At 46.6% G+C, this 116,589-nt stretch overlaps 7 protein-coding genes and 5 long non-coding RNA genes across 31 annotated transcripts; 5 read left to right on the top strand and 7 right to left on the bottom strand.

Moving 5' to 3' along the window:
• The first annotated feature begins 1,076 nt into the window (after positions 1 to 1,076).
• On the top strand, positions 1,077 to 4,246 carry LOC120825356 (uncharacterized). Of its 2 annotated transcripts, none has more exons than XR_013450513.1 (3): positions 1,077 to 1,312; positions 2,437 to 2,584; positions 3,067 to 4,246. It is a non-coding gene; the product is annotated as an uncharacterized LOC120825356 (long non-coding RNA). The 2 variants fall into 2 exon arrangements; XR_013450514.1 differs by having other exon boundaries at positions 1,280 to 1,510.
• A 95-nt stretch (positions 4,247 to 4,341) lies between these two features.
• On the bottom strand, positions 4,342 to 10,239 carry pex6 (peroxisomal biogenesis factor 6). 2 transcript variants are annotated; one of them, XM_078079603.1, is made up of 17 exons: positions 9,618 to 10,239; positions 8,706 to 9,332; positions 8,425 to 8,582; positions 8,248 to 8,331; positions 8,025 to 8,130; positions 7,822 to 7,955; positions 7,417 to 7,722; positions 7,144 to 7,330; positions 6,953 to 7,029; positions 6,647 to 6,764; positions 6,087 to 6,292; positions 5,929 to 5,990; positions 5,728 to 5,836; positions 5,405 to 5,521; positions 5,103 to 5,180; positions 4,747 to 4,886; positions 4,342 to 4,602 (listed from the first exon to the last, which is right to left on the bottom strand). In XM_078079603.1, exons 1-17 carry the CDS (start codon positions 10,134 to 10,136, stop codon positions 4,466 to 4,468), a joined length of 3,165 nt encoding a protein of 1,054 aa, XP_077935729.1. In that variant the 5' UTR covers positions 10,137 to 10,239; the 3' UTR covers positions 4,342 to 4,465. The 2 variants fall into 2 exon arrangements, with proteins under 2 accessions (XP_077935729.1, XP_040042775.2); XM_040186841.2 differs by having other exon boundaries at positions 7,417 to 7,725; positions 9,618 to 10,170.
• A 552-nt stretch (positions 10,240 to 10,791) lies between these two features.
• ttbk1a (tau tubulin kinase 1a) lies at positions 10,792 to 41,024 on the bottom strand. 4 transcript variants are annotated; one of them, XM_078079602.1, is made up of 17 exons: positions 40,916 to 40,996; positions 34,344 to 34,502; positions 33,166 to 33,313; positions 32,430 to 32,503; positions 32,080 to 32,220; positions 30,655 to 30,759; positions 28,779 to 28,848; positions 27,057 to 27,122; positions 26,791 to 26,883; positions 26,382 to 26,507; positions 26,129 to 26,283; positions 25,700 to 25,910; positions 25,427 to 25,599; positions 24,932 to 25,272; positions 24,531 to 24,712; positions 12,330 to 13,774; positions 10,792 to 12,230 (listed from the first exon to the last, which is right to left on the bottom strand). In XM_078079602.1, the coding sequence occupies exons 7-17, from the start codon at positions 28,833 to 28,835 to the stop codon at positions 11,825 to 11,827; spliced, it is 3,255 nt and encodes a 1,084-aa protein (XP_077935728.1). In that variant the 5' UTR covers positions 28,836 to 28,848; positions 30,655 to 30,759; positions 32,080 to 32,220; positions 32,430 to 32,503; positions 33,166 to 33,313; positions 34,344 to 34,502; positions 40,916 to 40,996; the 3' UTR covers positions 10,792 to 11,824. The 4 variants fall into 4 exon arrangements, with proteins under 4 accessions (XP_077935728.1, XP_040042766.2, XP_040042765.2 ...); XM_040186832.2 differs by lacking the exon at positions 28,779 to 28,848 and having other exon boundaries at positions 40,916 to 41,024; XM_040186831.2 differs by lacking the exons at positions 28,779 to 28,848; positions 40,916 to 40,996 and adding an exon at positions 38,857 to 39,398.
• Positions 41,025 to 41,590: 566 nt separating this feature from the next.
• Positions 41,591 to 52,776, bottom strand: tpcn3 (two pore segment channel 3). 4 transcript variants are annotated; one of them, XM_040186850.2, is made up of 20 exons: positions 52,395 to 52,763; positions 51,775 to 51,857; positions 51,134 to 51,248; positions 50,695 to 50,823; positions 49,805 to 49,921; positions 49,227 to 49,345; positions 48,814 to 48,915; positions 48,459 to 48,585; positions 48,059 to 48,266; positions 46,619 to 46,763; positions 46,351 to 46,536; positions 45,713 to 45,742; positions 44,559 to 44,623; positions 44,364 to 44,451; positions 44,182 to 44,251; positions 43,799 to 44,018; positions 43,441 to 43,531; positions 43,197 to 43,310; positions 42,834 to 42,943; positions 41,591 to 42,192 (listed from the first exon to the last, which is right to left on the bottom strand). In XM_040186850.2, exons 1-20 carry the CDS (start codon positions 52,482 to 52,484, stop codon positions 42,065 to 42,067), a joined length of 2,337 nt encoding a protein of 778 aa, XP_040042784.1. In that variant the 5' UTR covers positions 52,485 to 52,763; the 3' UTR covers positions 41,591 to 42,064. The 4 variants fall into 4 exon arrangements, with proteins under 4 accessions (XP_040042784.1, XP_040042785.1, XP_077935730.1 ...); XM_040186851.2 differs by lacking the exon at positions 45,713 to 45,742 and having other exon boundaries at positions 52,395 to 52,776; XM_078079604.1 differs by lacking the exons at positions 51,775 to 51,857; positions 52,395 to 52,763 and having other exon boundaries at positions 51,134 to 51,652.
• A 4,668-nt stretch (positions 52,777 to 57,444) lies between these two features.
• LOC144383063 (uncharacterized) lies at positions 57,445 to 57,912 on the top strand. The gene is made up of 3 exons (XR_013450515.1): positions 57,445 to 57,554; positions 57,645 to 57,696; positions 57,778 to 57,912. It is a non-coding gene; the product is annotated as an uncharacterized LOC144383063 (long non-coding RNA).
• A 10,886-nt stretch (positions 57,913 to 68,798) lies between these two features.
• pgap4 (post-GPI attachment to proteins GalNAc transferase 4) lies at positions 68,799 to 74,153 on the bottom strand. 6 transcript variants are annotated; one of them, XM_078079619.1, is made up of 3 exons: positions 73,973 to 74,153; positions 69,776 to 72,788; positions 68,799 to 69,631 (listed from the first exon to the last, which is right to left on the bottom strand). In XM_078079619.1, the coding sequence occupies exon 2, from the start codon at positions 72,555 to 72,557 to the stop codon at positions 71,358 to 71,360; it is 1,200 nt and encodes a 399-aa protein (XP_077935745.1). In that variant the 5' UTR covers positions 72,558 to 72,788; positions 73,973 to 74,153; the 3' UTR covers positions 68,799 to 69,631; positions 69,776 to 71,357. The 6 variants fall into 6 exon arrangements, with proteins under 6 accessions (XP_077935745.1, XP_077935746.1, XP_077935747.1 ...); XM_078079620.1 differs by having other exon boundaries at positions 70,524 to 72,788; XM_078079621.1 differs by lacking the exon at positions 73,973 to 74,153 and adding an exon at positions 73,573 to 73,678.
• A 423-nt stretch (positions 74,154 to 74,576) lies between these two features.
• LOC144383064 (uncharacterized) lies at positions 74,577 to 76,585 on the top strand. Its single transcript, XR_013450516.1, has 2 exons — positions 74,577 to 74,795; positions 74,869 to 76,585. It is a non-coding gene; the product is annotated as an uncharacterized LOC144383064 (long non-coding RNA).
• Positions 76,586 to 77,161: 576 nt separating this feature from the next.
• On the top strand, positions 77,162 to 80,815 carry LOC120825349 (myelin and lymphocyte protein). The gene is made up of 4 exons (XM_040186939.2): positions 77,162 to 77,344; positions 79,107 to 79,274; positions 79,677 to 79,799; positions 80,169 to 80,815. Exons 1-4 carry the CDS (start codon positions 77,255 to 77,257, stop codon positions 80,241 to 80,243), a joined length of 456 nt encoding a protein of 151 aa, XP_040042873.1. The 5' UTR covers positions 77,162 to 77,254; the 3' UTR covers positions 80,244 to 80,815.
• A 908-nt stretch (positions 80,816 to 81,723) lies between these two features.
• Positions 81,724 to 83,675, bottom strand: LOC120825423 (uncharacterized). Its single transcript, XR_013450510.1, has 3 exons — positions 83,568 to 83,675; positions 82,261 to 82,536; positions 81,724 to 82,159 (listed from the first exon to the last, which is right to left on the bottom strand). It is a non-coding gene; the product is annotated as an uncharacterized LOC120825423 (long non-coding RNA).
• Positions 83,676 to 85,223: 1,548 nt separating this feature from the next.
• LOC120825747 (uncharacterized) lies at positions 85,224 to 89,035 on the bottom strand. Its single transcript, XR_013450512.1, has 3 exons — positions 88,905 to 89,035; positions 85,966 to 86,241; positions 85,224 to 85,873 (listed from the first exon to the last, which is right to left on the bottom strand). It is a non-coding gene; the product is annotated as an uncharacterized LOC120825747 (long non-coding RNA).
• A 3,550-nt stretch (positions 89,036 to 92,585) lies between these two features.
• On the top strand, positions 92,586 to 96,653 carry LOC120825639 (intercellular adhesion molecule 1). Of its 4 annotated transcripts, none has more exons than XR_013450509.1 (7): positions 92,586 to 92,794; positions 93,723 to 93,870; positions 94,125 to 94,200; positions 95,101 to 95,239; positions 95,323 to 95,646; positions 95,970 to 96,072; positions 96,269 to 96,653. XR_013450509.1 is itself a non-coding variant. In XM_078079600.1 (7 exons), exons 1-7 carry the CDS (start codon positions 92,740 to 92,742, stop codon positions 96,314 to 96,316), a joined length of 852 nt encoding a protein of 283 aa, XP_077935726.1. In that variant the 5' UTR covers positions 92,586 to 92,739; the 3' UTR covers positions 96,317 to 96,653. The 4 variants fall into 4 exon arrangements, 3 of the variants coding, with proteins under 3 accessions (XP_077935726.1, XP_077935724.1, XP_077935725.1); XM_078079600.1 differs by having other exon boundaries at positions 95,323 to 95,636; positions 96,001 to 96,072; XM_078079598.1 differs by having other exon boundaries at positions 95,323 to 95,636.
• A 205-nt stretch (positions 96,654 to 96,858) lies between these two features.
• LOC120825422 (ubinuclein-1) lies at positions 96,859 to 102,903 on the bottom strand. Of its 4 annotated transcripts, XM_078079595.1 has the most exons (13): positions 102,200 to 102,903; positions 101,805 to 101,909; positions 101,530 to 101,631; positions 101,194 to 101,328; positions 101,002 to 101,084; positions 100,330 to 100,885; positions 100,172 to 100,242; positions 99,543 to 99,672; positions 99,319 to 99,443; positions 98,868 to 98,972; positions 98,459 to 98,602; positions 98,283 to 98,333; positions 96,859 to 97,951 (listed from the first exon to the last, which is right to left on the bottom strand). In XM_078079595.1, the coding sequence occupies exons 1-13, from the start codon at positions 102,434 to 102,436 to the stop codon at positions 97,402 to 97,404; spliced, it is 2,394 nt and encodes a 797-aa protein (XP_077935721.1). In that variant the 5' UTR covers positions 102,437 to 102,903; the 3' UTR covers positions 96,859 to 97,401. The 4 variants fall into 4 exon arrangements, with proteins under 4 accessions (XP_077935721.1, XP_077935720.1, XP_077935723.1 ...); XM_078079594.1 differs by having other exon boundaries at positions 99,319 to 99,672; XM_078079597.1 differs by lacking the exon at positions 101,805 to 101,909.
• Positions 102,904 to 116,589: the final 13,686 nt, after the last annotated feature.

Below are 116,589 nucleotides of genomic sequence, written 5' to 3'. Positions count from 1 at the left end.
CCCCCAGTAACACAAACAGCCCCCGTTCATCCACTCATCTCAACACGGGGGGGGGGGAGGAGCCATCTGAGGTCAAGGTCGTTGCCATGGCATCCTTCCTCCCTAGTTGGAATCAAAGCGGCCTCCTCCTCGATTCCTCCTCTCCTCCTCCGCTGCATTAATCTGCGTGTTTCTCACCTCATGTGGCAGCTTCTCCTCCGAACAGCAGGGAATCCCCGAGGAAAAAAACGCTCTGCAGAGGTGGCATCTCCCTCCCTCCCTCCCTCTCCTCCTCCTCCTCCTCCTCCTCCTCCTCCTCCTCCTTTAATGTTCTGCATTGCAGTGCCAGCCACCCCTCCCCCCCCTACAGGTTGATCTCTGCAACGGCGAACAGACAGCAAAGCGAACCTCTCAGTCTGGTACTAAACATGCACAGCCTCCTCCTCCTCCTCCTCCTCCTCCATCTCTCCTCGTGGTGCTGAAGCCTCAGAGCCCCCTGCAGAGCGGCCACCGACACCACAGTCAGCTGCAGCGTTTAACTCGTTACACTTGATCAGCGTCAATTTTAATGATGGCGAGAACATTAAATTACCACCGTTTCTACTTTTCCAGGCGAAGTTTCTTATGTGCAAATACAAAACATAATTAACTGGTTTAGTATCAAAAAAACGTGTTTATGATGTCGAGACGTGAAAAATGTCATTTTTAAGTAAAAAAAAAAGAATTTCATGAAATAGTCGTAGTGTCAAATCTCATAAAAAATCATTCAACAGTGTAGAATGTAATGAATAAGTCATATAAAAGTATAATACATATTACAGTATAGTGAAATAGGATCATTGAAAGTGATGAAATGAAAATGAATGAAATGATGAGACGAAAACAGTCAAATAAATCATAGTATACAATATTTAAAAAGGTAAAACCTTGTGGAAGAAGAAGCAGGAAGTTTCAGTACTTGAGTAGATGTACCTCTTACTTCACGTACTGGTGTGTAAACCCCCCCCCCCCCCTCCCCCCTCCTCTATGTACCGGGGGCGTCATGGCAACAGATGCCTTCTGCTCCCTGATTGGCTGCCTGTCCGTGATCACCCGTTGCCCTGTTTTGCAGTGTCAGAAGTGCTGAGTGGACCTCCCCCGTCCCTCCCTCCCTCTCGCCCCCCCCCCCCCCCCCGGGCCGCTTCATGGCCTCCTATTATGGAGCAGATTTGTTTTTTTTTCCGCGTCCCGGCTGAAGCTTCTAGTGCGGCAGGAAAAAAGTGCAGCGGGGATCATATATGTGCCTGTGCAGGGACGCCGGGGGCACAACCTAACAAATGTGTGGGGTCAACTGGTAAGGACCGCTCGCCGCTGTGTTCCTTGTGCGCGGGAGGGGGGGGGCGGTGGGGGAGGGGGGTAGCGAGTGGAGGTAGAGGGGCTGCTAAGTTGTGCGCTGAGGGTGGAGGTGATGGATGTGGACCACATCGACTGGGACCCACTCCATATATTTCACAGCCTCAGAGTGACAACTTTGACTCTTGATGTATTTCAGGCAAGTGCTTCGGTTTCCGCAGCTTAGCAGTACCTCTATTCTCTGCTGTGTGTGTCTGTGCGTGTCTGTGCGTGTGCGTGTGTGTGTGTGTGTGGGAAAATAAACTATTACTACATTTTGGGATGGAAGCTTGTGACGTTTGCTGCTGATGGTCAGCTGGTCTGTTGAGGGAGCTTCTCTCGCCCAACGGACCAGAAGCAAGTTACCTCCTCGGACTGTGGAGACCAAGGAGGAGGAACTTTTATGGGAAGAATCTAAGAGGACAAACGGGGGGGGAAACGGGTTTGAAGCTGCTTCATTCGACCCTTCTATCAGAGAAAAGTAACTGCAGAACAAAAGAAAGTGAAAGCAAACAAGAGGCTGAAAGTGAAGACGGTGAAGGAAAGGGTTTGACCAGAGCCGAATCAGCCTGAAGATGGAGGAGAAGACCTGGAGACGATCACATGACAATAAAGATCAGGAGGAGGGAGCTACACAAACAATGCCCCCCCCCCTCCTCGGCCCTGCAGGCCACAACAATGGCGTCAGCACAGTGGAGCCACATCGGCGCTTTGCTAGATTTCTCTCTGGCTCGTTTCAGCGGCACAAAGGGGGGGGGTTGTTGTTGTTGTTTTCGTGGCGGTCAGCAGGTCGCGACTCGTATCAACACACAAAGGTCGCGCTGCCCTTCGGCGTAAAGAAAACAAATAAAGAGGCCTGGAGCCGCCCTGAGGAGCGTCTCTGGTGCCAGGCTTCGGCCACGTGGTGAAGACGACCTCGGGGGTGTGGGGGGGTCAAAGGTCACAAGGGGTTTCCTGTTGTTGCTCTGGAGGCCCTGAAGATGTTCGGATGAGAGCAAAAGTCCAGAAGGGGACTCTGCTGTAGTTTTATACATATTGAATAGTATTTGCTTAACAGACTGTTGTCCCCCCGTCCCCCCCCCCCAGGTTTCCCAAGGGGACGCTACTGAGAAGCTGGCTCACCAAGTCGCGGCCCCGGTTGCTGCTGCTCATCGCCGGGTTGAAGAGGCCTCAGGTGACCCTCATGAGGAGGAAAAGGATGAAGCGCACAAAAGTAGCAAAGGCCACGTAAGCGGTAAATATGGCTTGTGTTGCATGGAGGAATGCTGACCCCCCCCCCCTCCCCCCCTCCCCCCTTTACCCCCCCCGCCCCCCTTCACCCCCCCAACGCCCTCACTGAACTCTGCTGTGGAGTAAGGCAAGCTAACTAGCTAACACACGCTAGCTTGGCATTACACAAATCAGCCCGTTAGTTCTTCTGGTTTTCTGTTTCTATGTTGTTCCGCAGCAGCAGCGTTGCATTGTGGGTTCCTCTCTAGCAGCTGTGGGCTTTTTTCATCCCCAGCAGTTTTCAGTTGGTTGAATCAAACTTAGAAAGTCAAAATCCCATTTAGATGTTTCACAAATGACGACACACGTTGGATTACAGTTAATCGGCTGTAACGGTTTCGTTTCATCTCTTTGTGTTCGTTTGGTAAAAACCCGCGAGACCTTTTTAAAAGCGACTAACAGCTCCGCCGCGGAGCATCAAAAAGCCGACGTTGCGTCTGTTTCCAGGACCTGCAGCCGGATGCCCCACTTCACCTGAGGCCCCGCCGGGGCGGATCCACGCGGACATGCAGGAGGCCCCGCGGGCCCCGTCGTCGCCCCCCCGGCAACGCGCTCAAACCCAGGAGCCGCAAAGCAGACGGAAGCCGGGGGGCCGACCACAGAGATTGAGACCTCCAGATTAATCCGGATTACGACCCCCCCCCGCCTGCTTCCATCATCCATCGTCGGAACCGCGCAGACTCGTGCGTCGCTCCCAGGCGAAGAGCGACTTTCCCCGCGTGGTCCACGCCGAGACCCCGACAGCTTCGTGTTCACCCAAGAGTCCAAACCAGCCGCTGATTAGACGCCGACTGCGGCTGCGTGTCATCGTTCCACCCGCCGTCAAACAGCTTGACAGGAAGACGCTCGTCACTGTTCAGTAGACGTGAAGGACTTCATTTTATTGCTGTATTTGTCACGAGCGTCGACTCGGCAGCAGAGGCACCGAGCCGAGATCCTCCTTTCGCTGATGTTCCGCTGAGCTTTTTGTGGGCCGAAAGCCCCAAACGCAAATATCATTAGTTAGTTAACTGGGGAGAGATTTGCACTGCAGAACGGCGGCCTAACGTGCGCTTAAAATCTGATTCATCTGAAGTATTTCATGGTTGAAATAAAATGGAAACACGTTATTTTGACCCGGTTGAGCCTCCCGTCTCATTTTGTTGTCGTAGCAACAGCTTGGACTTGAATTACTTTACTTCTTGTTTGTTTAGGACTCAATGTTCTTATTTATTTAAATAATAATGATGTATTTAAATGAGCTTGAATCAGCAGGTCCTGGAATTAGGACACATGATGGATGAATATATGTGAAAGAAGTAGATGGTTGATAACCGTTTGGTTCTGTAACGCTTTGGAGTAAATGACAACTAAACTACCCGTGTGTTGTATAAGTATCTACATCAATTTCACGTTTTTCTAAAACAGATTTGAAAAATCTCAATTTACAGAAAATGAACGGATTTTGTCTTCTGAAGTTTCATCTTATTATATTTCTGTGACCTGCAGTGACACAATCAGCATTTACGGATGTGTTTGATTCGCAGCTTCTTCTTGCTCTGCCCACTTGGATTTAGTGGAACTTTTTGACGTAAAAGAAAATGCTTCTGTTTATGACAAATGATAAAAATCTGCATGCAAATTTTAAGTCTTCAGAGTTTTTCTTTAAATCGTAACATTCCGATGCTTCTTCACACCTGGAAGCTTTCTCTAAATGTCTGTAAGCGGAATTAAAAACATGAGTCAGCATTAACATCTGTATTCATAAATTACATTTCACAAATTAGATAAAATAGCTTCTTGTTTACATCATTTACATACTTTACACTGGTCATTTTCATTAAACCTCCTGCTTCATCATCAGTTTCTACTTGGCGGTGAGTTTGTGTTGAATGTTTTTGTATCTCAGCAGCTCTTTGTGCGAAACGGACGGCTTGAAGTTCTCCAACGCTGAAGAGAAATCCTCCACGGAGACGAGGACGGGAGTGTCCTCCGAGTCCAGACCTGAGAGAGAGACACGCGTCAAGAATTTCCGCCTGATTTGTAACCATTTTAAAGGATTTAGCTCCTCCCCTAAGTGACTTCCTGTACACCCGCCCGCTAAATACTCGAGAACCTCGTCAGCTCTCAGAGGACGCGTCTTCCTACCGTCCTCGATGAGGACGATCTTCCTCTTGATGGCGGCCGTCATGGCGTCTGAACAGAGGGCGTACAGGTCGGCGCCGGTCATGTGGTCGGGGCAGCGATCCACCACCTGCTGCAGGTCCACCGCCGAGTCCACCTGGAACCTGAACACATGGTTTGTTTTGCAGACAAACACTCAAAACGTCCTGAAGTGATGAGCTGCAGGAACACAGAGCGTCTGGTGAGCACGATTACACACTCTGAGCAGCTGCAAAACATCTGGGGAGCAGCTTCCCCATCGTCACTCTGCTGCGGGTCCAGATGTGTAATCGTGACACTTTTTTTTTTGTACTTCATTCCGCCGGGCGGCGTTTTCTCACTTTCTGAGGACGGCCTGGAGAACCTGCAGCTGAGACGCTCGGTCCTCGTTGATTCCGACGTAAACCAGTTTATCGAACCTGAAGACAAACGAGCCGGTTAGACTTTTACTTTGAAACATTATTCTGAGGTTCATGGGAACGTGCATGAAAAGTAAAATCTCATTTTTATTTTACTTCAGGAGAGACTTCCCCCCCCCCCCCCCCCGAGTCATTAAACATGTACATCAACATGACAGCAGTGATACCGTGTGTGTGCGTCCGTGTGCGTCCGTGTGTGTGTCTGTGTGTGTGCGCATGCTGACCTGCCGGGCCTCAGCAGCGATTGGTCGAGCAGGTCCGGCCGGTTCGTGGCTCCGATCACAAAGACGCCGACGGCCGACTGCAAAGCGTCGAGCTCGGCGAGCAGCTGAGACACGACTCTGAGCGGACGGATTCAAATCAAACTTTATTGATCGAGAAATGAAACCAAATCGAATAAGACCGAATTTAAGCGAACGCAAAGCAGCAAAATGAAAGGTCACATGGTTTGTTTCTCGTCATGCTGAAACAAAAGCGTTGGATTCATACAAAAAATAAAAAAACATCTCCATCGATGTAGCGGGGATCCTAAAGCACACACACACACCTGTCCATCACCCCTCCGGAGTCTCCACTGCGCCCCCTGCTGGGAGCCAGAGAGTCCAGCTCATCGAAGAAGACGACGCACGGAGCCGCTGAGCGCGCTCTGCTGAACACTGACCACAACACACACACACACACACACACACATCAACATGATGAGCAGACATTGAAAAACACCAGAATGATTCCCTAGAGGGAGACGGACCTTCTCTGATGTTCTCTTCGCTCTGACCCACGTACATGTTGATGAGCTCGGGACCTTTGACGCTGAAAACACACAAACGGGCAGAAGGTCACGCGGGACGAAACGTGCATCACAGACACCTGCATGCTCCTGCCCGAGGGAGGAGGAGGTGCTCCTACCTGAGGAAGGTCATGGAGCACTCGGTGGCCACGGCTTTGGCCAGCAGAGTCTTCCCGGTCCCCGGCGGCCCGTAGAGCAGCACGCCGGTCCGGCTCAGTCCCAGAGAGAGGAGCTCGGGACGCTGTAGAGGGAGCTGAACTGTGTCCAGGATCTCCTTCTTCACCTGCTGCAGACCGCCGACGTCCTCCCAGCGCACATCAGGGATCTGCACGCACACACACACACACACACACACACACACACACACACACACACACTTAATTAGTTACGTTCATTGCCTTTATTCAAGGGTCGTGAAGAAAGAAGTCAAGTAATAAAAGCACATTTAACACAAAAAAGGTTTAATATATAAAAAAATTTTGCTGCAGATTTTGCTGCAAACCATGAATAGTAATTATACATAAAGAATAATAAAATGTCTAAAAAGTCTTTATAATTGGTCCTTTTATAAGTAAACTAGTTTGAGCGCTTTACTGAAGTATTTCGTTTTTTCAAGATGCAGTGATTCTTTATGGCCACTAGAGGGCAGAACGCCTGTAGGAGGCGGCAGAGTCTTCACCTTGGGGGCTCCGATGGCGGCAGACTGGGCCTCCTGCAGGGTCTTCAGGGCGGAGCGGAGGTCCTGGTTCAGGAGCGTCACCCCGCTGGCGCACAGATCCTCCTCCTGCCGCCCGCCGCTGCACAAAACACACACACACACACACAGCCGGACACTGATACACACTGTAGGACAGTGATACACACTGTGACCGGTCACTCATCTCTCAGTCTGTACACGTGCACAAGATTCCCACCGGCAAAAAGCAGGATAATGCACATTGGAGACTTTTATTCTATTATTATCATTCTCATCCTGTAATCTCACCAAGTGTGAATCAGCCTCCTGCAGGCAGCTCGACCGGCCTCCGCTAGCAGAGCACTCAGGTCCCCCAAAACAAACCCCTGAGGAGGAAGAGATTCATTTTAAAGCACTTCAATTATCCTAAAATGTGTATTAACGTTGTTGTAAATGAGCTGATGGTGATGGAATCAGAACGCGATGTTATCGTGACCAACCGCGGTGAGCTTGGAGAGCCTCTCCAGGTCCACGTCCCTCCCCAGGTGAAGGTCTCGGCTCAGGCTGACCAGCATGGAGCGCCGCTGCTCCTCGGTGGGGCTCTCCAGCGCCACCTGGTGGATAAACGCCGCCACGGCGCCGGCAGACAGCCCCCGGGGTCTGTGGGTCGTCGCCACCACCGCCACACTGAAGGAGAAACGCCGCGTTAGTTGTTCCTCTCTGGCTTTCTCCTCCCTGTAAAGCACGAGGCCGCGAGGCGCGGGGGCGGCGACCTGGCGGGGGCGCCGTGGAGCAGCCGGCAGAGCGCGGCCTGGACCCTGCCGTCCTCCCTGGCGTCGCCTCGAGGCCTGAGGAGGAGCTGCAGGTTGCGGAGCAGCAGGACGCACGGACGCAGCGCCTCGGCCCGCTGGAACGCCGCGCTCAGCCGCGCCTCCGAGGCGGCGTGGGTGTCGGCGCACGCGCTCACGCAGTCCACCTTCAGCAGGTGGAGGTTGAGCCTGCGACTCGCCGCGCTGACCGCCGTCGCTTTGCCGCTTCCTGCCGGGCCGTGCAGGAGGACGGTGCAGCCCGACAAGGAGCTGCTACGAGCACACAGAACACCGGCGTCACGGATCACATGACCACACGCCCCATCCCGCTTGCCCCCCGCCCCCGCCACAGGCACATGGGCGCGTTACCTGTGCTGCAGGTGTGGGAGGATGATGCTGCTGAGGACCTCCACCGTCTTGACGAGGCCCGGCGGAGACAAGCTGCTCCACAGAGACGAACCGTCCACAGAGAGGCAGGGGACGGCGCTGCTGGTCGACGCTTGCTGGACACACACAGGAAGTCAGCTGCCAGGGATACGCACTCTGATGAAGGTCAAGAGGTCAATAGTCACCATGTAGAGTGAAGTGTGCAGTCTGTCAGCCAGGTGAGCTCCTCCTCCTTCTCCTCCGTCCGGCGACGGACAAACCTTCTGCACTCTGAAGAACAGCACTGGACACCTGGCAAAAGGTCAAACATCATTTAGTTTATTTATTACAGGGAAAAGTAAACAGATTAAAAGCGTCCTATGAAATAAGACATTTCCCGTGACGCGTTGGTGGACGGGTGTGACGTACCGGTGTATCCCCTCGCCGTTGTTCTCCAGCAGGTCCGGGTGCTTTTCAGCTGGAACGGCCAGGACGTCTCCCTGTGAAACCAGTCTGCACCGAGAGCAGCATACAGACATTCACATTACCACACGGCGTCAGCGCGGCGTTCTACAGACGTCCTGGTCTGCGACCACGTGAGCCGACCTGGGCGCGCGGAAGTGTTCCGACAGCAGCTCGTCGCAGCAGCCGAGGTGGTTGTACAGCGGAGACGCGAGCGGCTGGATGTGAAGCTCGCTGGCGAAGGCCGGCGAAGGAGAGCGGCTGCAGCTGTCGGAGCGCCGGGGGCCGGGCGGCCTCCACCTCTGAGACAAGGGACGCGACGGGTCACCGGGGGGCGGGGGAAAGACCACGAGGCTATTCGGCACTTTTTCATCCATCAAAGTTTACGGAATCATAATAAAAAGTGTGTGCGCGCGTCGGAGCACCTTCATCCTCAGCGTGCAGCCGCCCACGGGCACCACGTCTCCCTCCGTCATGTTGAACCACAGGGTGGCGGATATGAAGCCGACGTCGCCGTGATGCTGCAGCTCCGGACTCTGCGCCAGATCCACGACCAGCACGGAGACCAGCCGCTGTCCGCCGCCGCCGGTGGGGGCGTCGGCGTGACCCGCGGGGGCTCTGGGGGACCCGCCCGGCCTCGACAGCGTCACCCACTCCTGGTTGAACAGCCCCAGCCGCAGCAGCAGCTGTTTGCTCACAAACACGCAGGAGTCCGGGTCCGCGGGGGCCCCCTGCCGACCTTTGACCCCGAGCCACCGCCGGGCGTCCACCACCCGCACGTCCACCCTGCACTCCAGCGCCTGCAGGAAGCCACAGAAGCCCGAGCCCAGCAGCTTCCTGTTGTCGAGGAGGGAACGGCCGCCGCCGAGACCGTCGGCGTAGTGGGCGAAGTCCGACACGCACAGCGCGAGCGGCCTGCAGGCCGGGGGGGCCGCCGGGGGGTCCGCGGGCTCCAAGCAGTCCGTCAGGACCAGAGCGGTGTCGGGGGTGATCCGTCCCTGAGTTACAGGACTGCACTCCAACACCAGCAGCTCCATCAGCTGCTGCTCCACCTGCACACGGAGGAGGAGGCGTCAAAGCAGCGGATCTCAAGGGGGAACTTCATGCACGACACCAATCATGTACACTTTTAAAGTTACACAACAATGTTTTAGAGCAAACTCCATGTAATAGTGTCTCTAGCGTGTTGATTAAAGTACAGTTTCTACGTTTTAATTCGGATGCCGTGACATCCACTGGTGACGTAATATAACGTAACATTCACCATTCAGAGAACTAATAGGAAACTACTCCAGCGCAGTACGGTTTTAAATTTTGCTTGTGTCCTTTTGTCTCACCTGTCCCGGGTCCTCTCCCAGCAGCGGGTGTCGGGGCAGCAGCAGCGGGTCTCCCTGCCGGGCCAGCAGCCACTGTCCCGGGCGGCAGAGCTCCAGCAGCCCGGCGGTGAAGTGCTCGGCCGCGGCCCAGTGGAGGCTCTGCCTGCTGCGGGCTCCCAGCACCAGTCTCCGCAGGGGGAGCGGCTCCAGAGCCCGGACGGTCCCCGCGCCGCCGCCGGGGAGTCCGTGGTGCCGCAGGAAGAAGCGGCTGGTGAACACCCGGACCCGGCCGGCGGACCCGGTTCCGAGGGAGTCTCCCGCTTCCCGGTCCGCGATCTCCTCCTCGGTGGTCGGGTGGACGCGCAGTAGTATGCCCGGCGTGCCGGAGCCCGGAGGCCCGTGCGGGGTGAAGAGGACGGTCGGGGGGTCGGTGTCATTCCGGAAAACCGAGTCCAGTTGCGTTTGGAGAATCAGAACGTCCAGAGGACTCAGATACGAGGGGAAACTTTCCAAACAACACAAATCCATCTGCGCCGCCATCTTCGATCTGCGTCATTTCCGCTGTGACGTTGTAGTTTCCGGAGTCATCACCGCCACCTGGTGGACGTCCGGAAGAACTACACACAGAACTGCTGCTTCCACTGATGATGATCGTGATAATATGTTATTCTGTTTCGTTAGACTGATGTGTGTTTAGTTTACAGTGACTGTCAGAAATATACAAATGCTGTAATATTATTTCCTACTCCGGAGCCACAATGTGGCGGGCAGACAACTTGACAACACAATGGTGACTTTATATAATACCTGCATGGAGTCAATGTAAAAAAACGGTGTTCTGCGTCTGCATTTAACATTTTAATTAAGTAAAAGATGTATTTGCATCAAAAATACAAGAGCACTAAAAACACATAATGGAAATTTGAAAAAATGATAATTATTGATGGATTACTCTTTGATATTCATATTATTTTTCACCTGGTTGGGGCAAATTTCAGCTACTTTATGTACTGCTGGGTGGATTAGCGTAAAACATTATAACGCAATTTATTAGCTAATTCATATTCTATGTTAATTTGAACCTACTTTGGTTTGGCTACTTTTGTGTTTGCACTCGAGTTGGACCAGATCTGGATTCTGTGGATCCAGATCAGGTCGCTGGTTTTAGTGAGAAAAGAAAGACAAGACGCTCACACACACGACCAAGACTTTACTTCACAGCTCAGTGCCCATCAACCCCCAACAAACACAACACGGGCTCCGACGACCATCACACCTTACGCACCGTCAGCAGAATCCAAGCAGGTACGACTCCCTCTCACGGTTGACCCTGTTTTTCTCATGCGTAGGAAACAGGCAGAGTGCCAACACATCAGAACAGGTTGAAGGTTAAAGACTTTACACTTTGCTTGGCAAGATAAAAAATAAAGATGTCTTTATGGCAAATGATTCTATTATATACAATTCTGAGCATAAGGAAAATAAAAACACCCAGAAAATCGAATGATTGAAGCATGCCCGTTGTCACACCATGAGGAGGAAGAGGAGGAGCAGCAGAGCGATTTATTTTGTGTTCACATCCAACTTTTCTTTCAATTCAAGACTATAGTAAGTACAGGATATAGTTAGGAATCCATTATCATATTAGCATTATTCGGCCATTCAAACCAGCCCAATTTGGTCCTTTTTTCGCCTGTTCACCCCAATAGGAGCAGGAGAACAATATCAAATCATTTAAAGGTACAGATTTATGCAAATCTTTTTTTTTTCCTCTTTAGGGATTCGACGTATATGTGATATACTTCACCATGCAACCAAGCAGGGTACTGTCACTAGAGGAGGAGTATAGATGTGGACGAGCTGGGAGTAATGTGGAAGGTGAGGCGTTCTGAAGCCGGACTTGTTAGAGGCCACGATTTCTCAGCTCCAGAAAGACGTTGAATCGGGGTTCGACGAGGGCGCAGCAGACGATCCGCAGCACCTGGGCAGCGACGCCCTTGTACGACGGTCATTCTAGATTACTGGAAGCCCATGAAGATAGTTCGGCAAGCTGTCCTTGGCACACAAAAGAACAAACGTGGTCCGTGTTGATTAACTTAATGGAAGGAGGCGACTGTCTACAGTCACAGTCTAACGGGGAATCAGGTGAGAACCTTTGAGGCGTAGCGTGTCCGAAGACTGATTACTGATTATACACAAACACGTCTCGGCTCCCGAGTCTCTTTGTATTATCTAGCGGGCGCCACCTTCTCCTTGGCGTGCGGCTTCCCCTTGGCCGCCCCGGGCGCTCTGGGCCTGGTCCTGGCGGGCGGCGTGCCGGAGGAGGTCTGGGCGGTGGCTTCCTGCGAGGCGCTGCGCCGCATGGCGGTCGTAGTCCTGGGCGGTAGCACCGGGACGGTCGGGGTACGCACCGAGAGCGGCTGCCTGGACGGACACGCTCTCTGAGGGGAGGGGCTGTCAGTCCTGCAGTGATTGGAGCTAAGGCTGCGCCGGGTGCCAAACAGGACCCGCAGGGGCATCCGAGGGCTGCCGGACGGGCCGGCGGATGGACGGGCGAACGAGGACGAGGACCTGGGGGCGGCGGGTTTGGATTTCCGTTGAGTGCTGACAGTGTTCTGTCCTATCTTCTGATTCCTGTGGACAAGAGGCACAATCTGAGGTGTTATTTGCTTGAAATTCTGCAGAAACATTGAATCAACTTACGAAAACAAGACAGGAGGAACGCAGTCGTACCCGTTGGCGAAGGAGGACGCTCCTTTGGAAGTGCTGGAGTCCGGCAAGGAGAGCGGGGAAGGAGCCGCGGCGGCGAGCACGGTCGGCGGCCTCTTGATGGGGGTGACGGGCCTGGGGATCCTGCTCCGGCACTCCTTGGAGCCCTGCTCTTCAGTCGGTTTGAGACGGGTGCCCCTGCGGGACTCGTCCAAGGTGTGCGTGTCCTCCTCGGAGCCGGCGGTGGACAGAGTTTCAGAAGCCCTCCGACGCTCGTCGTCCCCGGAGGACATGGACGAGGACGTCCCGGAGAGCATCCTCCTCCTCATCCAGCGGCCCTGCTGCTTCTGGACCAGCACGCGCGCCAAGTCCAGCTGCCTGGCCCGCTGCTGGAGCCGAACCCGGGCCGAGAGGGAGGAGGACCGCTCCGAGCCCGACTCCTCCTCCGAGATCAGCACTGGGATTCGGCTTCGGATCCGGGGTGGTTTCGTGGAGGCCGGTGGTTCCGATCCGGGGAATTGAAGCTGGGCGGCTTCTTCCCCGGGCGATGGCGGTTTCTCGGGCTCCTGCGACGGATCTGTGGGTTCGAGAACCGGCGACGCGGCTGCTGGGACGGGCTCAGACGACCGGACCAGAGCGGGCGACGGGACGTCCTCGGTCTCGAGGCGTTCGCCGACCGGTCTGGTTTGTTCCAGAACGGACTCCTCCGGGGGCTCTCGCGTCTCCGCCACGTGCTCGCGGGCGTCGTCCTCTGCGGCCGACGCCTTCGAGGTGTCGTTCTCCCGGGCAGAGTGACCGTTGGAAGACATGACGTTGAGGTGCGACGTCTCTGCAATGTGGATGAAGGTGCGCTCGACCTTGGTGAAGGGCGGCGACGCGGGGGCGATGGGGGTGGACGGCCTCAGGTCCGACCGGAGAGCCGGGGACGAGCGGCCGGCGTCGGGCGGTTCGGGCGGTGCGGCCTCGCCCACCAGGAGGTGGCGGTCGCCGCGGGAACCCAGAGCGCACGGCGTGGCCAGCTCCGCCTCCAGGGCGTGATCGCAGCCGGAGGGCGACTTCCGAGTGTCTCCCGGCGAGAAGAGGACGAGGGTTTTGGAGGCGTCCTCCAGGTCGGGGTCCGCGTCGGCGGCCGAGGCGTGCTCCCTCTGGCCCCGCTGGTCCTCGGCCATCAGCGTGGAGGGCGCGGCGTCCTGGCTGCGCTCGGTGCTCTTCTGACTGGCCTCGCTGTTGGACTCGCTCTTCGTGACGTCGTCGTCCCGCGGCCCCGGAGCCTCTTGCACCTCCTCGTCGGCCGCGGCGAAGCTCCGGCGCTGAGGAAGGGTACCGGTGAGCATGACGGCGAGGAAGTCGGCCCTCTTGACCTGCAGCTGGGGGAGGATGTGGAAGTGCTCCTTCTCGTCGCTCTGGCCCTTTGTACGGTAGTCCGGCGAAGGCGGCGACAGGTTGGTCTGCTCCGTGGGCGACAACGCCTGAAAAAACCCATAGAAAACAAGCTTTATTATTACAACTGAAACAGATGAAGCTCATGTATCAGATATCACTCACACCGATGAACAAAAGGCCCCAGGCAGCAAAAAATGTAAAGAAAAAATAAGACGGCAAAATGCAGGAATAGTCAAGGTCAAGTTCAAATACAGATTCATTTATATCAATTTAAATGACCTTAAGATCCACCACTAAATATGTGTTGCCTCCAGCCTTTCTTGACCGATCTAGAATGCGTTTGGTTGGTTCTTGACACGCTTCCTGGTTCTGTTGCGGTGGAGTGACGTGTTCATCTAACCGGTAACAAAGACGATCGGGACAAACTGATGTATTTGCCCCCAAAACCATTTTAATGTCATTTTGGTTGTACACAAGCTTTTCAAGATTGTCTAGATTACATACATTGATATAAAAGGCACAAAAAAATGCATTGCAGAGTTTATCCTTAGACAGCACGCAGTCTGATGTCAGGTGATTTTCAAGTGTTTCCCTTCATAAAGATTTAACATACAGCCTGTGCGTACATACTCAACCCCGCTATCTATCATGCTATTAGAGATTAACTGCAAACCTAATTACTTTCTACATTTCTGTATATATGTACATTTATTGTTTGGATTTACAAAAAGTTTAAAATACATGCTTTACCTGTAAATTATACAAGCAGTACTGTACAATCATCAAGTGAAAAAGAAACGCGTACGTGTATTTTACAAGCGAGCGAGACTGACGGACTTTTAAGACCGAACTGAACGTAAACTCGGCCATTATTGCAAAAACTTTTTGAGAAAGCGTTTCGACATTTTACAAGAAGCTGTTTGTTCTCCTCGGGAGTCACGTGACAGCTGTGCTGAACAAGCAGGCTGAGCGGGTGCACCGGTAGGCGCGCGACGTGCTTAGCTTAGCTTAGCCTAGCCTAGCCTAGCTTAGCCAGGAGGTCTGGGCACGCTGTGGCTAGTGGCTGAACACAGCGTTACGTAAGTGCTGAACTCACAGTCCAGACGGCTCCTTGGACTAAAACCTTGGACGCACGTGAATGTGTTAGCTGAGCTAGCTGAGCTTCCTGCCTTTGTGCTAAGCTAAGCTAAGCTAAACACGTCCTGGACCTCCGTGCGGGAAACGCAGACGTCTCCTTCATCTCCTCGGAACGACCAATGTCCGACTGAAAGGGAATTCTTAACAATATGTGGATGTTGCTTTGAGAATAAAGTGTTTCAGGAGGTTCAAACTGACGTGACTGAACGAAACAAACATGGAGACTTAAGTTCCTTTCTGAAGACACAGTGCAGCTTGTTCTCTCTGCAGACATTCATATCCGTACATCTTAACCCTGTTATTCCATCACGATCAGCACTAACATCAAATGTGCAATAGAAAGGTGAAGGAGCGTAATAAAGTTTTTTTTTCCATTTATATTTATTTTATTGTGATTCATGAGGTAAATATTCTTTGTGGCAGACGGTGAAAATGTTTGACTCGAGACTTTTGACAGTTCTAAATACGCACTCATCTAGTTTTGAGGTAAGTTGCTGAAGTGAAGCTTTAAACTCCTTTACAGTTAAATGTTTACTTGCTGAAATCAACTGAAACCAAACGAAAATCTGTGTTTTCAGTTTGATCATCGCGTGGAGAAGCAGTTTGTCCAACAAAACACATCGGACTGCTTTGTTTTGGGAGGCCGGCCATACTTTCATTTGTTCAAACACTGAGCTTCATCGAATGAATAATTGGAGTCATTTTAAAACGTGCACAAACATAATGGTTTGGAGGAGTTTTCAACCCTTTTAGAGCTCATGGGTCTTCATTCCATTGTTTTGACCAGTTAAACATCTGCAAAGGGCCCATTAACCTGACAAACTCTTTTAAGCTCAGAACAAATCAATTTAATAGCTTTGCCGACAGCTAAAGGAAGTCGTTGAATCAAATGCTACAGCAGAAATGAGAAATAAAAAACATCTCATCCACCCAGAACTGTCGACTCATTCAACCAAATGTGAAGAGGTTTTAAAAGCATCATCACCGCCTCAACTGACCCGCAAAACATGACGTGAATGTTAAAGGCTCCATCTGCATCTCGTCCTCCTTTCCGACCCGCGAGCATCCCGCCCACTCGCAGTGGCAGTTATTTACAAAAGAAATCACAGACGGTGTTTTTCAGTCAGAAGTTGTATATTCACTGTGTTTTTGTTGTAAATACAGTACAGTGTTTTACAGTCAGAGGTGCGTGTGGTACAAACAGTAGATGTCATGCAAAGAGGGGCGACAGCCGCTGTCGTCTTTTATTCTCTTCTCCGCTTCGGCGCCGCTCTGCCCCGCCCGGGGGCCTCTGACTCACCGCGGGGGACAGAGCGGCGACATTTTGCCAGTGACAATCCTGTACGGCGGGGCGGATCATTTCGCAGGGCGTGCAAAATAAAGTTAGCAGCTGGTCCACTTCATACATTCTTACAAGTGGTTGTACTTTAACGCTACGCTAAATATAAAGATAAAAAAAACAAAGAGGCGGGACGCCCCCCGAGTCGGCGTTGAAGCAGCATGAAAGCAAAGCGAGGTCGTCTCGGATGAACCTCGGCGCGGACGGACGAGCGAACGGAGACGCCCCCCATCCCCCCCCCCTCCCGAGCTCAACGAAACGGCCGGCGGTGCATATTTACGTAACAATGTAGCCCTTGAACACATCGAGAAAGAAACCGTTTCACTGGACAAAATGGCCGCCCTGGGGCGCGGCGTTAGCGGCGGACGGACGTCAGACGGGGATTCACAGCACTTCACAAATGGTTTTAGATCTTTTAGCGAAAGCCTCGTTCTCTCGGGATGAAACAAGCGCCGACTCAAAGTGTGCGGCTTCGGGGACGTAATGGAGAGTAGAAGAGCACGAAGGTAAAAGTCGTCTCAAGGCCGATGCCCTTCAAAATAAATCACTGTTCTTCGGCGTTTCGTTTTGTTCCACTGTCTTTGTTTAAAAGTGTGCAGACACCATTTAGATGGTGATTAGAGCCAAAGACAGTTAAACCAATGAAATCAAGCCAATGGACGGAGGTTTTTGAAACTAGACTTAAACAAACTGTTCATTTAGTTCTTTCTGGTATTCCACTCCAGTAGATGCAAAACACCCAAAGAGGAGGTCGTTTTTTAGAATATAATTTCAACGTCGTCAACCTTGGTGCTGGTCGCAAAAACACCCAAAACGTCCTTCTAAGACGTTTACGTGGAACAACGGCTTTGAAAACAGAGACGGTTTACAGGTAGCTTGTTTCCTATCGGTCACTGAAATAACGGTTTTCATCTATTTAAAATCTCGTCTTTGTTGTGACCTCTCACATTTAACTTATTGCATCTGTGTTTTGCATCCGTACAAAGACCCCCCCCCCCTCTTCAATCGACTTAAAGTGCAACAGGAGTTCAGCGTTGGGGGAACATGTGAAGGAAGAGGAAGCTCAATGGAGATCAGACGTGATCCAAACACACGGCCACATGCCAGAAAAACCTCAGAGAAACACGCAAAAAACACGAAGAAATGGGCCTCCTTTAAAAACCCCTCAGTCATAACTGTTAACCACCAAACCAACACAACAGCCTAAACATACGATCTGACGTCCTTTGGGTTGTTGTCCTACGTCACCTACGGCTCCTATTGATTGCATTTCCAATTAGTGATCCTCGTGAATGAAACGGGATCGACTTCGTCCTCTGGAAGATCTGGAATTAACTGAAACGCGACAGACGTGGAGCGATGTGAGACGACAAACTCGTGGAGCTTTGAGCAGATGAGTTTTTTTTAGAAAGTGTTTTGTCTTTCTTGAGATTATGAGTTTAATAAAGTGCTTTAATCGGAAGAGGATGTACTGAATCTTTTTATCCAGATAAACACCCCGATCTATACTAAACTCTTCTCTGTAGATGAGCTGCTCATTAAACAGTCGGCAGCTCTCTGCTGAAGGCTTTCTTCAGCGTGCTAACGTGCTAACAATGACAGCGCTATCCTGCAGATGTTGAGCAGGTGGGATGTTCAGCACGCTCAGGTCAGCATGATAACATTTGGCAATTAACACAAAGTTCAGCTGAGTCTGAACGTCATTCCTTCAGCAGCTGTTGTGGTCGTGGTATTTGAATTATTGGACACATCAGAATCCGTCCAATCGGTGTTGAGATATTTCCCTCAAATACACAACCGTCAAATCGCCTAAATCAGAGGGATTCATCCTCTGGGGAACATGAATGTCTGAAAAAATTGTCAATTGAGGTGACGGGATGAGACGTAATGAGCCAATGAGGTCACAATCTGCAGATAAATCACCACGGCTGCAACAAGTGAATCCCCCAAAAAACACCGAAAAAAACAAAGCGTTTGTGTAGCTTCTCTATTGCTGGACGTCACGTTTAAGAGTTTCACCTTGAACAAAGAGACGTCTCTGCTGCATTGGGGGCCACATTGTTACAACATTCAGCAAGAAAACTGTGAGATAAAAAGTCTTTTTTTGTGATTTAGGATTTTTTTTTTTAATTAACGTGTGTCATCTAATGTCAATTTGTTTCGTTTTTTTGTTGTTTTTAGTGTTTTGTGAAACATTTATACAAAACGAGTATTGTGATGACCTTTAATTAATTGTCAGCTATATTGTTGTTGTTTTAGTGAAATGTTTTACGAAATGTCACTCGTATAAAACGTTGCTGCGTTTTATTTTTTCCTTCGAAATATTTGCACTCGCGGGCCACCGTACTTCCGCCCGGCGACCGAGCACGCTAACAGTTTCTGTCTCACGGGCTGAGTTTAGAGTTCAAAGTCATCACACCTTCACCAAACCTCCTTTTTTCACAGAGAAAACTCACACTTCCCTCGTCACACAAAACATTTAATGAATCAGAGCGAGACGTCGGGGTCACTGGTTCGGTGGCGGTGAGGCGGTGTGTTGATCGGTGGACACGGTGACTGGACGCCGGAAACGCAGACTCCACAGTCTCAAAGGTGCAAAGAAAAGAAGAAAAAAAAAAAAAACAAGCTTGATCGCCGGGACGACCTGCATTCCTCGACGATCGCTCCTCCATTCAAGCAGAATAGAATAAGTGTAAAATAAAATGCACAAACACTGTAAAGCTTAACAGTCCGTCAGCGGCCTCACGCCGTTTCCTCTTCACAGACACGAGGAGATGTTTAGTTTCACACCGTTTCCTCCGGGTTGGCGCCGTGTGCAACATCGAGTTTTCAGAGAGGCTTTTCAGAGTTTATTGCATGGAAAATATTTCCCGTTTTCCCCTCGTCTTCTGTTCCTCTGCTCGAAAAAGTAGTCGGTGGAGCTACGTGTGTGTGTGTGTGTGTGTGTGTGCTGCTTCGTGCTTCGTCATATGGCTTGTTGAGTTAGATGACCACGTGCCGTCATCATGGCTCTACATCATGGCGCCTTCACATTGGTGTGTTTGTATATGCAGAGTCACCAGGCGGCGAAAAACCAGCTAAGTTCCTAAATCAGTTTGTCCGCTTGTTCTTTTTGAAAAAGTGGCGCCCCGCGATTTCCACCGCAAATCCAAAATATGCCCTCACAGCTTAGGAGGCCCTAAAGGTCGGCGCCGTGGGATGTGGCGGGCGCTCGGCGCGAGGTCAAAACAGCGACGCAGCCAGAAGCTGCCGCGTTACCATGACGACGCGGTGCCGCAGCTTCACGAGGGCGTCGGAGAACTACCGTGAAGCCAAGTAAAGGCGAAAGGCTCCCCCGCGGAGCCGGTCTGGACCTTCTTGGTTACCGTGGAAACATAAAAGAGGACCTGGTCCCCGTGTGGATGTGAAGGGCACAACTCACAGAAACGCGTGCTACACACTGGCCCTTTAACAAAAGACCAAATCAGGAAGCATCTCTTCATTAAAAAAATGTCTCTTTGGTCACTTCGGACTCTTTGTAAACACTAAACTGAAATGGAATAAATTTTATATCTACGAAATAATCAAAATGTCATAATAATAGCTATTGCTAAATGACAGTTTCTCAGTCAGTCAATGCTTTATGCGGTTTTATAGAGTCTATGTTCTGGTTTGACTGACCCTGCATATACAGTGTGTGTGTGTGTGTGTGTGTGTGTCTGTGTGCGTTTATGTGTTCTGAGTCTGTCTCTCAGTCCTCTCAGCTGTTGTTGTTCTTGTTCATGAGCTTGGCTAACATCTGCTGCAGCTGCGTCCTCGACACGTTGAGGACCGAGTGTCTGCTCCGCGGGCTGCCGGGCGCCGGCAGCGTGCCGGCGTGCCGCCGCCGCACCGAGGCGTTGGCGGCAGTGATGTGGGCGGGGCTGCTCTCGGCCGAGCGGCTCCTCTGGATGAAGCTGCCACCTCCGTGCGGGTACTGCTCCGTCTCCAGGGTGGAGGAGGAGAAGACGTAGGAGGCCAGCCTCCGCAGCTGATTGGGCCGCGGTTGGTGTCGGTCGTCTTCCAACTGCGAAACAGACCAATCAGAGAGAGGGAGGCCGGTCAGCAAGCGAAATGCTCCCATGAAATATAAATGTATTTGAATGTTAAATGTTTGTTTCCTACGGCTACGTCCCAACACTCTGATTTGACTCCCTTCCCTCGTCTCCTCCCCCACCTGACCAGACGTTAGACGGGAGAGAGCTGATTGGTGCTCTCGCGCATCTAAAGCCTTCAGCTGATTGGTCGAAGGCTGCGAGGGGGCGGAGCCTCGGGAGAGAAGCCTCGGGAGCGTTGGTGTGAATCTGTCTACGCTTACAGCTATCAGACACTTGGCACAGGCTACGAAAAGGTTAGCGGGACAGTTGAGCCAATAGACTTTTGGGTTGCCAGATTGGTCAGACTAGCATCCCTCTAGCTGGACAAATGGTGATGAAAATACCCCCCCCCCCCACAACAAAAACAAAAAAGGCAGTTTAAGAAGGACACACCAGCACGAACACTCCACATACTGCGGCTCGCTAGTCTACGACAGTCTGAGCCGGGACAAGTGACACTTTCAGCTTTTTGACTTCTGGAGGAAAAAACAAAATCACCATTGGAGATGCAAAAAAAAACAAAAAAAAACAAATCGGGGAACACAAAAGAGAGATGGAGTCATCAAGCACACAAAACACAGACACACGACGGAGGGGAAAAGAAGGGAGGAAGTATGTCTGAACAGAAGGGGGAGGAAGAGGAGGAACAGAAACTGAGTGAGAGAACAGAGGTAAAGGACTATTCCTAAACTGTGCTTACCCCGAAACATCACTTTATTTCTTCTCCTGTTGTCCCAATGGCACCCTCGCGCTTTTCTCTGTCTCCTCGGGTGAGTCAAACTCGAAATACTGTGTACTTTTAAGGCGATAGGTCGGGTGGGGGGGAGGAGGGGGGGACTGGAGAAGAGTAAAAAAAAAAAAGGAGCGTGGAGTCCTGGATGGCCGGCGGCGGCGAGCTCGCTCTGAGTCTAGCGGCGGAAATAAAGAGAGGCGGCTAAAGGAATGGAGGTGATGTCATAACGTCCAGCCTGTAAACAGCAGCCAGGTACGGAGGACCAGACGGGGCTTATTAGTGAGTAAATGAGTGCGTGAGTAACTCGAACGGTCACACACACACACAGAAATGGGTAAAGAAGTAAAAGGAAAATGTGTTAATTAATTACCCTCAAAAGGAGGAAAAAAAACTCCCCCCTGCAGGAAAATTATAAACAAAAAGTCCTCAAGTGAGATTAAAAATAAATGCAGAATTCAATGATTCCGCAATTATTTTTGATGCAACCAGACGTTCACAAGAAATACACAAACACACACGCACACACAAATAAAATAAAAACACCGTAATGAAATGTTCCTTCTCCTCCTTTACATTTGATTATTCATTTTAAACACTGTTACTTCAAGATGGTTCTGGCAGCACTTTTTTATTGTTAGTGTTGTGATTAAATTATAGCGTCTTAAGATAAAGTTCTCAGTGATGCTGTTTCCTTCATCGTAGAGCTCCCCTTATTTATTATTTAGTCCTCATACATGTTTGAAGATTGTACGTATCGGTTCAATCGTTATTTGGTTCAGAATTCATCCATAAAGATACATTTTGATTTATATCGTACAAGCCTTTTCACAAGTATTTATTACATTTTTCTTTAATTTACAGACACCCTGGAAGATCATTTCTTTTTTATGATGCGCGCAAGGTTTATTAAAAATAAAAATTGTGACATCTGGGCCCACTGTATGAATTATATATATAAATTCTTACATTTTTAATGAAGTATGACGATGTCTTTTTTGTGTTTAGTCTCTCACGACACCAAACATTCACATCATGGGCCACATTCGCCTCTGAGAATCCACACGACACGTTGACCTGTAAACCGGCGCGTGAATCACCAAACACGTGTCTAAATGTTCCCCGATGTCACTGATCTGAATCACAACTCACAACTAATGTTGTGAACATTAACAGAAAGCTACTCATCAATGAACCTGTATTTAATCCTGTGAAAATGAATCACACACTTAACTGTGATTATTCAACACTTCAGCAGTTCATCTCTCCGACTATCACGTAAAAAGTGAGAGAAAATAAGTCTCACGCAAACAATGAGATGTTACACTAGAAACAGTCCCTCCTCCACAAACCTCCTGTTTGTCACGAATCTCGTTCATCACCTGCGATGCGGTTGAAGTTAGAGGAAGATTAGAACTAGAGTTATGATTACTGTCGCGAACAGTAAATGAATGACAAACGAGCTACACTACACGTCATCGCACAACCCTGAACGTCCACCAACCCTGTGTGTGTGTGTGTGTGTGTGTGTGTGTGTGTGTGTGTGTGTGTGTGTGTGTTGGGCTTCCTTCGGGGACACATTTCAGACCAAAGAGTAGTTTCATTGGTGACAACTTGTTCAATTAAGGACAAAAGCTGCGTGTTGCTTGAGGTTACGTCTGGGTGAATGTCCCTGAAGGTGTCCCTGAAGGTGTCCCTGAAGGTGTCCCTGGTGCGTTAACGGTGAATCCAGGTGGTGCATCGCTCCACATCACACAGCATCACAGCAGGAGGCGAGAAAGAGCGTCGACATCGAACACAGGAAGTGCTGCTTCTCATTCACTCCTTCAGAATAAAACAATCACTCCAAAGCAAAAGTCATGAGCGAACGCAAAGAGATGGAAAATATTGAAGCCGCGCGATGACGGGAGGAAAACGCAGCCGGGCGGTGAGAACTGTGTTTGTGTCACAGGCAGTCGAGGAAGAATCAGACCAAGTAACCCCAACGGACCAGAGCCGAGCTCACTAAAGGACAGAAGACGCGACGCACCGTCTCCTCAGTCTGATGAAGACAAAACTAGAAAACGCAGCCGGACTCACAGGAATAACGAGCGACATCTTGGTGAATTCCTCTCCTCCTCCTCCTCCGGGCGTCAGATGATCAGATCAATAGCACTCCCTTGTTTGCACAGTGAATATGAAGCTACAGCCAGCAGCTGGTTAGCTTAGCTTAGCATAAAGACTGGAAACAGCTGGTCTAGCTCCGCCCAATGGTGACATCACCCACGAAGCTCATTGGTTAACATGCTATATATGTTTGTTGTTACACGTAACAAACAGCATGTAATGCACCTTTGAGTAAATAACTGAGCTTAGCATTATGCTAAGCTAATCTATTGGTAGAGAGTGCTGTTGATCTTCTCATTTACCTCCTAGCAGGAAAGTGAATAAATGTTCTCAGCAAGACTCCAGCCAGCATCTTAGACGGTGCCGTTTTCCTCTCTGAAAATAAATGCATTTTCTTTCCAAGCATCTAAAACTGTGTTGCTTTTCTGTCCATACTTTAAGAAAAACAAGCATCTATTACAGCAAAAACGTCAAGACAAGATTCAGCAACCACAGCTCCCACGAGGCTTCGACAGCAGGCCGACAGACTCGTGTTTCTGAATGCAAACACAAACGATGACATCGTCGTGTTCAAACGTGACGCAAACTCTCTTTTCCTTCATGTCAATAGTGGTTTCAGTTTGCATATTCTCGCGTCGACGTATCGCAGAACAACATCTGAGGCTCAGCGATGCCTCATCCCACCGTCATCGAGCGGTCGGCTCAAATGAAGAATAGTGTGGAATAACAAAAGTATGACATCATGGCTGCTGCAGAGAGGCTGTTCTCTCACACGGCGGCTCCGTATCTGAAACACAACGATGTGGGACAAGCGACGGCCTCCACGTCCTCAGTCAACCAACGTGGAGGTTTCCTGCTGTGCAGCGTCACGCACTTTGAGTACCACATGCAGGATGTCATCACCATCTCTCCCTGCTGGAGGTCAGCAAACACTGAGTCTACCAGAGCGCAGGACGACTGCACGTGACAGACGTCATCACTGGGACACCTTTAGAGGACAAATCCAGCATGGGTCCACGGGCTTTTGTGGTCATTAGAAAGAAAGAGCTCATGGGCTTTGACAGATAAACGAAGGGTGGATTCTTGTTTACTTATTCTCTGATCATCATATTTCTTGATGAATTTGTAGGTTTTGTATCATATTTAACTATTTTTGGGGAAAATGAAGCACTGATGTATAAAAAGGGGTTTATTTAAAAACCCAATAGGGGGAAACAGGAAATGAGCCGGACCTCCTTTCACGACGGATTTGTCCTCAAAGCTGCGTGTTGACCGTCAGATGAGCGAGGGCGGAGCGGCGGCTGCGGAGCGCCTCCCCGCGTGACGGCGTCTCCACAGCGGCTCTCCTCGGCTTCATCTGTCCGCCAACACCGGAGAGCTCAGCTCTCCTCTGATTGGCTGGCTGGGTCTCTTACCGGTCTTTGAGGTCCGATGGGCTCCGACTCTCTCCGGCGGGGGCGTCCCGACGGCAGCGAGTGGCAGGGCGACTGGGCGGGGCTCCCGGCGCTCCTCCTCGACGCCTCCTCCTCCGTTAACGTCAGCATCCCCCGGCTGCTGTCCCTGTTGTGGGTCTTCGGACGGACCACCAGCTCCCCTCCTGCAGCCGCGCAAAATATCAACGGGAGTTACAAGAGTCTTGTCCAGGAGGTGTTTAGCCTAGCTTAGCACAAAGACTGGATTCCAAGGGAAACTGTTAGCCTAGCTCGGTCAGTCCAAACTCTATTGTCTAAACTACCGCAGTGCATGAAGGATAAATTAGAAGCCCGTTAAACTAACATGTCGCTAAGGGAGGAGGTGAGATGGCACAAGCTCCTACCTGCTGCCCTGAGCCTCCTCCTCTCCTCCTGCTCCTCCAGGGGGCGGAGCTCCTCGGGCTCCTCGTCAGTGGTTCCCGACGTGGTGGGTTGGAAGTCCCGCAGCTCCGTCTCTTTGTCGATGATCACCCACTCCTTGCTGTCAAAGTCCTCCTCCTCGGCCAGCGGGACGGAGCGGATGAAGGCGTTGCTGTGCGCCTCCTGGTCCACCGACGCCACCGACGCTTCCTGCCGGCCGCTGGCCTGCCGGTCGCCGCGGCAACCGGGGTCGACGGACAGCATCTGAGCCGGCTGAGAGGAGTAGACGTGACGGGAAGGAGAGCCGAGCATGTCCATCCTGGACCTGGAGGAACGTAAAGACAGACACGAAGACACCAGGGAATGAGACGTCGACTCATTTAAGAGTTTTAACTTTGACGTCAAAGTTCATTCAGTCCAGATAAGTCTGAGTCTGACTATGAGTTATCGTCCAAAGTCAGTCACAGGACCAGTTTCACCTCTGTCCGTAGGCGTCGGCCCGGCCCTCAGCAGCGGACAGGCGGTCGGATTCCGGGCTGTTGACCCGGCGGTACCGCAAGGACCGGCCCGGACCCGTCGGTGACTCCGGGACTCCGCCTCGTACCGGCGACACGGGACACGCCCCCCGACTCGCCTCCTCCTCCTGAGCACCCTGCGGAGGGACAAGTGATCACAACACAAGCACTCGAGTAGACATATCTGGTCTACGGCTTTACGGCGATCCGTCCAGATGTTCTCCAGCGGTTTCGCACCTTGTTCAGGCTGATCCTGAGTCTGTTGCGGTTGAAGTCCGTGTCCTCCCAGGCTTCCCCGGGCTCCCCCGCGTTGGAGACGCCCGTCTCCCCGGGGGGGCGGCTGGGCGGGACCGGCGGGGCGTTCTCCTGGTCGCTGAGATGTTCGTCCTGCAGAACGTCGTCGGTGTTCTCTCGCTGGAGATCTCCGGGAACCGGCGTCACGATGGCTCTGAGGAACCGGGAGGAAAAGAGATCGCGTGAGTTAGAAACGCATCGTCCTTCTTCTTGCCCGTTTTTTAGAATCCACAGATTTAGACGCCCCACCACCTACGGGGGCTTTGGCTGCAGTTCACGTTACATTTGTGATTCATGTGTTCCTCGGGTGTTCGACTTGTGACCTTTCCTTCTAAGTGAGGCTATCGTACAAAAAAAGGGCGCGGCGCTTACCCCACCATGGCGGCGGTGGGTCGGGTGTTGTGCTGTGGTTGGGTGGAGGTACTGGTGGACAGCGTGACATCGCCCCCGCCCTTCTCCCAATCGAAAGGCTCGTTCTCGGTGATTATTCGCTCCTTCATGCTGTTCTCAAACACCGACATCAGCAGCTGGAGAAACAACACGATGAATCTGAGGTAATCTGGAGTAATGTGGAGTAATGTGGAGTAATGTGGAGTAATCTGGAGGGAGGATCCTCAGTGTGTACCTGGTAGTCTGGTTTGGTGTAGTAGTCCAGAGCCAGAACGTGGTCCAGGAAGATGTTAAACTCCGAAGGCATGTGTTTCAGCAGCATCCGATGGTCGTATCGCTCTTTAATCTGACCGACTTGTTCCTAAAGGAAAATTACAACAAATAATACTGAATAAGGATTCACATAAAATGTTGTATTTATACATTTAAAATGTAAAAAACTGGTGAAAAAACTGGTGCAACTTTGTTGCAGATTGTTTCCATCTAATAATATGCTACATTGGGTGCAGTGTTTTTCGACAACATGAAGGTTACGGGATAATAACGAGTTATCCAGGTGCTTGTTAGTGAATAATCAAAGTATTTATAGCGGGTAGTTCATGTACACGGAGGTACTTCTGGTAACAGTGTGTTAGTGGTCCGACCTTGTCTTTGATTTTTCGCCACGGCAACTGTCCAACGGCGAACTCCACCAACATGTAAAACAATGACCAGAGGTCGTCATGACGACCCATTTCCTGGAGGAACGCGACAGACACACACTGTTAGGGTGATGTTGTCATATTGTAACATAGTTCTATTTACGACATCGCTGCTGGCGTTACGCGTACATAAACGTTGAAGCGCTTCAGTGGAATATTTATATTATCACCGATGCATTCGCTACTGAAATGAAAGGAGGACCTCTGACCTTGTTTTTGTGAGCGTTGACGGAGGCGTAGCGGACCGTCCCTCTGAAACCCGCCACCGTCCTCGGCTGAACACAAGACACCGAAGATCAGAGCTCAGTACTGAACACTAAATCACACGGTGCTGCTCCAACAAATACAAACATAATAAAAAAGGGAAGTTTCGTCTACTTTACATTTCTAATTTGCGGGCTGTGATCAATGTAACAAATGTTTATATCATTTTATAAATACATTGATAAATACATTTAATTTATAAAAACTAATTAAATGTGTGCTCGGAAATCTGAACTAACAAAAATTAAAGAACACAAACTAATAATAATTCATCTATTGGATTCATTGTTTCAGATGTCGAACAAAATTGAATTAAAACCAAACAAACAAAAAGCAACCCAACAGAAACATAAGCATCGGGTCACACGGCCTCCACGCAGCCTCCGGGGAACAGGTGGGGGCGGTCGGGATGTTGCCATGGTGATGTGTGTCATTTTTGTGTGGTGAGCTGGATGTGATGACATGCTCGGGTTCCCATGACAGCGGGACAGACGTCATGACTTGATGGTGGATGTATGGATTTACTGTGAGGAGAGAGACGGTCCTCAGGCTGCTTTAAGAAATGTCAAGACGAATGATGTCGACGAGTTTTGTTCAGAGGTTTGAATCTAAAAACCTTCCAAGAAAGAAACTGCTCCACAGCTCCAATGTAGGAACAAATAAATTACATAAAGTGAATAGTTTGAAAAAGTTAATTTATAGTAATCGTACATATATGAGTATCAATCATATCTGGAGCCTCGACTGCGTCCACTGCAAAGTGAAATCAGTTCAGCCTGTTGACACAATCACTCTGACCATCAAACACAACATCGGCGCGGTTGAGCAACAGATGTGTTCTTTAGTAGAATTCACAAAAAACAAGATTTATTAGAATTGATTTCACCAATTTTCTCTGAGGTTCAAGCTAACTTTTTTGAGTCATTAACCATCGTACCTTAGTTTAGATATGATGCAACAGTGAACTTAAAATATAAAATAAATAAATAACATAAATATATAACTAATATTCCGTTAATATTGTCGTCATTGTCTAACTTGTCTAACTAATTACACTAGTTGAGAGTTGGAACTGTTGTGTAAATAACTGACAAAGCTTACATCAATGTAACGTTAGCATTCTAACATTAATGTAACGTTAGTCTAACGTTAGCATGCTAACATTAATGTAACGTTAGTCTAACGTTAGCATGCTAACATTAATGTAACGTTAGTCTAACGTTAGCATGCTAACATTAATGTAACGTTAGCCAATTTATCAGAACATCTGACCTGAGTATAAACATATGATCCGATATTTTAAACGTGTCTGAAACACCCACTATACGTTTTAAAGTTATGATAAAGCTCCTGACGCTGCAGTGACACGTTCACATTGAGGATCGCTTTTCATTGGACTACAGGTGTTTCCTACAGCAACGATTCACACATTTACTAAGATCTCTATTAGTGACAGACATTCCTGGTTTGCGTGTTAGTACCACAAACTAAAATGAAGAAGTGACAACGTGTGTGGATAATGTTGTGGGTTTGGATCTATTATTAGCAGCACTTTAGTCTCTGATGGTGACTAACGTGTTTTTTCTCGGTTTTACTTTCTGGTTATACTTCGGCGTTCTGCTGGTGATGTGCCGTGACTCTCCTCTGTTGCTATAGAAACCACTCACATCCCAGGGTAACCATGGAGATGATGGAGAAACGGGAGGCATGCACGTCAAAATCATAAGTCCAAAGGAACTGTAAGAAAAACAAAAACAACACTGAAACGTAATAAAATGGAAATAAAACACAGGACATAAATCATTGATAACAGAAGTGATGATTGGTGATCAATACAGACTGAACATCGCACAACTGATGTCGTAGTAAAAGCTTTTTATGAAAGCACACAATGCAGTCAGAACATTCTAGAAGTCAAAACTCCTCTATGTAAAGTATATCAAATGAAATCAAGACACACGGTTCATCTGAAAGAGGGTTTTGTTTGGAGATTTTAGTTGTAATGTTTTTAAAAGGTAAAAAGATAATTTTCAAAGCGGAGCGATCCATGAAAAAGAGGCAGAGAATTGTATGAAGAAAAGCATGTGGAGAAAACTCAGGAGAAAAACAAACAAAAAGGAAAGACAATAAATAACGGAGATCAACACGCTGAGATCAGAGAGAGAGAGCTGATCCCAGAGCAGCTGGACACACACACACACACACACACACACACACACACACACACACACACACACACCACGCGACAGAAAGCCTGCTCTGTCGTCGATGGAGTCCTGAGCGGCGCAGTGAAGGAGTGACAGTGAGCGTTCAGACTCAAACCAACGCGCTGAGGGAACACAGCTCACTCGATTCATCTAGAGATGCATTCAGCTCTGTCTGAGGTAAACGTCCGTCTGGTCTCACTGCGTTCCTCTGTCGCTCAGCAGGTTCCTGCCGAGAGGCCTTTTACAGACTCTTCCTGTGGAGACGACGCAGCGCTGCGAGCCGCAGACAGGAAGTCAGACAGACGCACCCGCCGCTTGTTTCGGCCTTCAGGTTTGTCGATTGATTAAAAGAAATGATAAATAGCACTGTGCGCCTCAATGAAACAAATTCGACTGCAGCCGCTGCGGCGTCCCTTCCACTGACACGTGACTGCTGGTTATATTACTACGGTCATGTGACGTCAGCAAGAGACAGACAGACAGACAGAGAGAGAGAGAGGTGGTGCTGCCAAAACATGAAGGAGGGATGAAGTAGATGGAGAGGAAGCAGGATGAAGAGCGGGGGGAGGGGTAGAACCAGAGAAAGAGAGGAAGGGGGGGGACGGTCCTCTCAGATCAGTGAACGGAAGCTGACTCAGCTGTAGAGAGACGAGGGGGGAGGGAGGGAGGGAGAGAGAGAGAGAGAGACGCAGGTCACTCGCCCACTGACGCACGCAGGACCATCAAATATTCATCTCACTGCTGCAACACAACGCCGCAGGAAGAGGAGGGGGAGGAAGAGGAGGAAGAGGAGGAGCACAGGAGGGAGAAACCAAGTGAGGAGGAGAGGAGAAGTAACGGGAAGAAGAAGAAGAAACAAGATAGGCGGTGATGAAGAGGAGGAGGGGGAGAGAGGAAAGAGGTAAGATGGAAACAAAAGAGGGGAGAAGGACACGGGAAAAGAAGTGAGGAGGAGGAGGAGGAACGATGAAGAAGCTCAAAGACGTTGTTCTAAGAATATCTCAGACTTCAGAAGTCTGATAGACAGACGTCATGAAGAAAGAAGAGAAGAAGAAGATAAATACAGTAAAACTACAAAAACAACAAGACTGACAACCAATCAAAATCTTGAATTGTATTTTAGAGTTTTCACAATAAAAGCCTTTTCCATTCAAGCCTTCACATGGACAATATTATCTTGATCAATAACGTCTAATAAATAACAGAGAAACTCTCTTCCTCTGCTGAGCTGATGTGCTGCAATGCAGCAAACCCACCATGCTGCTTTTCATAAATCACTTCGCTTCATACAGCGGCTCAGGGGAAAGCGAAGCATAAAACACAAAAGGCCTCTCACCGGTCGGACCTCTCCGGTGGTGTTGGTGTACTGACGCGCCAGACCGAAGTCCAGCATGTAGCACTTCCTGTAGGTGGAGGGAAGCCGGCCCATCGCAAAGTTCGACTGCGGAAACGAGAGCAAAACCAAAATACATCTTCGTGAAGAGAAACTCCACGGCTTGTTTTTGGAGGTCATGTATCATTTTTTATCTTTTCCAGGATCCCCATGCGCTTGTGTGTGTGTGTGTGTGTGTGTGTGTGTGTGTGTGTCTGTGTGTGTGTGCTTCTCTGTGTCTGTCCGGCTCAGCGACAATTCTGCCGCAGCAAACTGGGATAATTTCTTTGGCTTCGGTTTACTCACAGCTTCTCTCAACGCTTCCGAAAGCCGGTTTTATTCTGCCAACTCTCCGCTCGCCACCCTCACACAGCCGAGTGCGAACAGTGTGTTGAAAACTGTCACATTTGTGGGAGGTTTTCTAGCTTCATTTTGTTCCCAATTGGGTTTTGATTAAAGTGTGTTCCGACGCTCAGCGAGGTGAACGTACTGTGACCGGAGTCTTTGAGTCGTTGCGGTGAACGCCGACAGACAGCCAGATGTTGTGATGAGTTATTTGGTTTGTGTTTCGTGGCCAAGGGGCTTTCCTTTCTCCTTTCTCCTTTCCTCCCTTCCTTCCTTTCTCTATTCTCAACAATATTCAATTCATTTACGTTTAATGAAATTAAACACAGGAGTCAAAGTAGAATTCCCGTTAAAAATATACTATAATATAGTATAGCATTATAAGCGCTAGTAAGCGCTAATCAGCATTATAAGCGTTAATAAGCATTACTACGCAGATATATAAAGCCGGCTCTTCTTCCTCACTGTGACCTTCCTCTTCCACCTCCCCATCACGGTTTGTCCTCCAGCTTTTGTTTCCAGCTCTGCTTATTAATATGTAAATGCATTCGGCTTTTTCCGTTCACAACTGAGCTTCTAAACTCTAAAGATTGACATCAAATCAGATGACACATGTTTTAACATATTATATAATATAGAAGTAGTTGCCATTTAAGTGAGAATACTGAACACAAAGTTGGATTGTGAACATTTTCCTTCATATCTGAGGCAAAATGATTCATTTACGACCAATTTCATAAACTTGATTAAATACATTTTCTGCTCTCCTAATTTTTCTGATAAATCACACTGTCTTGATTTTTTAAAATTAAGTTAATAAAGCATTAATCTGAATACAAAAACTGTAACGGTAATATATGTGTTTCAGATCGTCACCCCAACGATGATTTAATCTGTAACAACTCTGCCTCTTATATTGAAATCCCTTCACCTTTATTTCTACACGTGCAGCTCCTGACCTTTTTCATAGTAAATAACACAGTTAAAGCTCATTCAACTCCGTCGCTGACGTGACAGAAGAGAAGCGGGAGGTTTCCGTCGTACCGGTTTGATGTCTCGGTGCAGGAAGCCCACCGAGTGGATGGCTTCGATGGACTCCAGGATCTGCTTCCCGAGGCGCAAAGTCGTGCTCATGGTGAAGGTCCCTCTGGGCTGACTCCTCCTCAGGTCGGCCAGGTTACGCCCCTGCAACGACATGGACGCGGTCGCTTAGCAACAATGCACCTACAGTGCAATCATTTGTTGTCATTTGCAATGCAGGGTTACAACAATACGCCTTTTATTGACACAGATTACACCATTCAAATCTCTTCATAACTGAAGTCTGTATTCATATCCTTCACAATAAAAGCCTAACAGGCCCATGTACCCTTTCGTTGTGTATTCGGACTCACCTGAAGCTGCATGACTACGTAGTTGAATTTGTCGTTTCTTCCGCAGCCAATAAACTTACAGACGTGGTTTTTACCTGCAGGGAAAAAAAACAGAAAGTAAATAAACACAACTGTAAAATATCCTCTATTCTGTCAACTTAACGTTTCAGAATGAACCTCCTACTAAACTGGTTCAATCAAGAAGCTCCATAGCAAACTACCCAGCATGCACTAGGTTTGGATTAAATATCTGTTTCTTGTTACATGAATCATAGAGTCTTGATCTTACTGAATTACTGTCAGTTACAAACGATGAGGTCGTGAATTCAGTGAGATTTAAGTGAGCGACACGTGTGTTCACGTGTGCAGAGCCGGTACAGAGACGAAACACACAAACAATGTGTAAATATACGTCCCTGCAAAGGTTCAGTGTTGGGGAGTAGTAGTGTGCAGTGTTTAAATCAAATTTGAAGGCATTGTACTTTGTCAGGTATACCTTTTACATCTCAAGTAGTACATTACATAACTTACTGTGCAAATTCAGATCAATAACACAAAACATATATATATATATATATGTATGTATATATTATTCTCAACTGGAGCACTCCAACTACTGTTGGTAGTTTCGGTATATTTCGGAGGACTTAAATACACTTTTACTGAAATAAATGAACTTCCTGCACCAGGTGTCAAAGTAAAACTCCCCATCTGCCCTGTGGTCTAAATCCTAAACCGGGTTTAAATGCGCGCTCACCCTGCAGTTTCTTCAGCACCGCCACCTCCATCTTCAGCACCTGTTTGGGCTGCTGGGCCGACTCCACCTTCAGCGCCACGTTTTCCCGCGTCAGCAGGTCCAAGGCCTCGTAGATCTCCCCGAACCCGCCTCCCCCGATCTTCTTCAGCTGCGAGGGACAGACTCTGGGTCAGTTCGGGTCTGATGAGCTCAGCGTGACATCGTTCAAACTGGGATCACGTTTCCTGAATGATTTCCATTTTTGAGCGCCTCTTTAATTCACCGCTCGATGTTTTAACATCCGAAACATTTCTTCTCTGCTTTAATCCTTTAATCTTGCCTCATTTCTTTCTTTTAGCTCTTTTTTTCTCCAGTCTTGTCCCTTGTTCTTATAATTCACCTCTGTCTTTCCTTCCCTTCTTCTCCTATTGTTTCCTCTCTTGTTCCCTTATTTCATCTCGTTCCTTCACTCTGTGTCCTCCTTTCCTTCTTTTACCCCCTTCCTCCTTGATTTTTCACTTCTGTTTGTCCCATATACACGTATATGTGTGTGTGTATATATATATATATATATATATATATATATATATATATTCGGTTCAGTGGCTCCGCTCTAAATGGATCGTTGAAGTGCACATTCCCTGCAGGCTCCGCGCTGCGATCTGATTGGCTGAGACAGGCGCTGCATTATATAACTTCATATTTCAGAGGGATCACGGTGTTTTTCACTGTGAAACGCATGCATGTATGTGGATTAGCTCTTCAGCTAAAGCTCGCGTGACCTTTGCATGACTAGGTTGGTTTTTCCTCGTGGTCCTTCCAGCCAAAGGTACCAAATAATACGCCAGTGTTTCATCACCTGCGTATAAGTCCACGTAAGTCTACAACAAGTGAGATTTGAGAATCAGCTGGTAAACAATTTTACATCGTCTTAGTGCTGGATTTCATTTCCCTTTCAGAACAATAAACAGGATATGAATTATTCTTATTTTTATCAGTAGAATATGCTGAGTGTCCCTGAATTAGCTGCGGTTTGAAGTAAAGAGGACTTCACAGTAAATGTGCGACTGATGAGTTGAAACTGTGAAATTGTCTTCAGACAAAGAGCAGCAGATTAACACAGATACTTTTGTGCAGTCAGTTTTCTTTTCCTGTGTTTCTGTCATACAGGTTTTTAACATTATTGAATTCCGACTCACCACTTTCCATCGGTCTTTGACCATGCAGTTTGGCGGCAGGATGTCGGCCTGCTCGGACGTCCCGTTCATGTTGGCGTTGTCCTGGAGGCCGGGGACTAGGCACTGCATCTGCCAGCCAGACAGAACACGAGCAGCTCCCAGCTTAAAAGAGCCATTTATCTGTGACGGGGGGGGGGGGGGGGGGGGGGGCAACAGTCAGTAAATTAAACACATCATCTGGCACTGGGAGGCTCCCAGTGTGACAAAAAACCGCCTTGTGCTGGGACAGTCACAGCAGTCCAGTATAAACAACAAGCATTAGAGATGGCTGGCCGCCATTAGAAGCCATTCTTCAGCTGGATCAGGCTACAGGCCGGTGAGGGAGGGAGGGGGGGGATGGGGGGGGGGTCTGTTTTCAGGGGTGTGATGGTATTTGCAGTGTCTGGAGCAAATATCATGAGTGCAGAGGAAGCAGCCGGACACTGTCCCGCGGACCCCAAATCCTCCGGGATCCCCACGGGGCGGCTTTGCGCCGGAAAACATCAGCATGGCACCGGAATCCGGTCCCAACATGACCCCCCCTCCCACCCCGACCTACAAGGCACCGCTGCTGGGACGGACACTGGAATGAACACTTTGGCTGTTTTCCATTGAAGCGACCGTCGAGTCCGTCCACTAAACATGGCGGCCGGTTAGCTTAGCTTAGCATAACGACTGGAGACGGGGAGCAGCCAGCCGACGGGAACAAAATCCTCCAGCCTGATAGGTGCTCGTTTTACCGGGTTTCACAGGGTTGTGCCGGACTCTTTCTTGGCTGGGACCAGTTGACGCACAACTAGATACAAGTCACTGTTCCCAGTAAACTCCCAGTAACACCACAACATGTTGTTTTCACACTGGGGAAAAGACTAGACGAGACAAACGAGACGCAACGCGTTCAAGCTTTGGATGAGCCGGTCGGTGAAACCAGGCTAACTGTTTCCAGTCATCATGCTAAGCTAAGTGAAAACAGTAGAAGAGAAGTTTTCACTAAAGGTAGAATTATTCCTAATGGTAGCCAGAAGTCAAGTGTTAGCACTGTTCGCTAATGCGTTGTCTTCATATCGAAATGTTATCAGGTATGAGTGTTTATTTTGTCTAAGAAGCTAATAATGAGCTCCACGCCGGCGCCATGAATTAAAACGGTTTGACTGGGAAGCCGGATGATGTTGATGTTTGGGTCGAAGGTAAGACACACTTTTGAGTTTTGAGTTAGAGGAGCGCGTTGGAGATTAAGCGGCCCGGGAACGAGCGCTGCCTGAGAAGACGACTACGGGGCCAAGAAAGACCCAACGGCCTTTGCATTTCTGGGTAACGGTTTGGATGCTGGCGGACCGGAGCGGTTAACGGGCCGGAACACGGCGCTGTGACCTGGAGCGTCGTACCCAGTTAAGGTGTTAAAATATCTTAATCGACTGCTTCTGTCTGAACAAAGCGACAAAGAGCTTGATTAAAACTGAGCCGGAAGCAGACGGCCGTGGACCCGGTGATCACCGATGACGCGGCAGCAGCAGAGGACGCGGGGGCCCAGTCTCACCGGGCGTCCCTCCCACAGCCCGCCTTCACCTGTGAACCGCCCGTCTGTCTCTCCAGTGCTCTGCAGGGGGTCGACTGCGAGCGCGCTGCCGCTCTGACGCAACGTCTCAGCCACGGATGGACGTGGGCTTTCTTTTTTTCCCCCCGGTGGATCCGTGGGGGGAGAGATAGGGGGCAGGGGGGGAGGGAGATTTGAAGTTCAAAGTGATGCATGTCAGTCCCCCATACCATGCTGTTCTCGCATGCATATGCCACGGGCCGTCGTCAGTGCATGCACAGCTCAGGCGGACTGCAGACACGATGGAGAGTGTCCGCTGCGTTTCCAGTCGGACCAGCTCTGAGCAGACGACTGGACGGACTGGCGAGGAGGCTTCTCTGCACCTGCAGTGGTACAGCTGTGTTGCACCTGCAGTGATACAGCTGTGCTGCACAGCAGCAGCGGCGGCAGCAGCAGCACCATCACCATCACCATCATCAGCTGACCAGCGACCCGCAGCCGGGAGTCACTGTAACACTGGAGATGTAGTGAAACCCGCTGCAGGCCTCAACACACTGCTGAGCCGCCAATCACTGCAGAGGGCGGGACCACAGAGATTCACTGCAACCGGCCAATCAGAACTGATACAGTAGTGATTTAGTAGTATCATGTACTGTTGTATGATGCAGTATACATTGCATATAATTCATTAGTATTGTATCATATTGTATGACAATTGTATACTTTGACGTAATATGGTGTTTGTACACTAGCCTAGTAGTAAAGCATTATAAAGGTTAGTGTGTTACTAACAAATATATTTGTATATTAAGTTTTGAGAATTTATTACATCATATCTTGTTGTGCAGTTGCAGTAAAGCGTGTATGCATAATATTGGATGGATAGTATTTTTACTTGGCATGCAGCTAAAGCATTATATTGTCATGAAGTTAGTAGAGTGCATTATGTCACACTATGTATTATAGAGTGTACTGTATATATTATATTATCTGTTCACTGTTGTATAATATACAGTATACATAGTAAATATAATATTGCGATATCATATCACAATTTTGAGAAGTATTGCATACTCTTGCTGTTTTGTATCATCCCTTTTTATGTGAGATTGTACATTGGAGTATGGAGTATACATATATAGTATTGTAGAGTATTGATAATGGAGACTGGCGTGTGAAATCAGTGAGAAACTCTGAGGTCCGGCAGCGTCTCAGCAGCTGATCAGAGTGACGCATCCCGACAGACACACTTCCACCTTCAAACCTCAGTTTGCTCTTCTTCTTCTTCTTCGTCACCTTCATCTCTTCTTCACTTAAGAATCTACTAGTCTGTTACCGGCCCGGGGGGAGAAGACGGGGGAGGGAGGGGGGGGGGGGTGCTCTGCCAGAAGCCGGGTTTGCATCATTCCAGTTTTGATCTGATGGAGTCAGCCAAAGCTCACCATAGTTCTGAGCTCCCGGAAAACCTGACGGCTTACAACAAATCCTGAGCGGGACAAAACCCTTCCTGTTCCTGTGTTAGCCTACAAGCCAAAACAGAGGGCACAGTTAACCAGGAGGAGGAGGAGGAGGACGGCTGACCGCTGCAGCCGTCCGACCTGCACACACAGGCCCAAACACTGACGTCACAGGGGGAGACGGGGGGGGGGGGCATAAGGGAGGGGGCCGTCAAACTCGCAGGTTAAAGTACAGCAGCTTTGCACCCGCAGACAAAAAATATCATCCGACCTCGACTGTTTCCATCGACCTTTAACCACATGAGGCCACATTCACCAAAACACCGTAGTTCATGAGCAGCTCGAGGTCTGGTGACCTTTGACCCCTTCCTCTAGCCAAAAAGCCAATCTCGAGGCTTTAAAACCACCGTCCCGACCAACAGGTAACGCCGCGATGACTTTGTTCGGTTTCATGCAGACAGCCTGTGACTTGGGGGTCGACTTACAGGGCGGGGCTGACTGATGAAGCTGGACACGATGGGGGTACACCTCAGCGCGTCCGCTCTACGGCCGACCCACAGAGTGATTACACCTGGAGGGCTTGATGGTGACCTACAGCTGGACAGATAACAGCTGACACGAACAGCTGGACTCTCGTCAGCCGCTCACTTCCACTAACGTGCGCTTTACGTCATCTCGTCCAGCGGAGAGAAGAAAGTCATCCATCTTGTTAGCTCGGAGGCTAACAGGTTGAGCTATGCTTGTGTACGCTAGTTTGTACCGTCAGCGTTTTGGTGAATCTGACATCAGATGGAACAAAAGAGGGAAAAATAACCACAGAACAGTTCTATGTGATTATAAAGAAGCTTTAACAGATACACCAAGTTACATATTTGAATACAAAATATCAAAAAGTTAATATTCAAATTTGATAATTGAAAAAAAGACAAAAATTTGAACTTTGGTTACATCATGTTATTCTGCAATATATGAACTCCCTTTAATTATCTAAAAATAACATCTAAATGTATCTATTTGTTAAATTGATTGTATTCAATTTTTTCTCTGGTAAATAAAAATGTCTAGATTTTTATTTTCTTGTGTAATAATTAAATTAGTGTGTCAGAGACAAACTTCGGCTCTGGTCCGGGTCTACTTGACTCCCCCTCCCCGCCCTCTCTCTGCATCACCCATATTGAATCCCTCCTTTCTGCAGTGCACAGTCATGGGTGCGCTGTGCGCATGCGCAACATCACATCCTGCTGATCAATAAATCTGGCCCGGACTAACCCGAGTTATGAATTTAGAGATCAGCACTAGAGACACAACTCGCATCAGAGTCCAAAAAAAAAGACCACCAGGCCACATTTCTAAGGGAGGTTTCTGATACTTATCAGTAGATTCACCTGCGTTCACGCATCGCTGCGGGACACACACGCACGCGCAGACACACACACACACACACACACACACACACACACTGATCTCTGTGGTCCGGGCTAGACCTAATCCGGATCAGGCCTACCTGGCGCACCGTCCGCTCCTTTTCCGCCTTTTGGGAATCTTCATCTGGGATTTTATTTCGGCACAAAACGTCCTGGTCCAGAAAACCCACCGTTCCTCTAAGGGGGAGGCGGGGTTTGGGCCTCAGTCTCCCGCAGGACTAAAGCCCCATTTATTTCTCTGACGGTCCCCGGGAATCAAACCAGACCGGATGCGTCCACGGACCGGCCGCGCGATGCAGAGCACACCCGCTGCAGGACCGGGACGCACCGGGTCCACGTGGACCAGAGACCTGCTTCTATTTCCCCGGGAGCGCTCATTAAAAACCTGCTCGTCCGGGTCCGGGTCCTCCTCCGGTACTCCGCCGCTGCAGATGGGTGGAGGAGGAGGAGGAGGAGGAGGATGGGAGGATGCAGACTGGATCCTCCCTTCTGCAGGACCAGATCCGGGAGAAACCAGACCCAGAACCCCGAGTGGTGCTGACCCGGCCCGGCTGTGTGTGTGTGTCAGGTTCTCCGTCTCCAGCCTGTTTGTCCGCACTGCAGCTCCGCATCCAGCAGCATCAAAAGCGCGTCACCGCACACCAGCACAACATCCGGTCGATGCTTTCAGAATAAAACGCCCTGTGATCCGTTCACCTCAAATTCCAAAGCCAAAGTTTTGTTCCTTTTACTTTGTTTGTTGGATTACACCGTGTTGTTAAATATCAGTCAATGTTATCATCGTTTTTACTATTTGTTACATGTTTCGGTTACATGTTTCGATAGTATATCAAAATGTAGTTCCGTTTAAATGCATATAGAGGTTTATCAATATTAAACAATTTGGAATCAAAATATTTGTATGTTTTTCTGTTTGGGTGATGAATAAAAATTGAATTGATTGGTCTGTCTTGTATAAGGGACCAGTATAGCTTCAGTTAATATACCAATAGTTTGTTTCAATTATTGAGTAAATTGTTTTGTTCATAATTGAACAAATTGAAAATTGAATTTTGAGGTCTTCAAATGTCTTCCAACGATTGGTCCACAACCAAAGTTATTCCGTTAGCGATTAATCCTCATTTAATTAATACTTTGTTTCTGAGTGTCCTTTAGATTGGAGCCCCAGAAGCTGTAAAATGTGGTGTCGACAAAAGCTTTTTATGAGACATTTCAATGAGATTCTTGTTAATAATTAAATATTTCTTCTCTTTTACTGCTTTTAATAATTATTTTTTGACTACTCGACTCCACTATTTCTACTTTGGAGACATTCTACTTTCCTCCATCACATTTCATGTTCTACCTAATCCTTTTTTTCTAAAAACATGTCCGACAGTTGGAGTTGTTTTTTCAGGATTCTGATTGAAATGATGCAATAACCGAATAAAATGTGATGCATCTCGAAATGGAGCTGATTTAATATTTATTGATCCACCTCGTCTGAGCGGCGACATCACGTCCTGTTTCAGAGCAGAATTTAGATGTGTTATTATATTAAGTATTTTACTGAAGTAGTATTTTGAGGTACTTGTAGTTTACAGAATCAGAGGATTAGAATTGTTGACTGTTTCATTTATTTTTTACTCAATCTCAGATGGAAATATTGTACTTTTTACCAACATTTATTTAACAGCATAATTTGCTGATAAAGTTGTCTACAGTCAATGGCTTTAGCTCTGCATTGATATCAACTTGTGGATGTCAGGTAACTTTCTTTACGGCACCATTCTTGCATCGATCCCCAAGAGAGGCAGGGGGCGCTGTTCAGTCCCACCCTCTAACCAGGCCCCTGAACGCCTCACCGTCCCCTCCATTTAACCGTTGGGCCTTTTCTAACGTTGTTGTCGCGCGACCATCCGCCTCCGTCGCACCGGGAGGCTTCTGTTCTCAGTAGAAAACGATGAATACGATCGATTGTTCTCTGTGGGGATTCTATTGATCCGACGTGAGAGCCTGTGGCCTCGAACGCACCAACACGCACCAACACACACCAACACACACACGCGCACACACACACACGCACACGCCGACTCTTCCTCGCACCGGTTCCAATGTTCGCTTCGATCGGTTTCTACCGTTAGTTCGTCGTCTTCCTACCTGAATGTGGTCTTCTGTGCGGAGCCGAGCAGGTTCCTCCTCCTCCGCTCCATCTCTACAGCATCAGCACCACTCAGGAACGCACGCACGCACGCACGCACTTCCTCTGTGTCGCCATGGTGACGCTGCAGCGTCGCAGCGCCCCCTGCTGGCAGGGAGACCCATCAATCGTATTCATGTGACTGGAGTAAAACACACATATTATCCACTTTATGTAGTTAAAATACTTAATAAATAAATAAGTACACAAGCGTTATTAGATTCCCATCGTTAAAGAATTAGCACTAAATTAGTAATATTAGTACACCGCCATGTATCACATTAACAGAGTTAAAGTATTGGCAGAATAAGTGCACACGTATAGTCTGCTTCAAGCAAATATCCGTAGTGAAAAAGATCAATGTATTGCAGTAGAAGTTTAAATGATGCTGTGGAAAACACGAGAACAACCGGCTCATCTCACTCGCTTGTTCTGGAGCTTTTGACCACATCACTTTTTCTCAGTCAGTCTTCATCAGCTGACTGAGTTTGCTCCTTTTGTTGGTTTATTTTAGATGCTTCAAATGGATTTTGACAGATTCACATAATGAAAATAAAATCTCACGATTCCCCAAGTGCTCAAAACATATCGCTGATTTTCAATGGAAGCAAAAGTCACGACATTTCAAACATTAATTATTTGCAGATTTTGTTGTCTTTTTATTAATAAAATATTAATGACATTATTTCAAATTTACACATTCACATTTTGCCTTTAGTCCCTTTTACTATAAACAGTAAGAAGTGCAGATGGATTAACTAAAGTATTAAAGCCTAAATTTAAACAAACATTCAAAAGTGAGAATTTCTTTTTTTACAACAGTTGATTCCTTTAATTTCAAAATGCATTTAAATTTTTCCTGATATTTAGCTTTCTGCTGAATCTGTGAAACTTCTGCTCTATAAAAAACCCAGACTGGTTTAGTTTGTGTGTTTCTGCCACAAAGTGGTCAGAAATAAATAAAACGTAAACAGCGTAAATACTCAGCTACAGGAAACGTATATAAACATAACACTGGATAAACATCAGATTTAATATATTTGTATAAAAAGGTATAGTTTTTTTTATAGAATCTGGTTCCCATCATATATATATTTGCACATTCACGTCTACGCGGAGCTGAACGCCGGGTTTGCAAAGTTCCCGCCGTCGTCGCCGTCGTCGTTCTCTGCGAAGTCCTCGGGGTCGAGGTCGGCCTCGAACATCCGCTGCAGCAGAGCGTCCACGGTCCGATATCCTGACAGGAAGCAGTGACATCATCAATACCGCCGATCAACCCGCTGGGAGAGCACAGCACTCTTGACTTACGTCACTAACAGTAACTTAGAAATCCCAAAAGACATCAGCGTTTTATGTTGTTAAACTAAACCAAACAGCAAAAAAACGTGAAAATGAAATTCTTTTTTTCTTCTATTGTAGTGTTGTATTGCTTATATTTTTATATCATGTTTGTGTCATCTGCAGGTGAAACCACATCTAATCAGGACAAAAAGTTATTGAAAACTAGCAAAGTTTTATATTTGGATTCAACTCAATAAGCATAAGGCTTTAGAGGATATAGAGGATTTCTTGGCAGACAACGTTAAAAACTAAAAGTTTTATTTACGTCGTTCATTCAATGTTTCAGACTTGATGGTTAAAGTAAAGTGTAACACCAGGAACACTCCTGGTGGGCAAAATGAAGCAATTTTTTGATTTTTTTAATCTTTAAAAGGTGCTCTCCTAGTTTGGGCCTCAGCACGTTCTCTGATTTACAGATACAACAATCCGCCCTTTCAAAATAAAAGCATCCATTTGCTACGAATCTGCTCTTGTCCTTAATATCCTAGTCTTTTCTGCACTCGTACTCCTTTTAAATGCGGTCTGACTGCTTCTTACTTTTTGAGGCGATTTTAAACATTAGGGGAGGTTTGTTTGCCGATTGGCCGGTTCCCTGCTCGTTGTCGGCGGTTTCCATGGCGTTCACCAAGTTATCCTCCAACTTCTCCCTGGTGCACAAAACGACACAAGTGGATGAGCTGAAAACATTTCCGATAACAAGACTTTGAGGGACATTTTTCTCTTATTGCCGCTTTTTCTGGATTGTTTGTGGATAACATAAAAAAAAGTAAAATCTCTATATAGTACAAACTTTACTAGATATGAAACAATCCCATTATAAGGGGCCACGAGCTAAAGAACGCTAGGAACATGCTAAAAAGCCTGTGCTGAGTGACGGCCGTGGTTGCCGTGGTAACGTACTGCTCCACAGCCAGCTGCAGCTCCTCGATCTTCCTCTCCAGAGACGTCTGCAGGTCGCTCTTGTCCACCGAATACTCCACGAAGAACGCCTCGAGGACGAACGCCACGAAGATACTGAAAAACATCAGAAACCCCGACAACATTTAGTTCAAATTGCCGCACTTTGCATGCTGGATTATCCGCTCGCAGCTCCTGACTGCACTGAACTGTGTCTCCCGTCCCTCCTCCTCCTCCTCAGGCTTACTTGATGATGACAATGACGACCATGATGTGGAAGAGGATGAAGAAGAGCCTGGCTGACGCGTGCGTGACGGCGGCGAAGCCGCTGCTGAGCAGTGGAGTCCCGTTAAGGAGTCGCAGAGTTTAACATTTCAAACAATACGAGTAACGAAATCGTTCTTAAACATATTAATGATTCACTCCACTACACGTCATTGGACAATTTTGAACATTTTACTACATTTTTTTGATGACTTAAGTTAACGAGCCGATTTCAGAGTAAAACAATATTTTATCAAATCAATCTGACAAAAAACAGAAATTGATCAAAAATAGCTGCAAGTCTAAAACCAAATGGATGTATAAATATAATCGAAGGATATCGTGCCACTGGTTGACCACGGTGAGCTCCACCAGCAGGATGTAGGACGACACCACGTTGTTGAAGTTGTTCTTGCAGTAGTTTAGTTGTGCGAAGGCCGTCCCTCTCAGCAGCTCGTTCCCACAGTACGCCTTCGCCGGGTCGCTGGAGTCCTCCTCGTAGAACTTCACCTTCCCCTTGAACAGCTCCATCCCCACCATGGCAAAGATGTAGTACACCACCTGTGGGAGGCGGAGGAGGAGAACTCTCGAGATGTGAGCCACGTTAGCGACGGGTCTTAACGCCCGTCCACTACTTGAAACATCTGTGACGACACACAGGTGTACCAATAATCAGCTCACTTCAGCATGTTACAGAATACTAGAAACACAAACTCGTACGTACGATAATCAGCTGTCCGAACGTGAGGATGGCCGGTCCGATTCTGATCAGGGTGTTGATGATTGCGCGGAACCTAAGAGGGGGAAGCGGCTCGGATGAGAGGCCGATTACACGCGACAAAACGCGCGTCCGGGCAGCGGTTCAAACTACACGGAGTCAGACCACGCTGCATTTACAGAGCAGACCTTTGGATGTTGTCCACCACGCGGATCAGCCTGAGGACCCGCAGGATGAAGACGATGTCCAGGATCTGCCGGCTGGTGTAGTTTCCCGCTGCAAACCAGGGTGAAAACGTTGCGCAACGATGGAAGATTCAATTCGAAAGGCCTCTTCAAAAGGGTCAGCTGCATTTTTTTTATTCTGAACGTTGTAAAACTCACATGACGTCAGGGCGGAGTTGACGATCGTGGCGATGAGAGCGGAGACGACGATGATGGTGTCGAACCTGAAAACACAAACCAAACATTAGGAACAGAAACATTTCAGGTTGAGCATAAATACCTTAAATTCTTGGTGACGAAGCTGAAAAGCGAAACCGGCGTTTTCTGTAAATGAAGCAGATGGATTCTTTCGGTCCCGCCTGCGGTCACGTGATGTCATCGGACATCACGTTTGAGCACATTTCATGGATGCGTTCAAAGATCTGCGCTCCATTATAAAACAGCCAACGCTGGTGACCAGCTCCTTCGTGTCTGCGAGTTGGACATCCAGCTCTCATTCTACATCCATGAAACATGCAAAACGCACCCGACCGAAGTCCCTGCAGCCTCTGAAAAGAAAGAAAAAACGACCTCCGCAGCGGCAGCGCGGGCGCTTCAGGGGGCGGAGAGGTCAGCGCGCACGCTTTGCTGCGGTACGACTGCACAGTTTAACAGGACACAATTGTTCCGGCCTAAAGCTGCGGAGCTTATCGTGTTCAGTTTGTTGACTCGGTTGCGTTCGGATTCCACCATAGTGGAGGTGTTTCTAATGTGTTGCGTTTTCCGTTCAATATTTTCAAAGTTCCAAACAGTTGATATATATAAATCGTATATATTAATATACACACACACACACACACAACTCTTAATTTAATGTAGTCGAATGCAACACCATCTTTAACCGTCAACAACTCAACATTATAAACTTTGTAAAACCGAGGATGTTGCAGAGCCGTTGTATTGCATTAAATTGCACGCAAGCACTTAATAAAAGGGCCACTGTCTCTGGGAAAAAGCCTGAGAGAAAAAACAAAAAAAAGGTGCGAATGAGGAACCAAAAAAGGAAATTTTTCCTTTTTTTTTTTTGATCGCAGTTTTGGTTTCTCAACATAGTCTTGCAGGTTTTCAATTAATTTACTCGCGGCTTTTCGTTAACACTTTAGAGTTCTTGTTTTCAGGCCCTGAAACAGCTGCACAAAAAGTGGTTTGACTCCACAATGGCACAAAAACGGACTCAAGCGGCCGTCTGAAGCGTGGTCGCGCCGGTCCAAGCGCTCACAGGCGTACGACTGAAGCAGCAGCAGATGTGTGCAGCTGGAACATGTGTCACATACCTTGTACTTATAATCTTGGACGAAGAATAGCTGTGTGAAATGGACACAGCTCATTGATTTTAGATTTAGAAACATTTTTTTTGCATTTTGAGTTCTGTCAGCAGGTGATTCTGTCACATTGGGGGACGTTCTGAAAAAAGACTCATTAAAGTTTCAAACACAAACCGCTCAAATATACCAGAAAATATAAAATAAAACATTGTTATTTTGTTCTGAATCATACATTTTCTTTAAGTTGGGCAAAGATATTGTAAATAATGACCTCATAAACATCCATGTAGGGCGTCAAGGAGGCACCTGCTTATATTAATACATCCAACATTAGTTTATAATAGTAATCGGGGCCAGAAATTCATGGATCTTTATGTACAAGAAACATGAACGGAGTTTGAATCTGTTAAAAAGTGAAAATTAATTTAAGTTCTTTGTTACTGTCAGAATTTGGGGAATGCTGTTCGGCCAATTCCAGTATTTCTCGTCACTCTTCAGGTGTCTGAAGGGAAACATCTTCTCACTGGCCAATCAGACCTCTTCATGTCATCTCGTTAAGACTCCTTTGTTAAATCGGGTAAACGCCGCTGGAGGTTCTACAGGGGCGCGGCGACCGCGAATCGAGGCGCGTCGGCTTCTTCCCTCACCAGTTCCAGAAGTTGTGCCTGGAGAAGAACGACCTGGGCTCGAACACGTAGAGCTTCAGCAGGATCTCCAGCAGGTAGAGGGCCAGGAAAGCCCACTCGGAGTTTGCGATCAGCGGGTTCTCCTCGTCCAGACCGATGAACACGGCGTTCACCAGGATGATCAGGTCGTACGCGACCACGAAGGCCCTACAAACGATATAAATATGTATTAGTACAGAGTATCCGGATGGATGGATAAGCGGCGCAGATAAAAACCCGTCCGTCTCACCGGTGTTGAACCAGGCGGCAGACGAGGCGGCTGGGGGCCGACAGGTAGAAGGCGGGGAACGCACTCTGGAGCGGGTGCGGCCTCGACTTGAGCGTGATCACCTCGATGTTCAGCAGGTCGGCCAGCTGGACGAACGCCAGCTTACCTGTCGAATCAATTTCAGGTCAATTCTCGGGGAGAGGAAACCGCAAACTGCATCGACCCAGACGGTCTTCATGTTGTGTTCAGGGACTCCTTCTTAAGGCGTAAAGTCGGCACTCAGCCCGACAGTCTGTAGACACTACCCGGGGAACAAAGAACCCACAGAATAAAAACAAGAACCCGTTTTCATCCCATATTCTCATAGAACATGGTAGTTAAATAAAACACGAAATAAAAATCAGGTGAAACGGTTTTGTTGTCAGGTGACGGGTCATTGTGCTGATGTGTGGTTGAGGACGTTCATCAAGCATCGTCTATGCCCGGACCACAGCACGTCATCTAATGCGTTGATTGGCCTGACCTGACCTCTGACCCCAGCCTCCAGCTAGCCGTTCCATAAATGGTATTACTTGCTCATTTAAGGAGCTGCACGGCACATTTGATCGTACAACGTGCAGCGAGTTCATATCGGTTTAGATTATCATCAATGTAGGAAGTTACTAAGCATTTACCAGCATTATGGGAAGTGGATGAATTCATTAAATAAATAGATGACTTTACACACAGCAATTAAAAACAAGACAGACGCAACAGTAAGATGTCCCACCAGGAGGCTCCATCCATCTCAAAAGAACATTTCCCTTTGGAATGTAGTGCAGGAGAAGCAGATATTAGCTCAGAGCACTCGAGCAAATGTAATAATGTTCGGCTCGTACAAATGTCGATGACATTTTTCTCACATTTGAGGTGCAGCTAAACAGCATGACGAGGTCTGCGGTCGCGATGGTGAAATAAAGTGGAACAAACAATATTTTGTCCACCTGGCCTCGTGTGATATCTGCCCAGTTCTCAGAATAGAGGTTGAGCTGTGATGGAGCGGAGTTTGACTTCCTCCGCGTGGCGTGCGAGTGTGGCGACGGCGACGCTGCAGAAAGCCGATAGCGGGGGGAGCTTCTCGTTCTCAAAAAGCGAAGCAGAAGTGCGTTAAAACTTTCACTACTACCACTGACCAGCGACACCTCCAGATGCAGAAGTCCATTTGAATAGAAGTCAATGGCTTGTTTCCCCCAGTAAACATTGCAACCTTAACTTTATGGTCTTAATCTCAATTCAATAGTTTGTCACATAAATGGTGGAAAAAGTTGACATGATTTGTTTGGGTCTCATTTTTTTACTTTACAAAAAAAAAATGGCATTTTAACAGTTGTGTAGACTTTTTATATCCATCGTATATGCAACCAGCGTCTGTATGTAGTGTGTGTGTGTGTGTGTGTGTGTGTGTGTGTGTGTGTGTCCCACCAACGCAGCCCTGGTTGTCGTCGTCGCCGACGCTCCACAGCAGCTCTCGGTGAGCGTTGCTGATGCCGGGCTGAACCAGTCTGACGATCTGGTTCCAGTTGGCCTGGCTCACCACCGGCTCCCCGCCCGCCGCCTTCGGCTCCTGCAGGACGGCGAACGCTCGCGCCATCTTGTGCCTTTTGGTCCTCACCAGCTGCCGTACCTCCTCCTGGCGGGGGCGAGAGAACAGCGGTTATTCCAGCACGCGGAGTCGCTGGACGCTGTGCATCCCTTAGTGGGATTGTGTTTGTGTCATTTTAAATGGAGGCCACAGGACGAGGAGCCAGATGTTTTTCCTCAGGCAGCTGTTGAAGTGACATAATCGATGCGGAGTCGCGGAGCGCGAGGAGACGCGTCGTACCTTCAGGTATTTCTTGTAGTTGTTGTAGACGACGGCCAAGAAGACGGACATGAAGATGTAGGTGTTGATGAGGATGTACAGGATGAAGAAGACGGCGAAGACGAAGCTGCTGTTGTACGCCGGCATCCTGCCGCCGAGAAGCAGAAGGCGAAACATGAAGATGAAACATGAGAGAATATGGAAATATTACATTTTTAAAAAGAACTTCCTCATTTTCACCCGGAAGAACAACATTTTTTTTTTGTCAGAACTAATGCATGAAAGGAGATAAAACGGCCGGTGGCGTAGAGGAGGTCAGAGGTCACCAGAGTCATCAGTGAGGAAATGTGACCCGAGACCAGAGAAGAAGTCTTACATGACGTCGGGGCTGTTGGCCGTGGTGACGAGGACGTACAGGTCCAAGACGATCTCCAGGTAGTTGGTGAAGTACGGAGCTCCATCGATGGTCTTCAGACCGCTACACACAAAACACACAACACACACACACAACACACACACTTCTTCATATAGTCTCGCTTGTGTGCATTTTACCTTTAGCTACAGTTTAACGTAGCAGCTATTTTTGTTCACCGGTGCTTCCATCTTTTCGTCCCAGTAAACTGAGTCTCTGCATCTGTTTGAATCACTAAAGGTTTTTCTTCAGCAAACGATTGATCAAATGAAAAAGGATCATCTGACTGGTGGTGGTGGTGGTGGTCCTCCTCCACCGGCGTTTAAAGCGGTCGGATCGGATTAAAAATAAGCGGAAACGGCAAGAAGGCGCCTCACCGTTTGCCGAGCAGTTTGAGCGCCATGAGGGAGAAGATCAGCAGGCTGAACATGAAGAGCATGAAGACGTAGAAGATCTGAGGCAGAGCGTTCCGGATGCTTCTGAACGCTCTGCGGAGCTGAACACAAACAAGCAGAGTTAATGGGGAAGGGAGCGCGCACACACACACACACACACACACACACGCACACACGGCTAATTAACGGTGCGTTCCGGCGCCGCCGGCTCAGGCAAACATTTGCCCGTTTAGCAGCAGTGAGTTTAAACAGCAGCTCAACTGACCCCACCAGAGATTAAAGCCTCTGCTCACAAGACCATGAGGCCGAAATATCAATTTCCCCACACGCACACACGTGTACATTCACTACATGCTTCCATCTTCATGATCTTCTGTGGAAGAGGCCAACTGGGGCTAAAGATGGGAGCAGACTTTCCCACTATTGTTATTATAATCATTGGTCATATCGTCACATCCCCTCTTCTCAAACTAAAACTACTAAAATAACCTGCCAAGTTCATTTCCACGACAACATCGTTAAAAAAAAAAAAAAAAAAAAAGTGGGGGGAGGCGGCTCACCTGCCGTCCCTCGGTGACGTTGACCAGGAGCAGCGGCCGCAGGACTCTGGACCAGCGGACGGCGTAACAGCCGGCGGCGTCCAGCGCGCCGTAGACGATCATGTCCACCAGAGTGAGCTTGAGAAAACAAATTTAAATTGGAAACAAAATACATAGTTTTCAGTTGTCAGAAAGTATTTTATTTTTTAAGTTTGGAGCAGAATAACTTCCTGATTCAAGCCGGAAGTCAAACGTGAGAATTAAAAAAAGGAACCGAAGAGGGAAAAGACGGGAGGGGAAGCCGCAACGCACTCCCGCTCTCGGCCTCCCGTTGACTCCCAGCATCACCACAACCACCAGTACGCCGTAATACCACAACAATAAACAGGCGTAAAAGACAGAGCAGAGGAAAAAAAACAAAACAAAAACGACATCGTCTGAACGTTGTGAGAAAAAGAAAAAAGGTTGGTGAAGATTTGCCCCCTCGGGTCAGCAGGAAGCTGCTTCGCTTTAGAAAAAAAAAAAAAAAAGATGCTGACGCGGCAACCTCTCCGGCTAAAGGCGGTTTCACAACAACAGGCCGAGTCTCCTCAGCACATTTTGAGTTTGCAGGAACTCGACTCGCAGCAAAAAAAACCAGGAACTCGCCAACCGTCACCAGGACGAGACCCGTCAAGGCCGTTCACTTTAGTTGGTGTGGTTTGGATTTCAGTACCGGTTTGTTCTGGTTTTGTTTCGGTTGTTCATGATGTGTTGCTCTTTGTGGGTAAAATGTTTTTTTTTTGTTTCCTCTTATTGCATTTTTTTTTGCAGTACAACATCCAACAAGCTGGTTAGATTTACGGAGTCCGGCCCGACGTCGCAGCTTCGTCACCCCCACCCATCACGCTGCGTCGATAAGCCCCGCCTACCGCCAGCGTGACGATGATGCAGATGTTTTTGGGATCTTTCCAGAACTTGTCTCGGGGAATCACTTTGGCGTAGTGGGTGAGACGAAGGGCGAAGACGAGCAGACAGAGCAGCTCCACCAGCATGGTGCACTGAAAGAAAGAACAGCGCACTGCGGTTACTGCGCCCGACACCACCGCCTCCATCTCCCCGGCCCGTGGTGCTGGTCTGAAATCTTCAAAAACCTTTTGTGCGCCGTATGGCGACGTTAAATCCGCCACAGTCCGTTGGACAGCGAGCGCCACATAAAAAATGGCTCCAAGATGACCATCAAATTAAAATGATATTTAAAAGAAAACACAGAGAGCTCCTTCTGTCTGCAGGAAGTGGAGGAAGTATAAAAACCGAAGAGCGTCTGTGTGTCAGCGGGGAGGGGGGGGGGGGGCGCGGCGGCCATCTTACCGCCACTGGCAGAAGGAAGACAGCCGGCTCCTCGAAGATGGCCAGAGACAGATCCACCACGATAAAGAAGAGGAGGAGCACCTTAGGGATCCAGTGATTGTAGCGCAGATACAGTCTGGGGACACACACACACACACACACACACACAAACACAAACAAACACACACTTGGGTTTTCATGACTAACGGGGAAATTACATGGACTTGCATCCATTTCTTGAAGACAAAAACGCATCATAAACGCTGCAGTCAAAACCTCGATCTGACCAAACTCGAGGTATTTAAAAATAAACTGTGATGATTTATGTTTTAGGGGACGTCCCCCTTTTTGGCCCCTGCTAAAGAGCGGGTCCCCACGACGCGAGTGTGTAATGAGATTCATGTCCCCACAAGGCGGCCTCTGACAGACAACCTGCACAGAAACACAGTCAACGACACTGTTAAAGTAAAATGCTGTTATAGTTCTTCTTTAGTGGCTCTCAGCACCAAACACATCGGCTCCTCCTGGAGATGTAAAACACACATCGTTCTATTTTTCTCTGTTGTTTTTGATCACACAAACAAAAGGAAATAGCCACAGAATATTAAAAAAATGAGGGGATCATCAGCGGTCGTGATATTGTGTCGCGATGGAGTTCTGACCTCACGGCCTGAGGCGACGTGTCAAAGTAGATGTTCCTGTTGTACTGAGCATCCGACACGTAGATGGAGGCCAGCTCAAAATCCTGAGTGACAAACACACAAACTTATCAAAAGGATGAAGCCGTTCTGTGTCCCATTGGACACTTGGGTCAGAATATATATACACACACATGATTAAAACCTCTAAGACTTCAACAAACACACCTCACTTCCATGAGAGAGAAAACAGAGGCCAGTGGGGTTGAAAGGTTCAGATAAAACGGAAAATAAAAAAGGGAAAAACGTTTTCATAACGGTTTCATCTAACAACAAAAAAACTTTAAAAAACTTTAGCAGTTTTATACTTAAACGTAAAATAAAACTACTTTTGGATTGCATTATACATTTGACTTTAGATATTTGAATACAAGTACCGATCTTTTAATTATATAATTATTTTCGTTATTCAATCACAAGGAAGGAAAGCTGGAAGCGTCTTGGACGGTTCACAGCTTTATGGTGCAAAAAGGACAAAAGTCCACGAGTTTACGGCCGTCATGCGGAATAAACATTTGTCATGTTTCACATCGGTTGAGTTTGTGCAGAAGCATCAGCTGTGAGCGCGCACTCTTGACTCTCACCTCTTTGCTTTTTGCAGCGTTTCCTCCGTTCGGGATTCCTTTTCCTGCAGACTCATCGGGAATGTCCCCCTTCTTGTCCGGCTCGGACATCTCTCCAAACGTCCGTCACGACTCCAAAGAAGGAAAACAAACGAAAAAACAAACAAACTATTTTTCTTTTAAGTTACCCCGACGCAGGACAAACAGTGCCGGCTTCCCCCCTCCTGGTTTGAGGTGTAAACGTCACCGCGGAGCGCCCGACCGCGAGGATCCGCGTCACATGTCTTCCTCCCGCGGGAGCTTTGACGGGGCTGATGGACTTGCACCTGGTCTCTGTCTGAGCGGACTGACCCGGGCCGCCGACGAGTCCTCTCTGATAAACCCCAGGACGCGTGCCGCCTTCAGGGACAGGGGGAAATATGGGAAGGTGGAATTGCATGGTAGCAGGTTTGTGAGAAAATAAACTGGGTGTTGTGAATCATTTTCTGATTCCTGAAGAGGTAATCATTTTTATTTTATTTTACCGGTGAGTGAAAAAGTTTTTTTTTATTTGTTTTTTAATAAATATTCAAAACACAAACTGGCAGTTGATTAAAATACGAACCGACAACACACGCAAGAAAGCCATTTACATTCAGGCGAACTTCTGTCTTTTTTATTTTTCATTTCAAATCGCAGTCTGACTGAGTGAAGCTGGTTTGTTGAATTCAGTTTGAGTGCCTTGTTTTCCGACTCTAGCTGTGAACGTTGAAGGCAGCACAAGGCGTCATGTGACACACAGCAGCTGGATGACGGAAACCAAAAACCAAAAGCACTCAGTGGAAGAATAAAAGAACGTCAACGAAATGGTTTATGTTCGTATGGAGGAGAAATTTGAGAATAAATATCCACCGTTGTAGACTCGGACAGTGATGTCACACGGCAGCGAAACGGTGACGTCACCAGGGAGGGGAGGGGGCACGCTTGCGGTTTTTTTCACATTCTTAAACACTTAAAAGTCTTCGAACTATTTCTGTTAAACACAACTTTCCTTTCTTTCTTTCTCTGTTCAACATTATATTATTATGTTATTATAACTTTTCATTCATTCTCCCAATTTCTTCATAGAACTCAACATGTTTTGAACTCAACAGGAAATACTTTTCTTACTGAAAATGTGTTTGTTCTGTAAAAGACAAAGTTATTTGACAGAAATTGAAACATGACAGCCAACCCTCAAAAGGCCCTTTTATATTTGTATAAAATAATCATCCCCCAATCTTCCCTTTTTATTGTAAATATGAGTATTTTCATGAGATGTGCATCAGATAAAACAAGACAACGCAGGTCATTATAACTGATGCAAGTGTGTAAGTAATTTCCCTTCAACACATTCATACTGTGATCAAACAAGGGAAATGGTCTCTGAATAGTTGTTTATATTCATTTGTATGATTCTATTTCCGGGTTCAATTCCCACATTTTTTAAATATGTTCTTAATATTACATTAATCCTAATTGAAAAAGAAAAGACTGACCACGCGTATCACATAAATTATTCACCTCACAATTCAGAAAAACTAAAACTGTAACTATGTTTGCCTCTGTTTTTAACAGATACAAACGCTGTGTGCGATTAAAAGCTTAAAGAGCCTCGCCTTGTATAAGAATAAAGCATAATATTGTGGTATTCGTGTGGATCTGCTGCCTCCTGCTGTCCACTCTGCAGTCTGACACTCTGATTTGCTGCCAGATGTGATCTAAACCACTGGAGAGCAGCTTTTCCAGCAAAATATCATGAGCAGCACTATGAAAAGTATTGGAAGGATCTAATGCGGAAAAATATTGCTTTATTATAATCCACTTAAAGGGCCAGTAGAGCTCAGGGGAATCCACTGGAAATGGAATTAAAATATTCAGAACTTATTTTTCACCATGTTGTATAATCGGCTTTTACGTTTGATCAGATTGCTTCTCTTTTTTTAGAATGAGCTCTTATTTTCTCCATGAGGGGAGGGTTCTTTTCCTCTTTCTACAGTAGTCAGAATAAACGAACAGGGGGGGGGGAATCCACACTTTAAAGTAAAAATATCACATTTGAACTTTGTTAAAATACTGATGTGCAAAAATAATAACATCATTAAGAAACCATGACTTCCTCCGTCTCTTCCTCCGCTCCCAGACGAGGAGTTGGGCCATTTATCTCAAAGGACAAATTAAAAAAAAAAAAAAAAAAGTTTTCAGATTATATATTTTTTGTCATATATTTTTCATTTTAGTTTTTAGTTCAAACATTTCCTTGTGTTTTTTGTAGGTTGCTTCTTTCACATCGCTCTTCCTGCTGTGAGGCGCAGTAGCACCTGCTGGCCACACGGGGCGCTGACTGTCAAACAGAGTTATTGTCAAATAAAGAAAGAAAGAAGAAAATTCACAGATGTTGCTGCTGGAAAACCACAAAGTGACTCCAAACGTATTGATTTATTGTTTTTAAATGTAGAAAACAGTCAAAGAGTCTCAGTGTAAACAGAAACACACGTCAGTCAAATCATTTTGGCCAATAATTTGACAAAAAGTCATAAAGAAATAAATAAAACGATTTTTTTATAAATGTTATTAATATGCAAACAAAATGGGATGAAAAACACATCCAAGAGGAACTTATTCAACACTCAATATAAATGTTCCATGAATGAAGCACCCTCACAACAGAGCTTAAATCAAACAACTCAAATAAGAGTTCATTTTAGAAATTAATGTAACTTCAAGTATATATAATCAGTAATATAAAAAGTTTTGCAGATAAACTAAAAAAAAAAAAAATTCTCATGTAGAGCTTCTCTGATCATTTAACCGATTATTTTCATCAAAATGTATAATAAATATAATTTCACGTTTTTTTTAGTCAACAGATTTTTCCATCAAACATATGTATATGTGTTTTTTTTATATATTATAAATCTTTCCTTATACTCTTGTACACGCTCATTATCATTCATCGTGTGGTTTCCATTAGTTTCTATGGTGGTTTACTGCAGTGGGAACTCATGAGCCTATTTGGTTTTACTTTGGCAGCTACGTCCTGTAATTCTTACAAGGTTCAATTCATTTCATGATTAAATGCATTTAAATATTGCACATAATCAACTTGAGGGTCATTTCCTCCAGAGGTGAATTATGGGGAATATTTGGCTGTGGAGTGAAACCTCTGCGAATGGTCAAAGCCCCAAACGTTAAAGGCACATTCAGTGAGACAGAATGGTCGGGTTTTACTAGACGGTGTGAGGTTTTAGTAAATCTCCTGGTGAGGAAACGCTACGCAAACCTTTAGCAGCACAATCCTCATTTCTCTGACATTTGGGTGTTCAGCATCCAGCATCCAGACAACGACGTTCCAAACACCCCGTCTGAAATAAGCAGTGACGTATGAATCTGATGTCCTTTTCATAGACTGATATTACGAGTGGAAAAAGAAGGCGTTTCGACCAATATATGAAGCTAACATTAGCGGTGTTAGCCAGCTAAACAGGGCCAAAGAAACAAAATGACTCAACTTCCCCCCCAAATAATCCTTGAATCACTCCGTAAGACAGCTGCATGGATTCAAATAGAAACAGAATGGACATAGAAAACTGAAAAGCACCACTGAAACAGATCCTGCGTACACAAGCGGCCACTGGTGCCGATATCGGGAATACGCCGACACAAACATCTGGATTGTTTATCGCTCACGAGTAGTATATAGCCTCTACTTTTGCGCGTGCATGTGACCTTTGACCTCAGTCACATGCCAGAGGGCGTGCAAGAGGGAACTTTTGGGGGGTAGGAGGGGTGGGGGGGTGGGCATGTGACCGCCGCCATTTTGACCGGAAAAATGCGTCATTGAACTTTTGGGGGGTAGGAGGGGTGTGGGGTGGGCATGTGACCGCCGCCATTTTGAAGTCATGCCCCGGAAATGCGTCATTTTACGAATGGATACGTAAACCATTTTTGACGATGATGTGCTTGGTTTTGATTGGAAATTTGCCATATCAGTGGGTGTTTTATGCGATGGGCGTTAGTTTTGACCGGAAACACGGGACTGTAGGAGGGGTTTCATCATATATATAGATGTGTTATTTGGCGCCTCGATCGAACTTTCCTTTTGGAATGGTTCACGCTCCAGGATTCTTAGTGAAACAGCAGAGGCCTATCCCAGTGTGGTCCCAGTGGCGTCTTCTTCTTCTTCTATTCAAAGGTATGAGAGGCCCCGCCACAAACCAGTGAGACATTGGTTCTTCTGTTCAGATTCACCAATATCAGCTTAATGCATGAACTAGGGGGCTATCTTCTTAGCCAATAGAACACAATTTGTAACCTAACAGAGGAAAGCCCTCAGCAAAACATACATCTTAAGGTTTAACGAGGAGCACATATGCCGACTTAGTGTAGCATTATGTGACACAGTACACAAGCCGGGGGCCAACCCCCAAACGTCTTCTTCTGCTTCTCTTCAATTGTATGAGAGGTCCCACCACAAACCAGTGAGACACTGGTGCTTCTGTTCAGATTCAAAAATAACAGCTTAATGCATGAACTAGGGGGCTATCTTCTTCTTAGCCAACAGGACACACATTGTAACCTAACAGAGGAAAAACCCTCAGGAAAACATACAGTTTTTAACGAGGAACAAGCGTGTCGACTTAGGGTCGCATAATGTCACTCAGCACCCAAACGGTGCTAAACCCTAAATAGCTTGAGAGCCCCACAGGGATGGAGAAAAACAGAGTCCTTATGTGGTAAACAGTGAGCAGTTTGTTTAGTTTTAATCAACATATGAACCCCCACCCCCACTGAGACCCTGGTGTGTGAAAAACAGGATCCTTACTATATAGATACAGCCACGGTTCACTTCTTGACACCCTGGCAGACTGGTGCATCCTCACATTTAAGCCATTTCCATATATATATATATATATATACACACATACATTGGTATAAATTAAAAAATAAAAATAAAAAGCTTTAAAGATTGTACTATGTCGAGTGATTCATATTTGTTTTTATATATTTATATATATTTTTTTAATAGGTATTTATACCTTTTAGAAATAGATGACAGCGCGCATCCTATACATGGGAGTCTTGAAAAACTGGAAAAGGAGATTGCTGCACTCAGTTGTCTACCAACAACGACTACGGGCCCCAACCAGGGAGCTGGCACAGGTAGGGAAAATGACAGTATGATATAAGCTTTCTATATATTTATTATTTGACGAATCATTCAAATGATTTTATAATTCTATGCTCCCCCAGTGAAAAAAAAAAAAGTACATACGGGTGTCCAGTCTGAGAGACCTTCTACAAGGTATGTGACATCATCCATATATATATATATATATATAGACATTTGTTTTATAACATGTTTTGACCATGTATGCTTGTACAGCAGGGTGCAGATTGACCGGTCTACACCAACAAAGGACACATGGTACTATCCAGAATGTTTGACTGACGAGGAAATGCTGCAGGCGGTCTGTGACTATGAAGAAGAGAGTACTACAATAGGAGCAACATCGGCAGAGTGTGTAACCCCATTTCAACAAAACAGAGCAGGTATACCCACAGAACCCACGGTGGTGATTGTGCACCCGAGGGACACAGCTAACCCCTTATATGTAGAGTTGATAAATGAAATCAGTGAACTGCGGCGTTCCAACACCGCATTAAAAGAGATAGTAACCGATCTATGTAAGAAACAAGAGGAGGCTAGACAAACACAGGACGCCAACGGCTGTTCCATAAAACAATACCTGATAGCTCAGAATGCATCCAGTGAAGCTATCATAGCTCTACTTACAAATAAATTTTATCCAAGGTGATCTACTAGGCATGGTGTCTATAAGGGGTGGTGTCTAAATAAACAATACAGACGTGTAGTATGCCTCCCCCCAGAAAAGTTTTGAAGAGGGGCACGGGTGATATACATCGATCAGGGGATAACCATAATAATAATGATGATGGGTATAGGGTCCTGTTACAGAATACAGAGAAACAGCTTAAAAGCCTACGTGCACTGGTGGAGAGATCGCGCGTTGATGCTGCTGCTGCTGCATACCCTGCCGAAGCTTTTCATGATGTTGACAGAATTCATTATACGGAACAACATTCATCGTATCTAGATAGCGGCTATGCAGACTTGGTCAGTGTCCTAGACCCTGGGTTTAATACCACAGGCGCAAATAGCCACGTGTTGGATCATGCAGACGGCCCACTTGTGTACACAGACAATGATGCAGGGGCTGGGGGGTGTGTGTTGGCAGAAATATGTGACGACCGGCTGAATCAGATGGGGGCAAATGGAGATGTGGAGCATGAACAGGGTGTTGGGGGGCCTGCTGAGGGTCATGAGGGAGGGTCATGGGAGCAGGCCCGAACAGAAGGGGGGCATGATGATACACTAACAGGAGGAGGGGAGATAATGAGGGGGGGTGAGACCTCCTCAGGCATAGAGGGAAGGACAGTCACCATGAGAGAGATGCCTTCATTCAATGCATTTGAGCTTAGACAAGGGGTTGATTTCAGAAACGTGGATCTTACTGACCTCGAGCAAATCCCCTACATGGTCAGAGAAATAGTGGCGGGTGTAATTGATAGAGCTGTAGAGGCCTCTCCGGCTGGTAGTGTGCTGAACGTTTTGTTACGGGGACCTTCATTGGCTAGTGACATACAAGCTGTTCTACGCGTAAACGAGTCGTACAACTCTGACTTGTTTATGGAGCAAATTGCACAAGTGATACAGAGCAATGATGAGACTATAACGGATGATGAATTGGAATTAGTGATCACCGTAGCTAAAAACAGAAACGGTGGGGGTTATCTAAAATTAGCAAATGTCCCATATGATGTGATATTATCAAAGAAGGGTCGGTTTCTGCACACCCCTGACAATACTGATAATAACCTGTGCTTTTCGCTCTGTTTAGCACATTTTAATCATCCAGACATGTCCCTGCAAGATAAAGTGAGATTTGCAACTCAACTACATAGATCGTTGGGTTTTGGACCAATGCACAAGGTCTCATTCTCCGATGTAGATGCTTTCGAAAGACATCTGGGTGTGAAAATCATAATCTTCCACCATGCAGCAGCAGGTCGTAAACGACTTCAGTGTTTCCAAACCCACGATGCGCCTCATCCCCGGACAGTCTGGTTATATCTACACAATGACCATTATCACCTGATTGAAAACCAGCAAGGCTTTTTTGGGGCAAAACAAGTATGTCAGTATTGCTACCAAGCCTATGAACATCGATTATACCACAGCTGTGAACAGCTGTGTAATGTGTGTTTTACATTAGAGTGTCGTACACAGCTGGGTAAAACACAGAAATGCGGTGATTGTAAACGCATATGTAAGTCGAAATATTGTTTTGATCAGCACAAGCGGCCAGAAAGCGTCCATGCCCTCATCCCCTGTGATGCTATGAAATACTGTGAGGCATGTGGAAAAACATACAAAGCAGGACAAAAAGCGCACAAATGCGCGCCAAAAGTCTGCGTCCACTGTGGTGAGCAACAGTTGGAGAGCAATGATAAACATGAGTGTTTTATTCAGCCTCTTGAAAAGAAAGAGCCGCAAACAACCTACATATTATTTGACTTTGAGACAAGGTTTCATAACGGAAAACACGAGGCAAATTATGTATGTGCTATGGATTTAGAGGGAAAAAAGTTTTGTTTCAGTACTTTGAATTGTGTGGACACCTTTGTGAAGTATTACAGAAGACCTAGATACAAAGGCTACACGTTTATCGCCCACAACGCATCCGGCTTTGACAACTATATTCTGTTGGAATATTTTGTCAAACAAAAGATCACTCCGCAAGTCACCATGAGAGGGAGTCGGGTGATACTGATGTATGACAGGTCATACCGGCAGAGATGGATTGACTCATTCAGTTTCCTTCCCATGCGATTGTCAAAAACCCCCGCTGCCCTAGGGTTCAGTGATGTCGAGAAAGGCTATTTTCCCCACAAGTTCAACACCCGGGAGCATGAGTATTATGTCGGTAAATATCCTGATCCGTCCTACTACGGCTTTGACGATATGAGTGATAGCGATAAAGCGAGATTCATGGAATGGTATAATACCGTTTCAGGAGGAACATTTGACTTCCAAAAAGAAATCGGACGCTACTGTGTTAACGATGTAGAAGTGTTGCGAAAAGCCTGCAGCATCTATCGTGAGACATTCATAGAGTGCACGGAACTTGACCCCTTCTCATTTACCACCCTAGCATCCAGCTGCATGGGGGTGTTCAAAACCCTGTTTCTCCCAAAGGACACAGTTGCTCTAACGTTTGAGGGGGCATACACTGCTCAGAATAAGACGTATTCTGATGTATCGATGCAATGGCTTGAATATGTGGCCCTCACAGAGAATATTGAGATTAAACATGCTCTCAATCACGGTGAACAGCTTTTTGAGCCGTTCTATGTGGATGGCTATAACTCTGTAACAAACACTTGCTATGAATTTGCGGGATGTTTTTTCCACGGATGTGTCAAATGCCACGTCCAGAGCGACATGAACCCTGTTACAAAAATCACCTACGGTAGGCAATACAGGGTGTTCATGGACAAAATATATTCTCTACAAAAACAACACGGGCTGCGAGTTGTAGTGATGTGGGAGTGTGAGTGGTCGTCGTTAAAACGGACGAGCGGGGCTGTACAGGCTTTTATGGTTACTTACAAAAAGCGTGAGCGTCTAGAGCCTAGAAAGGCCCTCTTTGGGGGACGTACAAACGCTATGAAGCTGTACCACAAGATCGGTGCTGATGAAAAAATCAGGTACTACGACTTCACCAGTCTTTATCCGATGGTTCAGGCTAAAAAGCAGTATCCAGTTGGACATCCTCAGGTTATCCTGAAGGATTTTGAGTCTATTGACAAGTATTTTGGACTCATAAAGTGCACAGTGCTACCGCCCAGAGGGCTGTTTCACCCGGTCCTACCATACAGATGTCATGACAAACTCATGTTCCCATTGTGTGGCAAATGTGCTGAGGATTTGAATCAGAGTGGCGAGTGCACTCACGGAGACAGAGACAGACTGCTGGCGGGGGTCTGGGTGTCAATTGAACTGCAGAAGGCTGTGGAAAAGGGATACAGGCTTGTGTCCATTGATGAAGTTTGGCATTTCCCCAACAAAACAGACACATTGTTCAGCGGGTATGTGAAGACATTCATGAAGTGTAAACAGGAAGCGTCAGGCTACCCTGGCCATGTTAAAACCCCCGACGACAAGGAGAAATATGTCAAAGACTATTTTGAAAAGGAAGGCATTCAATTAAACCCTGACAAAATCAGGGTCAACAAAGCCATGAGAAGCTGCAACAAACTCCTCCTAAACTCTTTGTGGGGCCGTTTTAGTATGCGCAATAATATGCCTGCATGCGAGCTGATCACAGATCCGGCTCGGTTCACACAATTGATGTTTAGTGACCACTTTGATGTGCGACAATTCTGTTTTATCTCAGATGACGTGGCTTTGGTACAGTGGCGACATGCAGACGCCCGCGGTTCCCGTATTAAAGACGTAAACGTCTTTATAGGAGCCCTGACAACTGCCCATGCCAGATTGATGCTCTACGACTTGTTAGACAAACTGCAGGAGAGGGTCTTGTACTGTGACACAGACAGCATTGTCTTTACATCGAGAGGGAGCGACTGGGTGCCGCCCCTGGGGGCATATCTTGGTGACCTGACTGATGAGTTAAACAGCGGAGACATATGCGGGCTGCCTAGTGAAGACTACATCACAGAGTTTGTATCAGGAGGACCCAAATGCTATGCCTATAACACGGTACAGGGTAAAACAGCTGTCAAATGTAAAGGCGTCACATTAAACGCTAGAAACGCCTCCGTCGTCACCCCCCAGTCACTGATTGGCCTCGTACAGGCTTATGTAACCAATCACAACACACACACTTTGACCACAGTGTCTGAAACTATCAGGCGTGATAAAAAGAAGTTCCATCTTAAAAACGAGACAGTTTTTAAGCAAGTCAGAGTGGTGTACAATAAGCGGAGGGTGTTGTCTGACTATACGACCCTTCCTTATGGATACTAACAGCGATCAGGGATTTGATGCACGACTACAACACCCCTTTAGTTTGGTAGTGAGTGGGCCTTCAAACTGTGGAAAGACTTTTTTTGTCAAGGATATTATTGCAAATGCTGAGAGGGTTATTTCACATCGTATTGACAATGTCGTCTACATTTATTCATGCTGGCAGCCTTTATATGATCAACTGCTTAAAACCAGAGACATTAACTTTGTAGAGGGCTTACCAGAGTCTCTGTGCGATGATGTTTTACTACCTCATGCCAAAAACAATCTACTCATTATAGACGATTTAATGAATGATGCCGGGAATAATATAGAAGTTCAAAATGTTTTTACCAAATATGTACATCATAGAAATCTCAGCTGTATATATTTAGTACAAAATTTATTTATTCAGGGTAAATCTAGTCGCACTATTAGTTTAAACACCAACTATCTCATTCTGTTTAAAAACCCTAGGGATAAATATCAAATCACACTACTGGCCAGACAGATGTTTCCGGGTAATACTAAATATTTTTTAGAGGCCTTTAACGATGCGACCCAACAATCATATGGCTATCTTCTCATAGATTATAAAGCGTTGACCCCCGAACATTTAAGACTCAGAACGGCTTTGCTATCGGACCAACAGGTTGTGTATATCCCCAAAAAAACAAACAGGCGTTAATAACGCTAAAATGTCATCACGCATGCAGAGGAATTTGTCATTGTTGGAGTTGATATATAAATCTACGCCTCGTGTGCGACGTGTCATTGTTAATAACGCCAGCACGGATTTTATCGACTCTCTGTGTGAGATCGCACTCAATGTATTGAGAGGTAACATTCCTTTGACCGACAAACAATTCGCCCTCTTAAAGAAGAAGAAGAAGATTATCCGGCTGGTGGCGGATAAAAAAGTTAAACGGACCAAGAAGAAAAAGACCCTCAACCAGTCGGGGGGCTTTTTATTACCGTTATTAGGGGCTGCTATTCCGTTTATAATTAGTCTTGTCAATAGGAGGGGCTAAAAATGGAGCACACCCAAAAAATGTTTCTGGTCCCCCAGCATCAGCTTGGCCTGGTAAAGCAGCAGCCTCATTATAAGCAGCAGGATCAACGAGAGTCTATAAGACAGGCGGTGCAAAATGAGCTTGATAGAGCTATGATTGACGTGTTGAATCACCCTGATACGGACATGTACGAAAAAGCCAAAAAATATTCCGTTATTTTACAAAGATACTTGGCTGTGGTGAGACAGGGAGAGCGTGAGAAGGGGGCGTTGCCTTTACCACTACCCTCCGGTGAAAGTGACACGGGCTCAAATCCTGTCGTTTCAGCAGATGACGTACCAGGAAAAGATGTGATTTTAGGCAATGTGATCAGGCACATACCTAAAAAAAGTAAAAAACATGCCGAATATATTTTGGATGCTTTGAACCACGCAAAAAACGACATATCCTGGACAGACCGAGGGGAGATCGTTGTCAACAATCAAACGATCAAAGGCACCCATCTGTATGATCTGGTGAAAAGTGTCACGTCCTCGTATAATGTTTTAGACGAATCTAGACCTATCGGTTGGAAGATATTTTTAAAAACGCTAGCTGATTTAAATATCCCCCTATCCGCTATCCCCAACACGCAGGTTAGGAGGTCTATTGCTGAATATAAGGGTGGTGATGCAGTTTATGACGGGGGTTTTAATGTTTCGGGGTCATTCAAAACAAAAACTAGGACCAGCCGATCTATAGACAGCACCCCCTTTAAGACACCTAAATCCCTAAAGACCAAATTTTTTAGGAGTGATGATTCGTGGGAAGATTTTTAAGATTTGTTTGGCTATTACTGTGTGACACATGTCTTTTTTATTTTTTAAGCTTGTACTGGATGCATATTATTTTTATTTTATTTTGTATTATTATTATTTTGTTTTTAACTTTACACAAGTGTTTGTAATGCTTTTGTATTATCTGTTAGTCTGTTCTTTGTGGATGGAAAATAAAATTGGTGTTCACTGCTGAAAGTTGTCTTTATATATTTTATTCATAAAACGTCACAGGATAGTTTATCATTAGATCACACATTGTACACACGTGAAAGCATCCTCACAACACCCTGAGGGTTGGATTTTGTTAACAAAACGACAGACCATCGCGTCATTATTGACTAGATTAGGTCCGTACAAAGTTAAAACTCGTGAATAAGACCAGCCTTTTTGTATATAACATAGAAAAAACACACAATGTTGGCCACAGGTTGTAGTAAAATTATTTTGAACCTGTTTCCTAGAATAAGACATAGTCGTACAGTTATAATTGAGAAAATTAACTATTTCTTTTGGAAACTGTTCATAATCAGGAGGGTTTCCAAAACTGTCAAAGAAAAAGCCATGCTTGTATTTTGTGATATAAATCGCCAACCAATGCTCTCCGGGGCTGCTGGACGGGTGCGTATTTACAATAGTCATCACCGGATACTTGCGCAAAGCCTTCATAGGCAGCTGGTCACACGCTAACACGCCCATAAAATCGACCCCCCTAACAACCCGTTTTCGAACAATACTCGTCAACTCTATGGTGTTCATGGTGTTTAAAAGTTATCCACCAAGACTTGTCGATGGTTTGATATCTCGATAACGGAGTCAAAAACAGAATAACATATGATATTTATGGTACGAGGAAGGGCCGTTCTGAAGCGGACCTCCAGGCGCACATTCCCCGTCTTGATTAGTGACACGTTCCCCGACTGCCCGTCGTCAGGCTCCAGATTAAAACAGAACAGCGAGTAACCGTGACCAAAGTCACTCCGTGTTACAGCCAGCGATCTGTCTTTTAAATGTCGACCTGTTGTTTGAATCAGGTGGTAATATTCTCTCACGTACTGGCCGCTCTGGAAGAGTGGCTGTAGCGGTCTCGCTGGATATGCGTGGCCATCAGCGTAAATGCTTAAAAACTCGGTGTCATAGTGTTGGAAATTAAAGGGATTCCGTGTATAACTACCCGTGTATCCTTCGTTGTCAACAAACCCTAAAACAATAAACTTAGGGATCTGGCCCATGAATAGATTCTCCTGGTTGCAGACTCGGGTCCCCGCCGGAATGGAGAATGTTTTCAGCGCTACTCTGTCGATGGCATACTTGGCGTTTGTGTGTTGAAGAGCCCTGCTGTGCGCCAGTCGGACCGTCGGAGCTACGGAGACCTTTTTTACAAATACACTAGCGGCGACTATCTTGACCTTGTATTGAGCCGCTGCAGCCGTCATCAGCGAGAATTCGTCTTTTGACCGTATAAATTTCAAGGAAATATCAACGCCGTTAAGCAACAGCTTCTCTTGAAAAAACAAATCGGCATGTATTGGTACAATTAACTCCACTATACGGCTTTCAACGGTGTGTCCTCCTCGCGCGGCCAGCCCCTCGTTGTCCCCTTTAATAGACGTCTCGTCCATATGCTGCGCGGTGTCTTTACTAAACAGAGCTGTACTAAACTGCGTCTCCAGGGTGTCTTTCCCGTAATTAAGCAAACATTCGATTATGCCTCGGTATGGGTAGGTGTTTGAAGATTGTGAAATGAGCCTGTCCCCTAGCATGATATCAACCTGGGAGAATAAGGTACATCCGGGGTAATTTATGAAGCCGACATCAGCATCGGCTGCTAAATTGGACCCATCCGCATTAGTTATCTTTACACGCATATACAGAAAGGTATCGTTCAGATCCAGGTAATCTTCACCGCTGGCCGAAATATGAAACTCCAAAGGGCCTCTGTCTGTAATGGATGAGACTGGCGGGATCTCGATGAAGGAATATTTCTCTATGGACGTTTGTGTATAAGGAACAGTAAAGAGATCCAGTTCAGACTTGACACACTCCGCCGACTGATTATGGATGAGCGCCATAGTTTCTACCTCTAAAATATGTCTTTAGCCAAAATCCGGGCGCGTTTTATCTGAGAACCTCTTCGGGCTGTGCCAGATTTCTTTTTGACTCCCGCCTTGTTCCTACCATCCCTTTTACATTTTTTGGTCCCTGGCCCCGCACCGCCCCTGCCTGTGGGGGTCTTTTCAAAGCCCTGCGGGTGTGTATTAGCATGCCGTGACCCTGCTGCTGCTCTGGTTGTTGTTGAGCCCCAGAGAACGGTCCTTTGGCTATATTTGATACAACGTCTCCGATGATGTTAGTAGCGGCTGTTTTCAAATGTGGTTTAGCCAGGCTGAACCCCCGTTTTAAAAGAGGAAGGGCCATCCTGAGCAGCCCCCGAAATATACCCCCCAAACCATTGCCATATTGTGTCTGAGATCCTATAAATCCCGGTAGTTCTCCGCCGGCTTGGTTCATATAATATGCCATATATCGGCCGTCGTCGTGTGTGTAGTGGCTATTCCTCATCTTCCACTTGTTTTCTTCTTTTTAGAAACGCTGTTTTATAGGTCTGAAATGTAGCTTCGCTATGACCTTTCCGTATAAAAAGGGTATGTATCCGTTCTGATCGTTTTTTATGGATATCTCAATATCATCAATAACGTTTTTGGAGAGAGATGTGTATTGCGGCCTGTCGTAAGTCAGAGTGGGTATGCGTCGTTGTTCGGCAGCCACATTTATACATCTTAGAAGAGGTACATGGCTGTCCCCCACTAATTGATAGTCGACAATATCGCTATATATGTAAAATGTGTAACAACCTGCATGTATATCGGCGGGATAGGGGGTGATGTGGGATCTGTCAGTAGTCGGTAGGGGAAAAGCCTCCCCATCTTTAAACCCCAATATTGTCGCGAGCCGTCCTACAAAGGTTATAGTTGAATCCTCTGTTGACCCCAGAAAGTATACGCGGTTTTTAACACTACTATAATGCATAGATACCCCCTCCAGCTGCGTGTTAGTGCTGATTCGAGCATTAAACGCTTTAACAATAGCCTGTATAGACTCATAAACCCCAATGTCCATAGTAAAGGCCGATTTAACCCTATTTTTACCATTGTACACTTTTACAACCGCATCTGTTTTCGGAAAACTGTACCACACTCTCGGATACTGGAATTCTACCAACCCCACCTCATGTGGTTCGCTCAGAACAATGGCCTTGGCTAATTTTGTCCTGTAGTTCCATATCTGATTTTTAGGATAAACCTGAGCAGACGCGTTACTAGGTAGTGTAACATAAAAACCATTCTGGGTCATCGTGCCGTGTCCTATGGTGGACGGTTTAAGAGTGAACTCTCAAGATGCAGGCATGTGTCTTTTATCAAGCATCCGTTATGTCTTTTTCTGAGACCCAGGAGTTAAACTTCTCGGGCCATCCCAACCATTTCACAAAGACCTGCTTCTTGCCTCTGGAGATTTTTCTATCCATTATTTTTTCTATTTTAAACATCTTGTTTTTACCTATAATTACTTTTTGTAACTCCGGTTCGTAAAACGTACCTTTCAACAATTCCCCTGCACAATCAGTTAGTTTATAAACCGGAGGATCTCTGGCTATACACCTTGATATTGTAAAATGCTCATCGGTGAATGTTTGTTTATAACCCTTCCTAAATCCCCCGCGGAGTTTTGATATTCTCACGGTGTCGCCCTTGTTAAATTTAAAGCATACTGGCTTCTGAGGGTACAACTTGTACAGTTGGATGAAGACCGTCTTCTCATTGTCTTTATTGACTGCTGATGGCTGCATCTTTATGGACCTGTGGTGTGAGTTATTATAGGCCTCGACAAGCTCCTGTACTACATCCACATATCTTCGTGAATTAACGGATGTTAAATATCTCCACATGCGGGTTTTAAAAGTCCTGTTAAAGCGCTCCACCACGCTGGCCTTGGTCTCGTTCGATGTTGAAAAATGCGTAATTTTATACTGTGACATTAACCGCTGAAAGTGTTTGTTATAAAACTCTGTACCTTCATCTGTTTGAAGTTTCACAGGTATGCGTCCGTCACTCAGAATGTCTTTAAAGGCTTTTGTGACTGTGAGGCCCGATTTGTTAGAAAGACATCTAACCCACGCATATTTGGAAAATACATCGATACACGTCAGTAAATACCGCACAGTATCATTTTCCTCAGCATATTCACCCTTATCAACTAGATCAGCCTGAAACTGTTTGTCAATGCCGCGGACCAAAACCCTATTCCTCGGGAAATGTACGGCTGCCTTGGCGTGTAATGTGTACACGTCTTGCGCTAGTAGGTATTCGTTAACACTAGATAGTGACGGCGTCACCCCGGTACATTCTCCAACCGCATTGCGAAGTTTAGACACACTGCCTAACCCTCCCGGATGGGCTGGGTCTAGATAAATCTTCTGTAGAGTCCCTTCCATGATAATACCAAAGTATAAATGCCCGACAGTTCATTCGTTACAACATATTTTATTTCTCTTGTACAACATGTGACAAGCAGATTGATAGTATAGTAGTATTTCGCCCCACTGCAAAAGCAAAAATACATTTTCAGTTATAAAAACACTCAAGAACTTCATTCATTTTCGATTTCATTTTGTTTTTGTTTTTAGCATGTTAGATTGTTTTTACGCATCAATGTCTGTCGCATCATCATCATCATCATCATCATCATCATCATCGGGTACCTCCCATGCTTCATACGGGTTTGATACTTCTCCCCACAACCTGCCAAGCTTTTTCAGTTGGTTCATTTTGAGTTCATCTTCCCCGATCAGTGTATCATACATTTTCTGGATACTTTCAGCCGCATTGCCTCCAGATTTCAGCTCGTCAAGAAGTACTTCCGCACCCCCCTGGATGCGGTCTGCATCGACCTGAAGGTCATTCATATCCATAAACAGGAGGATGGCGGATATGAAGTTGTCATTCCAGAGCCTTTTCATCAGCGGATCAAAGTGTAGTTCGTAGAACCAGTCACATGGATATAAACACGGATGGTTTTTCTGACTGGGATTATTTGTTTGACAGCCGTAGCAGATCTCTATATTATATTTAACCCAGACCTTGTTCAACAGATGTAGCACCCCGATTCTAAGGTATTCTAGGAACCGTGCAGTATCCTTAAACACCTCGTGAGGTTCACAGAGCTTCTTTTCTTCTTCTTTTTCTTGTGTGGCCGTCGGTCCGGGAGGCGGAGTCTGAGGCGGGGTGTGAACCATCAGAGCTGGAGGTGAAGGAGAAGTGGGCGGGGTCCATCCCCCCTGGGTCCCTGAGATTTCAGAGACTAAACAAAAAATGTTTTTCTTTTTTTATGATTCTGCATGAATTAACATCAGTGACAGAAATATATATATACATATATATATATATATATATATATATATATATATATATATATATATATACACACAACATTAGCATAACCCACCTGTCATTCTTTTAGATGATTGAGGGGTGAATTATTTTCGGTCTACACATGGTAGTAGATATACCAGGTTGCACACCGCTCGGTGTATTGTCGTAAACAAGACGTTTTCTAACAGCCCCGTAAGCCTTACTGACGCTGTCTCTCTGGATAGATTTGTCAATCTGACTAAACACTTTTTGCAGAGCGGGCCAGTCACACCACTGAACAAAGAACACGAGGGGGAACCATATATTAAACTCTTCAATGGTAAGAGGGTACGGATGCTCTCTCCATCCTCGGCGGCCTCTTTGAGCTACCACATACTCTCTGTCTTCACAAACGTTTAAAAAAATGAAATCGTCAGGGCGTCTGTTGTACCGATCTGCCATGAGATGGTGTATTTTAGGCCCTGTTGTACTATACCACTGAACAGAGTATAGAGATTCTAGAAAACCTGATTGTTCAAGATCTATGCAGACAATTGATCGAAACTGCTGCCAATCTTTTACAGACATACACCCATGTCGACCCCCCACAGCAGCCTCATCATCAACTGTTTCACCAACACCCCCTCCTAGCTTGTCTTGGGCCTTGATTCTAGAAATCATAGTGACCGTGCCATCATAGTATTTAACATTATACACGTACCCATAAACACCCTCCAGCTCTAGCTCTACAGCCGGCTCTCTAGAAAGACATCCCTCACGCTTTTTCCGGCTCTGGGAAGCATCTACATCTGTATAGCATGGGCTATTTTCTGTAGACATACCTATGTCAGTCTCTGCGGCCTGCTCCATGCAATATGCAGCCTGCATTTTGCAAAGAATCCGTGTGCACAGCAATAGTAGCGGAACCAGCAACAGCAGCAACAGCAGCAGCAACAGCGGATGAGGCCAAAATGAGTGCGTTGGTGGTGGAGGTGAATAACACATCTATATATATGATGAAACCCCTCCTACAGTCCCGTGTTTCCGGTCAAAACTAACGCCCATCGCATAAAACACCCACTGATATGGCAAATTTCCAATCAAAACCAAGCACATCATCGTCAAAAATGGTTTACGTATCCATTCGTAAAATGACGCATTTCTGGGGCATGACTTCAAAATGGCGGCGGTCACATGCCCACCCCACACCCCTCCTACCCCCCAAAAGTTCAATGACGCATTTTTCCGGTCAAAATGGCGGCGGTCACATGCCCACCCCCCCACCCCTCCTACCCCCCAAAAGTTCCCTCTTGCACGCCCTCTGGCATGTGACTGAGGTCAAAGGTCACATGCACGCGCAAAAGTAGAGGCTATATACTACTCTCACGATATCTTACAATCAACTCTGTTTGAATATTTTATTATGTAATTCTGTTTTTATTCCTGATGGCGCTTTAAATAATCTGTTGCTGCACTAACAAAATGTAAACTTGATTTATTTTCCACATAGTTGCTCGTTAAAGAGACATCATTTTGATAATAACCGATAGTTAAATCGACAGTAAATTCAAACCTATCGATTTATTTGTTGAATTTTAGTTTTACAAAATTGGGCGGCTCGACGTGAAAGCAGAAGAGGAGTAGATCCACGCGAGGAGGAACCTGATTAGACCGAGTCAGAGGAGCTTGGGCCGGGCCGGGTTGGGTCGGACTGAGGAATAGGCCCCGATGTGGCTGATGAGGTTGGGCTCCACGCTGTGAGACTTCTCCCCGGGCGTCGCCCGAGCCAACCGATACAGCACCGTGTCCTTGGCGTTCCCCTTGGCGCAGAAGGAGCCGTCCAGGTACTCGGCCACCCGGAGCGAGGAGTTGCCCGGGAAGAGCATGGCGGGGGTGCAGCACTCCGTGGCCGGCGAGACGGCGTAGAGCTGCGGGGAAACCCTCCGCGCCTCCAGGAAGTAGTGCCGCCCCAGCAGCTCCGAGACGGCCATGAAGTACACCGTGAAGAAGAGGAGGTGGCCGGCCGACGGCGCGCAGGAGAAGCCGCGGGGGTTCCAGCGGGAGAAGGCGAGGAGGAGGGCCGTGGCTCCGACCAGCCCGAGCCCCACCCACTCCAGGATGCGGTACGGCTCGGGGTTCCAGTAGCGCTGCAGCCTCTCGGGGTGATACAGCTTCACGTAGAGGGTGTCCAGGGAGAACCGACGCGACAGCAGGTCCCTCACCACCTGGAAGAAGTCCTCCTTCGGCAGAGCGTCGTCCTCCAGGACGACCACGTTGCGAGGCCTCGCCAGCTCCCACCCCTTGCGCAGGCAGAAGACGTAGTCCCTCTTCTCCCTCTCGAAGGTGTTGACCGCGTCCCGGTTCCGGCGCTGCTCCTCGGGGGACCGCCGGACCACCCTGACGCGGTCCTCCAGCAGCCGGGCGTCCTGGTTCTCCAGCGGGCCGCTTTCCACGTCGCAGACCAGCACCTCGGCGCAGCGCCGCTCCCCGCAGCCACCCAGCGCGCCGCTCAGCCGGCGCATCACCTGCAGCAGGTAGTGGAAGTCTCGCCCTTGGTCGCGCCGGGACGTCACCACGGTGACCAGCAGCTCAGGACGCAGGGCGTCGGCGTCGGCGAATCCGGGGGGCCACGCCGACACGGCGGAGGCGCTCCGCCAGAAGCGCAGCGCGTCCTGGCCGCGGTCGAGGCTCTCGCGCAGCACCTCCTCGCTCATGGAGTCCAGGTACACGGAGCGGATGAAGTAGTACGAGTACAGCAGCCGGTGGCAGCACAGGGGCAGGACGACGCAGAAGGTGACGGCGGACAGGACGAGAGCCTGGGTGACGGGGTTGGACCATCGCAGGTACTGACTGAGGAAGGTCTTCCATCGAGGCATTGGGGGGAGGGAGGGGCAGGAAGCGCCGTGCGGGGACGAGACGGACGGAGGAGGTCCTCTCGGGAGGCTTCAGCTCAGCATCTACGGCCCAGCATGCAGTTGGCTCCAGAACACCCACAGGGCGGGAAAACCGCGAGGACGGATCCCGGAAAAACGAGTCGGGGGCCGTCGCTTCTTGGCGTGCACAGAGAGGGGAGGTTCATCGGGGTCGTGGTCGTCAGTCTCCGGTGTCTGTAGAAAGACAGACGAGGAGGAAGTTTTTCTTTTTGGTTTTATTCAATCCCAATTAGAGCGACATCTTCAAATATTTAAAAAGGTGTTTTCCTCCTGAAAAATGTATATTATTCTATATTATTTTCATTTAAAGCCCTCGTCGTTAGTCCATAAACCTTTTTTGTTACCTGTAAATCACTCTGCGTTTGTCTCATACCTCTCTGCAAAGACGAGAACAACATAATCCGATTTAAGAAACCAGCTATTGAGTTCACAGTCTGCCAGGGCAGGAGGGGGAATCGCACCTGCAACCCGTCATGAAGCTTGAAGATGACGTGTGTCGGTCGGGTCGTTTCACGTTAATAATGAATCACACTCACACAGCAGGAGACCGTGTTCCTTCGGCTCGGATCAAAAGGACACAACGGTCACGCGTGGAAGAGTGTTTACGAATAAACAACCACAGTAAAAAAACAACAACAACAAAGCAGACCGTGTTTTCAGTCTTATTTTGAAGCTCGCCGCCAGAACCCCGCCACGGATTATCACATTTAACACCTCGAGGTGTCGAATATTAGCTTTTAATGTGACAGATTTTTTTCCCCCACCAGTTTCCTCATCGTTACCGCGCGGCTTCCGGTACAGTTATTCGTTTATTTATTTATTTATTTAAACAGAGATCCCGGTCACGCCAAACCGCCTTCGAACGGCACGCGCCTGTAATAATAATAATAATAACAACAAGAAGAAGGAGGAGGAGGAGACATATTTCTACAAGGCACAAGCCGCGCGGGAGACTCACGGGGACTTGGGTGTCTGTGCAGCTGTTCCCGGGCCGCTGCCATGTCCTCGCGCGCACGGGTAACGGAGCCGGGCACGCGCAGCGCTCGGTTTACCGTAATGCTCGGACTAAAGGCGCGGGCACGCGACCCGCCGCTCCCGACCAGCAGGTGACAGTACAGCCCCGCGCGCAGGTTACACCGGGTGGATGAAAACATATGGAGGTACTTTCCGTACGTTTTCCCATTGAATACTAATATGTTGTAGTACATAATGGCTAAAATCATCCAGCACGAGGAAATAATTAGACACGTTTCTGTAAACCGGCACCTTGTTGCAAGAAATAACGCGACGTGTGAGCCCACTTTTACATGTTACGGGAAGTAAAATGTTGCAAAACACGTCCAAAAAACACACAATACCTCGTTTCCCTTCCAGCTCGGTACTAACTGTTAACGAAGCGACTCTCGCACAGCAGAACAACCTCTTTAGGACACTTTCTCCTTCTTCACGGTCAGAAATCGTACTTTTCTCTCCATGAGAACTCAGCTTGTTCTGGTCAAGCGACTTTCAAACTACTTCTGGTTTTGCCGAAAAACATTTCAAAGTAAAGGACTGAAATATAAACATGCACTCACAAAATAAAAGCTGGTAGAAAATGATTGTTTTAGGTAACAAGCAAAAAAAAAAGAAGGTTTGTCGCAAAGTAATTTTATTAAGAGAAGCTTTTGAGAGAGAAAATCTGATGAATAAAGTTTCTTCTTCAAAATTAAAAACTATCAAAAGGTTTTTGTTTCTACATCACTGAGATTTTTCTTAAGGATTTATCTGTTTGGATTTGTCACAACATTAAGAGAAAAGAAAAATGACGTATGTCATATTATCAGTGACATCTTCTATTGTCCTGAATACGTTCCAGTACCTTTGTAAGAAATGCCTCGTTCCCAGTCTACTTGTGGCAACTGTGATCTGACGTTGTCTTTTTTGAGTCATGAAAACAAACCAGCTCGGCTGGATTCCTTGATTGTATTAATCTGGATGTGATGGTGGCTGAATACTCGGCTGGGTAGGAAGAGTCTTTTTCATCCAAACTGAAACTCTTCACGTGTTCCTCCCTGAAAGCGACCTTCAACATCACACAGGACCGCTGTGGGTTTCATCAGCTGTCCGCAGCGCTGCCTCGCCGCAGGTTACCGGAAGCCACCTGACTGGAGTCCTGACAAAGAGTGATGGCCTCGGCTCGGAGTAGGGATGGAAGAACATTTCTCATATTCGATCAATAAAATAAGTACATTTTATAACATTTTCTTCCCCGTAGAATATCCAGCGTTCCACTGGACTGGAGTTGCATCCCTTAAGAAAATGCTCAAGATGGCGACGGACAAAATGACAAGCTCGAGGCTTCAAGGCGGAAACCTAGAAACCAACGGGTGTCGCCAGGGCCTCTCCCTTCCCTTTTGCAGCACTTACTGATAAAATCAAGGAATCCAGCCGAGCCGGTTTGTTTTCGTGACTCAAGAAATACAACTTCAGGTCAACTGTGCCACAACTGGACTGGCAACCAGGAATGTAGTGACTACTTCCCTTCTGAAGCACTATACTACATTTTTAATGCAGTATGAAAGAAAAAAAAAAGACTACAAACTTTCAAGAAACAGCCATGAGTCTCATGAGCTTCGATCCCGCGCTGTACATTCATCGTCTTACCATGAAGAATTCAGCGTTTAGCTCGTGCGCTGTGGATGGAGACGCAGGTTCGATGACACAGCGCCGTCACCCGACAACACCGTCAGTGGGACAAAAGAGGGGAGATGGAAGAATCAAGTTGCATCACGATGTAAAGTGGAAGCTACGCCCCCCCCGGGGCCCACAGGTCACCGATACACATGTTGAAAGGTACAGATGGTGCACGAAGGTGGGACCAGCGTTTTATTGTGGCATAGGATGCACATTACATGACAAGGAGAGCAGCTGGAGGGTTTGGTCGCAGTTGTTGCACTGGGGATGATTTTGTTTGTTCAGGAGAAGCACAAGTTCTGGTCCTTCCTGTGTCCTGACGCGCATGCACATGGTGTTGTGTTAAACCAGGAGCAGGTTTCCCGGTCAGAGAGGATCCGATGACGGCCGGCCGGGAACCAGATCCAGCCGGGCGTTTATCCGGGTGTTTATCCGGCAGCTCGGCGGCCAAATGAGACGCGTGGCCGTTTCCATGGATGTGTTGTTTACAGAGGGAGGGTGTGAAAGGCTCTTACCACATCACTAATACAAGAGGACTCTTATATATTAGACAAGGTTTTAGGACCAACAACTGGAACTTGATAACTGGCCAATGATTTTAGAGATGTTCCCAAAATGAGTGACACGTTAGGTGTCCAAAGCCTGTACTGTTTATTAAATGTTACCTCAATTTACCTTTTTTAAATTGTAAGAATTCCAAAATAATCAAAATTGAGAATATGTTTTATGAAGAACTCTCACCACCTGGAGCAACACGTCACCGTGATCACAAGTCAGATAGTGTGATGCACAGTTGTCTAATATGATTTTTGACCTGCTGATCTTTAACATTGCCAACCAGGAATCCGGAACATTTATTGCCAAAATATGTTAGACATAAGGAATTTGACATGGCGGTTGTGCATAACATCGGACAGTAATGCAATAACACAATGGACATCAAGACTAGATTAGTGGTTTAAACAACCCTCTATTTAATACCGATACCCCCCCCCTTGAACTCCACTCAAAACCACCTCGGAGCCAGAACCCTGCAGGCCTTTTTGGAAGGAGAACCAGGACTGAGTGAAAAAAACTAAGCGATTTTTTTTGAAGTCTGGAAACTTCAGGTGAAAGTTCCTCATAGTGTTAAAGTCTTACCCAGGAGAGTTCTTCCCTCTTGGAAGGTTTTTTTTTGTTTTTCCTGTGCCGATGGTGGGTTTCGGGACAGAGGATGTCGTATGTGTACAGACTGTAAAGCCCTCTGAGGCAAATTTGTAATTTGTGATTTTGGGCAATAAAATACAAAATAAAATGAATTGGATTGAGAGTGTTTCATTTATTCAGTGCACCTGATACGGGTCAGTAGGTCAGCCGCATCTTTTTGCGTTCAGCCCTTAAAATCCAATCACTCACCAACACGTTTCATGTTCATCGTGGTTTTTATCTCTTTCAGTTCGAGTGCATATGTTCTTATTTATCATTGTTATGTGACTCACACTGTTTTCCCTTTGGAGGGAAATGTGCTGCATAAACAAATCACCATTACTGTCATTTTGATTGAACAATTATCATTCTATTATGAGCACATCGTGACTAACTTACAAATACAAGGAATAAAAAAACAACAACAAACGCTGTTGTTGTCACTCTCGTTTCTGTTGTTCTTGTTGTTGTTGCTGAGGATGCGGCGGGTTGCCATGGTGATGGATGAGCGTCGCTGGTGAAACGTTGATAAAGTGCGTGCGTGTCTCCCGCCGAGACCTCCATCTCGGCGAACCCTCCAAGCGGAGCTCGCCGGGCCGCCGGGCGTGTCTCCTCCTCCCGGTCTGGTGGGGATTCCGGTTTTTCCTGTCGGCTCCACCCGGTTTTAAACCCGCAGCGGCTCCGCGTCCCGCTTCAGTCCGAGCGAACGCAGCAGCAGCAGCAGAAGCAGCAGGAGAAGCAGGAGAAGCAGGAGAAGCAGGAGAAGAACCGTCGGCATCAGGATGGCCCACAACACCGCCACCATGGGGAACCTGCCCAGCGGGATCGGAATATGTACGACCATCCCCGACATCCTCTACGTGCCCGAACTGGTAAGAAGCAGCAGAAAGTGCGTTGCGGGACAGGAAGCCTCCTCCGGCGGGGCGCGATCCCGCTCCCACGACGCGCACGGAAACGTCCCGACCGGTTTAGTTGCTGGTTTGTCGTGTGGAGGATGGGGGGCCCGTGGGTGGACGTGTTTATTCATCTACAGAGAACACTTTGTTGAGTTTAAATCCCAAAATGCTTATTTTCTCTGATGGTTTCTCCCAATGCAAAGTTCAAACTCTTTCACTGCTTCTGTTTCGTGAAAGAATAGCAGAGTGCACAAGGAGTGGTGCCACCACCTCTCTCCTCCTTGTTTGACCAGAAGATTTCCCAACTCTGTGTTTAGCAGGTTGGTCTTATATTGTAATAAAGAGTCTGCTGTGAACGGACAGACTGTGAACAAACAAAACCGGTTTGGTGGGTCGAATCTGAACGTGCAGAAGTTTAATGAATGAAATAGTGTCTCCACGATTCACCCAAACATTACCTTAACATAATAATGAGGTTGACATAAGGGAAATGGACAGCGTTAACTTTTATTTAAAGGAGCAAACCTGTGATGTAACCTTGAAAAAAGGTTTGGCAACAAGATAAAAGCGAATTGTAACGTGATATTTCTCATTTAGATTTGGATTTCTTTAGTGACAATTGCAAACAAACAACAAGGGACATTTTTCAGTTATCAGTTCAGTTAAAAACGAATCCACCGCTGTGATTCAGAAATATATGAAGGAATTAAGAGGAGTTCATCAAGTACACCATCAGCACATCTGGACGCCGCTCCAATCTCGGCCCAAAATCCCTTCAACTTTGCAAAACCCAAATTCGGACTATTGTTGGATGTAATTAATCCCTTATTTGACTTTTAACTGAGAAGTACAATTTCCACCAATTAATGGGAAAAGTTTTGCAAAAAGGATCAATTATTATCAATAGATTAATAGTAAGGGAATAGCTGCACCACCTTAAGGGTCCTGCAGTTCCTCGTGCTGGAATACAGCATACGAGTGACATTCAATGTTGTAATTTCCGCGTTAATGTGTTAAAAACTTTCCCAACATTTTAAAAAGAAAGGAGGGTTCAGAGGGCGGCAGCAGCCTGACGTCATCACAGTCTCAACAGAGGAGGAATGTTGCTGAAGTTTTCACAGTCACTCATGCATTAACCCCCCCCACACACACACACACACACACACACACTCACACACACACACACACACACACACAGGCGCAGGTGGAGTCTGGTAGACCTGCATGAATAATGCAGCCTGTCAATCATCGGAGGTGTAGAGTGAAGGCGGGCAGCGACGCCCGGCCCTGTGCTGGAAATACAGGGTGGACAGATAATGGAAAGACATCAGCTGACAAAAGACGTCTGCAGCCGGTCGAACACCTTTTATATAGTAACAACGTTGAAATGGCTGAAAAAGGTTGTTTGATTACGTGCTGTGCAACCGTATCTGTTGTAGCATTTGATTGCTTGGCAATAGTCAAGATTGGACATTAAAGAGTAAAATAAAATAAAAAAAAACTTTAATTAGAGAAAAAACTTTTCCCATCAAAGTGATTCTTTATGTATTTAAAAGTACAATATTGGTCAGAACACAGACAATTTGTCGTTGACAGTTTGTCATTGGACTTTTCGGCTGTTGGACCTTTTTATGATGAATTGATGACCAGCTGATGACTTGATAATGAGGACGAAGGTCAGCGGTGGCGGAGGCGATGTCAGGGTCTCCGCTCACCCGTCTCTGGTGTGCTCCTGCAGATCTTCGGCGGTCTGGTCTGGATCCTGGTGGCGTGCACGCTGGTGATACCGCCCAACCCTCAGGCATGGGTCATGTTCGTCTCCGTCTTCTGCTTCACCGTGACCTTCATCTGGGTGGTGGTGTTCGCCTGCGGCGTCCATCAAAACAAAGGCCGCTGGGCTGCCGCAGTAAGTCTCCCTCACTTCTCTACAAAGCAAACGACTGTTTCCCGTCGCGTCTGCCAAGAGTCTTTATCGGCTCTTGAATTGGTTTTCAGCCTCCGATTCGCAACTCTCAGGAACTTGAACGCACCATCGAGAGATTTCCACAGAGACACCTCACCGAAAACTTTAACCCAAAACACAAAAGCTGAATAAACCTTCACGGTGACAGAAGAAGGAAGGGAAATGATTCCTTCAAACAACCGGGCAGATCTGTGAATGAAACGGGTCGGATCAGTTTTGCGTTCCAGTTTTAGCTTTGACTCTGCGCCAGTGCGAACAGGGAACCACGTAACGTTGACAAACTTCCATCTCCCCGCAGAGAGCATCTCACACTCTGCTCTTGTCTTCCTCCTCCTCGTCTGGCAGGACTTCATCTACCACGGCATCGCCGCCTTCTTCTACCTCAGTGCTTCAGTGGCTTTGGCCGGCGTCACCCTGGAGATAACCGACAGGAACTCCCGGAACTACAAGCTGGACGTCTCCGCAGTGGTGAGTCGGGATGCCACACACACACACACACACAGACTAGCGTAGCTTAGCACGAAGACCCTCCCCGTCCCCTTCTCGGTATCTATGTAAGGCCTATGGAGCAGGACTTGTATCCATCTATGGGATTATTGGGGCGTCAATGATGCTAATTTACGGTTATTATGGACGCACACTGGTTTACACACAGGTGGGATCTCAAGATAAGAACGGTTGATATGAAAAAGAAAGTTAAGATTGGATGCGCAAGTCCTAAATAGCACCCGAACGCACCACACACATGTTGTGTAGACATGCGTGGTCCTCAGAGGACGACTCCTCTCAGTCCAGTCCAATCCGCCCGTTGACGTTCCCCCTTTCTGGCCCTTCCAGGTGTTCTCGTACGTGGCGACGCTTCTTTACTTCTTCCACACCATCCTGTCGGCCCTTCGATGGAAGTCTTTCTAGAGGCCTCGGAACCCACGACGCAACCGATCCCAAAGCTGCGGCGCGCTGACGGAGTCCTCCCAGAGGAGGCCGTGAAGAAACATCTGGATCACCACGGCGTCTCTCTTAGGAATCACAGAAACTCATCAGCAGTTATTACAGATGTTGCACCACATGTTAGCAGGTTTAACTACATCCTCAAAAAATGTTCGGACAACGCGAATCAACGGAGACGGTCTGCTCTAAATGTTTCCTGGTGTTCTTATCGTTTTGTACACTCGCTCATTTTGTACTGTGCACTTTGCGCCTCCTTTGAGGATCCACGGTGTCGCTTCTGTTCTTTTGCTTTGGTACAATGGTGTAATTTGGAATTCTTGTAACGCTCTCATCTGATGAAATAACAACTCTGATTTGGCTGATTTTATATTTTTGTAAGTTTCGTATAAAGAAATGTTTATTACATGTGAATCAGAACAAAGGTGTAAATTAAAATGATTTCAGTAATGTAAGCATTTGAAAACTGACCGTTTCAGTTTTGTAAACATTTTGAGTAATTGGAAAATTAATAAATGTTTCTTTTGAAAGGTTAGAAATCCTGAGTGAAACATTATTATTATTTATGTGATTGTGTCATTAGCACTGTAAGACATTATAATTGAGTCCATGAACTCATGTTTACAAGTTTTTTTATTTTACCATTGATTTATATAAAATAAAGTCGCCCACTGGTCAGTAGGAAGAATTCCAATTTAAAGCACTGACATTGACTTCTTTTTTCAGAGCTTTAAGTTGTCGCCTGGAAAAAACAAAATTATGAATAAAACTACCAAAATAAGAGATATAATAGATAGATAGATAGACATAATTATTGTTATGTCTTTCAATACCTTCCGATCGATCTCCAAATATTTTTCGGGGGGGTATTTTAAGTGACCGACCAGCAGCGCCGAGGACAAGAACATGAAAAAAGAAGCTCGGCATGCAGGAGGCACAGCCCCCCCACACAGGGTGAAGCCCGTCGGGCAGCATGCGGGTCAGTGGACTGTAGCCGTGGTGTATAATAGATGAGGAGAGGCAGCGGGAGATAATAGTGAAGCATCTCCGTGAAACTGGATCACAAACACACTTTAAATCCGCTTCGTTTGGACCCCTTCGCTGTGATGAGGCTGAATCTTATGACTTGTTGACACTTGTTTTGTTTTGGTCCCGCCCCTTCCATCACATCTATTAACACATTTAAAATCTACTTTTCTTGCTCCCTGTTGAAATGACGACGATTTTCCCCTATTAGATATTTATGTGCTTTTTGTTAATGTTTCGTCCGGCAAAAAAACTAAATAAGTGAGCGAAGAAAAAAAGAAACAGACAAATAACCCAAAAAACTCAGGTTCACTCCTTATCCCCAATATTCTGCTTCATTTATTTGATAAATCGCATCATGCATATGATGCATTCCCAGAATTCTTTGGGTAAACTTGAAGAAGAATCCGAGACGAAAAAGTGACAATAAAAGAGATTTAATAAAAAATATTTGTGATACAGTATTTTTCTTGAAACAAGGACTACACAAGCCTCAGCGGTCCCCGGGCCATTCAAAGCCTTCTGTAATGCTTAAACAAACATCTTTAATATCAGGTGCCTTTCTAGCGGCGAGGGGGAGGGGCTTAGCAGAGGGTTGAAATGTCAATCTGGGCAATAGCAAAAAAATGGAATTAAATTGAATAAGAAACAGAATGTGTATTCCCTTTATGTCTTTCATGGCTATTTTTGTACGTGTATATTCAATGTCCCAACGGTGGCACCTGTGAACGACGGGGCGATGAGCACACTTTGTTCCTGAGCCGTCATGGTGGACGCAGCAGCCGGAGGTGCCGCCGGAGCAGCCGGAGGTGCCGCCGGAGCAGCAGATGCAGAGGATGACGCTTCCCCTCCCCCTGCTGATAGAAACACAGATTCATGGGAAAATTGGAAAATGTTAATCAAAAATCAGATTTTGCTGTCTTTGACTTGTAAATGTATTCATTTAAAAAAAGTAAACCTTTGTATTTGTTATCCAACTTCTCTGCAGCGTCACAGTTGCCAATGAGCTTCAGAACCTCCACAGTGATCTTCACGGCCACTTGTTCATCGTAGCTCTCTAGAATCTTTGTCACGGTGTCTGTTCGGCCCGCGGTCTCCAGGCGGCTCTTAGGAATCGGTTCGAAGCCTTCTAGGACGACGTCAGTGAGGTGCCACTTAAAGCTTTTGAAGTCGTCTTGAACCAAATTTTCCAGAACATCAAGCAGCAGCTTTTTAACCAACATGTCTGCTCACTCTGCAGGTGGATGAGGGGAAAGAATTGGGAAAATGAATTTAGCAATTTCTTTAAATGACCTGGTAGCATTCCAATAGACTATTTGCCTATATATCATTGAGAAAGGCATATCAGATTAAATCCAGGTAAAAATTTATTTCAGAATATTGTAATATTATTGGTTTATGAAATGACCTGGTGCATCTAGGTTACTAAAAGTATATATAATATTATAAAGAAAATATAACTGCTTTCATATTTATTATGGTTAGTGGCACATTAAAGATTTTTTTCCTTTAGACTTGATTAACCCTTTATGACAACAAACAATAGTTTATGGAAATCCTTTCCTAATATAACATCCCCTCTCAAAAGAGAATTGAGAAAAGACGTTAAAAATACATTTACATTTTTTTAAACATCCATATTTACATTTTAAACGTATTTAAAACTATAAGGTATATTTAAAAGGTTACTAAATTGAAAACTAAAAAGTCGTGGTAACACATGAGCAGTTTCCACAAAGAATACCAAGTGACACAGGCAACAACTCACTTGTGTTTACTATAAATATTAAAAAAAACAACGTTCTTTCAGATACGACCACAAAGCTCGCTTTTCTTCTTTAAATGACGTCGTCGAAGCCGAAATAGGATTAAGATGGGACTCTGTAAATAATATACCGGCAGAGTTTGCAGGAATTATTAACTTCAATTCCTGCGCATGCGCAGTGCAGCAGTAATTTACCGGCCGCTCATTACGATGTAACAGGAGTTTATTGTTGACGCGCACAGGTTGCGCTACTACGTCTAAAATAAAAACGTGAAAGGCGTTCAAGTCACGTGTTAGACCCCCGTAACAGCAGTAAATATGACGTAACCTGGAGAAGACGCCACCGTGCGTGTCAGCACGTAAATGTCGACGAAAACTTTTTTTAAAAACCGCTGCTGAGTCTTGATGGTTTCGTTTAGAACAAAGGGATCAAACAGCGAAGCGGCACCGGAACCCAAAAGCTTCGTTTCATTCACACGTCTTCTAGAAGAAGGACTCACCGAGGCACCGACGAACCGAGCAGAAGAAACGGTGGAAACTTTGCTTTCGGTTTCAGGAGGAAGTTGTTGAAGAGAAGCGCAACGTGGAGAAAACGCAGAAAGTGGCGCCAGCGGTTCTTTCTAAACTACATACAATCAAATCAGCCACATTAGTCAACTCTGTCGACTGGAGACATTTTTATTTCTTATTTAACTTTGAAAGTAAAATAATAGAAGAATGTATGATTGTAACGTCAATGAAAAGGGGGAACAAATCGTGTACATCTCTTAGCTAATGTTTATTTAATACATGTAAAAGAGAAGAACAACATTACAGAAAGAAAAAAAAACATACAACAGCACACATTAATTGTGCTATTCTAATAATTGATGATAATTGAAGCAATTACTCTGACGCCATGTAAACCTCCACACGGGCGTTATACGGATACGCTTCTGTATTGTGGCTTTATACTCGGTACTCAAGAACACAACCATCAGGATGCAACTCAGCTTTTATTATACTTCTTCCCACACGTATATCATAACATCACACGTATATCACAACATCACACGTATATCATAACATCACACGTATATCATAACGTCACACGTATATCATAACGTCACCGAATATCATAACGTCACCGAATATCATAACATCATATATCATCTGGTCATAGCCGGCCACTACAACTTCATTCATTGGAATTTAAAGGGTTTCGTTGTTGCCTAAAACACACTAGAAGTCATTTAAAGGAGAAGCTGTGTTGGGTAATGAGCTCAATTAAAAGCCTTTATTGTCGTTTTTTTTACCTGAGACGGCAGCTTTTAGTGGTGTCATGAATTGACAATTATTTGATTCCTCACTTAATCGAGTCACTTTTTAAACTTTTTTTCCCCAGATAATTTCTGAGAACATGACCGGCCACCTGAAGCGCCCCTCGAGCCCCCCAAAAAAAGAGGGAAAAAAAAGAAAAGATAATATTAAATGATAAAAATGTCAATGTTTATGTTTTTGAAATATGTAATGTACCCAGTAATATTTGTCAAATATGATACGTGCCCCCTGGGCGCCTCCCTAGGGAGGTGTTTCAGGCACGGCCAGCTGGGAAGAGGCCCCGAGGAAGACCCAGGACCAGGTGGAGAGATTATATCTCTGCACTGGCCTGGGAAGGCCTTGGGATCCCCCAGTCAGAGCTGGTAGATGTGGCCCGGGAAAGGGAAGTTTGGGGTCCCCTGCTGGAGCTGTTGCCCCCGCGACCCGACCCCGGATAAGCGGTTGAAGATGGATGGATGGATGGATACGTGCCCAAAATATATGCTTTTCACGCACGTCCCTGCCTGTCATGCACACGTCTTCATGCGCTCGGGGCTTCCTGCGCTCGGGGCAAGCTCAAGGTTTGCCCGCAGAAGGCGGGTCTAAGAACTTTAGCTAGTTGCTGATTAAATAAAAAACAGACAATTTATCCAATCGGCGTCCAGTGACCCTCCTAGGTTTACGACTTCAGTGGGAGGGGGGAGGGTAGTAGTCGGGCGAACAGTTTGGCCAAGCGGGGGCGGGGACGGGGACGGGAGGGGGGGTGTAGTCATTCCGCTGGTGCAAACGCCACACGGACATATTCACGCATGCATCAGCGTGGAACTGCCCGGCGTGGAAAAATAACAAACAAACAATTTAACAAAAACATTTTTTTATTCCACACCTTTTCGGGGGGGAGGGGGGGGGTACTGGTGTCCTTAAATAGACTCAGCCTTTGGCAACGTTGGTTTTAATTAACCAACTTAATTATTCTGTTGCTTTGATATATATATATATATGAATAAAACAAACACAAACATTTGCTAAAACGGTGAATGAAGATCTACTTGGCTTAACTGGAACAGTGGTTCACTTTAATCTTTATTTCTGTAACCGTTTTTCACCGCCAAATCAATTCCATCCAGGATAAAAATCTTCCAAAATATATTGTAGAACCTTCTGTCTGTTTAACTCTGAAATTAATTTTTACAACTTAAACTTAAGAGAGTAGCGGCGAGGGGGAGGGGCTTAGCAGAGGGTTGATTGTTTGTGGTGAATCACAGTGAATGTCAATCTGGGCAATAACAAAAAAATGGAATTAAATTGAAAAAAACTGAATGTGTATTCCCTTGTGTCGACGTAGATTTCTTTCATGGCTATTTTTGTACGTGTATATTCAATGTCCCAACGGTGGCACCTGTGAACGACGGGGCAATGAGCACACTTTGTTCCCGAGCCGTCATGGTGGACGCAGGAGCAGGAGGTGCTGCAGCAGATGCAGAGGATGACGCTTCCCCTCCCCCTGCTGATAGAAACGCAGATGCATGGGAAAATGTTAATCAAAACTCGGATTTTTCTGTCTTTGACTTGTAAATGAATTTATTTTAAAACATATACCTTTGTATTCGTTCCTTAACTTCTCTGCAGCGTAATAGTTGCCAATGAGCTTCAGAACCTCCACAGTGATCTTCACGGCCCTTTGTTCGCCGTAGCTCTTTACAATCGTTCCCACGGTGTCTGTTCGGTCCGCGGTCTCCAGCTTGACCTTACGAATCAGTTCGAAGCCTTCAACGCTGACCTCAGTGAGGTGCCACTTAAAGCGTTTGAAGTCGTCTTGAACCAAATTTTCCAGAACGTCAAGCAGCAGCTTTTTAACCGACATGTCTGCTCACTCTGCAGGTGGATGAGGGGAGAGAATTGGGAAAATGAATTTAGCAATTTCTTTGAATGACCTGGTAGCATTCCAATGGACTAGGTTACATATAGGTTACACAGATATATCTAATAAATAATATAATAAAAATAATATAGAAAAAAATATATAACTGCTTTCATATGTACAGCTTCATCCCTGCGGCTGTCATTCTACTGAACTCTGCCCCCCACACACATGTCTCTCAGTGACTGTACTTCCCCCCTCCACCCTGGCTTGACTGCCACACACCTTCCTCCAGCCACTGAACATTTGCACTGTTATTGCACAACTATTTCTTACTGTTCATATCTATTTATTCACTTATTACACTTTACATATGCACATACTCTGCACTTTTGCTATTTTGCACTTCTGGTTGGATGTTAAACTGCATTTCGTTGCCTCAGTACTTGTACCCTGTGCAATGACAATCAAGTTGAATCTAATCTAATCTGATGTTTTATGGTTAGTGGCACATTAAAGAAAATGATCCTTTAGACTTGATTAACCCTTTATGACAGCTGCTGAGGTAGAGTTTATGGAAATCCTTTCCTAATATGAACGCACTCTCACCAGATGTGAAACTTGTATTACGGCTTATGGTCTACACCAGTGGTACCCAAACTAAGGTTTGTATACCTTGTATACGGCCCGCCTCAACGTTTGGCCCGGTCCCCTGAACAATACCAGAGACGCATTCTGATTTTTTTTTCAGACTGGCCACGCAAATCCTAGACTAGCCCCTGTCAAATAGAACGGAATAATGGAGAAACGGTTCGGTAAGAGAAAAATTGATACAGAATGCAGGGTATTTAACCTGCATTGGTCAAACGATTGTTTTTTTCTTCAATGCAAAGATCCCGTCACAGAGACAAGTATGATAACTTGCAAGGCCAAATGCGAGCAGACAAACTCTCAAAGCTAAAGAGTGGACTCTTAGCTCAGCGGGATACATTTGTACGCCAGGCTCAGCTGAACCAGTCATCCGTTGGGGCCAGCTTCCGGGTTTGCTCAACTGACCGCGAGCAGCGGTAAACCTTTCACTGATGGAGAGTTTGTCAAGAAATGTTTGAATGCTGTCGCGGAAGAGGTGTGTCCCGAGAAGAAAGATGTCTTTAATGCCATGAGTCTGTCGGCGAGTACAATCGGGATCGGGGGGTAATGTATATGCCCAGCTGCAGCAGAAGACAAAAGAATTAGACTTTGTTTCATTAGCACTGGATGAGAGCGCGCACGTGCAAGACGCAGCGGAGCTGCACCGTCCTCAACGCAACAGCCTTAACTTGCAGCTACATGGCCAGGGGAAACTCATTTGCGACATGTATTCTCACATATTTGAGTTGAAACTTGCGCTGCTTTTGGAACAAGTGAAAAGTCACAACGTCATCCTTCTCCCTGCTACCTGAAACCTCTCTGCAGAGAACCCAGCGGTCCCGTTCCCGACTGAAAAGTGTGTGGAAGCACTGGGAATGCCGAAGGCGGAGTTCGGTGTGCGATTCCGGCAACTACATGTTAATGCAAAAGAAACCCGTCTTCTGCAGAACCCCTTTCTTGCCTTCTTATCAGTTTGAGTTGGCCGAGTGACAGAACTGTGATGTTCTGAAAGACGCATTCAACACTGGGACCTACAAAAGGATTATATGGAAGGAACACAAGAACTTTGAGAGACTACTCATATGAGTCATCGGAGTAAGAGATACTGCTCTGACAACTCAACTTTTACCTGGTAAGATTGTGCACGGCACAACAGAAAGTTAATGATCAATGGACCGTTTTTTCTGTGAAGAACCCACAGAGGTTATTTGGTTATTATGCATTTCATTATTAGTGTTATTATTTATTTCCTGACTTTCTTTTCTGTGAAGATCCCGGAAAGGGTTATTAATATTTGGTTATGTGTGGCTTTCTGGAAAACAAAAATTGTTTACATTTAGGCACCCGTGCGATCGTCACACTTTTTCTGTTACAAACTGACCCCGGCCCCCCTCAGAGAGGGGAAAGGTTATGTGGCCCTCACAGTAAAAGGTTTGGGGACCCCTGCTTTAAGGTATTGTGAAAAGGTTATTAAATGGAAAACTAAAAAGTCGTGGTAACACATGAGCAGTTTCCGGAGGCAAGAAATCACTTGTGTTTACTATAAATATAAAAGAAACAATGTTCTTTCAGATACAACCACTCGCTTTTCTTCTTTAAATGACGTCGTCGAAGCCGAAATAGGATTAAGATGGTACTCTGTAAATAATATACCGGCATAAATCCCGAGCAGAGTTTGCAGGAATGATGCATCTTCAGGATTCAGCAGATGTTCCCGCGCATGCGCAGTGCAACAGTAATTTACCGGCCGCTCATTACGATGTAACAGGAGTTTATTGTTGACGCGCACAGGTTGCGCTTCTACGTCTAAAATAAAAACGCGAAAGGCGTTCAAGTCACGTGTTAGACCCCCGTAAAAGCAGTAAATATGACGTAACCTAGAGAAGACGCCACCGTGCGTGTCAGCACGTAAATGTCGACAAAAACTTTTTAAAAACCGCTGCTGAGTCTTGAAGGTTTTGTTTGGAACAAAGGGATCAAACAGCGAAGCAGCACCAGAACCCAAAAGCATCGTTTCATTCACACGTCTTCTAGAAGAAGGACTCACCGAGGCACCGACGAACCGAGCAGAAGAAACGGTGGAAAACTTTGCTTTCGGTTTCAGGAGGAAGTTGTTGAAGAGAAGCGCAACGTGGAGAAAACGCAGGAAGTGGCGCCAGCGGTTCTTTCTAAACTACATACATGATTCAACAGATCAATGTTGTTGGGAATCAGTCAACTCTGTCGACTGGAGACATTTTTATTTCTTATTTATCTTTGAAAAGTGTTTTGATCTTGAGATTAAAAAGAGAACAAATTGTTTATTCGGTACATGTAAAAGAGAAAAGAAACAACATAGCAGAAAAAGCTTACTGCCATGATATGTGTCACGGTGTGGTTCACTTCCTGTTGTATTTTGTAGTTTTCTGCCACTCGTGTCCCCGGGTAACTTCACTTCCTGCCTTGTCCCGTCATCCCCTGTGATTGTCTAATAGTTTCCACCTGTGTCCAATCACCTGCACCTCCCTTGTGTATTTAAGCCGTGTGTCTCCTGTGTCACTTGTCGCGTCATTGTCTTTCGTCACACATGTTGCCTGCTGTTTTTCCTCCCGGTTCCTGTGTTTTTGGCCTTTTGACTATTAAAGTCTTTGTGTTTCCTGACAACTCTGCGTTTGAGTCCTGCCTCCTACCCGCACCCGTGACAATATGTCAGACATACAAGGAATTTGACATGGCGCTTGGTGCATAACAGCAGACAACAGTGCAAGAGGAATAAAATAAAATGTAATTCTATGGGTTAGTAGTATAAGGCTAAGGGTCAGTTTAAACATAAAGGAATAAAAGTTAAAAAATATTTTAAAATTAAAAATGAAGTGCACCAGTGAACATAAAGTGACAAGTAAAAGTGACGTGTGCAGTGTGAAAGAAAGTGACCGGTGCAATGTCAGTCAGTCAGTGGGGCACCGGGCTCATCAAGCGTTGTGTGGCGGCAGGTCTTAGTCCTGATGGACCTTCAGCCTCCTGCCAGATGGAAGGGGCACAGACAGGTTTTGTCCGGGGTGAGACGGGTCGGCTCCTATCCTTTTAGCTGCTTCAGGGTTCGAGAAGCGAACGAGTCCTGCAGGGACGGCAGACTGCAGCCGATCACCCTCTCTGCACGCGCTGCAGCCTGCCCTTGTCCTTGGCTGTGGCTGCAGCGTACCAGACGCTGATGGAGGAGCAGAGGACGGACTCCATGATGGCCGTGTAGAAGTGCACCATCACCGTCTTTGGCAGGTTGAATTTCTGAAGGTCAGCCTCCCACCTGTAGGGTGACTCACCCCCCCACCAGAGATGCGTCCAATGAGGTTGGTGTCCGCAAACTTCAGGAGCTCTACGTGCAGGTGACTGCAGGGTTTGTAATCATTCGGTCCTGTGATCCTCAGCTTTTTGTGGACGGGGATGATGGCGGTGGCCTTGAAGCAGAGACAAAGTCTGGGTCGGCTGCTTTACCGGGGTTCTGTTTTTAAAAACGCCCTGTCGACGACTCTTTCCAGAATAGAGAGGTCTCGTCACTGGGTAGGGGATTTGGGGAAGGTGTTGGAAAGGATGGTACAGACACATGAGCCCCTAATTGTCTGGGAGAGGCGGTCTGGTGGTCTGGGGCTGGTTGGTGGAGCTGTGCAGGATGAAGGATGACTGTCCCGTTCAAATGTACAGTAGAACTCAATCCGCGAGCCTGCCAGGCGAAGGTCATTCATGCAAACCTGTATTATGACCCTTGTCCCCCCTCCTGAATGCCCGATCTTTCTGAAGTCGTGGCTTTCTGAGTTTGCGGTAAACCAAGGTTCGTCATTGTTATAACTCACGATATAACTGCATGATGGTAAAATGCTGTCCTCACAGAAGCTGGTGTATGATGTTACAGCCTGTGTGTGTGTGTTCAAAAACCAGTAGGGACGTAACAGCGGCAAATCACAGAAACAAAACGTGAATCGCAGACCACCTGACGTCGATGTTTCTGAACTGAACTATTGAAAATGTCTCACCAAAGCCCCGAGAGTCAGAGATCCAACCTGAACGCTCATTGATAGTTTCAGCCGGGACACTTGATTGACTTGACTGATTACACAGCAATGTTAAATTTAACATAAGGGTTGTGTTGGAACCGGCCCATTGTTTCATTTGTATGTTCTTTAGTGACATCTAGTGGTGAATGCTATCAGCTGCCCTGAGCAGCGACAACCTATTCTGTGCACATGAACTCATAGAGTGAGCCTTTGAGTTTATTAACATGTTTCTCTTGTTATTTCTTTAGTTTGAGTACAATATGCTCATGTTGGTTCACTATCACCTGCATGTGGATGTCTTATTATGTGACGGTTACAGCTTGCTGCCAAAGTAAACGGAATGCGCTGTGTATTTCATCTTTTATTAAATATACTGAACCACTGTTATCTGGTTTATGCAAGTATCCTTTAGCTACTAATATTCTATAGATATCATTCATACTTAAAAGCTGCCAAATATAACAACTTGCCTGTTCCTTGGAGAATACGCTGATGGGGAATGTAATGTCCAGCTGTCTGTGTAGCTAGAAACAACGTTTAATGAGGACAGCACAGTAAATGGATGACTTTTAAGAGGACTCTAACATAGACAAGCAACACTGGGCTTCAATGCCATGGAAGTCAGTAGATGCTGCAGATGAATGCAAAATACCCCCAAGGTGGTGTTCTCGATGAACTTCCCCAGGATCCATAACAGAGACCATAAAAACTTCAAGAGCTGGCAGACCTATCGATGGAGGACCGGGGCTCGCGTACCTCGACACAACAAGAGGAGTGCAGCCGGTTGTTGTATCTACAGGACAGGTAGAGGATGTAAATAGGAAGGAGGACATTGTCCGGAAGCTGAAGACAGACATGACTTTAACTTCCACACTCTCGCTTCAACCCCCTGACAAGAATGGGAAGGTGAGTAATATAATTAACTGGTGTCTGTACATAAGACAAGCACCTCTGCAACCAAAACAGAAGATCTAGATTATTTCTAAACCACATACATGGATCGACAGATCAATGTTGTTGAGGATTGGCCCCATTTGTCAAATCTGTTCAGGAGATGTTGACTGGAGACATTTTTATTTCTCGACTTTGAAAGTAAAATAATTATTAGAAAAATGTGTGATTCTAACATCTGGAACAGACCACTCTTGAGTATTTTGATCTTGGGATGAAAAACGGAAACAAATTGTTTAGCGTAGTTAATATTTGTTCAGTACATGTAAAGGAGAAAAGCAACAACATTGCAGGAAGAAAACAAACAAACAACAGCACACATTCATTGTGCTATTTGGGTAATTGATATTTGAACCAATTACCCTGATGTAACGTGTAAACCTCCACACAGGCGTCATACGGATACACTTCCACACATTGGACATTTGCCACCGGCAAGTGAAAAATATCGACCATGACCATCTTTAAGGATGAATACAAAAAAGAAAAATATAAAGATGCGAGACAAATATTATATTAGCAATATGTTTAAAAGTGACGAATCCGTGTAATTTCTCTCTCACACACACGCACACACACACACACACACACACACACACACTGGTGCCCTCTGTGCTGCTGAGCTCCACCGCATTATTCTTGACCCTCCCTTCCTTCCTGGTTTGCTTTACTAAGAGAGAACGCCCACGGTGGGTTCCACGGATGATCAGCTTCAGAAACACCCAAAGAAAAAAACAAAAACAGCACATGCACACACACACACACACACACCCACACTCCACCATAAAAACCTGAAGCTCCGCGTGTTCGCTCAGACATCCTACGCCTCCCTGCTGCCGGCGTCACGCAGACGGTGCCTACACATATATATTACATATATTGAGCGAGGGGACTCGGGGAAGGATGTGTGCACCTGGACGGCCAATCGCGCTCCTGCTGTTGTATCTGATCAGCTCAGGTGAGTGAAACGATGCGGCCGGGAGGTGAACGGGGGGGTTATCACATCTGAGGTTGGGCTTTTTCCAAATATACAGGACTCAAGTGCGTCTCCTTCTGATTTAGTAGTTTAACTCGTGGCATAAAAACATTGTCGTTGAGTTTGGGAACCTCAGGTATCTACAGGCACAGTACAATGTGGTGCTCGGTAGTACACTATACTCGTGCTGTGTCAGTATTTGTACTTCTTCACGGAAATTAATTGAATGCAGTGATGAAACTTCCCAGCATCCCCTCTTTTTCTGTATGATGGAAATATATATATTTCTGAACAATATTTTCAATGCAGGTTTTCACATTATAATATTGTTACTTCTAAAGATCTCACTGTTTCTTCCATCACTGAAAAGGGAAAAACGTGTTTCATTTCGCTTCATCGGCGCCAAAGATCACGGCCGTAACCATTTCTCTGGTGTCACTCGCCTTGCCGACCGGCGCGTGGCAAACATGACGAGTAGATTTTGACAGCCGTCATGCCCGGGCAGCCACGCCAGAGAGCTGCGGTGAGGTCATCCGACGGGCCGCCACCCAGGACTCGGGGAACAATGGTCATAGAATGGAGAAGCCGGTTCTTTGACTTGGGCAGGGTTGTCCTTCCTTCCTCAGAGGAACACGCTGGGTGGACTCAAACAATGGTTCACAATAGATCAGCTAAAAAGAGTATTATTTCACGCGATGGCAAATTCAATGAAATGACTCCTTTGTTCAGACAACACAAAGGCGTTTCTTATCAGGGATTCCACAGATCGTTTATGGGTTATACTTTGGAACTTTCAACTTTTAAAAATATGTATATTTCAAGGAAAATAACACTTTTCTGACAAGTGACAACTCCTCCGTGTGACTTACCGTGTCTTTCTTCCCCTCCCTCACCCCTCCCGTGACCTCAGCCTCCTCCTCCCCCGTTCCCACTCTCACACCTGCTCCACCTCTTCCATTGCAAGTTCTACCTCCCGGCACGCCTCCACCCTCTACGCCCCTCAGTGGCTCAGCAGCGGGCTGCCCTCTGACGGTGTCTCCCTCCACGCTGGTGGTCAGGTATGTCAAGGACAGCTGGGGAACGTTTTCAGTTTAAAAAAAAAAAAAAAAGGGGGTGTCTGTGTCATTTTTTCCTTCACTTCAAGGCAGACAAACAAAATGAATTTGACTAAAAGTCAAGCAAACATTAAAAAGTTTGCTTCCTCTTTAAATGCATTCCCTCTTTTTATTTGCGGTGCCACTGACTTCGCTGAGAAGCATATTTTTAACCCGTTTCTGTGTGAACTAAATGTGTGTAAACTCTCCTGTCACAGGTTTGGAGATCCGGTCACAGCAAACTGCTCTGTATCCCAGATGGGTTTCTCTCTTCTTGGTTGGAAAGTCTCCCTGGTAGGAGAATTAATACTCTCTAATACATCTATATAATCGTGTTAGCTTATGAGCCTACCAACATAATTAACGTTCAAGGACTGTAGAATAAGGTCCCCACGAATAAACTTCTGTCAGAAAAACTACTGTAAGAAATAACAGTTATTGTATTTCTTCTTTCTTTTGTTTTGTAATTAATGTCATCTAAAGGAAACATTTTTTTTTTAAATAAGCTGCAGTAAAACATTGCTATTAAAAAAAAAATTAAACCCCAAAAAGAAAACAGTAAGATAAAGTGATAAGGAGCCATGACACATTTGAATATTAGAATTAAGCATCTGTGAGATGAAAAATAAAGTTGAGTGACTGAAGACCACCTGATTTTATCCACTTTTCAGACTAGCACTCCATTCTACCTTCACTTGTGAAGAAGAGACTTTTCATTTTTTTGACCTAACACATTTAGACTTTCCTTTTTAAAACATTTTTTGCCCTAACACATTGTGACTTTTTTTCTTTTGACTTTTTCCAAATGAAAATTTTCAATTAAATATTTGGACTTTCTTTTAAAAAACATTTTTCAACCGAAAATATTTGGGACTTTACAAAATTTTTTTCAACCAAATAATTTTTTGCCTTTTCTTTCAATGAGATTTTTAAATCAAATATTTAGACTTTCTTTTCAAAATATTTTTTGACATTTTTTTCAGATTTTTTGACTTAATATTTAATATTTGACTTATATTTAATGGCAGCATTCCACCAAGGTTTGGATTTTAGTTTGTTCTTCTATGTGTGAATAATAAAGTATGGATAATTATTTCTTCGTAGACCATCGTCACCATCTACCTGCTAACATTATATTAAAGTTACTATTTGAATCATAGCAACTATGTGGTTTGTGATCCTTTGCTCCTCCAGCCGACTCCTGAACCCACGATGGATCGGTTTCTGGTCTGGCGTGTTGACAGGATCACTGACTGGGGCATCCAACCAGTGTGCTATGCGCTGGCTGACACGGGGGGGAAGTGCGACATCACTCTCCCTCTAACAGTGTACAGTGAGTTAATCCGTTTCTTTTTCTGACATGCAAGAAAAAGATCATTTTTTTCTTCTGGTTTGAATGACGATCTGGTTCCACAGAACCTCCACAAAATGTGTCCATCAGCTTTGTTAACCTCACTGGGCCGATGTTGGAGGGGCGTCAGTACACTCTGCAGTGTACAGTAGAGGACGTGGCTCCTGTTAAGGACCTCCGTGTGACCTTCTACAGAGGACAGACAGCACTGGGTCAACCACAGTCCATCAACACCACAGTGGAGAAACCAGTGACTCAGATCTTCACTTTGGACATCAGCCCGGGTAGAGAGGAAGATGAAGAGGAGTACTGGTGTGAAGCCAAGCTGGAACTGGGACTCGATGGGCCGAAGCTCCCTTCAGTGGTGACATCACAAAAGGTCACCACCTGTGAGTTGTTTTTTTTAAATCTTTCTTTCCTTAACATTAACTAAATAAAAAATCCAAATACTTTCCAGCAAATATTTTGCATCCAAACTATACACACTGCCCGCGACGCAAAGTTGCCACGAATGCAACACGTATTTTATAAAAGGTTTTAACAAATTTGACCTATTGACCCCAAATGCCCAGACTTCTTGTTTTCACCGGTAAATGGTTACGAATTGCGTAAAGGCCTTTATTGTGAAAGGTATGGACAGAAAAAAAGGACTGTAGTCTGCACTTGTTACACGCTCAATTTCTCCTCTAAAAATACCTTGTTTTTTAATCAGCGGTCTCATCCTGACTCCTCTGTCCTCTCAGTTGGGAAATACATCAATGCAACAGGACATCTCGGACAGAAAAACGTCACAGTGGAGGTCTGTCCTGGCAGCGGTACGTTATCAGCAAAGTCACACTGTTCTTTATTGGAATTCTAATTACAAATGTTTAAACTCGTCTCCCTTCCTAAATATCTGATAAATATGGCTCTGCTGCGTTGGAATCATGCGTAATCAAAAGGGGATTTCAGTATTTGTTTTTTTCTGAATTCCTGTGAATGTCAAATTAATTTGTCTCCTCCTCGTTGCAGGAAATACAAGCAGCTGTAATGGACGCTTCCTGTTGGCCATCTTGCTGATTCAGATGATTAACTGGCTGTAGAACTTCACATGAGGTGGGATTCCTCCCTCTGGATCAGCGGCTCCGGGCCAGAGAGTCGTTGGTCGGGGAAGACTCGGCGAGTCAGGTTTTCTCTCAGCATCTTATTTCAAGTTTGCAACTTCGTTTTCATCAGTATCTCAGGCCCCATTGGAAGCAGAGAATGGTCTTTTTTTTTTTTTAGAGCTTCTGCCCAGGTACATTTTCATTATGTTGATGATCCACAACCACGGTGACTCTCTGCCAACAGTGTTTCCCTTCCTGTCTGTGTACATAAGTCTATTTTTCTGTAGAATAAAGACCCACCAAAGTCGGTACATGTAGTTCTTTATCATTGCAAAGCATCAAGTGTCGTATTCATGGAGGTTCCCATTACAAGGTGTCGCCCCAAATAATTCTCATTTGAGAAAATCTTGGTAAACATAAACAAAGCATATTATCCCTCTAAGAAAACAAAAGGTTTAAGCGGAGGTGAAAATGTGGGAAGACGGGGAGTAGCTTTTAAATAAGCTGCAGAAAATGTAAGCTTTTAATATTTATTTATTCAAAGTAAATCATTCAATACAAGTCAGTGCGAGGCTCACGCGTGGTCCTCTGGGATGTTTCTCACACGGTTTGATCAGAAACACAACGAGTGAGTCGTCAATTTATTTCACTGGTAAAAGTGCAACTTCTCCTTTAATGGGTCAAAACCTTTTCTCAGATGACACAGTGATCCAAACAAAGGAGAACCACAACTTATTCATTGTAGCCGTTTACTCATTTCCACTGCAGGTTTCGGTATTGTAACATGTATGTGTCCAGTCCATTGCAGAGGAAACTTCCATGGAAACAAATGGATCATTTCCAAAACAATCTTTGGCAAAGAAAAAAGGATCCTTCACTTGTTTTGACTTTTGCTTTGCGTCATCGTAGAAATGAAATAATTCATGGTAATTTAGCCATTTCATGCTTTAATAACAAAATAAATGCACTAACTATCCCAGAGCTTCCAACCAAAGTAAGAAGGGACACAACGGCTTTTGCTTGGAGTGACTTAAGCTCAGCCTGCGTGAACCCGCTCCGTCATTGGATGGTAATGTCATCATCGTCAGAGATGATCTGCACATGGCTGGCGTCCATGTGCCTGGCAAAGTCTCCAAAGTGCACCAGCTGGGGCAAAACCCCCCGACACGTCCCGCTGAGCGGGAAGCCGACCGGGCTGGACTGAGGAGGACGAGGAGGACTTTTGGTGTCCGCGCCGAAGCCCCAGCGCCGAACCGAATGTTTGTATTTCGCCACGGCCGCCGCCAGGAGCTCCTGCGAGACCAAGAGCGGCTGCTCCCTGGCCAGCGCCTGGTCGGCGAGGACATCCAGGAGGGACGGGGTGCCAGCCGACGTTGCAGGTGCAGGCGAAGAGGATACGGCGTCCTCTGCCGCCTCGGCGGGTTTCCCCCGGGCCTCTTTCTCCTCGGAGTCAAGCCACGGGGCCACGTTGACGTCTGGACTCGTGATAACGACGTCGTCTTCCCCCCGGAGGAGTCTTTTCAGCGGCGGCGGGCCGTGCGGAACGCCGCTGCTGTCCGACTGGGCACCGATAGCCTGCGGCCTCTTCTCGGGCCGTGCCCGCTTCACTCTGAAAAAAACCCCAGCTATCAACAAAAAATATTTCCTAAGCTAATGTGTCTCATCCACATATCCATTAACGAGGAAGTGTAAACAACAACAACAACAACGTGAGGTCTATGGCCTTTTCTTAGAGTCATCTTGTTACGTTGCCTAAATTCAAATGAGTAGTTTTCTCTAAAAGTTAATTATGGGAGCGGAAATTCCCTCACACATCACTGGTTTCAGAGAAAAATGTTCTTTTCTTAATAATTCATACAAAACGTGTTATAAATGATACATTATTGTAGGAATAAATGCAAATAGAAATTGTAGGTGTGATTGTAACTCTTTGTACTCACAGTAATGACGTAAAGAGGCTCAACATTTTCCTGCTCTCCCTTATCAGAACCCTGAAGAAACAAATGAGTAAGGACACGTCTGCATGTACAAACGGCTAAAAAAGTACTTTTTCTTTTAAATATATATTTTTAAAAAACATGGGTTTCATTAGTAAACTTGGACCAGTTTCACATACCTGGATTGCATCCACCCCTTTGGCCACAGCGGCTTGACCTCATTGTCCAACATGGTCTTCAGGTGGCTCTCCATCTCTTGACTCCCTTTCCCTTCCTTTTTACATCGCTCCATTCTCACCCGTAACACCTCACACAGGCTCCCCCTGGAAGCGGGGAGAGAAGCGAGTGACGTGGATGCACCATGAACCCGGCTTAATGTGGCTGGTTGTTTGGGATTCAGGGAGCTCGCGACTGGACGAATGAGAGTTTCTCTGTTCAAACCACTTCAATTTATTTCAACCAATTGAAGATTTACTAGATTATTGGTCCATATTCCCGTCCTACGAGCAATTGATTCCCAAATGGTCATTGTGTGGGTGAAGTACTGCTTTAAGTCACAAGTCAAATGGTCCTTTTTTCATATCTGACCTGATCTCCTCATTCCACTGGAACGACTTCTTAGGACCTGCTCTTCTCCCACCTTTCTCCTCCACGTGGTCCTCTGGCCCAAAGTTCGCCTTCTCCTCTGTTGCCCTGAAATGGAGATAAACGAGTTCAAGACTAGAGAACGACATAAGCAGGCACAAATATCTCAGCATAGAACTGTTTAAACAAAAAGGTTTTGAACCTATTGTAGATCTTCTGTTGGATCATTTAAATAGCAAATAACTCCACCACATCTTTTTGTTCATCTCAGCTCCAGCTTGCACTAAGGAATAGACATCTGGATCGCTGCAATGTTGTTTTCTTCACTCGTTATTGAATTTTATTTAATTTTTTTTTTAAAAGGACCACATGCCAAACAGTACAAGTTAAAACCAGTAGCTTATTGACATTTTTCCAATCCAAATACACACTAGATATGTGCTGATGAACATACCTTGACGCCTTGACCTGCTCGTACACTACGCAGCTTAGTTCGAACCGCTCTATCTGCTCGGGCATCGCTCTGCTGACGGCCTCCCTCAGTTTCTGCAACGAGTCGCCCACGTCGGGGGGGTCCTCCTTGTCGCAGGCATATTTCCAGAAGCGAGTCACAAATACGAACCGCTGGAGCAAGACGACGGAACGAGCCAGAGACAAAACATTTAAAAGCGAGCTCACCCGCTGAGCGAGGAACAGCTTCTTCACGCGCTTGAGGAGCGTGTCTCGGCTGCAGGGCAGGAAGGACGACAGGTGCGTGTACACCTTGGAGCGGAGATGGACGCCCTGCTCGCGGCACTGCACCTCGATGCTGGGGGGGGAGAATCGGGAGGCGTGGGGGGGGTCAAGGACATAAAAACAAGACTTACAGGCCTGTAGTTCAGGTGGTGGAGCCACAATTTGACCCAAATGGTGTGTTTAGGTACTATTAACAGACTGTTCCTCCAACCTGTAGAGTGAATAATCAATGTAGATTTGGTTTTAGTGGCCGTGTGGTGCCGTGGCGTGTTGGAGACTACCCCCCTGATGGAGGCCACCAATTGCAAGTTAAGCAATCATTAAAAAAGGGTTTCAGAACTCTAGGGAGACAAGAGTGTTTGTGCCACAGTTCATGGTCATCCAGTATAGACCAAACGGATGTGATATTTAAAAAAAGGGTAGGCGACGGACAAGATCGGCAGAAATCTGTACCTCTGAATCTGAACCTAGATCAGTCTGAGCAGGAAAACATCATTTGACATCTCACAACCAGATCCTGGACCAAACTGATCTGGGGTATCGGCTTAAGTCTGCGTTGTTCCAGAACTCACTCCAGCAACACCAAGTTGATCTCCGGGGTGAAGAACTTGAGCTTCGACTCTCCCTCCGACGTCTTGGCGACCTGAGAAATGAGTGCACGTCATCGTGCGACCACACACACATAAAGATCACACACACACACACACACACACATCAAAACCCGTCTCACCGCCGTGAGTTTCCGAATGCTGTCTTCCAGGCGGGGGGGAAGGCCCTCGGGCAGCTGGACGGGCCGATGAGGAGAGGCGGAGCCGCTTTGCGACGAGGGCTGGATTGGCTCCGGGTGGAGCTTCGGCTGCGAGTTGACCTCGGCGTCCGGAGGCCGGACCTGGGGGACGGCGAAGGTTCGGCTCGCATCGTCCGCCCCGGCCGGGAACGGCGGGGCGGTCTTGGGCGACGACGTCCGTTCAGTGACATCTAACAAAGAGTCCAGGTCGATGTCCAAGTCCACCGCATTGGCCGCTTGGATGAAAGCGTGGTCGTCGGTTGAGCCAATGAGACTGAGGAGCGGGTCGGTTGATCCCGACCCCCCGCCTGCGTCTGCCGGACACAGCGGGCTGGGGAGGGGGCTCTTCTGATTGGCTTTCTCGGTCTTCTGCCGCTCCTTGGCCTTCTCCCTCTGAAACTTCTTCAACATGCTGGTGACGCTGAGGGGGCCGGCGGACCTCTTCTTCTTCTTCTTCTTCCTCTTTATCTCGTCGACCGGTCCAGTTTGAGACAAAGCCCTGCAGGATGAGACACGTCCGGGTTAAGAGGCACTCACTTTGAGAATCGGATTGAACTGAAAGGGAGGGTCCATCTGGCTCTACAGGAGAGTGGGAATAACGCGGGTCAGCCTCACCTTGAGGTCGGATCCACGTTTCTTATGATCGTTTCATCTTCTCTGCAGCGCTTCTTCGTCGGCTCATCCAGTCCTCCGTTGACCTCAGGGTGAAAACAAAAAAGAACAAACTGAAATCGGATCCTTTGAGAAGCAAAAAAAACCTCCCTATCAATGGTTTGCATGCGTGTTCTTTTCAGAAGAACTTCTTACGTCTGACGACTCCAGGGTTTCCTCTTCGGTTGCCGGGTCCTCCGTCTCAGAAGCCTGCCGGAAGTGCAGCACGCCCGAATTTACATAGAATCCACCAAATTTGGTTGTGATGGAGGCCGGCACGAATTCGTCATACTACAGGGAGCAGCCAGTAATGTAATCATTTCATTAGCATTTCTGTCAATTAGAAAGATATTAGAATGAATAAGAATGCTCCAAACGTCTATATTAGGAACAAGCGGGGAAACACTTTCTGAGCCCAAATTTCTGAATGAGGTCTTCAAGAGATACGGATATAAAAACATATGCTATGTGGGTTTCAAGTGTGCGACTCACAGCCTCAGAGTTATCAATAAAAGAATCCTCATCATCATAACCGAACCCGATATCGATCAAGTCCTGAATGCGGTCCTGCTTCTTCTTCTTCGGTTCATTGCCCTGCAAAGAGAGGATGGGAAGTGTCACCGTGCAACTTGTTTCTGATTCGTTTCTTGGTTTAGTTTGAGTTTACTCAGATGGGAAGTCAGGACCCTTTAGTCCACGTTTGACTTAATGGTCCCTCGAAGAAAATGTTTTACCAACAGTGTTTGATAAATAAGTTAAATACGAACATATTTTCTTTCCAACTTCCTTGAAGTAGCAACGATCTCCTCGTGCTCCCGCTTTTCTTGCTCTTCAAATCTGCTCAATTGGACTTTTTCTTTTGTATGCTCGATCTAAAAAAATAAATAATTCATGCATTTTACATAAAGATGAAAAAAACCTGTGTCCTTAAGTCGCAGTTTAACATTCATTAAAAAGCCAGTTGGTCAGATTGTCACAAGTCAAAGAAAAGACCTCAAACCATTGATGTCTCCAATCCTTCTGCTTAGAACAAACGGTTTCATCAACAAGATTTATCATAACCAATCATGACGATCTGACAAAATAACACAAATTGTTGATATTAAAATGTACGGTCGGTGACCGCCGGGTTTCCGGGCTGAAGTTCTGATGAAGTTCCCACCTTGTTGTCGGCGAGCTGCGTGTAGCTGAACTCCGGAAAGCGCATCTCGTCCGCCTCGAACAACGTGAGCTCCAGCCGGACCGTGCGGCCTGAGCCGTCGGCCGGGTCCCCCGACGGAGGCTCACGGTGCGGGGCCGGGACCGAGGGCGGGACCGGGACCGGGACCGGTTCCCCGGGGGGCGGAGGTCCGTGATCACCGGACAACGTGGTCAACTGAACTCTGCGGGACTCAGCCATCTCAGCCGGGCACGAACCCCTGCTGAGGTTTCATTCAGTGGAAGCAGGTGCAGGTGTGCTCGAGTGACGTCATTGAGGACGTAATTAGCAGCGTCATCTGCGGACACTGTTGAAAAGCAACTTATTATTGTTTTGTTGCGGTTCTTACATGTTTTGGTTACTTACTTTCCTCATTTCCATTTCACAATAAAATAATTAAGACGCCTCAAAGAGAAACAAGTTAATTTAACTTGCGGATCTTTGACAGCAGCTGGTAGCCATGTTAGCTTATTTGAGCAAACACACACACACACACACACACACACACACACACACACACACACACACAGGGATATGAAAAGAAAAGCTAACAACATGTGACTCGCCACCTAAACCTCATGAACAATTTACATACGTTTTGTATAAACAAAAGCAAAGAGACGATAATACTCTACTTTCGTATGTTGCAGACTTCTCTTTTCAGCTGGTTGCCTGGCAACCACTGAGCGCTAAGATTACTAAAGCAACCTAATGAAAAATCTGAATATACACATTTTCTGAAACCTGGAGGAGCTTATGATTTTGATTATAACTATTTGAGTCAATTTAGTTGGTAATATTCTTGAGTATTCTTACTATTTTGCAATCACTGTTTACAATATTACTAAATACCGTTTTGTATCTTTGCCTTGGTCACCACACGGGGGCGCTGGAGATCCACGAGGACGAGCCAGACAGCGCGCGAGACGGTGAGATATTTTAGGGGGGGGTCAGTTTAACTTGGATCATCCCACACACAGTAAAACAGGGCTATCATTTGAGGATATTGTAACCTCTACGTCTTAAAATTGACAATTGGAAAACGACCCTAAAACTTCAGTAGGGAACGAAATCACCGGTTGGCCTCTAGTTTCTTGAACTATTCTTCAGAATCTATAAAAAATAAATAGTTATTACATTTAGCAGATCCTTAACTTTTTTGTTTTGTTTTATGACTTAATTTAATGAATGAATAAAGAGCCCCGGTGCAGCCTGGGGTGAAGGCCAGACAGCACTTCGTCACAGCAGAGACTGTTTAAGGAGTTAAAAGCAAAAGGGTCAAACAGAGCGGATCTAAATCACGTGAGAATCTGTCACGCAGCCTGCAGTGAATTGACTTTGACAATTACAATAATGGGATAATTGCAATCTGTCACCATACATTCCGTGTTAGCGCATCACAAAATAACCAATCCGAGCCAATCGCAGACCCACTCTCACGCACACTCACACGCGCACATGTCCCTGATCTGCATAACACACGCCGCACCCCGCCTTGTAATTATAAATGAATTTCACGGTGCGAGGCTTTTAATGCAAATAATATGGATCCTCTTTTTTTTTCCCCCCCTCTCTGACCCGCAGGACTGTGCACGCGCGCGCGCGCGTGTATATATGTTTGGATCGGGATCAGATTGCGGACAAGCTTTGTTTGACTAGCCTCCCCCTCTCAGACGAGTTAATGGGATGGAAGTTATTTGCCACCCTGAGCCGACGATGCGAGGTTGAACAGAAGCGTCGAATGATGAAGAAGAAGAAGAAGAAGAAGAAGAAGAAGAAGAAGAAGAAGAAGAAGAAGAAGAAGAAGAAGAAGAAGAAGAAGAAGAAGAAGAAGGAGGAAAAAAAAGAGGGCGTCAATAAATGAGCTGCAGACAAAGAAGTAAAATACACTCGAGCAGGACAAAGACAGACAGATGGAGACGGCGGGGGTAGCCTCGGTCTCTCTCTGTGCGTGTCGCAGGCTGGTCGGTGACAGGGACCCCATCAGCGCAGGATCAGAGTGGGGAAATGGGAGGACAATGTCGGGAGGGGGGAGGGGCGGGGGGGGTAATTTAAACCGATCGGGGAGGCGGTGCGTCCCAGAGGTGCATAATTCACTCGTTCATTAACTAGACCAAACAAGAGCCAATATTAATTAACTCGTTCCTTGTTGTCCGCGGCCCGGCAGCAGCACCTGCGGTCAGCGGGTGGATTGTTTTGCTAAAAAATAACATTATTTAACAAATTTAACACAGAAGGGGCATTGTGGTTGCGTCTCAACGGCTCTCAACATGGCGGCTCACAGTGCAAACCACGGCACCGATCACGTTAAATAAGCTCCTTTAATAACTGTGTCACTTTGTTTTTTTTTAACGTAAAACATGATTTGCTTTACGCAAATCAACGTAATGAGATCTTTAAAAGGTACTGAATCTGGTCACTGAAACAAAGAGTGAACATTACACATATTTGCTTTCTTGGCCTGCACTCATCTATTCACGTTGGTCCATTTATTAATGTAACTGAAACTGTATATTTTGATGGTGTGTGAGAGAATAATATATACCTTTTTAAGTAACCATTATTAGTCCGAATGGTCATTTCTTTAAAAAGGATTTATAAATGGGCAGACATTCTATTAAACCTACTTTCTGGTTCTTGTTTGAATCAAATGTTCTATTGGTCGCTTAATTTTTTTTAACATTTATAAAACATTTTAGCCAACAAACCTCTGCTTGATTGACACAAATGCACAAGGTAACTTTAATAGCAAATACCCAACTTTTTAGAAAACAAATGTTTACATCAAAATATATTTGTTTATGAGAGCTTGACCTTTATTTGCTGCTGAACCAGCTTTTCTTGTAACAGAGTAGTTTTACATACGTTAACCTAGTTCTAATACTTCTTACACTATTCCAAGTCAATCAAACATCGTACTCCAGTAGAACTACTCACTATAATGAGTTATAGGCTGGACTATAAAACTAAGTTGCCATGACGACTTGTTTTTGGTTATTTTATAGGATGAATCTACTCATAAAAAATAATTGGAATTTGAGGCCTGTGACCTCACCGGCCAAAGTGACCTGTAGTTCACTTCCTGCTCCTGGTGACGGTTTTAATGTCTTTTCGTCCTGTAGAGCAACTTTAATGTTTTACATATCAGTGGATCTGCAGGTAATTGCACAAGGTGTGCATTACCAAATCAAATCGTCCGCTGATAACGTTCATTAGGTCCAACTTTGTCACCCGACCTTTGGGCCCCGTCTGGATCAAAAGCTCCAAAACTTCATTATTTCAGCGGATAAATTAAAGCTTAAATATGGTTATAAGGAGCCAAATATCTCCGCTGCAAAAGCACGTCCGTGTTGTAACGCAGAAATGCTGTATACATGTTCCAGATGTTAGGAGGACTGAGACCTCATTACAGCAGGTAAAGGTTCGTTTTAGTACGTCCAATAGCTTTAACCACTAAAGAGAAATAACCATCTATTTTTTACTCTTCTGCAATTATTTAGCAGGTTTAGTAACTTCATATCTGCTTGCACATTAGTCCAACAAAGTAATGACACTAATATTGCTCCGTCGGTGTACTTTATAGTAAGAGAACTTCTACACCCAGTAAATGATCTACTTCATGTAATTATAGCATTAATAACAACAACATTTATAATGATAAGAACACAAGTAATAGCAATAATTATCATTTAAAAAAGTAATTAAGGAAAATATAAAATGTGTAAAAAGCTATTAATTCTCGTCCATTCGTAATGCTTCACAAAATGAAACTGAAAACGGTGCCACACATTCAGCCCGGGGGGGGGCGTCCTCCACAGGGGGGCGCTCCTCCACTGATCCTCGCTCAGCTGTCAGGCCCTGCTAACTTTGATTAAGGTTTAAATTGGCTGAATTTAATGAACGTTGCCTAATTAGCCGGGATAGGAGCTTTAATTGATAAGTAATTATCTGCCACAAATTGTTATTAATTCTCCAGCTCTGTCTTATAGTGTAGCGCCTCTCCTCTCCCGCCCCCCTACAACATTTTGTATTTATGTAAACAAGCGGTAGTAAACAATTAGGCATATGCCAGGACGGGATGTTCCAGAAGGTATCATAAGGCGGCGCTTTGTGGACTGGCAGTTCCTCTGAAAGGTTTTCACTCACTGGCTGACATCTTTGAGCATTAATTGCACAAACCGCCCGTCATTTTGGCCGCGTGCCATCGACCTCGTGCTGCCATCGACCTCGTGCTGCCACGGAACGGAAAAAGACGCGGTTGTTTGACTGAGAAAGAGAACCGTATTTGGAGTAAAAGAGGAAGGGCCCTGTTGGTTTGCCTCCAATGGTTCAGACTTTAAAGTGCAAAAAATGTACGTTTAAATATGTGACTCTTGCACACAAAGCGACGGGGATTAAATCTGTGGCCCACTGATTAAAGTACTGTAATATTTATGTATCGCTGCGATGTGTGGCGACATTGTTTCGACACAAAGAATAGAACTTCATGTGATCACAATTCGTGAAACTTGACCAGGACTGAACAGGGTTCTCATAGCATCACAGTTCATACAATAAATGATTTAAGAATAACCTTCAGGCTTTAAGTCCCCTGAGCTTCCATATGGAACATTTAAAGTAACGTAGAATAAGAAGGACATCGTGGAAATGAAAAGCTTTTCCGCTCGTCTGTGGTTGTTTTATCTACTCGTGCAGGGATTCACGAGGGCTCGAAGGTTACGACGTGACTCCAACAATCTCCCTAAAACATCAAATATCGCAGTGATTTAACACCGTACATGTGATGATGTCTGTTTGCATGAACACTGGATATGGATTGTGCTCTTTAATAAAACATTTACAGAGTTGGTATTAAATACAAGCTTCCTGAGGATTAGCGAGATGTGCTGCTAACCTTTTGCCATTAAAGCACTTTGATAGTCTTGTTAAATTATGGAAAAACGATGATCAAACCGCCAACGCGGCTTATGAAAGGTGTCCTGAAAACTGATCCACCTAACTTTGAAGACTTTACGTTTCCTTATCCAAAGCTGTGACTCGTGAACCCATTATGTGACGGGTCACAGAGTGTGTTGTAGGAGCATTGAGGATGTTTTTTATTATCAGCTTCATAGATTACCACTAACTACAGACTACACGATGAACGTATGATCGATTTCCTCTCTGTATATCTGGTCGTTATTGGCTTTTCTGGATAAATATTTGGGGTCGTTTTTGTAACAAACTAGTTTTATGTGGACACACTACATGGAAACAACTGGTATGAATGTAAAATATGAGTGAGGCTACACAGGGAAGGTTAAAAAGCCCAAACCAGCATCGGTACTTTCATCCCCGGCCACTCGGGCTGAGCTGTTCATTAAAGCTGTTTAAATGGGATGCGCGTGAACTTGCTTCCTAATTAAAACATCTTTCCTCGTTTACAGAGCGGCTTTAAGCTGAGCTCTTTGGTTTTTGGGGGGGTTGGAGAGGGAGGTTTCAGGGGGAGGGAAGGGGGGGAGGGGGGGAGGGGGGGGAGGGGGGGTCTTTCTCCTCCTCCTTCCATCCAGCCCTCCACCACTTCACCCCCGGCAGATGGTTTTGTTGGGCTCCGGTTGCCAGCCAGTGGCCGAAGAGGCGGATCCATTCTTCCTCCGTGCACATCAGAACTGAGCATTTGTTTTAACACACAACCCCCCCCCACACACACACACACACACACACACACACACACACACACACACACATGCGCACACACACACACACTTCCCAGAGGATGAGGAGAACAGTATTGGTTGTGCTGCTAAAATGTATATTCAAATACTTAGAGCCAGTGCGTGAAAAATTGGCATCACCATTTCTCAAATGATATCATTACTGTATTTTGAAAATGTTAATTTGCATAGTGGATTTCCCTGTAGGGGGGGGGGGGGGTTAATTAGGTCTATTTCCGTGTGCCTTGTGCCAAGACAGCCCAGTGAAGCCAGGGGGGGAGAGGGGGGCCGGTGGGGGTGGGCATAAGAAAGGGACTCGCCGATAACAATTAAAATGGCATTGTGGACTCTTTCGAGTATCCTTTGGTGTATTAAACATGTTTGAAGAAAAGGTGCAATATGACTTTTAATTGAATTTCCATTATGACACCAGACTTAACTTTTTAACTTTTTTTTTTTTTTAGGTTTTTGTGGAAAATGTAAATTCACGTTTAAACACAGGATATCAGGGGAAACTTCAAGTTCATGTATATCTATAAACATAGATTTACAAACATACATCTAAAAAATAGGTAATTTAATCACAAATTCATTTGCTCCCGATGTCCTGTTGAGGCACAATTACACTAATTAGTGAGTGAGGGAAAGTTTATAATTGCGTTTAGAGAGGCAGCTGAAAACACTCGCGTGGAAATGAGTTCTCTCCTTCTCTAAATTATCAAAGCTGCCATTAGGTAAAGAAAGAGATTTGTGGGGGAAAAAACTAAACATCAATACATTAAACCCCTTCACTTTTAATTGGAATGGCATCATCTCCTGGTCTCAGACTGCACAAAGCAGACTGACGTCTCCCAACAATTAATTCAGATTAGACTCTTAATTATCGACCAATCGCCTAAATAATGACTGACCTCATTTCAAATAGTTAAAAATGAACTTGTACGCAGTAATTGAGTAATTAACTCTCCGCTGCTTCACCTTAGTTAGCTAATTAAAAAATAAATATGGCTTAATTTCTCCTCTCGAGAGGCATATTGGGAGTTTGTAGACATTTTCTTTCTTCTACAAAACCTACATGGTGACAATTTTATTTTATTTTGGTGGGAGTTTATTGTAAACATTCAACATTGTATCAACTTGAACAAGCGGTACAATTTGCTTTCCTGCTGAGTTGCAGGTGTTTTTCTTGGACACTTTTTTTCTTGGGCTTGATGATGACGCTTAAATGGAAAGATCACAGATCACTAAAGTTAGATATTAGGACTAATTACGTAGCAAAATGCATGGTGATACCAAAATGTAAAGCATACGGGACTAGAGAAAGATTTGTAGAACAGTCATGGTAATGAAACTAACAGTTGTATTCAAGTCTGGACCAGCGTGGAGGTTCATTGGTGCGTCACGTAAAAGTTCCCATCTTAGTTTCTTTCAAAATGACCATCAATACGCAGTACAAAGCTGCAGAGGTTGAACTCCTCTCAAGGTTGTGTTTAAGTATAAGTTCTAAGTTCAGTTTTCACTACAGAGTCACTACTACTACAAGTCAAGGACAAACAACTAAATCAAAATTTTAAAAAATCAGAAAATGCTACGGGCAGAAAAGATTGTGCAGAAAAACGTAGTTTAAGGGATCTGGTTCTACTTATCATGTTATTTTAATCAAAAACATAATGCTTATTTAGTTTTTATTCAAAAATGTCAGAGCGTCAGAGGTTTGCAGAAACGTACAATGTCAACATTGACTCGTGGGCGGAGTCTCGGGTCACCGCGATACCTCAAATAATATAATATAACAACTCGACAACTTCCGACCCGTCCATTTCTTAACCCCACCCGAGTATCCCGAGGACAAAGTGGAGCTCGTATCGAAACATTTGTGACGTCTAAACTTTACCTGGCAGCGCCCCCTCCAGGTGGTTTTAGCCACTACAGTCCAAACTTTACCCGGGCAGCGCCCCCTCCAGGTGGTTTTAACCACTGCAGTCCAAGCTTTACCTGGCAGCGCCCCCTCCAGGTGGTTTTAACCGCTGCAATCCAAACTTTACCTGGCAGCGCCCCCTCCAGGTGGTTTTAACCGCTGCAATCCAAACTATACCTGGCAGCGCCCCCTCCAGGTGGTTTTAGCCACTACAGTCCAAACTTTACCCGGGCAGCGCCCCCTCCAGGTGGTTTTAACCACTGCAGTCCAAGCTTTACCTGGGTAGCACCCCCTCCAGGTGGTTTTAACCACTACAGTCCAAACTTTACCCGGGTAGAGCCCCCTCCAGGTGGTTTTAGCCACTACAGTCCAAACTTTACCCGGGCAGCGCCCCCTCCAGGTGGTTTTAACCACTGCAGTCCAAGCTTTACCTGGGTAGCACCCCCTCCAGGTGGTTTTAACCACTACAGTCCAAACCTTACCCGGGCAGCGCCCCCTCCAGGTGGTTTTAGCCACTACAGTCCAAACTTTACCCGGGCAGCGCCCCCTCCAGGTGGTTTTAACCACTGCAGTCCAAACTTTACCTGGGCAGCGCCCCCTCTAGGTGGTTTTAACCACTGCAGTCGAGGTGGCGGCAGCGCCCCCTCCAGGTGGTTTTAACCGCTGCACACCTAGCGTTGGGTCGATGTTGTTTACGTTTTGTCGCGTTGCTCTGAGCTCCAGTGTCGTTGTGAACAACAAACAGCCGTGGCGGGGTCTGCTTGTGTTGTCTGCACTGAGAGATGAGAGGAGGGCTGCAGGCAAAGCAGGCCGAACCCCGGCTTTCTGCGCGTGTCGCCCATCTTATTATCAAATTAATTAAAGCGAACATCTGACAATGTCACTAGTGCCCGACGAGAAAAGGAGGAGGAGGGAAGAAAAGCGAATTTAAATGCTGCCGTCTCTCAGGACCTCATGTCAAGGGCTGCTTTTCATCGAGCGCGGCGTGCACTTGGCTTGCACAGCCACTGGGAAAGTGAATGAGGGGGTATGAGGGGGGGGGGGGTGTTAGCACAAAAAAGAGCCTTTTATAAGCAAATGACAAGAAGGCGTTGGATTTTGAGTTCAAATATGGCAGCAGAAAAATACATACACATCAGAAGGAGCTGCAAAGAAATACAACGGGGTGTGGGGAGCGCCGAAGAGATAGATAAAGACGGGGGGGGGGGGACATGAAAAGCGCCTCTCAAGCCGTTCAAAGTTGCTCTCAGATTGGGGGGGGGGGGTGGGGGTTACAACCACCCGACGACCAGCCAACATTAAAGAGTCCATTTAAAAACTAGACATTGAAATGTGGAAAGCCCGCTCGCGTGTGGACTCAGGGTCAAGTAACGGAGGGATTATATGGTTCTTCATAATAATATTAATTAAACAATTTACATGCTAATAAGGTAACAATTATCAGAGCTTCTGGTGAAAGATTCAGGTTATTACAACACGCCAATCCCAGGGCTACGGGTCACCGGCAGAACAGCAGAGAGAAATCTCAACTCAAATTAACATTCTGTCAGCTCCAGAAATTGGATAAATAAAGTCGAATTAATTCACAGTAATGGAAGAGGGGAGGTAGAGGCGGGGGGGGGGGGCACTTATTCAAGCAGCTCTGATTACCATTCAGTATTCACCAGCACGCGGGTGGCTTTCTGTCAAGAAATTTAACACAAAATGAAGCAGTCACCGCCTCGGGCAAGATTTGGCCCTACGACACCGCTTACAATTTATACGTATAATCTCCCCCCTCCCCCTCCCCCTCCACCCCCCCCTTCTCTCTCTCCTTCCAAAGATGTCCACCTGGACACAGTTGCTCCTGGCCTGCATCATGATTGTAAATTTCCGAACCTTTGGTTTTCCAAAGCACACTTCAATTCGAGCATCATTTCCCCGGCATTAGCCGAGACCCTCGACTCAACGCGATAACTGGAAACTGTAATTGCAATAACCTTCTCTTTCTTTTTTCTGTTTTACCTCAAGACAGAAACAATATATCGCTCAAAAAAATACTTTTCTTGGTGATTTTGAAAGTCACCAAAGAAGGTGAAAAGCTTTTATTTATTTTTTAATTGTATTTTTAAAGCAGCAACATTTCGCTCTGTTTGACTATTATACATTATTAATCATTTAAATAGTTTTTAAGTCACGCCAGCTGTGCCCCTCAACGTTTCATAGACATTCATGGCCTCCAGAGGATACATCCTCATAACTTTGGTGGTTCCATGCTTTTCCTTCGACACCAATGAATGCCTTTTTTTGTTTGTTTTTAGCAGACAAACTAAACCAACATGGTAAACGTAATCTCTATACAAATTATATTAGCATTAGCATAATAGCCCAACTGGTTGCTTAGCTCAAAGCACCATTGTAACTACAGGCTAATATGCTGCTCTTATGCTAGAATTCTGTGTCTCTGAAGATACACGTGCAGACCTACACAGAGAAGAAGGGGGTTATGGGTAACCGCAGGATGCCGGCACAAAGGTGAGATGGCGAAGGCCTGTACGTCAATTAAGTCGATGTTGACGACGGTGGGCTTAAAGGTTTCTTAAACTGTGCACGTGAAGCAATAACAGTCGTAGCACCGGGGCCCAATTTAGTGACTTCCTTCAGCGATCCGCCAACCCATGGCCCACGCCGTTTAAGGCTCTGTGTCCACTGTGTCAGGGTTGCTGGGGGTGGAAGGCAGGACTCAAACGCAGAGTTGTCAGGAAACACAAAAGACTTTAATAATTACTAGATCCAAAAACACAGGAACCGGGAGGAAAAACAGCAGGCAACATGTGTGACGAAAGACAATGACGCGACCAGTGACACAGGAGACACACGGCTTAAATACACAAGGGAGGTGCAGGTGATTGGACACAGGTGGAAACTATTAGACGATCACAGGGGATGACGGGACAAGGCAGGAAGTGAAGTTACCCGGGGACACGAGTGGCAGAAAACTACAAAATACAACAGGAAGTGAAACCACACCGTGACAGTACCCCCCCCTCAAGGACCGACTTCCAGGCGGCTCACACTAGAGCAAAACAAGGGGTGGGGGGGCAGGGAAACCAGAGACGTTGGTCGGACCACCCGGGAAACTCTGGCGGGCGGCCCGGCGGGTGGCCAGACGAGCGGGGAGCCTCTGGGGGTCGGCCCGGCGGGCGGTCACCAAGTCGGCTCCGGAGCGGCGACTGCAGGGCACGGAACGTCTCTAGAATAGCAGGCTCGGGGACACGGGAAACCTCCGGGGTCGGCGGCGGCAGCTCGGGGACACGGAAAACCTCCGCGGTTGTCGCCGTCGGCTCGGGGACACGGAACACCTCCGCGGTTGTCGCCGTCGGCTCGGGGACACGGAACACCTCCGCGGTTGTCGCCGTCGGCTCGGGGACACGGAACACCTCCGCGGTTGTCGCCGTCGGCTCGGGGACACGGAACACCTCCGCGGTTGTCGCCGTCGGCTCGGGGACACGGAACACCTCCGCGGTTGTCGCCGTCGGCTCGGGGACAGGGAACACCTCCGCGGTTGTCGCCGTCGGCTCGGGGACAGGGAACACCTCCGCGGTTGTCGCCGTCGGCTCGGGGACAGGGAACACCTCCGCGGTTGTCGCCGTCGGCTCGGGGACAGGGAACACCTCCGCGGTTGTCGCCGTCGGCTCGGGGACAGGGAACACCTCCGCGGTTGTCGCCGTCGGCTCGGGGACAGGGAACACCTCCGCGGTTGTCGCCGTCGGCTCGGGGACAGGGAACACCTCCGCGGTTGTCGCCGTCGGCTCGGGGACACGGAACACCTCCGCGGTTGTCGCCGTCGGCTCGGGGACAGGGAACACCTCCGCGGTTGTCGCCGTCGGCTCGGGGACAGGGAACACCTCCGCGGTTGTCGCCGTCGGCTCGGGGACAGGGAACACCTCCGCGGTTGTCGCCGTCGGCTCGGGGACAGGGAACACCTCCGCGGTTGTCGCCGTCGGCTCGGGGACAGGGAACACCTCCGCGGTTGTCGCCGTCGGCTCGGGGACAGGGAACACCTCCGCGGTTGTCGCCGTCGGCTCGGGGACAGGGAACACCTCCGCGGTTGTCGCCGTCGGCTCGGGGACAGGGAACACCTCCGCGGTTGTCGCCGTCGGCTCGGGGACAGGGAACACCTCCGCAGTCGGCTCCAGCTCGGGGACAGGGAACACCTCCGTAGTCGGCTCCAGCTCGGGGACAGGGAACACCTCCGTAGTCGGCTCCAGCTCGGGGACAGGGAACACCTCCGTAGTCGGCTCCAGCTCGGGGACAGGGAACACCTCCGTAGTCGGCTCCAGCTCGGGGACAGGGAACACCTCCGTAGTCGGCTCCAGCTCGGGGACAGGGAACACCTCCGTAGTCGGCTCCAGCTCGGGGACACGGAACACCTCCGCAGTCGGCGGCGGCTCAGCCCCCCCCTCAAGGGCCGGATCCCAGACGGCCCTCAAATCACCAACGGGAGGGTGGGAGAGGACCATGGGATGGGAGGGAGGGAGCCTGAGTCTCGGAGCGGGGACTGGGGGCGTCGGGGTCATGGCTGAGAGTCTCGGAGCGGGGACTGGCCGAGTCGGGGGCATGGAACGTGGAGCCGGTACTGGCCGAGTCGGGGGCATGGAGCGTGGGGCCGGTACTGGTCGGGTCGGGGGCATGGAGCGTGGGGCCGGTACTGGTCGGGTCGGGGGCATGGAGCGTGGGGCCGGTACTGGTCGGGTCGGGGGCATGGAGCGTGGGGCCGGTACTGGTCGGGTCGGGGGCATGGAGCGTGGGGCCGGTACTGGTCGGGTCGGGGGCATGGAACGTGGGGCCGGTACTGGTCGGGTCGGGGGCATGGAACGTGGGGCCGGTACTGGTCGGGTCGGGGGCATGGAACGTGGGGCCGGTACTGGTCGGGTCGGGGGCATGGAACGTGGGGCCGGTACTGGTCGGGTCGGGGGCATGGAACGTGGCGCCGGAACTGGTCGGGTCGGGGGCATGGAACGTGGTGCTGGTACCGGGGGCATGGATCGTGGCGCTGGCTCGGGGGTCGGGGACATGGATCGTGGCACTGGCTCGGGGGTCGGGGGCATGGATCGTGGCACTGGCTCGGGGGTCGGGGGCATGGATCGTGGCACTGGCTCGGGGGTCATGGGCTTGGGTCGGGAGGCCGGGACGGGAATCTGCTGCGGCCCAGCGCGGGACATCTTGCGCTGCGACCGAGCGGGGTCGGGACGTCGCTGCGGCCCAGCGCTGGACATCTTGCGCTGCGACCGAGCGGGGTCGGGACGTCGCTGCGGCCCAGCGCTGGACATAGTGCGCTGCGGCCGAGCGTGGGGAGCATAGGTGGCCTGTAGTCGGACCGCAAGGTCCATTACCCGCTCCCAGTGCGAATCGCCGCCAGACGACCACGAAATGGTCTCCTCCTCTGGGGACCATGTGGGGGGCGGCGGATGGTGACCCAGATGCCTACTGAGGGCTCCAGATGGGGAGACGGAGTAGTACAAGTACCCAGCTGGAACCCCCGGGAGGACCGTTCCCCCATTACCAGCAGCCCGCTGGAGACTCCGTGGACCGCCCATTGCCAGACGGGTTCCCCTGAACTCGTCCAGGGGAAAAAACTCTGCTGAGTCCTTTCTAGGTCGCGTCATTCTGTCAGGGTTGCTGGGGGTGGAAGGCAGGACTCAAACGCAGAGTTGTCAGGAAACACAAAAGACTTTAATAATTACTAGATCCAAAAACACAGGAACCCGGGAGGAAAAACAGCAGGCAACATGTGTGACGAAAGACAATGACGCGACCAGTGACACAGGAGACACACGGCTTAAATACACAAGGGAGGTGCAGGTGATTGGACACAGGTGGAAACTATTAGACGATCACAGGGGATGACGGGACAAGGCAGGAAGTGAAGTTACCCGGGGACACGAGTGGCAGAAAACTACAAAATACAACAGGAAGTGAAACCACACCGTGACACACTGTGGTTTTATAGCATCATTGGAAGACGGAAGAGGCCAAACAGGAGCACAAGCATGAGATCAAATGTCCTGATCTCATGTTTTCATGAATGAATTCAATTGACAAGCCAGCATTACGTTAAAACCAACATGGCGACAGCGGTAATCCAAGATGGTGACGGCAAAAATCGCTCAAGGCTTTAAATGTCAGCCCACAAACCAATGGTGGGGGGGACGTCCCGACCACGTCCACTTCTCCACCCCATCGGCCGTAGACGTCATTCCCGACAGGCGGTGATGCACTTTTCCCACTGACGCTTTGTTTAGAATTGTTGATTTGAGTTTTTTCCATCTCGGGAGTCTTCCAATCTGAGATTTTTTAAATTCCTCTTCCCCTCTGAGAATATTGGACAACATAAATGTACATATTCCCAATCAACACTGCATACATGATATACCAACAGATGTATTTATTTGTTACCTTGTTTGTTTTTCATAGCGTATTTGTTATAGTAGTAAGATTATAATGGAATGAATTCCAAAGGAAATGCACATATTTACACCTATATTGTAACTGCCTTAAAGTTCATATTGATATTGTTTGTCACTTTCTTTTTTTCTATTTTTTTTGTGGTGTATTATCAACATTAAGCTAAACCTGAAATAATTCTAGACCTCATTTTACTTTGTGTTATCATTTTATTTCATTTAATGCTAAATGCAGCGTTCATACTCAAACAACAGACTAGAAAAAAAAAAAAAACACAAGACGAGCCTGGTCGTGTA

This window comes from Gasterosteus aculeatus, chromosome 9, assembly GCF_964276395.1.
Source record: "Gasterosteus aculeatus chromosome 9, fGasAcu3.hap1.1, whole genome shotgun sequence".
NCBI lineage: Eukaryota > Metazoa > Chordata > Actinopteri > Perciformes > Gasterosteidae > Gasterosteus > Gasterosteus aculeatus.
The sequence above is the reverse complement of the archived record's forward strand: the minus strand, read 5'-3'. Positions and strand labels throughout refer to the sequence as shown.

Bases quoted from the DNA above. Each gene is read 5' to 3' on its own strand.
- LOC120825422 (XM_078079594.1), bottom strand. From the start codon at position 102,436: ATGGCTGAGTCCCGCAGAGTTCAGTTGACCACGTTGTCCGGTGATCAC. The intron at 101,085-101,193 runs GTAAGAAGTTCT...TTTCACCCTGAG, and splicing joins AAACCCTGGAGTCGTCAGAC to GTCAACGGAGGACTGGATGA. The intron at 98,603-98,867 runs GTCAGATATGAA...CCCCGCTTCCAG, and splicing joins CAGTGGAATGAGGAGATCAG to GGGGAGCCTGTGTGAGGTGT.
- LOC120825349 (XM_040186939.2), top strand. From the start codon at position 77,255: ATGGCCCACAACACCGCCACCATGGGGAACCTGCCCAGCGGGATCGGA. The intron at 77,345-79,106 runs GTAAGAAGCAGC...GTGCTCCTGCAG, and splicing joins TCCTCTACGTGCCCGAACTG to ATCTTCGGCGGTCTGGTCTG. The intron at 79,275-79,676 runs GTAAGTCTCCCT...CTCGTCTGGCAG, and splicing joins AAGGCCGCTGGGCTGCCGCA to GACTTCATCTACCACGGCAT.
- ttbk1a (XM_078079601.1), bottom strand. The intron at 25,911-26,128 runs GTAAGCGCCGCG...CCGGTTCCTCAG, and splicing joins CCCACCGCCGCCATGGTGGG to AGCCATCGTGACGCCGGTTC. The intron at 13,775-24,530 runs GTAAGAGACCCA...GGGTTTTTTCAG, and splicing joins CCATCGGACCTCAAAGACCG to GCGTTGTCGCCCACGGAGCA.
- pgap4 (XM_078079619.1), bottom strand. From the start codon at position 72,557: ATGCCTCGATGGAAGACCTTCCTCAGTCAGTACCTGCGATGGTCCAAC.
- LOC120825639 (XM_078079598.1), top strand. From the start codon at position 92,740: ATGTGTGCACCTGGACGGCCAATCGCGCTCCTGCTGTTGTATCTGATC. The intron at 92,795-93,722 runs GTGAGTGAAACG...CCGTGACCTCAG, and splicing joins GTTGTATCTGATCAGCTCAG to CCTCCTCCTCCCCCGTTCCC. The intron at 95,240-95,322 runs GTGAGTTAATCC...CTGGTTCCACAG, and splicing joins TCTCCCTCTAACAGTGTACA to AACCTCCACAAAATGTGTCC.
- tpcn3 (XM_078079604.1), bottom strand. From the start codon at position 51,514: ATGAATCTCATTACACACTCGCGTCGTGGGGACCCGCTCTTTAGCAGG. The intron at 46,537-46,618 runs GTGAGACGGACG...TATCGTTTGTAG, and splicing joins TGCCGCCTGGTTCAACACCG to GGCCTTCGTGGTCGCGTACG. The intron at 44,452-44,558 runs GTGAGTTTTACA...CCTGGTTTGCAG, and splicing joins CAACTCCGCCCTGACGTCAT to CGGGAAACTACACCAGCCGG.
- pex6 (XM_040186841.2), bottom strand. From the start codon at position 10,136: ATGGCGGCGCAGATGGATTTGTGTTGTTTGGAAAGTTTCCCCTCGTAT. The intron at 6,293-6,646 runs GTGAAGACTCTG...GTGTGCGTGCAG, and splicing joins CCGCCATCGGAGCCCCCAAG to ATCCCTGATGTGCGCTGGGA. The intron at 4,603-4,746 runs GTAGGAAGACGC...TCTCTCTCTCAG, and splicing joins GATCGTCCTCATCGAGGACG to GTCTGGACTCGGAGGACACT.